The sequence below is a fragment of the Aquarana catesbeiana genome, linkage group LG08 (genome assembly GCF_042186555.1).
Source record: "Aquarana catesbeiana isolate 2022-GZ linkage group LG08, ASM4218655v1, whole genome shotgun sequence".
NCBI classification, from domain to species: Eukaryota; Metazoa; Chordata; class Amphibia; order Anura; family Ranidae; genus Aquarana; species Aquarana catesbeiana.
In genome coordinates, this window is record NC_133331.1 from 47,120,089 (window position 1) to 47,264,267 (window position 144,179).

At 44.3% G+C, this 144,179-nt stretch overlaps 2 protein-coding genes across 2 annotated transcripts; both read right to left on the reverse strand.

Annotated features, from left to right (window-relative positions):
* Window positions 1-14,066: 14,066 nt before the first annotated feature.
* On the reverse strand, window positions 14,067-72,664 carry SLC18A2 (solute carrier family 18 member A2). The gene is made up of 16 exons (XM_073595792.1): window positions 72,481-72,664; window positions 63,994-64,134; window positions 43,192-43,531; window positions 42,082-42,140; window positions 41,372-41,455; window positions 37,417-37,509; window positions 33,077-33,166; window positions 32,425-32,468; window positions 32,285-32,345; window positions 30,581-30,676; window positions 28,787-28,865; window positions 20,239-20,290; window positions 18,640-18,703; window positions 15,777-15,896; window positions 15,429-15,562; window positions 14,067-14,919 (listed from the first exon to the last, which is right to left on the reverse strand). The coding sequence occupies exons 2-16, from the start codon at window positions 64,112-64,114 to the stop codon at window positions 14,815-14,817; spliced, it is 1,542 nt and encodes a 513-aa protein (XP_073451893.1). The 5' UTR covers window positions 64,115-64,134; window positions 72,481-72,664; the 3' UTR covers window positions 14,067-14,814.
* A 57,606-nt stretch (window positions 72,665-130,270) lies between these two features.
* On the reverse strand, window positions 130,271-142,538 carry KCNK18 (potassium two pore domain channel subfamily K member 18). Its single transcript, XM_073597602.1, has 3 exons — window positions 142,523-142,538; window positions 138,702-138,818; window positions 130,271-131,704 (listed from the first exon to the last, which is right to left on the reverse strand). Exons 1-3 carry the CDS (start codon window positions 142,536-142,538, stop codon window positions 130,860-130,862), a joined length of 978 nt encoding a protein of 325 aa, XP_073453703.1. The 3' UTR covers window positions 130,271-130,859.
* Window positions 142,539-144,179: the final 1,641 nt, after the last annotated feature.

The window sequence follows — 144,179 nt, forward strand, 5'->3', positions numbered from 1 at the left end:
TCTATCAGAAGAATGTATAAATTATTTTTAATGTATTATATGACCCACTTTTGCTCTCTATATAGGTAGCCCTTATGTGCTGGTCATCTTCTTACAGAATCTTCATAATATGGAGGAAGATTCGATGGGTAAAGTCATATGTCTTAGATAATTCATGCTGAGAGGCCTTCATAATACTCTGGTTTTGCCGAGTCAACTTATATAACACCCTTTGTTAAAGCAAACATGACCAATCTAGTTGCAATGGTGTTTGTCGGAAGGATTGCATGAGTGGACACTTGTGTATTTGTGGCTTTTGTCTTCCATTTTCCCGTGTCTGGTGTGAAGTTTCTTTCTACATGCTGTTCTGCCATCACGGTCCGGCACTGTGGAACGAACCTGTCACTTTGTGTCCTCTTGTAGATGTTTCTGTGTTATCAGGACAGGCTAGGTAAAAGTAATCTGCGGTTGATTTAATGCTGCTAATTCCATTAATATTTTGTACAGTGCAGAATAAATGTAGTGCAATATTTTTTATAAACATGCAGTGAGGAATAGAAGTTTTAAGGGAATGTCCACAAATGGCGCAGTTTCTGCGGTTCTAACCCCTTGGTTGTACTGGAAGAAAAATGTATAATGTAACCTTTGCAACAATGCTGTATTGTACATAGCTTCAATAATAAAGGCATTGCGGGATGTTTTGTGTCTGTCGTTATTGTTGCCGTATCCTCGCTGTCACACTGCCAGGAAATGAACACAACGTAATCTAGATGACTCCTTATCTTTGTTATTACAGAAGGGTTTGGCGTTAACCTATATTCTTTTTGATTATAAAATGAATGCAGAGAATTGAGTTTTGCAGGAGCTTTTATTGAAAATGTCCCCCGGAGAACGAGGAGCGATTTCCACAGAAAATTATCTTTGCTTCTTCTTAAAGGTATACTCCATCTGAATTATACATCAAAGAAATTCTGGACAGCCGCACTCCAAAGATATTTGCCTTTATTCAATAAGGTGTCATCCAAAATACAGGTCACAGCAAAGTGGAACAAAACTTATGCGTTTCGCATTACAAGGAGTGCTTAGTCATAGCTATGACTAAGCACTCCTTGTAGTGCAAAACGCGTAAGCTTTGTTGCCTTATTGAATAAAGGCAAATATCTTTGGAGTGCGGCAGTCCAGAATTTCTTTGATGTCTAACTGCCATAGCATTGCCAGCACCTGGACTTCTAGACTGAAGGAGATGACTTTTACCTTGATCTGACCCACCTGGAGCGGTGATACTCTCTCTCCATCTGAATTATGTTTGCTTCTTTTTAAGGGCGAATTTACTTTTGAACTTTCTCAGTGCACACCTCAACTGCTGAGTAGCAGTGATTCTCATTCTAGTGTCTGTTTTCTTCTAAGCTGTTAGGCTGCATTCACACCCGAGCGTAGCGTTTTCAGGCAGAAAGTCGTGCGATTTTACCACTTTTTTTACAGGTCAAAAGGTCACCAATCTAAAAAGAAGAAAAACGCCCAAATCTGCCTGAATTGAGCTACAAAAAAAGCTCCAGAACTTTTTTGAGCTTCAGGCGTTTGGCTTCTGGCATTTTTGGAGTGGAGATGTGAACCATCTCCATAGAGAATAATAGATTTTTTCCCCTCCAGCGTCTTGTAGCTTCAGGCTTCAAGCTACAAAATGCTCAGGTGTGAATGTGACCTTAAGGATGTTGAACAGCTCAGAATCCTTAAAAAATGTACGTGGGGATTCCAGCACATACAGTTGTGCTCATACGTTTACATACCCTGGCAGAATTTTATGATTTCTTGGCCATTTTTTAGAGAATATGAATGATAACACAAAAACTTTTCTTTTGCTCATGGTTAGTGTTTGGCTGAAGCCATTTATTATCAATTAACTGTTTACTCTTTTTAAATCATGATGGCATCAGAAACCACCCAAATTACCCTGATCAAAAGTTTACATACCCCAGTTCTTAATACCGTGTATTGCCCCCCTTTAACATCAATGACAACCTGAAGTCTTGTGGTATTTGTGGATGAGGCTCTTTATCTTCTCAGATGGTAAAGCTGTCCATTCCTCTTGGCAAAAAGCTTCCAGTTCCTGTAAATTCTTGGACTGTCTTGCATGAACTGCACAATTGAGATCTCCTCAGAGTGGCTCAATGATATTGAGGCCAGGAGACTGAGATGGCCAACTCAAGAACTTTCATTTTATTCTGCTGTAGCCAATGACAGGTCGACTTGGCCTTGTGTTTTGGATCATTATTATATTAGAATGTCCAAGTACGTCCCATGCGCAGCTTCCTGGCTGATGAATGCAAATGTGCCTCCAGTATTTTTTGATAACATACTGCATTCATCTTGCCATGAATTTTGACCAAATTTCCTGTGCCTTTGTAGCTCACACATTCCCAAAACATCAGCGATCCACCTCAGTGTTTCACAGTAGGAATGGTGTACATAGGCCTTGTTGACTCCTCTCCAAATGTAGCGTTTATGGTTGTGGCCAAAAAGCTAAATTTTGGTCTCATCACTCCAAATGACTGTCCCAGAAGGTTTGAGGCTTGTCTCTGTGCTGTTTGGCGTATTGTAAGCAGGATACTTTGTGGCATTTGCATAGTAATGACTTTCTTCTGGTGACTCGACCATGCAGCCCATCTTTCTTCAAGTGCCTCCTTATTGTGCATCTTGAAACAGCCACACCACATGTTTTCAGGGAGTCCTGTATTTCACCTGAAGTTATTTGTGGGTTTTTCTTTGCATTCCAATTTTCCTGGCAGTTATGGCTGAAACCTTAGTTGGTCTACCTGACCGTGGTTTGATTTCAACAGAACCCCTCGTTTTCCATTTCTTGATTAGAGTTTGAACACTGCTGATTGGCATTCTCAATTCCTTAGATATCTTTTTATATTCCTTTCCTGTTTTATACAGTTCGACTACCTTTTCCCGCAGATCCTTTGACAATTCTTTTGCTTTCCCCATGACTCAGAATCCAGAAATGTCCGTTCAGAACTGGATGAAAGATGCAAGGGTCTGTCAGGAGTCCAGAAACTCATTGACCTTTTATACACACACACTAATTACAAGCAAACAGATCACAGGTGAGCATGGTTACCTTTAATAGCCATTCAAACCCCTTTGTGTCAACTTGTGTGCATGTTATCAGGCCAAAATCACCAGGGTATATAAACTTTTGTTCAGGGTCATTTGGGTAGTTTCTGTTGTGATTATGATTTAAAAAGAGTAAACACCGTTGATTGATAATAAATGGCCTCAGCCAAACACTAACCATGAGTGAAAGAAATGGTTTTGTGTTATCATTCATATTCTTTGAAAAATGGCCAAGAAATCATAAATTCTGCCAGGGTATGTAAACTTATGAGCACAACTGTATATTCGTAGTATTATAATTGTAACTAAAGGGATTCCCTTAAAGTGATTGTAAAGTCTTCATTTTGTTTTCATTATAATAATAAACACGTTATACTTACCTTCTCTATGCAGTGGTTTTGCACAGAGTGGCCCAGATCCTCCTCTTTTCAGGTCCCGTGCCAGTGCTTTTGGCTCCTCCCTCCTGTCAGGTTCCCCCACAGCATGCTGCTTTCTATGGGGCACCCATGCCGCTGCTCTGTGTATCTGTTCACGCACGGAGCTGTGACTTGGCCCTGCCCCCTTAGTTTTCTGATTGGCTCACTGGCTGTGATCGACGGCATAAAATGCATGAGGGTACAAAACCTTGTGCCTTTACAAACCACTTTAATTTGTAGGATTTTCCTCTCGCTTTCTGTTTTGGCTATGGGACAGGAAGTGAAGGGAATCTCCTTAATGGGACACTGATGGCAGAAAAACTGACAGGGGTTATAACCTACACTCTAAAAAAATGTTTTTAAAGTTTAGCATATAGTTCTGCTTTACCACCCGCTGCAGTTTCTTCTGGCAAGCAACATTCGATTTACTATAGCTAATAATATTGTCACATTCAACTTAGAGGAGCATCTTGGTTTTATATCCTTGGGAGGCAATCTAGGCATGGTGAAGCTTTCTCAGGACAGATGTGGTGGTACAAGATCCAATTAGTTGAATGTCTACAGCATCTTTTCCAGGTGTTGTAGACCGTTTCCCATCTTCATTAATAGCTATTGTAAGGTCCCTCTTTAGAGACTCATAACTGTTGCCATGTCTGACCCGTATTTATTACCACAGTGCATCTCCCCTTGCCTACTGGCAGGAGGAATTTATTTGGTTCCCTATTCAGAGATTTAAGGGACCTCCTTTCTAGTAAAGTCAAGATGGAAAAAGATGTTGTGGCACTGGATAGGACGGAAGAGACTCCCAGGCAGAGTTGTTAAGCCTCATCTTCAGCTATGTGATTGTTATGGTTGGAAGCTCCGATAGTGGGGATGAAACCCTCCAGAGGAATATGTTTGGGAGCCACACTGAAATTTCAGTCCCTTGGCAAAGACTTCACCAGCTGGGTAAGCTCCGTCTGAAATGTTTTTTGCCCACTTGTCTTTCTTGGCTTGGTAGTGTTCCGCCATCTGGGATGTTCCTGTTCTGTTGGTATTTCTGGTCCATAGTAGCAAAATAGCGAACTAAGAATGACGCTTGGATGAGTAGATAGACATCTTCAACATTGCAGTACAAGTCCAATTGAATGTGACTTAATTACTGCTTAGCTATGCCATGTCTTAAGTAAATAATAACCTTCACAGACATTTAGGGCTGAAACAACTAATCGATTATTCGATTATGAAAATAGTTGTCAACTATTTTCATAATCGATTAATCGGCCAGCCGATTAGTTGGCCTGCATACAGAATGTATTATTTGTTTACATATCCGGAAATACAGTGCAGCACACCTACAGCTTAGTACACCGTCCATACATGTCAATAAGTGCCTGAGAACTTGTAAATGTATGCGGAGCAATGCCTCATGGGACATGTAGTCCTGGGCAGGAAGTGAGTGATTCTAAAGGCAGAAGTTTTTTTACCTTGCTATGGGGCTCTCTATACTATACTTTGCAGCTTGCTATTGGGGCACCCTGGAGGCAGGAGGAGCAAGAAGCATCAGTGGGGGACCCCAGAAGAGGAGGATCAGGGCTGCTCTGTGCAAAACCATTACACAGAGAAGGTTAGTATAATGTGTTTGTTGTTTAAAAAAAAATCACTTTAAAGATGCTGTGCAGGGAAGATCAGCATCTGAACCCAGAGAAGGTGGAGGCTGATAGACTGGAGGTAATATAAGGCATTACAATTACATTTAGGCTGGGTTCACACTATTGCGAATAGGATGTGGGTTCCCCCCCGCATCCAACTCACAATAGCAGGAGATTTTGACCGGCTCTCTATGGAGCCGGTTCACATATCTCCGCTGTGGTTCCGGTGTAAATTTGCACCTTTTAGTCTGTTTCAGGTCCGAATGCAGCCAAAAATTCAGGACCTGAAATGGTGAACGGGGACGCACCGGACTCCTGCTGTGAGCCGCATGCGAAGATAGTCTGAACCCAGCCTGAAAGTAAACTTTTACCAGTATTGTGCATTATACTTAACATGATTCTATCCATGAACAAAAACAAAGAAGTCTCAGTTTTTAGTACTACTTTAATATAAAAGATTTCGATCTCCCACCCTTCATATAGCTTCATGTCTGACTCCTAGTTAAAATGCCCATATATCCTACTTCTGGGTGTATGTATTGTTATATTATAATACATATATATATATATATATAATCTATATTATTACTTTCACTGTTTCACAGTATAAATGAACCTCTTTATAGTAGCGATTATCTGCTCTTTTTGTACTATAAAGGGCTAATTTTTTTTAACCCCATGATGACAGGTGATACAAAAAAAAAAAGCATGCTGCTGCTACTAAACGTCTTAGGCCTGGTTCACACCTATGCGGTTTTGGTGCTTTTTGCAGAAACACACCAAAGTTCATTTAACAGCCTATGGGACAGGTTCACATCTATGCTTTTTTCAGCCACTGCAAAGGGTCAAGGACTTTATTCAACGCAAAACGGTGCTTTTTTTGCTTTTTTGGTTCAATAGACTTCAATGGAGAAGCTGCAGGTAAACCAGTAGTGTTTTTGTAGCGATTTGCATTTTTTTATCTGCCCAACAACAAATTGGCCAAAACAAAGCATTAAAAATGCAAAATCGGCAAAACAGTCTTTCATTTTTTTTTTTTTCTTTAAATAAAAAATGTGATCTCTGAGTTGGATGATATTTTCCAGATGAAACCTCTAATAGTATATACAGTATATCTCTTCTGTCTGTTATTCTTAGAGTGGATTAGAGATTTTGCTCCCTAACCATATAGTTGGTTATTTATATTTACCACTGCATATAGATATTTACGAATAAATTGCCCTTTTTTTTTTTTTAACTTAACATGTTAACTAAATTATACACCACTCCAATGAGACGACCTCCAAAACAGGAATGGTTTTACAGGTGGGTGACACTGACATTTTATTTCCCCTACTCTTTTCTGATTGTTTTTGCATTTCGCTAGGGTCAGTGTCACTACTGGTAGCATGAGGTGATACCTGGACCCTATAGGCCAGTGATGGCGAACCTTGGCACCCCAGATGTTTTGGAACTACAATTCCCATGATGCTCATCTACACTGCAGAGTGCATGAGCATCATAGGAAATGTAGTTCCAAAACATCTGGGGTGCCAAGGTTCGCCATCACTGCTATAGAGGTTGCACAGGCAGTCCAATTCCTCCAGGATGGCACATCAATATGTGCCATTGCCAAAAGGTTTGCTGTGTCCCCCAGCACAGTCTCAAGAGCATGGAGGAGATTCCAGGAGACAGGCAGTTACTCTAGGAGAGCTGGAAAGGGCTGTAGAAGGTCCTTAACCCATCAGCAGGACTGGTATCACCTAAAAATTAAAGCATATAACATAGATTGATGCGCTCTGATACAAAGTTCAATCAATGTGAGAAAATAATTTTTTGTGCTAAAAAACCAATGTGAAAAAAATTGCTACCAAATCACTAAAAAATCGCATATATATATATAAAATCGCAAATATATGAAAAAATCGCAAATATTTAAAAACTGTGTTCCTCCAGTTATACAAATCCACTGGAAGTGGTGTGATATCTCCAAAGTAAACTAAGCAACAATTGTGTATAAATATACTAAAAATGTGTTTGCAAATAGTAATCAATCCAAATTAGTGCCAATAAGTAAATAAATTAGATATATTCCCTGTGATAAGTGTTGAATCCTCGTAATAAAAAATAAATAAATGATAAACTTATAAAGGTGCAATATATATATACAATTGATGAGTATAAATAGTGCCAATAGAATCTGATTAAATATAGATGATTAAATTCAAGAGATAGGATAAGTAGCAGGCGACAGTTCAATCCTCAGTAATCAGGGATATCTGGATTTCTGCAGTACTTATTTGTTCACCCTCTGAGCTATTTCTTCCACAGCCACAATGAATGGTAATTTTCTCAGTAGTGGTTTTATGTAAAATAAACAAAGAGAGAAAACATTGCGCAATATTGTTACAATAAAAGTTCACAGGCGAAACAGCACAGGGATACACTCACGTGTGCCTGACTTGTTTTAGGCATGCAGATAAGCAGATCTCAGCTGGCTTGTAAGGACAAAGCAGACTGTGTCTGCTGAATACATTGTATCAAGCAGCAGCAGCTTGCGTAGCAAGCCTTGTCCTTACAAGCCAGCTGAGATCTGCCTATCTGCTTATCTGCATGCCTAAAACAAGTCAGGCACACGTGAGTGTATCCCTGTGCTGTTTTGCCTGTGAACTTTTATTTAGGATTGAACTGTCGCCTGCTACTTATCCTATCTCTTGAATTTAACCATCTATATTTAATCAGATTCTATTGGCACTATTTATCTATTTATACTCATCAATTGTATATATATTGCACCTTTATAAGTTTATCATTTATTTATTTTTTATTACGGAGGATTCAACACATATCACAGGGAATATATCTAATTTATTTATTTATTGGCACTAATTTGGATTGATTACTATTTGCAAACGCATTTTTAGTATATTTATACTCAATTGTTGCTTAGTTTACTTTGGAGATATCGCACCACTTCCAGTGGATTTGTATAACTGGAGGAACACAGTTTTTAAATATTTGCGATTTTTTTCATATATTTGCGATTTTATATATATGCGATTTTTTTAGCGATTTGGTAGCAATTTTTTTCACATTGTTTTTTTAGCACAAAAAAATCTTTTCTCACATTGATTGAACTTTGTATTAGAGCGCATCAATCTATGTTATATGCTTTAATTTTTAGGGGATTCTGACCACTATATAATTGATAGCAGCTTGATATCATTGTCAATCCAACAATTTTTTTATTTTTTATTTAATTAATTGCACGTGCATTCACATACATTTGATTTACACTTATTTGATTGTATATGTCTGCTCCTTTGTGCAAAGAGATACAGGATGAGCACTGCCAGAGCCCTACAAAATTACCTCCAGCAGGCCACTGGTGTGAATGTCTCTGACTAAACAATCAAACAGTCTTCATGAGGGTAGCCTGAGGGCCTGACGACCTGTAGTGGGCCCTGTGCTCACTGCCTGGCGACGTGGAGCTTGATTGGCATTTGCCATTGAACACCAGAATTGGTAGCTCTGCCATTGTCGCCCTGTGCTCTGCACAGATGAGAGCAGGTTCACCCTGAGCATGTGACCGACATGAAAGGGTCTAGAGAAGCCATGGAGAATGTTATGCTGCCTGTAACATCGTTCAGCAGGACCAGTTTGGTGCGTCAGTGATCGTCTGGGGAGGCATATCCATGGAGGGACACACAGACCTCTACAGGATAGACAATGGCGCCCTGACCGCCATTAGGTATCTGGATTAAATCCTTGGACCCATTGTCCGACCCTATGCTGGTGCAGTGGGTCCTGGGTTCCTCCTGGTGAACGAGAATGCCCAGCCTCATGTGGCGAGAGTATGCAGCCAGTTCCTGGAGGATGAAGGAATTGATACCATTGAATAGCCCCCACGCTCACCTGACCTAAATCCAGTAGAACAGCTCTGGGACATTATGTTTTGGTCCATCCGACGCCGCCAGGTTCCACCTCAGTCTGTTAAGGAACTCAGGGATGCCCAGGACTCATTAGGAGCATGCCCCGACGTTGTCAGGCATGCATTCAAGCATGTGGAGGCCAAACAAACTACCGAGTACCATTTTGAGTTGCTGCAGCTAAATTTCAGAAAAATAGACCAGCCTGCTGCATCATTTTTTTCACTGATTTTCGTGGTGTCTTTGATTTCAGCTCTCTGTAGGTTAATAATTTTCATTTCCATCAAACAATGTGGCATCCTTTCGTTCCTAACACATTACCCAGTCCATATCAGTATGTATATCCAGCATGATATTTTTCTCCATTGAGATTTGATGTGTTTTCAAAGTGTTCCTTTAATTTGTCTGGAGCAGTGTACTTTGTGCGTTTTCAGCATTAAAGAGGAACTTCAGTCTGCTCACATAATTTGTAATAAAAACATCTTTGCCTTTCTGAAGCTTCCCTCCAATCACTTGGCATATTATTTTATATATACTGTGATTCTGTACTTGCCAAATATGCTGCAGAAATCTCCCTCCACTGAGTCTGCAATCATTTTAACTGTGGGCAGCTGGAGCGACTAAACTACTCCACATTTAATGCTATTTCTGTCATTTTTTAGTGGTTTTTAACATTCTATATGAAGATCAATAAAGCTTGTTGGATATTTCCAATGATATATCGTGGTGGATTCTCCTTATTGCTTTCTTGTGATATCTCTTTATCCCAACCCCCTTTCCTATATTCCAGTGATTTTTTTTTTTTTTTTTTTGCTTTGGAGGTATCCCGTACTAACAGACGAATCGGTAACACCCTACTACTGGTTGAGCCCTCTCACCATTTAATTAAATTGGATTCAGATTAATTGTATCCGTATATTCAGCTGAAGTGGCTGCGTGTTCACTTTCTGGATTTAGACAGAGGCAGCTCTGCAGCTCTCATTGGCCATCTTATGACTCACCCCCCCACCCTTCCTGGCAAACAATCACGAGAGAGAGAGAGAGCTGTGCACGATTTCATAAGCCTAGGCTTTTTTCCAGACAAGAAATAGGAAGTGGGCTGTATAAGGTATTTATCGTCAGAGAAAAATGTTTTACTATCCAAAGTTAAAACAACAAGGGCAGAAGATTTAATAGATGGAAAGTTGAAAAAATGACTCAAGTTCCACTTTAAGGAAGTAGGTGCTTTATGATCTTATCATGTAAGAAGCGTTTGATCTGCATTTTCAAAGAGGTAGCCTCTTGTTTTTGTTTTTTTATTTTTTTTAAATGTGCACTAAATTTGATTCCGAAAAGTTTGTTTGTGCAGCCATTTCTCCTCTACAAGATAATTGAGCTGCAGGAAAGAAAACATCCTCTTGATTTAGTTATAAGTGGACACATGGCTGGACAGATATTGATTGGTCAATCATGGCTAACAGTAGACGACTGATGGCTGAAGACCATTGCAACTTGCACAAGAAGCCCCGGGCCTCAGGAAGGACTGTACTGCTGTATTATTTCCACTTTAGTCTCCACTAAGCAGGCTGAGGAATTTTGCCTCTACCATTGCCTGCCCTTCACTGATTAAGTACACTATTCTATTCTTTCCCCAACAAATGACGCAGTTGAGTTTCTCAGAATGGTGTTACCTGCAAATAGGATGAATTGACTGAACTTAGGAGTGCCTATAACCATCCTTCTCCTCAAATCCCTTGATCAGAATTCCTTGATGCAGGTTACTATTTGAAGTATGGGTGCAATTTTAGTTCAAAACAAATACATAGACCAAAGTTCAAGTTCCATCTATTTTAACTCTATTGATCCAGAAGAAGGTAAAGAAAAGACCGGCAGCGACGGTTACAACTTATCTTGACAGTGAGGCAACAGTAGTCCTTCCTGACCCCCAAGAATGGCAGATTTAGGGCTAGTATCTCCAAGCTTTTGTTCGTGTCAGAACAGTTCCTCTCCCCCATACAAGTCAAAATAATGAACAAGCTGCTTGAAGCAGGTCAGAAGCAAGTCAACTGCACCTACAATAAATTCCTAATGATCTCAGAAACGCACTACATTTGTCAATCAACACAAACCCAACGCCCATTGATGCAGGCCCCTAAGGTGGCCAAGAGTGTGAAATGAACATTCCTAGATAACCAAAATTAAACTTGATAGTTCACACTTTGACATATTGGGGTTTATTTACTAAAGGCAAATCCACTTTGCACTACAAGTGCACTTGGAAGTGCAGTCGCTGTAGATCTGAGGGTGACATGCAAGGAAAATAAAAAAGAGCATTTTTACTTGCACATGATTGGATGATAAAATCAGCAGAGCTTCCCCTCATTTCAGATCTTCCCCTCAGATCTAAAGCGACTGCACTTCCAAGTGCACTTGCCGTGCAAAGTGGATTTGCCTTTAGTAAATTAACCCCATTGTGATATGCAAATGACCATAATAGACGTGTTTACCCAACAAAAGTATTGAAAAATGACTTGATCATTCTGTACGCTTGTGGCCTTTGTAGAGGAGACACCAGAATTGTACTGTGGCCATTGACATGAAGACTTTTTCAGAATTATTACTGTCATATTTTTTTCTAATTTCGTTTTTAAGCAGTGCTTTATTGGCTTCTCGGGACACCTAATGATTTTCATGATGGTGTTTTGGGAGCCCTCTCAGTCTCCCTGTGTGACGACCATTGAAACTATTTTTCAAAACAGTTGCATGTCTATGGCCACAGGCTTGTTCCTCAACTGTTCTCCCATCCAGCTAGTCTTGCCAATTATTTGCATCTGGGTCCTGTGGTTGGCTGAGGACACGTTTTTAACAATATATCCCACACATTTTTTGTCAGTTAAAGGCTACGTTCACCTTTGTTTTAAAAAAAAATAAATACACATGATTTTACAAGTAATTAAGAAATGTGCATTTATTATGTTTTTTTTTTCTCAGGAGTCTGCAGAGTATTGCAACCACAATCAGTGGATCACAGGTGCAATGTCAGGATTTTGCAGACACTTCCTACAGCTCTCTGCCCGTACCTCTGTATGGGCTATCAGTTTCAAACCTGCAGGAAGTGTCAATGGACTACAAGAGTGCTGATCAATGCTCTCCTAGCTTATTGAGAACTAAAAGTCTGTCTTCCACTATGGCAGATGGGACTTGTAGCCCATTCATTCACAGATCTCGCTGATGTGATTATGTGGGCAATAATTTTAAATGTGAGGGTGGCTGCGGGGGAGAGGAACCCCTACTTGCTGTCATGGGCAGGAGAACTCAGGATGATGGGGAGGTGTTGTAGTAACATGTTACACCCTGAATACGTATCCTTTAATATCAGTTCAGACTTTTGCATGGCTTACACAAGGGTGCTGTAGATGTACTCATATTGCATTGATTTTTGGTTAGCTCCTAGTTACAAATCTGTCTGGGTCACTTTTCTGGTACATATGGGAATGCTTCAGAAAAGGTGGAAGGAACTGTGGCCATTGACATGAAGATATTGGGTGGAAGGAATTGAAACACACTTGTTTGAAATATCCTGTTGTAAATAAAGCAGGAAGGGTTTTACCATCCCCCCCCCCCCCCTTAACTTCCTGTTCTGGGCGAATCTGAAATGTTATAGTTGTCATTGAAACAGTAGGCAAATCTTTCTTTTGAAGAGTTCACAATATCCCTAAAAAGTCCATGCTAAATGATTGCAATTCATGTTCAACTGCTTTAGGTGGTTGGTAAAAATTCATTCATAACAGCTTTTGTCTCTCCATGAAAACATAATAAATAGCAACAGAGATGAATTAAGGCAAAATTGAACCCCCCCCCCCCCCCCCCCCAATCCCTACTACTGACAGGGAGAAGAATTGCAATAAGTACAGAGAAGCCACCCCCTTCATATTGTCTGTACTGGCCTCTTCAGACACCAGCTGCCTACAAGTTCATCCTCCCTTGTGAATGATGGGCAGGTCAGGGGCCTACTTACAGGGGTTGCAATTATTACCCGGCCCCCTGTACACCTGGATAGGAGGGGTTTGGTGGAGGAACCAATCCCCTCCTTACTACATCCGCTGAATGCCCGCTTCTCCTCCTCTCCCTCCCGCAGGCATTCAGCAGATGCAGGAGGGAGGGGATCAGTTCATCCATATGCTGCCGCCCCTCCAATCCAACTCCCCAATGCACCCCCAGGCCCCTGACCTCTCTCCTGCCCACCCTGTGCTGTCACCCCCCCCTCGCCCCCCACAGCTCTGCTGGGTTCCCCCCTCTCCCACAGGTTGCTGCGGGGGATGCTGTTAGGCTGGAGAGCGGTGAAGGAAGCAGGTAAATGTCATTTACCGGCCACTTCCTTGTCTGGATGGACAGTGTCAGTGATCCATACCAATCACTGCCTCTCCATTCATAACTGGAACAGTTTGTGGATGAACGGGAAGCTCTGTACAGAGCTATTCCTGTCTATTCATTCTGTTCAGCTGAGGCTGCAGAGATGGAGATTGAGGGTTGTGTCCTCAATCTCTTTTCTCTGTCTCAAAAGGTAAAAACATCAGAGGTCTGTTTATACTCCTTATTTATCAGCAAAGCTCCCCAAAGGGGCTCCTAAAATATTGTAAAAAATAAAATAGAATTGTAAAAAAATACAGTATAAAAGTAAAAAAAACTACTGACACCAGTGGTGGAACTACCAGGGTCACAAAGGTCGCACTAGGGACCGGGCCCTGGCATTCCACCTCTGGGCTTGGAGGGAAGGGTCTAGTTACGCCTCTGGGGCAGGTGCACAGCTTTCACCAAATGCAGTATCTGCCGTCTTTACTGCGGGAGCATGAAGGATGTAGCTGGGCTCCATGGACTTCCATCGGGTTCTAGGTTACCTTGCAGATAACCCGGATCTGCACAATGCAGTGATCCTAAAACTACACATCAGCCAACCAGCAGCTTATCTCCCATCACCCCTTGGAAAACTTTACCTCTCTCATACATCACATTCAGACTGAAAAATAAAAATGATCAAGTGTTTAGCATTTTATACACATTTACATTACAATTACAGTAGTTAAAAATATATTGCATAATATGTAATAAAATTAAATACATAAAATAACATCTTTCAACAATATTTATAGCAATGAGTCTATAAAAGTCTGTTTCTCTTTAAACTTGGTAAGGCGGTTGGTAATGTGTAGTTCTTATGTGTCACATTGGGGAGCGTAGATGAGAAGTGGTTGTATTCGTGGATGGAGCGGAGCGCACGTGGAGAGCGAGTGTGGTGGGTTTTTTATTGAACGTTAAGGGGAGGTTCCGGTGTTTCACAGAGGCCATTGGTCACCAGTGACCTCCCTAGGGGTACCTGTATACACTATCCAGCCTAACGTGGCCACACCTGAGGACCAAACGATGGATCATTTCAGAAGGGACTTACAAACTCTGGCCATGTATACAGTATAGGAATTTTAGACATAACACAGAATTAAATTTGTATATCCCCCTTCCCGCAGTAAATCTAAAATTGTAGTCAGATCTATTCACTTTCACAGGCCGCGGTGGATTGCGGCACAATATTTGTCCCTATACAGTTCTACATGCTGTGTAATGACTCCTCAGTCTTACCCCAGGTGTGTGTGCAGCTCTCCGTTCAATATAGACGCTGCTCCGCCGGGATAGAACACGGGACCTTTGGCTTGTTACTAAGTCACTGATAGACCAATGATACGACAATGAAATGTAGAAACAACTAGCTGCGTAATGTGGAGTTGGCACTCATTCGTCACTCTCGGACTCCTCAGCAGCGGCGTAATAGGACTGCGTGCTGTTCTGGGTGTACATCCGCTTCTTCACCGGACAATTCTGCTCCATGAGGATTGCCTACACAGATAAAAGTATTTCATTAACCTACAATGATATGGGTAATGCATCTGGACTGCATTTCTATGATGTAAATTGGCCTTTAATTCAAGCAATTGAACCTGTAGACCCGGGAGGAGGTTCACCTTGATGTTTTACAAGTGAAGTTGAGATTTGGATTAGCTTTCACTACCTGTAGATCTGCTGATTGTGTTGGCATGCAGTTCTCAGATTACCGTGGCTCATGTATGTTTACATCATATGCTCTGTTAAGTTTCCATGTTTGTGACAGGTCCACTTTCCCTCCTATAAGGCCTAGCTCTAAGTGGTTCTTAAAATTGTCTCGCTGATTATATTTACAGGACAGGGTATGGCCACCTGGGGCTGAATCCACGCTATGGTGCTACTAAAGTGTTTGGTATCTTTAATAGGCAACAGTGAGAAATAATAACGAAATAATGATTTGTTGTCTGTCTGAGAAGGAACCATAAAACAACATATAATCAAAGAAAGGATGGCTCGTCACTCACCATCTTCTCTTCCCTGGCGGGAGGACTTCTGAGGAACAGGCACAGAGGAGCGAATACTATGTCCACGATTCCGATGATTGTCATCAGCCAAGGAAATCCGATAGATTTAGCTATAGCGCCCCCAGCAGATGGCCCTGTAAGGTCAGATAAAGGAAGATCGGTATATGGGACAATGGTGGCTGAGTATCTCCAACTGTGGGAACATGAACATGTGTGTACCATGATGCTCCAGCCTTCAGCTCGCAGCCTGTTTGCTGTGCAAATATCTATCATCGATTAAGAAGCGTTTGATGGGTTTTTGTCACCTGTACCGTGTGCTAGAGACGTCTCTGATGATACAAGGCTTACCTAATGCAAACCCCATACAAAAGGCTACATCTGCGATGGCGTAGACACTGCCATAGACAGAGACGTGGCGTAGATCCACCAGATAACCCATAATTGGCATCATCGATGAGTCCACCATGCCTGCGGGACAGAAAAACAAACACAGCTGTTGGAGCTGATGGTTTCTTCCATGTACAGCGAACATACACATGTGACATCATACAACATGCTGGGAAATTACTTTCAGCATTAACCATTTCATGGCCTAAAGATCACAATTGCTTTTTGCATTATGAAAAAACATTTCTGGATAAAGACATTTTGCTTTTGTAGGCTATTATGACTTTTTTGTAGGTTTGGATGAGCCTATTGTTTATTTTAAATTCTGCCAAATCTATATTTATTTTTTTCATTTTTCATTTTGGATGGAATGGGGATTCTGTCATGTTTTTTATTTCTGTCTGTGTCCCTGTTTTATTTTATGTTACTTCCCGCCTGGTGAAACAGTTGTTACAAGGACAGGGAGTGAGTAGAAAGCTCTCTAACAAAGCTATGCATAATAGTAACGCTAGAAATAATGTGTTTGGCTTGACATACACTTGTTACTTTCACCTTTTCGTAAATGAAAAGGTGGAATAACTCACAATACCCCCCCCCCCCCAGTATCATGCTGCATTTAGCAGCTGTAAATTCCATCCCCCCCCCCCCCCCCCCCGTTGCTCATGCCAACCTTTTTAATGGGCCAGACACTTGAAGGCTTTACTACATAGCCCTGAAGGATGTGTAGCATCATAATGTTTGCAACAGCTCGCAGTCAATGAGAACCTCTTAGAAGAAATAAGGCTCAGAAGAGATTCTCATTGGTGAGCTTGGTCACGTGACCATGCTGACTATTAATCACTGTTTTTTGTGTGACTATCATTTACCCATGTGTGCCCAGCCTAAAATGTGTCTGAGTAATGTTGTACAGGTGAGTATGCAGCTTTGTCACATAACAAAGTCAAAGGTTCCCATTTCCCCCCTCTGTCATGGCAAAGCATCTATAGACTAACTATGACAGGAAGGTATAATCATCATTAGTGATTTGTATGGAGAGAAATGAGGGAGTGCATCATTTTCTTGGGTCAGTAAACAGAAAAGGGGGTATCAATCTTCATGGCAGAGGGGGGGTCAGGTCAGTGGGAATCAGATCCAAACTGGCCTTTTGCTTGCCTTTATCCGGCCCTTGGGCACTATTCCTTCCCTTGATACGAGGCACCTTCCTTCCACTGACAAAAAAGACTGGGCACTATTCCTCCCACTGATGCCAATGATGGGGCACTGTTCCTCCAACTGATGCCAATGATGGGGCACTATTCCTCCCACTGTTACCAATGATGGGGCACTATTCCTCCCACTGATGCCAATGATGGGGTACTAATCCTTACACTGACAAGGCACTATTCCTTCCACTGATGCCAATGATGGGGTACGATTCCTTCCACTGATACCAATGACGGGGTACTATTCCCCCTATTGATACCAATGATGGTGCACTATTCCTCCTACTAATACCGATGATGGTGCACTATTCCTCCTACTGATACCGATGATGGTGCCCTATTCCTCCTACTGATACCGATGATGGTGCACTATTCCTCCTACTGATACCAATGATGGCGCTCTATTCCTCCTACTGATACCAATGATGGTACACTATTCCTCCCACTGATGCCAATTCCTTCCACTGACACTTTTTAATATAGGGTCTGGGATTAAAAATACCATTTCAGTGTTTGCAGATGACACCAAGCTATGGGGTGGAATAACGTCCTTACAGGATGTCTCCAACTTACAAGCCAACCTCAGTGCACTGGCTAATTGGGCAACTGTGTGGCAAATGAGGTTTAATGTTGATAAATGTAGTTATGCACTTGGGGGCTAAAAATATGCATGCATCATACATATTTGGGGAATCCATAGTGGAGAAGGATCTGGGGGTTTTGGTAGATCATAAGCTTAATAGCATGCAATGCCAAGCTGCGGTTTCCAAAGCGCGCAAAGTCATTTCTTGTATTAAGACAGGTATGGACTCCTCAGAGAGAGATATAATTTTGCCCCTGTACAAATCATTAGTAGGACCTCATCTGGAATATGCAGTTCAGTTTTGGGCACCAGTTCTCAAAAAGGATATCGGGGAACTGGAGAAAGTGCAGAGAAGGGCAACCAAACTGATAAGAGGCATGGAGAAGCTCAGCTATAAGGAAAGATTAGAGGAACTGAATTTATTCTCTTGAGAAGAGAAGATTAAGGGGGGATATGATCACCATGTATAAATAGATAAGTGGTCCATATTGTGAACTTGGTGTTGAGTTATTCACTTTAAAGTCATCACAGAGGACAAGGGGGCACTCTTTACATCTAGAGGAAAAAAGATTTCATCTCCAAATACAGAAAGGTTTCTTCATAGTAAGAGCTGTGAAAATGTGGAATATACTCCCTCCAGAGGTGGTTCTGGCCAACTCAGTAGATTGCTTTAACCACTTCAACCCTGGAAGAATTTACCCCCTTCCTGACCAGGCCATTTTTTGCGATACGCTGTACCCAAACAAAATTTACTACCTTTTTTACTAGAGCATTTTCTACTCCCATTGGTCACAGTCTGGCCCCCCTAATATTTGAAGGGCAGTAAACTGGGCCTTTGTTTTGAAAGTTTGGAGACCCCTGCTTTAGACACTTTGCCTAAAAAGGGGGAAATTATACTGAATTCATTTTTGTACAGTTCGATTATGTATATGGTAGGACATTTATTAATAACTTTAAGGTGCTTATATAGTAAATAACATCTGAGATGCCCTAATTAAAGTTACATATCCCAATGGCCCCTTGTGTTTTCGGGTCTTACCAATAGCGAATCCAACTCCAAAAGTTGGTGCTATTAATCCGTAGATGTTCTTGGCAAATGGCACCTAAATGTGAACATACAATTCAGAGTTAGTAGTTGAGCCAGGCTGTGGATCAATTTGCTTGGCATGTATACCAGACATCACCCTGGAGTTGGGCTGTGGTCCAATCTGGCAGACCTGTATACTAGACCTTACCCTGGATTTGGCTGGTGATTGATCTGCCAGACCTGTATACAACACATCACCCTGGAGCTAGGCTGTGGATTGGTATGGTTCTCATGTAAACCTAACATTACCTTGGAGTAAGGCTGTGGTGTGGTTCAGCAGACGTGTACCAGATATCGCCCTGGAGCTGGCTGGTGGATTGGTCTGGTAGGCCTGGAGCTTGGCTGGGGTCAGTCTGGAGGTCATGTATATCAGACATCACTCTGATGTGGGGCTGTGGATTGGTCCAGCAAATGTATTCCAGACATGACCCTACAGTTGGACTGTGGCCTGTTCTGGGGGGCATGTATACCAGAAATCACCCTTGGAGCTGGTCTGTAGGTTGGTATGGTGCCCATGCATACCAAACATCAACCTTGGAGCAGGTCTGTAGGTTGGTATGGTGCCCATGCATACCAAACATCACCCTTGGAGTTGGGCTGTAGGTTGGTATGGTTCCTATGTATACCAAAGATCACCCTTGGAGTTGGGTTGTATATCTATGATGCTCTTGTATACCCGGCATCGCCCTGGAACTGGGCTGTGGATAGTTATGGTGCTCATGTATACCAGACATCACTCTTGGAACTGGGCTGTGGATCACTATGGTTCTCATGTATACCAGACATCACCTGTTATTGGACTGTGGATTGCTATGGTGTGCATGTATACCAGACATTACCCTGGAACTGGCCTGTGCATCAGTATGGTGCTTATGTATACCAGACATCGCCTGGTATTGGGCTGTGGATTGGTCCCACAAATGTATTGCTGACATCACCCTAGTATCATCCTGGAGTTGGGCTGTGGACCAGTCAATGTCTATTGATCTGTGTCCAGCTGGTAATCGATACAGCACCCACTGGTACATACCATCACACAGGCTGGGAGCCTTTACTCCCTAAACAAGAGGCACTCACATGATATTGGGGGGGGCGCAGGATGGGGCATTAGAGCTTAGAGGGGTGATGGTATGCTCCTTAAATGCTGGAGTTCCACTTTTTCACCTTTCCCTTCGGCTCCAATGCATTTTTCCAAACCAGTAAAATTTCAGTGAAATAGAGAAAGATCTCAGTTTTGGTCATCCACATTTATAGTTGACACTAGGCTAGTGTGGAGGGGCATTTTGAATCTATAACCAGCTCTATAACTACAACTATTAAACACTAATGACTTGTGCACCTCTCTGTAATGTGTTGCAATGCAGCTTCACTTATGTTTAAAATTTGAGCACCAGAAAATCTCTGATTCTAGTCTTAATGCTAGAAGAGGTTTAATGGGGTTTCCTGACAATCTGGAAGGAGTTCATTGTTCGATCGTACAATGGAGAGTGCAGGGCAGTGAGGGTCCTGGACTGGGAAATTGTGAATAGAAATATTGAGAATTTTGCTTACACAGAGGATGCTTACTCCCACCAGTATCATCCCGATAAAGGCGCACAGCCACCTGCAGAGAGACAAGACGGACAGGCACAGTTTAGTTTAAAATAGAAATGAAAGGCAAAACTTTATTGTATAGATATAAAAAAACAGCACACTGAGCTTGCCAGTGAATGGCTGTGCAATGGGGGCGTGTCAGGACAAGTCTGATAATTGGAGGAGAGCACACTGAGTTCCCAGCATAGCTAGAGAACTGACCACGGTGTGCTCTCCTGCTTGGTGTGGTCAGTTTTTAATAAGAAAGCAAGGGGACTAGCAGGAACACCAGTGATTCCACAAAAAGGAAGCAATGCAAAGAGAACAGGATACTTTCTCATATAAGTACATGGTACAGCAGGCACATATCAGGACAATGAAGTGTTGGGGTAACAAACACTTTAAATAACATCACTGCATCTTTGAGACTTCATTTAAACCAGATGCACTGGTATGCACTGTTCAACACATGCCAGCGCGGATACATTGTTAAAGCAATGCATTTAACCCTTTTGCAGCCAGAGCTGTTCTTGCATTTTTTGCACACATGCTTAAAAAAAATATTTTAGGCCTTAAGATTACATAACCCCCCCCCCCCCAAAAAAACATAAAGTTTCTGAAAGAAGACACCCTTGAAAATAAAATGGTGGTAGTATCAATTTTTTATGTCACACAATATTACCGCAAAAGTCTAAGAAAAACGCAAAATTTCTTGTTCACATTTTTTATTAAAGGTAAAGACAAGAAGTCTCAACAGGATGCATCAGAAAGAAATCTTCCCTCTGGATAAGGGAAGGCAATAGTGGTAAAGTAGCTTGATGCCGAGAAAGGGATACAGCCCTTTGCATCACAACGTACAAAAAATAACAGCAAAGCACTAAAAACATCATAGGGATACACGGTGTGGGTTAGTTTGAGGGTGCTTAGGGGATTAATGAGAAGTGAAAGCCAGGAACAGATTTGTTTCCTGTGAAAAAAGGTCGGTTACAGAGGACTCCAGACGGAGTTTTCCCGAGCCTCGCCAGTGGCGGCCCGTCCATAGGGGGCGCCTGGGCGCCGTCCCCCCCCCCCCCCCCCTCCAGGCAGCAAAAAAAAAACACAAAAAAAAATAAAATAAAAAGTCAAAAAAAGTCAAAAAAAAAAATTTTTAATACCGGTCCTTTAAAAAAAAAAAAAAAAAGGTCCTTAAGTGCACTGTGTTCGGACGCCGGATACAGTGCGACGCCGGACACAGTGCACTTATAGGAAGCGCCACGTCTATGCAATCACGAGATTGCAGATGTGGCGCTGCATTTGCGGGCGTTTAGCCCGCCTTGGGGCGTTTCCTGAAGCGCCAAGTAGCTTCCGCCCGGCCATAGTAATACATACTACAGGCACCGGGCGGAAGCTACTTGGCACTTCAGATTTGATTGACATCTGCCCTGAGTCAGATGTCACTTCCTGGTTCTCTCTCTCATTGCGCCCGAGAGAGGAAGCAGGAAGAATGCTGGTGCCAGTGTGAGGAGGAGGACACCGCTGGAGACCCAAGGTAAGTACCTCTGTGTGGAGAATGGGGGGGACACCTGCTGTTGGGGGGCTCTGATGGGGACAACTGCTGTGGGGGGCTCTGATGGGGACAACTGCTGTGGGGGGCTCTGATGGGGGACACCTGCTGTGGGGGGCTTTGATGGGGGACACCTGCTGTGGGGGGCTCTGATGGGGGACACCTGCTGTGGGGAGCTCTGATGGGGACACCTGCTGTGGGGGGGCTCTGATGGGGGACACCTGCTGTGGGGGGCTCTGATGGGGGACACCTGCTGTGGGGGGCTTTAATAGGGGACACCTGCTATGGGGGGCTCTGATGGAGGACTCTGATGGGGGACACCTGCTGTGGGGGGCTCTGATGGGGGACACCTGCTGTGGGGGGGCTCTGATGGGGGACACCTGCTGTGGGGGGCTCTGATGGGGGACACCTGCTGTGGGGGGGGCTCTGATGGGGGACACCTGCTGTGGGGGGGCTCTGATGGGGGACACCTGCTGTGGGGGGCTTTGATGGGGACACCTGCTGTGGGGGGCTCTGATGGGGGACACCTGCTGTGGGGGGCTTTAATAGGGGACACCTGCTGTGGGGGGCTCTGATGGGGGACTCTGATGGGGGACACCTGCTGTGGGGGGACTTTGATGGGGACACCTGCTGTGGGGGGACTCTGATGGGGACACCTGCTGTGGGGGGACTCTGATGGAGACACCCTCCTGTGGGGGACACCTGCGGGGCTCTAAAGGGGACACCTGCTGTGGGGGGCTCTAAAGGGGACACCTGCTGTTGGGGGCTCTGGTGGGGACACCTGCTGTGGGGAGACTCTGATGGGGACACCTGCTGTTGGGGGGCTCTGATGGGGACACCTGCTGTGGGGGGCTCTGATGGGGACACCTGCTGTGGGGGGCTCTGATGGGGGACACCTGCTGTGGGGGGGCTCTGATGGGGGACACCTGCTGTGGGGGGACTCTGATGGGGGACACCTGCTGTGGGGGGACTCTGATGGGGGACACCTGCTGTGGGGGGCTTTGATGGGGGACACCTGCTGTGGGGGGCTCTGATGGGGGACTCTGATGGGGGACACCTGCTGTGGGGGGCTCTGATGGGGACACCTGCTGTGGGGGGACTCTGATGGGGGACACCTGCTGTGGGGGGCTTTGATAGGGGACACCTGCTGTGGGGGGCTCTGGTGGGGGGCTCTGATGGGGGACTCTGATGGGGGACACCTGCTGTTAGGGGGCTCTGATGGGGGACACCTGCTGTTGGGGGGCTCTGATGGGGGACACCTGCTGTGGGGGGACCCTGATGGGGACACCTGCTGTTGGGGGGCTCTGATGGGGGACACCTGCTGTGGGGGGCTCTGATGGGCGACTCCTGTTTTGAGGGGACTCTGATGGGGACACCTGCTGTGGGGGGCTCTGATGGGGGACACCTGCTGTGGGGGGACTCTAATGGGGGACACCTGCTGTGGGGGGACTCTGATGGGGGACACCTGCTGTGGGGGACTCTGATGGGGGACACCTGCTGTGGGGGGCTCTGATGGGGGACACCTGCTGTGGGGGGCTTTGATAGGGGACACCTGCTGTGGGGGGGGCTTTGATAGGGGACACCTGCTGTGGGGGGGACTTTGATAGGGGACACCTGCTGTGGGGGGCTCTGGTGGGGGGCTCTGATGGGGACTCTGATGGGGACACCTGCTGTGGGGGGACTCTGATGGGGACACCTGCTGTGGGGGGACTCTGATGGAGACACCTGCTGTGGGGGGACTCTGATGGGGACACCTGCTGTGGGGGGACTCTGATGGAGACACCTGCTGTGGGGGGGGGGGCTCTGATGGAGACACCCTGCTGTGGGGGACACCTGCTGTGGGGGGCTCTGATGGGGACACATGCTGTGGGGGGGCTCTGACGGAGACACCCTGCTGTGGGGGGCTCTGATGGGGACACATGCTGTGGGGGGGCTCTGATGGAGACACCCTGCTGTGGGGGACACCTGCTGTGGGGGGCTCTGATGGGGACACATGCTGTGGGGGGACTCTGATGGAGACACCCTGCTGTGGGGGACACCTGCTGTGGGGGCTCTGATGGGGACACATGCTGTGGGGGGACACTGATGGCAACTCTGATGTAAGGGGACAGAGGCTGTATTTGGAGGGGGGGGCAGAGGCTGCATTTTGGGGGGGGGGGGCAGAGGCTGCATTTGGATTTGGGGGGGAGACAGAGGCTGCATTTTATGTGACAGAGGCTGCATGTAAGAAGGGACTGCTGGGGACACCTGATGGCATCTGGTTGTAGGCGACGTGGCTAGTGACACACTCGGGGCTCTCACTGATTCTGCATTATGGTGAGTTGAACGATTTCATTTTATATTACAATGTAATAATAGTAATGCTGAGCTTCAATCATCCTGACACCATAACAACCATGGTGCTGGGATAATTGAAGCGCTAACACCAGGTGTTTGGAGTATCTTTATCTGCTGATTGTTAAACTTTGTAGAATACACATTTCTTTTGTTGTGTAGGATCTAGGCCTGCTGTCCCTCTCTCCCTCTCCCTCTCCCTCCATCCCTCGTTCATCTCAGACGCTAACCACACCACCTTAGAGCCACGCCCACTATTTCGCTGAAACCACGCCCATTTTCACCAAGTGGGAGGGGTCAAAAAGGAAGGGCGGGGTCTGGCGCCCCCCCATCCTAAAACTTCACCAGCCGCCACTGAGCCTCGCAAATAGACGGTTGTCTAAGAGTCCTCGTAACGGATAAAGATTAAATTGTGTGATAGACATTGAAAGCGTTTGTAGATCCTAACTTAGGGGGGTTGCAGTTAGTGGGGAATATCCAGTCTCAGCATGATGGGTAGTTAAGTTGGTTGGAGCTGGGAGGTTTACATCCAGAGGAGAAGAAATAAAGGTGGAGGGCAGAGAGAGGAGGAGAAGAGAAGGGGGGAGTTGAGAAAGAGGGTAGCTCAGGAGGAGGTGAAGGTCAAGGAGGGAGCTAACCAAGAGGAGATAGAGGTCTGGTCTCTATGGGTAAACAAAGTGATAAATAGGGTTATGCAAGGTAGCAGTAAAGCGTTATCGAAGTCAGAGGGTAGGTAATGGTCAACCCAGGGTTTCCAAAGGCGTTCAAACTTTTTGACCCTGTCTAAGAGAACTGCTTCTTTTTTTGAATGAATCATGGCTCTGGTAACTCTATTCTTTGTTTCCAAGACAGTGAGGTGGGGGGTTTCCAGGCTTTCACAATGGTTTGCTTCGCAGCAGTCTTAACCTGCAGAAGTAGCTTGAATTGGAGATGGGTTACATCGGGAGGTTTCTTATTGAGTAGGGCTATGGCTTGGTCGGGGGCTATGGTATTACCAATAAGGGTGGAGAGGAGGTGGAAAATGTCAGCCCAAAATGATTGAGCTAGCATGCAATGCCACCAGGTATGGAGGTGGGTACCTTTGTCCGGTCAACCCTGGAAACAAGCAGGAGAGTAGGACAGAAGATATTTGGCAATCCTTGAAGGGACCAAGTACCAGCGCATCAATACTTTGCAATTAGTTTCAGAGGCTACAACATTCTGTGAGCCCAATTTTGTAGCGGCCCCAAAAGTTGGACCAGTCAGTAGCATTCAATTGAAGGCCCTGATCAGATTCCCACTTGTTTACGTAGTGTAGAGATGTGTGAGGTGGTGGATCTAACAACTGTAAGTAGAAAGAGGAGATTAGGCCCTTGCATATATGTTCAAAGTAAAGAGGGGTCTGTGTGTAAGCATGAAGAAAACATTTTTTTTAAGTTTGAGGAAGCGGAAAATTTCGGAATCGGGGATTCTGTATGTTTCACAAATGTCTTAAAGGTGTCGGGTTGTGAATTTATGTGCCCGGATTAGGTTGGCTGTAGACCATCGGCTAAAGGAGGAGGGGGATGTCCGTGCCGGATAAAAAGCGGGGTTTTGTAGATAGGATAGAAGAGGGTTATGGGGTGATTGGAAAGAAACGCAAAATTTCTGTAAAAAAATACACTAAAGTTAATTTTAGGGCACACAAACTCATCAAATTACCCAATTTTTTGGTAAAATATAAAAGATGAGGTTGCACCGACTAAATAGATACCCAACATGTCAAACCTTAAATTTTCGTGTGCCCGTGCAATGGCGACAAACTTAGTACCCTATATTTTCCATAGGCGACGCATTAAAAGCCCGCTATAGGTCATCAGTTTAGTGTTACGGAGGAGGTCTGGTGCCAGAAATATTTCTTTCATTTAGGTGTGCGTGGCAATATGTAATGTGTATCGCAATCAGCAAAATGTGCGTTTACATTCGTATGTGCCTATATATGTGGGCCTCAAAAAAAAATTGGGGGGGATTATATGTGCTTAGGTGTAACTTTCTTTTTTTTTTAATTAATTTTTTTTTTTTTTTTTTTTTTATCACATAGGAGACAAAAAGTCCTATGTGCTGATTTTTTTGGTGAAAAGAAAACAAATGCAGCCACCACATCTAATGATTGGTAAGCTGCAATAGATTACATTTTGGGGTTTGAGTTTAATACTGCTTTAAATAGGAGCTTTAAAGCAGTCCATGCTAGTGTACTGTGTGATGTGCGTCGCCCTGCACTGAAAGAAAAAAAAGTAGAACAACCCTTACTTTTTTCAGTGACCCACTATGTGTGTAAACGCCTGTAAGCCAACAGCAACATGCATAAACGCAAGAGTCAAAACAGTCTGTTGAAGTTCCCTTTTAGGGCTCATGCACACACAGGGCCATGGATAAGGGGGTACCACTGGTCTTCCTGTACAGGGCCCCCAGGCAACAGGGGGGGGCCCAGGCAGCAGGGTGATCAACGCAGCAGGGGGCAATTACTGGAACCAATCCCTTGTATGGCTCTCTGCAGCAGCTGAAAGCTGGCTTCTTCTCCTCTCCCTCCCATTGGCTTTCAGCTGCTTTAGAGAGAGCCATACAGGGGATTGGTTCCAGCAATTGCCCCCCCCCCCATCACTATGCCTGTGCACCATACATTTCCCCTTGCTGCCCAGACCTCCCTGTGTAACTCCCTATCCCTGTAGTGCTGTCGGCTTCCCTCCTCTCCTTCCCGCTGGCAGCTGCAAGCACACAAAAGGATTCTTCAAGATGGAGAGTGGGGGAAGGGTCTGGTTAATATGTCATATTTACCAGCCCCCTTCTTTCCTGAATGAACACAATGAGTGATTAATACCAATCCAGCATAGAAGAGTGATGTGGGGACTTATAGACCCCAGATCTCTCCATAAAGAGGACCTGCTGTGCTCTATTCCTATTACAAGGGATGTTTACATTCCTTGTATTAGGAATAAAAGTGTTAAAAAAATTAAGGGAAAGTATAAAAATAAACAATAAAAAATTGTTTGTAAAGTGCCCCATCCCCTCGCGCTCACATGCAGAAGCAAACGCAAACATAGGTTGCGCCCGAATATGTAAACAGCGGTCAAATCACACATGTGAGTTATCGTTGAGAACGTTGGAGCGAGAGCATAATTCTAATAATATAAGTAATTATAATCTACTAGTTTAAAGGAGTTGTAGAGGCAGAAGGTTTGTTATCTAAATGTATTAAGATAAAAAACTTTCTGTGTGTATCAGCCGCCCCAGCGCCCCCCTAATTCTTACCTGAGCCCCATCTCTCTCCAGCGATGTCCACGAGTGTCTTAGCCATCTGGGACTCTCCTCCTGATTGGCTGAGACACAGCAGCGACGCCATTGGCCCTGCGGCTGTCAATCAAAGTCAGTTGGCTAATCAGGAAAGAGAGGGGGTGGGGCCGGGTCGGGGGGTTGTGTCTGAATGGACACACGGAGCTGGGACTCGGCTCGGGTGTCCCCATAGCAAGCTGCTTGCTTTGGGGGCACTAGCCAGAAGGGAGGGGCCAGGAGAGCCTCAGAGGGACCCGAGAAGAGGAGGATCCGGACTGCTCTTTGCAAAACCAACTGCACAGAGGAGGTAAGTATAACATGTTTGTTATTTTTATTTAATTTTTTTAAAACGAGACTTTACAATCACTTTGTACCATAGTTTGGCGCCATCCCACAAGTGTGTGCTATTTTAAAGTGTGACATGTTTGGTATCTTTTTACTTGGTGTAACATCATCTTTTATATTTTACCAAAAAATTGGATTATTGGTTGTGTTTTGTTGTATTCAAATTTATTAAATTGTATTTTTTACAAAAAATTGTGTTTGGAAAATTGCTGCGTAAATACCGTGTGACATAAAAAATTGCAACAGCTGCCATTTTATTCCCTAGGGTCTCTGCTAAAAAAAAAAACATATATATTTTGGGGGGTTCTGAGTAATTTTCTAGAAAAAGATGATGGTTTTTACATGTAGGAGAGAATTTTTAGAGTTGGCCTGGGCTGGAAGTGGTTAAATAACAACAAAGGAATGTGTAATGTGCTAAAACCATCCCCAATGTCGCTCACAACAGCTCAGAACAGAACGGAGCATTTAGTGTGCAGCCACTGTGAAGGGGACCTTACAAATAAAGCTTACTACAGTTAGAAAAAAACAAAAAACATAAAGTGAATGGTAAAAAGCAACGCCGTCTACCAATGCATGTGCATTTACATGCACTCAGTGCCCTGCCATACAATCTTGCCTGTTTGCAGCGCATAGTAAACATGTTCCCACAGACAGCGCCCATTACGGGTGTCATTTGTGATTTATCGATTGCCTCCGGCTGTGAAACGTTCCGAATTACAAGCACTTTACACGTCAAACGTCCAATTTGTTTATTTTGTGTCTCCAATCAATAAAACTGTGATTGTACGAGTGGCCTCGCGCTGAGCGGACATCGACCGCAGCTTCCGTCTCCGCATTAACCCTTCCTGCCCCAGAGTGTGCCATGCAGCATTCCCCTACTGCTTCAATAAAGAGAAAGAAGTGACGGGACTGACGGCCGAACAGAAATCGCTCTCCCACTACACCATGAATGTTCCCCGTCCTTCTGCTGATTAGATCTGCAGCAGACAGCAATATGCAGCTAATGAAAAGACTCACCTGCCCATCTTATGAGCCAGAGGCCCGAAGATATTGGTTCCGATTAGATAAGACACGCTGGCCGGGAGGAAGGCCACACCTGAAGGGGGAGAAAATTCCTCTTATCAGCATTGATGAAACATTCATGAAAAGGTTTCATATCCGCCGTGTCTTATCGGCAGCACCATCACCCTGCAGCAGCAGAGCCTGAGCTTTATTACGGCACACCGACCATCCATCTCACTGATGTTTATTGAGTGACTGGCGGAGTCGGCGCAGTACATAACCACCAACCCCGGGACAGTCTTGTCTGCACCAATTACAGCTCAGGATGTGGAACCTTGCATGGTGCTGATACTTAGATTTCACTACAGAGGGGGGAAGAGGTCAGGAGATCTACACTATATTGTCAAAGGTATTGGGACGCCTGCCTTTACACGCACATGAACTTTAATGGCGTCTTAGTCCGTAGGGTTCAATATTGAGTTGGCCCTCTCTTTGCAGCTATAACAGCTTCAACTCTTCTGGGAAGGCCGTCCACAAGGTTTAGGAGTGTGTCTGTGGGAATCTTTGACCATTCTTCCAGAAGCGCATTTGTGAGGTCAGGCACTGATTTTGGATGAGAAGGCCTGGCAGTCTCGGCTCTAATTCATCCCAAAGGTGTTCTATCGGGTTGAGGTTAGGACTCTGTGCAGGCCAGTCAAGTTTCTCCACCCCAAACTCGCTCATCCATGTCTTTATAGACCTTAATTTGTGCAGTGGTGCTCAGTCATGTTGGAATGGGAAGGGGCCATCTCTAAACTGTTCCCACAAAGTTGAGAGTATGAAATTGTCCAAAATGTCTTGGTATGCTGACGTCTTAAGAGTTCCCTTTACTGGAACTAAGGGGCCAAGCCCAACCCCTGAAAAACAACCCCGCACCATAAGGGAGGGAGGTTGAAGGTTCTGCTATCACGGAGGGTGTAGATGGAGGTTGGAGACCCCGCTCTCTCAACTAGGGATAGAGGGAGGTCAAAGGCCCTGGACCTGTGAATGGTGAGTTAGGTGGAGATTGGAGACCATGTTCTTTCAATTGGGGATAGAGGGAGGTCAAAGGCCCTGGGCATTAGGGGTAGATGGAGGATGGAGGCCCTGTTCTCACTGATTGGGGATACAGGAAGGTTGGAGGCACTTCGGTTGATTTCTTTCACGTATTTTCTCCATCTCGCATCCTCCTCGGAACAGCAAGCGGTGTGTGCGCTCAGCTCTGACAATATTCCTCTGTCAGCTTCCATCTGCACAATGTACTCTCCATGCGTGATCTAACAAACTCTGTATGTGTGATATATATGGAGCTGTCAGTATGCTCTGTTCATCTGTATGTCATATAGAATTTCTAGGAAATGTTTTTCTGAAAGGCCTTAAATGCTGCAAGAAACCTTTACATAAAATATATTTGAATAATGAACGCTATCCCTATAGCTGGAGCAAAACCGTGGCCTCTGCCTGCATCTTGTGGCCAATCGTGATTTAGCGTGACAGTGGTTAATTTGACTAGAAATTTAGCCACACCATGAAGAGCTCTCTTCAAAGCACATAATTGGATGCTGACAATATATGTGGGCACATGAAATCTGACTGGGCCCAGTGCCCACCCAATCTGCCAATCACCATCAGACCAAGAAGTTGATGATAGATTGCCCATTATGTAAGAGGGTTTTTAATTAGGAGAACTTTTAATCACCGTCAGAATAGGAGGACCTCTAGAGGAATCCTCGCCAATTACTGATGGATCTTATTATTAGGAGATGTAACAGGACAGGGAAAAGATCTCACCTAACTGCCATTTCCGGGAGCACATTGTCTCCATCATCCAGATGGGCAGTGCTGGTTCCAGCATAGCGATTGCCATATTAGCAAAACAGATGGAGCCTGAAAAATAAATGAATGGAAATTAGAAATCACCCCAAAAATTGCCCAATTCCATCTGTTGTGCCAGAACTGTCTTTGAGTCCTCTGTGAGCCTTGTGTACTTTCCGGAGCCCTGATCTAGCTTTTGTCACCTATGACCACCATCCGTTGCCCTCTCAGTACCAAATCTGACCCCAATCAGTCCAGCCAATTAGGTGACAGTCACTATGGATACTGTTCAAATCGCAGCGACTCAAAAAGTTTCCTGCACTATTGCTGTGCGATTTCATGTGCAACTTGCATTGACATCCGTAAATGAAGTCGCACAGATGTCAGCAAGCTCATGAAGTTGCACTGAAGTAGTGCAATTTCAAAACCGCACTGGTGTGAACAAGAGCTTAAGGGGGGTATTTACTAAAACTGGAGCACACAGAATCTTGGTCAGCTGTGCATAATAACCAATCAAGAACTAACCAAGAACTAATCAGCTTCTAACTTCAGCTTGTTCAATTAAGCTTTGCCAATAAAACCTAGAAGCTGATTGGTTACTATGCAGAGCTGCCCCAGTTTTAGTAAATCTCCCCCTTAGCCTTGTGCAATATGAGTGTGACTATCTGTGTTCTCATCTGCTACAGATGATTTGTTGGAGCCTTTTCTAAGTACTTCTCAGTGACCCTGTTCCCATGAGTACCACCAATGTGGTAAAGAGTTTAAAGAACATTCGCTGTAAATTCTCCAGTATTTGGCCTCCTTGATTGACTGCGCTCCCTATTGACCGACCCTGTAATGACATAGTTTTGTGTTCTAATCTTAATGAAAAATGTCTTCACAATTTCCTTCATGTCATATCTAAGCAATCTCTTCCATAACGTTGTCATGCCAACGCAGAAACATAAAGCATTTCTTATTAAAATATCACGGATATTAAAAGTCACCTCCACACCTTTTGTCCCATGGCCTTATCTGATATTATTATACCCCATAATTGACTGTAGCCACCACAAAGTCTTAAGCAAATACAGAGGAAAATTGTCAATATCTCAGATAATACTTAAAGAGTTAGCCCACCAAAACTTTTTAGTTAGGGCTGGTTGGTGGCTTTTTCTATCTCTCCACCTTCCAGGTACATTACTAGAGAACCCACAGTGCCTGATGTTTATTTCATTAATAAAACATAATTGAGATTGTAGAATGACAATGACTTTCCCGCCATTAGAAGTAAGAATCCTTGACTGGGTGGGTGAAGCAAGGTTACTAATAAAGAGACCAGACATCATCTGTCTCTAACTGGAGTGTCTATATTAGAAGAGTGTCACAGAAGGTCTAGGAGTCACTGTAAATGGAGGTGAGGGAGGTGCCAGTCATTACATAAAACGTTCTTCTATATGGAACACCAAAGACTGCTATTGAGAAAAAGAAAAGTGACACTGTGGGAATCTCCCAAAATCCCCCCTCCACCTCCTACTGCTAGGATTTTCAACTGAAATCGTTTAGCATAGATCTGAAAGCTACACAGACTGACGTGGGGGAAAAAGTTGTCTACACCTGATCTGGGAGGGGTGGAAGTGATGCCATCTACAGTTCACAAACATGACATCCGGTGTGACCCCCACCACAACAAAGGCCTACCTGCTGCAATCAGGATGTAGGGGTCCCTTAGGAGCTCGAACAGCGAGGTCCCAGTCTGGCTCTGAAGGAAGACCAAAATCAAAAATGAATTCTTATGTTTACATATGGCCCCACTGTGGTGATTACGTTGGCAAACTCACCTCTGGCTGAGCTCTGGAGGGTTGCAGGATGAAGAGCTGGAGGGCTGCAGGGAGGAATATTTGGCTCATTACATAGAATATGTATTACCTTCTAAAACAGCTTTTCTCAACCAGTGTACAGTGGAAACCTAGGGTTCCTTCAGAGGCTGCTTGTGGTTCCTTGAGCTGTGGCTAATTGACCTCTCTTCTAAAGGTGCCTGCATAGTTCTGGGTCCAATGCCACTTGGCAGAGCCAATGGCATGACACCTATGATCTTCTGAGCTTTAAGGATGGCATGCTGATGACCACTGCGGGGGGGGGGGGAGATTGTTGCCACTAACCAACAAAATAAGGGCGCATTCTTCCCACTGACCACCACTGTAAGGAGTATTCTTCCCAATGACCACCACTTTAAGGGGGGGCATTCTTACTATTGACCATCAATGTAAGAGGCATTCTTCCCACTGATCACCAATTAAGGGGGGCATTCTTCCCACTGACCATCAATATAAGGGGGGCATTCTTCCCACTGACCATCAATGTAAGGAACATTATTCCCGCTGATCTTCGGTGATTTTATTTTAACAGTGACCTGAGAATGATTTCAATGGTTCCTTCAGGGTAAAAAGGTTAAGAACATTTGTTCTATCATACAACTAGAATTTGACTTACCACCATCAAAGAGAACAAGAACTGCCAGCACCAGGAACGGAGCCGTCTTCCCCACAAACTCGTACAAGATGCTTCCAAATGGCGGTCCCACTGCCGAGTAAAACTGTCATCAGTGCAGAGTAGGAGGACAGAATCTACCTACATCATTAAATGACGAGTCCCTTACAAGGTTGGTTCTAAAGCTGGACTTACAGGCCACAAAGATCCTATGCCTATCAAAGGTGACTGGGTCTGCTAGCCTCTAGGCATGGTAGTTTGGCTGAGATCACAGGAGATGTTACACCACCCACCAACCGCAGATGCTGGTTGGACATTAACAAAACAATCTGACCAATGATGTATCTTTAACTTGCAGAAGGGGCATCTAGACATGGATACTGTAATCTTAGAATGTATGTCTGTGGGCCAAAAGACTGCTCAACTGCTGCTTTTAACCCTGGAGCATAATAGGCTACCAGATGAAAAATCCCAAATTGTCCTCTTACACTCATATAGGTATTGTATGCTGCTATGGCAACAGTTTTATTGACAGCTGAATTCTGTTGGATTTGTGGATATTGTCCTTTGAATGTGATGACTCCTACCTGTGTTATTTCACCCATAATGGAAGTAACCCTTCCCCAGTGTCCATTTTTTGTGGGATTACCATCTGGCATCTCTATTTATGTTCTGCAATAATTGGCCGAATGTTCAATTTCTCCTGCAATCTAGTCATCTGTAACAATCCCATGTACATTCTCCAATTCTTGATTTATGAAGAGTTCCCGCAGACAATGCAACCTCTCATCTGGAAATATGTATTTATTATATAACCTCTCTGCTACCATTTCAGCTCCTCAACACTCCACGCTAGTCCCAATATATAGAAATTAAAACAAGAATCTGAGCCCTATATGACAGAAGGGTTTGTATTAAAGAAAACACCCTATTTAAAGTGCACTCCTCCCTTTTTTCCAGTTTTAGAGAAGACAATATCTGTTTACTTTTGCCATTGAGTAATTCCATGTTATCATTCAACATATAGTTTAACAAGAGCTTTTTTAGTTTCCCTAGATATTGCAGCTCACCCTATACTTCCACCCACTGCTGACATCAGCTCTTCAGGTGTGATAGACACCAGAGTTGGTTGCTATAGTATACCACCCCAATGCCTTATATCCATGATTTGGGGACCCCAGCTTGTGAGAACTCCCAGACATTCTCCCCTTTATGCTCCGTGCCATCTTATATATGAATAGGCAGGTGCAGTCTGCTTTCCCCACTGCAGGTGGAGCTCAAATGCAGCGGCTTTGCAAAGGGAGAGGAAGTCAAGAGGAACTTAGTTCCTCTATGGTTCCCTGGTCACAAGGGGCAGCTATCCAATTGGATCCTGGCTCCCCATGTGACTCTGGCGGCCATCTTGGGTCACTCGGAGTCTATTTAAGACCCTGGCTCCCGGGCTTGGTGCTCATTTTGCGTGTGGCTAGAGTAGAACAGGTTACCGGTCTGGCAGGGAAAAATAATAACTTCAGGAAGAGGTGCAGGAGGAGTAGGAAAAGTGCAGGGACACACCATCCTATCTGGAAGCCTCCCCACTTGGGTACAGACCAGCTCCTCAAGACAGACGGTGTCGGCACACCTGAGGCCTACTTCTACTGAATCATCCATGTGAGTGCTCCCAGTTGGGTTGCCTTCCAGCCGGGCCTGTTCTGTATTGCCGAACTTAAGTTACAATATATTTCTGTATCTCTGCACTGGGATCCTGAGTGTTTTCTGCCACCGCACCATGGTGCAGTTACCGACACATGAAAGGTTTTATGTATCAAAGTATACAGATATGTTTTTCACAGCCATCAATCACATTTCTGCTTTAGAAGTTTGAATCTCGTCGACAAATGGAGCAGAAAGAGAGAGGAAGTCAGAGGACAGATACAGAAAGCTAACTCCCCCCTTAGAACACCGGTGAGGGGATCTCTGGCTACAGTGAATTTCATGGAGGTTTAATTAAGGAACTCATCGACTTTAGCACAACCGCATTGTTTGCCTGAAGGAATAAACTGTTCACTGATTGGACTCAATGATTACCTGGAAATGCTCTTTAATTAGACTGAAAGGGTGCACCACCATATAGAGGTGTCAGATCCAACATAAACCTCCGATATGCTATTGGTTCTTCCTCTGTGTTAAGCAACACTATAAGCCTAAAAGCATTTGGACCCCCCCCCCATCTACATGACTGAGTTCAGGTGTTTCCAGTGAAGGGAACTGTTACTACTACAACATACAGACATTTTAGACAGGTGTGGGCATTCAACCTCATGGCGCAGTTTGGGAAGTCCCTTTTCTGTTCCACCATGACTGTGCCTCTGTACACAAAGAGGGCTCCATAAAGACAGGGTTTGACCAGTTTGGTGTAGAGGAATTTGAGTATCCTGCACAAAGACCTTCTCACCCAACACCAGTACCTGACCTCAAAAATGGGCACAAATTCCCCAAGACACACTCCAAAACTTTGTAGAAAACCTTCTCAGAAGAGTTGGGGCTGTTATAGCCACAAAGAGGGACCAACCCCATATTGATGGTATGTCCAACAACCTTGTCTAAGTGTGATGGTCAGGGGTTCATAGACCTTATTTACCTAATGTAGATGCAGACATTCATAATTTGGTCACTAAAAATCATTTTACCAATAGATCAGGATTGGATGAACATATGTGCCTATGAGGAAGGGAAGTGGAGCGCTTAGCGGATAATGTATTCATCAGTGATGGCCTCCTAAAGGGGAAAATACCCATCAATCAAAAACATTCCAATCTAATTGGTTGCCCCCTTGGAGTCTCAATCCTGACCACAGTTGGGTAGGGCCTGCCGACAAATGAATAATCCCTGATCTGACTATAAATGGCTGGATTGGGTGAAAACTCCCTGGAGACGCCTTTAGTAAATCTGTCGTTAGTCAGGAGAATAAACATCCAGGAAGAACCTCTTTGGAAGGATTCGTCTTCTCAGCTAAATAAACTCTGATATTGGAGCCAATACAGTAACAGACAACATGCCCAGATCTGATCTAAATTCCATCTTCATGCTGCAATACGTTACCAATAATGAAATTGAGTCTCAGGTGCTGAGAGGAAATCACAAGAGTCCTAGACAGACATAAGAATTCATATCCAATCTGCAGCAAGTGGGAATAAGGAGAATCAGCTATGTGAGAGTCACAAATTCGACTATAGCCTCATTCACACATGTGGTGGTTCCTAACACCTCTGAAAAGTGATCCATGGTAGATTACTTTTCAGAGGGGCTTTAGAGCTACTTTACAGGTGTTCAGGAGGCAATACTTTTTTGTTTTGTATCACAAGGGGGATTTTACATTGAAATACTATGCTGCATGCCAAACATTTGGCATACAGTTGCGGGTTGGACCCATTTGCCTTTAATGGGAGTGCTTCGCAAGGGTTAAACAGAAAACAAATGCAGCCACCACATCTAATGACTGGAAAGCTGCAATATATGACATTTTTGTTTTTGGGGTTTAGATATGCTTAACTTCTTGCCACCCACGTAACACATACACTTTATTGTCAAAAGTATTGGGACGCCAGCCTTTACACACACATGAACTTTAATGGCATCCCAGTCTTAGTCTGAAGGGTTTAACATTTCGTTGGCCCATCCTTTGCAGCTATAACATCTTAAACTCTTCTGAGAAGGCTGTCCACAAGGTTTGGGAGTGTGTCTATGGGAATGTTTGACCATTCAGATAACCCCCTACGAATGCCGGACCCGGCCCTGCCTCCGACACCCGCGTCATTGGATTTGATTGACAGCAGCGGGAGCCAATGGCTGCGCTGTTATCAATCTATCCAATCAAGAGCCGGGATCAGGGCACTGATCATCAGTGTCACCAATCAGTGCCCACCATTGCCCACCAACGCCAGCTATTAGTGCCCACAAGTGCCACCAATCAGTGCCCATTAGCAATGCCAGTCAGTGCTGGCAATCAGTGCCACCTATCAGTGCTGCCCATCAATGCCCATCACTGCTGTCGATCAATGCCCATCAGTGTCACCCATCAGTGCCACCCATCAGTGCCCATCTGTACCGCCTATCCGTGCTGCCTATCAGTGCCCACCAGTGCCGCCTATTAGTGCCCATAAGTGCGGCATATTAGTGCCTCCTCATCAGTGTCCATAAGTGCCACCTCATCAGTGCCCACCAGTTCAGCCTATTAGTGCTGCCTCATCAGCGCACATCCGTGAAGGCTAAAAATTACTTAGTTACAAAATTTACTGACAGAAAAAAAGTAAAAAACATTTTATGTCTGGAGAGGACTGATACATTGATTTAATTAGACTCACATAATACGCCCATCGCTAGTCCTCCCAACGCGATGCCCATGGCGTTCCCTCTTTCCTCGTCATCAGTGTAGATGCTGGCCAGCATACCCATCCCTAGAAAGAGAATGGAAGTCCTGGGTGCACAGTAGGATCCTGCTACTGATGATTTTCTTGTTCTGCATAATCAGATCTGGATATAAAGCTGGCTATAGATGAGTGTTTTTCTCCATTCACACAAAATCCCCCCTACCGGGATATTATATTCTGACAGCGGGACCCAGTGCCGGGACAGGGTCATCCAGCGCTCAGGGCAAAGATGGCAAATTTGCCCCCCCCCCCCAAGTCCCCTTAGCGCTAGGGTCAGGGCATCCCCATCCTTGCAATAACTGCGCCCAGGGCAGCCCCCCCTCCTGCCCACTCCTTGTCCCGGCCCTGGCGGGACCCTGCGCTGTAAGAAAACACTAATCAACGGCTGCAGCTGATTGACTGCAGCCGCTGATTGACAAAAGTTTTGCAGAGTGTCCATTTGACAGAAGTCGACTTCTGTCTAATAGGGAGGGCCACATGTAGGTTCAAATCCAGCTGGTCCCTGTTGTCCTGGATACAATTCAATTCGTCTATACCCAGCTTTAAAGTGTGCAAAATCAAGAAATATACATATATAACTAGCACCGCACACCCTCCCCACCCCCACCGGTCCGCGCTGTACTTACCTCCGTTAGTGATAAGCTGGCAGTGCCCATGCAGCCAGTGCAGTGGTCCAGGGAATTGAAATCCCTGCTCTTTTCCCCTTTATTTTTGCTGGGCTTCTGAGAAGGATCAGAGCAATGATCAATGTCAGCGTTGATCAATCAGAATCGCTCTGATCCATCTCAGAAGTGCTGCAGAAAGGAGGAGCAGACCTAAAATTATCAAGGAAACAAAAAAGGGGGGAGGGTACTACTAGGGTAATACTTTTAATTTTAATAATTAAGGGTAATCATTTTCTTTCAGCAGAAATATCAAATCTCCAGACTGCTGCAGCGGCTGTGTGGGCACTGACAGCCCACTTTAAAGGCTCAATTACATTTGTGCGGTGCACATATGCCGACCATACTTATTTTTTTCAGCGCAGTGCATGGCAATCCACTGCCACGTGGTGGCCACCAGAACTCCATAAAATGTCACGGTAACATTTTAATAAAGGTCATGCAAAACAAAAAAAAAAACTGAACAGCACTGCAGTTTTTCAATCAGATCACACTGCCCACCAGCCGCTGTATTGGAATACTACAGCGGCTGTGAATGGACCCTTACAGGGGTTTGAGAGAAACTACTACAACACTTCATTCATTGGATGTAAACCTTTTTTGGAAAAAAAAAAACTTTTAACTTCCTAAAAAGTATTGGCTGTTGTATATTCATTTGTTACTTACGTAAAGTCATTTCAAAATGTCATGTCTATCTATGGCTCCTCTGCTTACAGGGTGACAACACAGCCATGTGATTCCATTACAAAAAATAACAGCGTTGACACCCTATTACAGGAAGTGGATAACGGATCTCTTGGCAGAATCAACAGGTAATAAAAAACAATGTTACAGGAGGACTCAAGAAAAACAAAAACTTACTGGTAATGCTACTCACAGACTATACAGTATCTCACAAAAGTGAGTACACCCCTCACATTTTTGTAAATATTTTATTATATCTTTTCATGTGACAACACTGAAGAAATGACACTTTGCTACAATGTAAAGTAGTGAGTGTACAGCTTGTATAACAGTGTAAATTTGCTGTCCCCTCAAAATAACTCAACACACAGCCATCAATGTCTAATCCGCTGGCAACAAAAGTGAGTACAACCCTAAGTGAAAATGTCCAAATTGGGCCCAATTAGCCATGTTCCCTCTCCGGTGTCATGTGTCAGGTGTGAATGGGGAGCAGGTGTGTTAAATTTGGTGTTATCGCTCTCACTCTCTCATACTGGTTACTGGAAGTTCAACATGGCACCTCATGGCAAAGAACTCTCTGAGGATCTGAAAAAAAATAATTGTTGCTCTACATAAAGATGGCCTAGGCTATAAGAAGATTGCAAAGACCCTGAAACACTCCTCACATTTTTGTAAATATTTTATTATATCTTTTCATGTGACACAACACTGAAGAAATGACACTTTGCTACAATGTAAAGTAGTGAGTGTACAGCTTGTTTAACAGTGTAAATTTGCTGTCCCCTGAAAATAACTCAACACACAGCCATTAATGTCTAAATCGCTGGCAACAAAAGTGAGTACACCCCTAAGTGAAAATACCCAAATTGGACCCAAAGTGTCAATATTTTGTGTGGCCACCATTATTTTCCAGCACTTCCTTAACCCTCTTGGGCATGGAGTTCACCAGAGCTTCACAGGTTGCCACTGGAGTCCTCTTCCACTCCTCCATGACGACATCACGGAGCTGAAGGATGTTAGAGACTTTGCGCTCCTCCACCTTCCATTTGAGGATGCCCCACAGATGCTCAATAGGGTTTAGGTCTGGAGACATGCTTGGCCAGTCCACCACCTTTACCCTCAGCTTCTTTAGCAAGGCAGTGGTTGTCTTGGAAGTGTGTTTGGGGTTGTTATCATGTTGGAATACTGCCCTCCAGCCCAGTCTCCGAAGGGAGGGGATCATGCTCTGCTTCAGTAAGTCACAGTACATGTTGGCATTCATGGTTCCCTCAATGAACTGTAGATCCCCAGTGCCGGCATCACTCATGCAGTCCCAGACCATGACACTCCCACCACCATGGTTGACTGTAGACAAGACACACTTGTCTTTGTACTCCTCACCTGGTTGCCACCACATGCGCTTGACACCACCTGAACACCACCTGAACCAAATACAGTAAGTTTATCTTGGTCTCATCAGACCACAGGACATGTTCCAGTAATCCATGTCCTTAGTCTGCTTGTCTTCAGCAAACTGTTTGTGGGCTTTTTTGTGCATCATCTTCAGAAGAGGCTTTCTTCTGGTATGACAGCCACGCAGACCAATGCTGGCAGCATGCATACGTCTATTTCCCAAAGACAACCTCTGGATAGGACGCTGAGCATGTGCACTCAACTTCTTTGGTCAACCATGGCAAGGCCTGTTCTGAGTGGAACCTGTCCTGTTAAACCACTGCATGGTCTTGGCCACCATGCTGCAGCTCAGTTTCAGGGTCTTTGCAATCTTCTTATAGCCTAAACCATCAGCAACAATTCTTTTTTTCAGATCCTCAGAGAGTTCTTTGCCATGAGGTGTCATGTTGAACTTTCAGTGACCAGTATGAGAGAGTGAGAGCGATAACACCAAATTTAACACACCTGCTCCCCATTCACACCTGAGACCTTGTAACCCTAATGAGTCATATGACACTGGGGATAGAAAACGGGGAGGAAAAATGGCTAGTTGGGCCCAATTTGGACATTTTCACTCACTTTTGTTGCCAGCGGTTTAGACATTAATGGCTGTGTTGAGTTATTTTGAGGGGACAGCAAATTTACACTGTTATACAAGCTGTACACTTTAGATTGTACCAAAGTGTCATTTTTTCAGTGATGTCACTTGAAAAGATATAATAAATTTTTTAGAAAAATGTGAGGGGTGTACTCCCTTTTGTGATATATATATATATATATATATATATATATATATCTCACTCTTAAGCCATATAGTAGTACACAATGCATCTGATTCATGAAAACTGGGTGATAGCCATTAAGCATACAATTGGAGATATAATGATTAGTCACGATTCATGCATAATTTTTGAGTAACCAAAAGCAAAAACTGACACTAGTCATGATTTTGAACCGGCTTTTCTGAATTTGCAGCAGTGAGCACTATCCTGTGGCAGAAGAAGGTCTGTTTTCTGTGGGGGCAGTGAACATTCTTCATGAACAGGAGGCATAGAATTGTGTGTCTCTAATAATGGATATTTTACATTAGCATTACAGGACTGACAGCCAACCTGCGACAGAGGAGCACGATGACCCGATTCCTTGCAGGGATCTTGCTATGAAAAGTAAAACGTAACTCCCGGAAAATGCGAACACTGTAGAAAGAGAAATTATTTGTATAAATAATAATGTAATGTAAAAAACTGCTCAGTGTTTAGGTTGTATCTTTAAAGCAGTGACTCCAGTTGTACTACTGGATAAATGTTTAGGTATTTGGGCTGTATCTGGGCTCTAAACCAGTGGCTCTGGATGGACAGTTGGAGAAATGGCTGTATATTTGGGATGTATCTGGTTTATAAACAAGAGGCTTTAGAGTCTAGATGGACAGTTGGATAAATGGCTGTATATTTAGGTGGTATCTGGGATATAAACCAGTGGCTCTAGGTGTACAGTTGGATAAATGGGTCTATATATTCAGGTTGTATCTGGGCTATATACAAGTGGTTCTAGGTGTATGGTGTGATAAGTTGATCTCTGTTTAGACCTTTTCTGGGCAATAAACCAGAGCTGGAGTGCATGGCCTGTTAGCATCAGAATGGATCTATTTAATTCCATTTGGGAGTCATACAGAAGGTACAATAGATGTTGCAATGTATCTGCTGCTGATATCCAGTAACAATGTGATATGACCTAGCTGAAGGCAATATGCCTGCAGCATTGCCCTGTTAGGGGTATCAGATTTGATGTCCTGGGAGGAGATAGCAAGCAGAGCAATACTTACTGATTGTTGAGAGGAACATGATGCAGAAACCGGCAAACATGGGTATCTGGTAACCAATCCTGCCAATACAACACACAGTATGGTGAGTGCAATTTCCTGCCCTAACTTGATAAAGGTGCAAGCTCTGGAGCTGTCAGCCCAATCCTTCACTAAGTGAAGGATGGGGATTACCATGTGATGTTGAGTTTATCTCTATATTTTTATTCCAACCTATTAATATAGAAGTAGAGAAGTCAGGGATTAGGCCCAAGAGCCTGCCTTATGCATGGCCATTCCTTATCTCCATCCTGACAGCAGCTTTCCCTTTTAATGTTCTTACAAAGAAAACACATTTTGCTATATATAGATAAATGCACATCTTCCTGTATTTCTTATGATCAGTTTTCTGCTCTGTATGGCCCCTTGACATGCAGAACAGAAAACTGATGGGCTCAGAACAGTTTAATCCTTCCATGTCTGTAAACTACAGTTGACCACACTCTGGCAGATACACTATATGGCCAAATATTTGTGTACCCCTGACCATCACGCCAAGTCCATTAATATGGAATTGCCCCCACCTTTGTGGCTAAAACAGCCTCCAATTTTCTAGGGAGGCTTTCCACAAAATTTTGGAGGATGTCTATGGAAACTTGTGCCCATTTGTGAGGTCAAATACTAATGTTGGACGAGAATACGTGGCTCACGATCAGCATTCCGGTTTACCCCAAACCTATCAATAAGGCTGATGTTTGGGCTCCAAACATCAAACTGGTCACACCATGTCTTTATGAATCTGGCTTTGTGCACAGGGACACAGTCATGCTGCAACAGAAAAGGACCTTTCCCAATACTTTGGCCATATAGTGTATTCCATATAGTATTTCTCCCAGGATTTCTGTGCTTAGAGATGTTTATCTACAGAACTCAAACTCTGTACTTGGCCCAATGTAATCCTCATTGGACTCCAAGGGTGGTGAACAACAGAGCCACCAATCAAAATGAAGACTGTGATAGTTGGAGCTTGAGAGGTAGATTGGTAAAAGGCATTACAGCCGTTTTTTCCATTAGGCACATTGATAAATGAGGGCCTCTCAGTCCTGTTTGTTGAACGTGAGGCTCCTGTCATACCTGTTGGTCAGAGGCCCGATGAAGGGATTGGTCAGCAGCTGGACGGTGGCTTTCGATGCAAACAATAAACCCACTTTGACATTTTCATTGAGTAAGCTTGAGTCAGCCTTGGGGCAGTCAGATGTTGGCACAGCACTGGGGAGTGCAGGTGGTTGAGTCGCTTCCTTGACTTGGAGCAGTGACTCAGTCGTGGCATTTGTGATGAACAGGGTGCTGTTGTCGTAGTAGGAGAAGATGGTCTGGAAGCTGCTGGGTACGGAGAGTCTACTTGGCCCCTCATTGTGGACACTGCTGTTAGATTCATGCGTCATGGTGTACAAGTAGCTGGGAATGATGGGAACTGTAAACAGAAATATCAGAGAGGCATTAATTAGAGATACATACCTACTAAACAATTTCACTGAGGCGTGTATGAGCGTTCAGAGCCTGCAGAGTTTAACCAGGCGACATGATAATGTCATGTGACCATCCCAGAGCCAATGTAGACAGAGCTGTCAGTGTCATGTGACCTTTCAGAGTCTATAGTGTGTACTGGCAGCATGATGCTTCCATGTGTTCTCGGAGCCAATGTGGAAAAAGCTGGCAGTGTTGTGTGACTTATTGTTCCTAATGCCTAGTTCACACGATGGGAAAATTGGACACAAAATACCGCTTTCGGAGCAATCCTCCAATAATCTATTAGTACACAGCTTTCGAGAGCTAATCATGACCGTTCATGTGAAAATATCCGAAGGGACACAGTCATGCTGTGGAACAAGCATGAAAATTTTTCTTGTATGATCGATTTGCACGTAATTAGTATGGTATTTATATATAAAAAAAAATTGTGTGACCAAGTCCACGCAAGCGCGGAAATAAATGAATACATTACAATACGATACATTACTTCACTTCAGTGGCGGCCCGTCCATAGGGGGCGCCTGGGCGCCGCCCCCCCCCCCCCCCCCCTCCAGGCAGCAAAAAAAAAACACAAAAAAAAAAAATAAAAAGTCAAAAAAAAAAAATGTTTAATACCGGTCCTTTAAAAAAAAAAAAAAAAGGTCCTTAAGTGCACTGTGTTCGGACGCCGGATACAGTGCGACGCCGGACACAGTGCACTTATAGGAAGCGCCACGTCTATGCAATCACGAGATTGCAGACGTGGCGCTGCATTTGCGGGCGTTTAGCCCGCCTTGGGGCGTTTCCTGAAGCGCCAAGTAGCTTCCGCCCGGCCATAGTAATACATACTACAGGCACCGGGCGGAAGCTACTTGGCACTTCAGATTTGATTGACATCTGCCCTGAGTCAGATGTCACTTCCTGGTTCTCTCTCTCATTGCGCCCGAGAGAGGAAGCAGGAAGAATGCTGGTGCCAGTGTGAGGAGGAGGACACCGCAGGAGACCCAAGGTAAGTACCTCTGTGTGGAGAATGGGGGGGACACCTGCTGTTGGGGGGCTCTGATGGGGACAACTGCTGTGGGGGGCTCTGATGGGGATAACTGCTGTGAGGGGCTCTGATGGGGGACACCTGCTGTGGGGGGCTCTGATGGGGGACACCTGCTGTGGGGAGCTCTGATGGGGACACCTGCTGTGGGGGGGGCTCTGATGGGGGACACCTGCTGTGGGGGGCTCTGATGGGGGACACCTGCTGTGGGGGGCTTTAATAGGGGACACCTGCTGTGGGGGGCTCTGATGGAGGACTCTGATGGGGGACACCTGCTGTGGGGGGCTCTGATGGGGGACACCTGCTGTGGGGGGGCTCTGATGGGGGACACCTGCTGTGGGGGGCTCTGATGGGGGACACCTGCTGTGGGGGGGCTCTGATGGGGGACACCTGCTGTGGGGGGGCTCTGATGGGGGACACCTGCTGTGGGGGGCTCTGATGGGGACACCTGCTGTGGGGGGCTCTGATGGGGGACACCTGCTGTGGGGGGCTTTAATAGGGGACACCTGCTGTGGGGGGCTCTGATGGGGGACTCTGATGGGGGACACCTGCTGTGGGGGGACTTTGATGGGGACACCTGCTGTGGGGGGACTCTGATGGGGACACCTGCTGTGGGGGGACTCTGATGGAGACACCCTGCTGTGGGGGACACCTGCTGTGGGGGGCTCTAAAGGGGACACCTGCTGTGGGGGGCTCTAAAGGGGACACCTGCTGTTGGGGGCTCTGGTGGGGACACCTGCTGTGGGGGGACTCTGATGGGGACACCTGCTGTTGGGGGGCTCTGATGGGGACACCTGCTGTGGGGGGCTCTGATGGAGACACCTGCTGTGGGGGGCTCTGATGGGGGACACCTGCTGTGGGGGGGCTCTGATGGGGGACACCTGCTGTGGGGGGACTCTGATGGGGGACACCTGCTGTGGGGGGACTCTGATGGGGGACACCTGCTGTGGGGGGCTTTGATGGGGGACACCTGCTGTGGGGGGCTCTGGTGGGGGGCTCTGATGGGGGACTCTGATGGGGGACACCTGCTGTGGGGGGCTCTGATGGGGACACCTGCTGTGGGGGGACTCTGATGGGGGACACCTGCTGTGGGGGGCTTTGATAGGGGACACCTGCTGTGGGGGGCTCTGGTGGGGGGCTCTGATGGGGGACTCTGATGGGGGACACCTGCTGTTGGGGGGCTCTGATGGGGGACACCTGCTGTTGGGGGGCTCTGATGGGGGACACCTGCTGTGGGGTGACCCTGATGGGGACACCTGCTGTTGGGGGGCTCTGATGGGGGACACCTGCTGTGGGGGGCTCTGATGGGCGACTCCTGTTTTGGGGGGACTCTGATGGGGACACCTGCTGTAGGGGGCTCTGATGGGGGACACCTGCTGTGGGGGGACTCTAATGGGGGACACCTGCTGTGGGGGGACTCTGATGGGGACACCTGCTGTGGGGGACTCTGATGGGGGACACCTGCTGTGGGGGACTCTGATGGGGGACACCTGCTGTGGGGGGCTCTGATGGGGGACACCTGCTGTGGGGGGGGCTTTGATAGGGGACACCTGCTGCGGGGGGGCTTTGATAGGGGACACCTGCTGTGGGGGGCTCTGATGGGGACTCTGATGGGGACACCTGCTGTGGGGGGACTCTGATGGGGACACCTGCTGTGGGGGGACTCTGATGGAGACACCTGCTGTGGGGGGACTCTGATGGGGACACCTGCTGTGGGGGGACTCTGATGGAGACACCTGCTGTGGGGGGGCTCTGATGGAGACACCCTGCTGTGGGGGACACCTGCTGTGGGGGGCTCTGATGGGGACACATGCTGTGGGGGGCTCTGATGGAGACACCCTGCTGTGGGGGGCTCTGATGGGGACACATGCTGTGGGGGGGGCTCTGATGGAGACACCCTGCTGTGGGGGACACCTGCTGTGGGGGGCTCTGATGGGGACACATGCTGTGGGGGGACTCTGATGGAGACACCCTGCTGTGGGGGACACCTGCTGTGGGGGGCTCTGATGGGGACACATGCTGTGGGGGGACACTGATGGCAACTCTAATGTAAGGGGACAGAGGCTGTATTTGGAGGGGGGGGGGGCAGAGGCTGCATTTGGATTTGGGGGGGAGACAGAGGCTGCATTTTATGTGACAGAGGCTGCATGTAAGAAGGGACTGCTGGGGACACCTGATGGCATCTGGTTGTAGGCGACGTGGCTAGTGACACACTCGGGGCTCCCACTGATTCTGCATTATGGTGAGTTGAACGATTTCATTTTATATTACAATGTAATAATAGTAATGCTTAGCTTCAATCATCCTGACACCATAACAACCATGGTGCTGGGATGATTGAAGCGCTAACACCAGGTGTTTGGAGTATCTTTATCTGCTGATTGTTAAACTTTGTAGAATACACATTTCTTTTGTTGTGTAGGATCTAGGCCTGCTGTCCCTCTCTCCCTCTCCCTCTCCCTCCATCCCTCGTTCATCTCAGACGCTAACCACACCACCTTAGAGCCACGCCCACTATTTTGCTGAAACCACGCCCATTTTCACCAAGTGGGAGGGGTCAAAAAGGAAGGGCGGGGTCTGGCCCCCCCCATCCTAAAACTTCACCAGCCGCCACTGCTTCACTTCCGAAGTTGTATTCTGTCGTACGAGAATTTTCGTAAGTTTAGTAACCTATTGGTTTTCAATATGAGACTAGCATGCAAAAAAAAAAAAAAACGGACGATCATTTGTCCGATATTCTGGACTGGCAGTATGATGGTGATTGTGACCTCTCAAACCCTATTGTGGGGGAAAACTGGCAGTGTCATGTGATGGCTCACAGCCAATGTAGTGAAATTTGGTTTTAAATATATATATATATCTTTTTTACATAACTTTTATTATATTCTGGATAATTTGTACAAGCAAAAAGTTATCATACAGAATGTTTTAGAATACAGAATGTGTCAAACAACATTTATAATGGATAAATGGTAAATACAAAATGTGCGGTTCATCTGATAATAATAATTTGAACTCTTAACGTAATGGTTATTGTTAAGCATGGATGAACAGTTGAACCATTTTACAGTTTAACATTTTAACAATTCTAGATTTCTTGCCCATTCTAACGGAGTAATTTAGAATATAATAAAATAGGATAAAAATAAAAGAAAAATATAAAAATAAAGAAAATATATAAATAAAGAAGGAAGGAAAAGTAATAACTGAAACTGTTGTACATATGTGTAAGAAAAAAATCTTTTCAGTCCAGAAGCTATGTGGAGCGATGGAATGTGTTCCAAAGAGATTTGCAGAGGGTTAAGGACATTTATCTCATCTCCAAACTGCCCAGTGAATTAGAAAGAAATGCTTTATTATATTTGGTTTTAGCTATTTTTTTTTTTTTTTACAGAAGATGGTATTAACAATATAACCCCAACTCCCCTTCTAAATTTGTTTTTTCTGCCACTTTCACAAAAATGGCTTTACCTTTCCTTCTATTCACTTTTTTCTTTTTTAATATTAAAAAAAACACTTTTTTAATTTGTTAATGAAACAATAGACCAGCGTAAGGTTATTGATGTGGGTTATTGAGGTGGAGCTCTGCTTATGCACATCTATCCATCCCAAGGTTTGAACCAGTATTAGGTTGAAGTTGCTTTGAGTTGGGGGAATCAATAACGTAAAAGTAATCCATAACGAAATCAGAAAAAATATGATGCACGATGTGTACGGGCCTTAAAGTGGAGTTCCAGGCAAAGATACAACTAGGTCTTGAACAATAGACCACCCCCCTCCTTTTTGGATATAGTTTTTTTTTTCTATTTGTTTTGTAGCTTTTCTAGTGTTTTGAAGGTGTACTTCTATCCTAACTTCGTGAAGTACGTCATTTCCGCTAGCATTTCGTTATTTTGTAACTGTAAATGGCATGATGCTAGGTGGAGATTGGCGCCATTTTTAAATAGGGAATGTAGTATTGCACGTACGTAGTAATGTACATGCAGTGGGGCATGCTTCCGTCACACCGCACATGCATGAGATCAGGAGGTGCATGCTGGGTAGACCCAGCGGGCTTCACATGCCCACAGTCAGGATGGCCACGCTGTGCAGAAGAACAACAAAGTAAGTAATCAGTGCTGCACAACTTCTGAAAAGGGGACAGTTTTGAAGATGGCTAATTGTGAAAAAACGAGCAGTGACTATAACCGGAGGCTGGAACTCTGCTTTAAATGACTTTTAGTTTGCTCTGTGTATTATAAACATGAAAAGTTATGGTTTTCCCCTTGATTTCCTCTTGGGTTTCCTGATGGTATATGGTGGTGTTCTGCGCTTAGGACGGGCTTGTGACTGAACTGCAGCCCCCCAGATAAAGAAAGCCCCAAAGGTGCGATCCAGTAGTTATAAAATCTGAATTAGGGGATTGGCGCTGTTCACTAGTATGAGATAAAGAGATCCACTATAAACAAACTGCTACTCCAAGGAAAACATTTTACCCCAATTATAAATAAATGAAAAATGTAGCACAGTGTAAATGCTGTTAGAAAAATAAAAATAAGTGCTAGGAATGGTCACCAAAATGTGCAGACTACCCAAAGTAAAAAAGAATATAATACATAAAAAAATGGAACTCCAAACAATGAGTGATCGGTCAAGTGTGTGTAGAAAGTGGTTGTCAAAGTCCACTGAGAATGAATGATGTTTATGCAATAAAAAGTGCGATAAAAAATATAAGTGAGTTATACCTAAAAGTGGGGAAACACACTGTTGCCCACTATAAATAAGTGTGTATACTAGTGTAGCCAAATATTAAAAAATTATATTGTTTGAAAAAAATGTGTTGAAAAAAATGAAAAAACACAAAACAAAAATAAAGAACAAAATAAACATGGGAAAAAAACAAAGTCCAGGTACCACAAAATTGTAATCAAAAAGCAACACAAAAACAACAGGTGCCGTGAATATTAGTTCTGTCGTTCAGTAAAACAGTTCTAGTGCAACAGGCTAGTGCATCTTCAGAGGTTACAGGTAAGTCCGTCCCAATAGTTGTATACTGTCCAGGGTGGAGTCCCCTCTAGTGCCCCCACTCACCAGAGTGCCCAACCCCTGCAGGGGTAATGAGCATGTAGATCCAAATCTGATGATCCAATCGGTCGGTGTCCCCCTCACCACCTTTTATCACTTGTGTCACCAGATCGTTCTCAGAGGACATCCATCCGGAACAGTTATCATGTGCAGGGAAAAGAGAAGAGCCTCATAGTGTAATTCCGAAAGTAAATTTATTAAACTTAAGCTCACAACAGGAATAGATAAATAAAATCCGAAGATTAAAACAAATGGCACTCTGCCGGCTGACTCCACGTGAGAAGCCGCAGACAGAGCAGTGTAAGCGGCGTGCGTTCCACAGCCGTCTGCCGATGCCGGAAGTGCGCCTCAGATGACGTCTTGATGACGAAACGCGTAAGGCGTGGTCTCTTGGTACGCATACGTCTTTTTATCCTTTCGTTGTTGTCCTGCACTTCCGGCATCGGCAGACGGCTGTGGAACGCACGCCGCTTACACTGCTCTGTCTGCGGCTTCTCACGTGGAGTCAGCCGGCAGAGTGCCATTTGTTTTAATCTTCGGATTTTATTTATCTATTCCTGTTGTGAGCTTAAGTTTAATAAATTTACTTTCGGAATTACACTATGAGGCTCTTCTCTTTTCCCTGCACATGATAACTGTTCCGGATGGATGTCCTCTGAGAACGATCTGGTGACACAAGTGATAAAAGGTGGTGAGGGGGACACCGACCGATTGGATCATCAGATTTGGATCTACATGCTCATTACCCCTGCAGGGGTTGGGCACTCTGGTGAGTGGGGGCACTAGAGGGGACTCCACCCTGGACAGTATACAACTATTGGGACGGACTTACCTGTAACCTCTGAAGATGCACTAGCCTGTTGCACTAGAACTGTTTTACTGAACGACAGAACTAATATTCACGGCACCTGTTGTTTTTGTGTTGCTTTTTGATTACAATTTTGTGGTACCTGGACTTTGTTTTTTTCCCATGTTTATTTTGTTCTTTATTTTTGTTTTGTGTTTTTTCATTTTTTTCAACACATTTTTTTCAAACAATATAATTTTTTAATATTTGGCTACACTAGTATACACACTTATTTATAGTGGGCAACAGTGTGTTTCCCCACTTTTAGGTATAACTCACTTATATTTTTTATCGCACTTTTTATTGCATAAACATCATTCATTCTCAGTGGACTTTGACAACCACTTTCTACACACACTTGACCGATCACTCATTGTTTGGAGTTCCATTTTTTTATGTATTATATTCTTTTTTACTTTGGGTAGTCTGCACATTTTGGTGACCATTCCTAGCACTTATTTTTATTTTTCTAACAGCATTTACACTGTGCTACATTTTTCATTTATTTATAATTGGGGTAAAATGTTTTCCTTGGAGTAGCAGTTTGTTTATAGTGGATCTCTTTATCTCATACTAGTGAACAGCGCCAATCCCCTAATTCAGATTTTATATGTTTCCTGATGGTGACAGCAATGGTCCATGCCTGTGTAATGGGTGCTGAAACAGCCACTTGTAGTCTCCATCAGAAGCCTGTGGGACAAACCAAGAGCACAACTGGTTGACAGGGACAGAAGCTGAACAGGCAGGATCACCAGAATTACATGAATGAAACCTAAACATTAAACATTTTGAAAATTACCTTTTAATATAACATTAACATGTTGAAGATTATATGAGATTTTAGTGAGGGGTTTATATATACTTTAAATGCATTTCTGCTCGTTAATATTAATAATAGTAATACTAAATAGTAATAGTAAATACTTGTGCCATCTGTATGATACACAGGGATTTAAATCCTTCCAACAGATGCGGGCTGATTTTGACCTGCCACGCTCATATATGTTCTTCTACTACCAACTCTGACATGCCATTCATACCCAGTTTGGCTCTTTAGAAAATCCCATCGTTATACCTCAGTTAGAGAAAATACTGCGACACCCTGACCCCACTAAACTTATCTCCACAAACTATGCTGCCCTTATGACTGACTGCAACCCTAGATTTTGAGTGGCCCAGAAAAAATGGGCCACTATGCACTCTACACCTACAGAGGATGACTGGTCAGAATTCAGTGATACATACAAGACCTCAGTAATATCATCCAAAGACCGTATCATTAAGATTAAAATTTTTCATCTATCCCACCTAACCCCTGCTAGGTAACATAAAATGGGTTTGGCTCTCACAACGGACTGTTTTAGAGGATGTGGCCAAGCGGCAGACTTTCTACATTGTTTCTGGACCTGTCCAATAGTTCAGAACTTTTAGATAGAGATAGGGTCTTTCATTTCATCGGCAATAGGCCCCCCAAACTTTCTCCACCCCAGAAACTGCCTCCTAGGCATTTTTGGGGATCTCCACATTTCAACTCATGCAAAGAGACTTCTTCGTATCCTCCATTTCTATGCAAAGAAAGCCATACTACTGTCCTGGAAAGGATCGCAGGTGCCTCTAAAATCCCTTTGGTTAAAACTGATTAATGACTCGATACCTCTATATAAACTCACATTTGAGGTTAGGAAAAGAACCAAAACCTTTCATGAAATATGGGGTAGATGGCTGGCCAGCCCTTTAACCCTTTCACCAGATAAATAACCTGCTGTATAATGTTCCTAAAGATGCAGTGCACCTAAACCATGCACACCCTCTTGGTGACTCCGTAGCTAGAGCAGTGCATATTGATCGTTCTTTGTATCTTTACACTTAATAACCACAAGAATCATGTACATGAAAACTGTTTATTGACCACTCAAGTGTATTTCTGCAATATTACAATGCTATGAATAACCAAAGTTTTTCTTTTGTATGTTGATACAAAATTCAATAAAAATATCTTTAAAAAAAAAAAAAAAGTAATAATAATAATACAAGCTGAGCCGAGCTCAGCAGTTGCAGATAAAGACAGAGAGAGAGCACACTGTGCATGCACATAGTTTAAGAAGCCTGGAGCAGCACTAGGGGGCACACATTTGTAGTGTCCTGCAAAAGGCAGACGAAGGGGGATGGAAGAGCCAGCATTTTTGGCGGAGAGGCCTCCTTGGAACTACATGCGTAATGGGAGGAAGTGTAGAATTTTAAAAAGGAGGAGCGCTGGTACGCACTCGTCAGGGGATATGAAATGTGCTGGTAACAGGTACTCTTTAAAGTGGTTGTAAAGCCTAAACATTTATTACCTTAAAATAGAACTATGGGCAAAACTTTTTTTTTTCATTTTGGATAGAGCAAGGGAGGATTATAACCCCTGTCAATTTTTTTTGTTGTTGCCATCTGTGTCCTATTGTGGAGATTTCCCTTCACTTCCTGTCCCATAACCAAACAGGTCCCTGCAAATTAAGGGAATCACTTGGGTCCCCCCCAGGTCACCAGAATTACTGTCCCTATTGGAAGATTTACACTGTTTTAGTTTTCTGGGAACAACCCAAAATGTAAATATGCATTTTCTTTTACTTTCACAAATAGAGAGGGGGAATCCCCCTAATGGAGACACAGACAGCAATAAAAACTGAAAAGCCTTCTAATCCCTTCTAATTTCTGTTTAAAAGTAACAAACAAGTTATACTTACCTGCTCTGTACAGAGCAGCCCAGATCCTCCTCTTCTTGGGTCCCTCCTCTGTGCTCCTGGCCCCTCTCTCCTGCTGAGTGCCCCCACAGTAAGCAGCTTACCGTGGGGGCACCTGAGCTGAGCCGCTGCTCCATGTGTCCATTCAACCACGGAGCTGTGGCTCGGCTCCGCCAATTTTCTCTCCTCATTGGCTCACTGACTTTGATTGACAGCACTGACTTTTGATTGACAGCAGCGGGAGCCCATGGCTCCCGCTGCTGTCTCAGTCAATCAGAAGGTAGTGTCCCGGACAGCCGAGGCTCTCATGGATTGAGATGGGGCTGAAGAGGGCTGCTGCACACTATAGATTTTTTATCTTCATGCATAGAATGCATGAAGATAAAAAAAACCTTCTGCCTTTAGAACCACTTAAAGGTAAACAATGTTTCAGTATGTGTATCGCCCCCTCACCCCCAGTATACTTACTTGAGTCCAATCTCGATCCAGTGCTGTGGCCATCTGCAGTGACTCTCTCCTCTTCTCCTGGCTCTCATAGGCTTTGCTAGGAGTAGCGGGAGCTATTGGCTCCCGCTGCTGTCAGTCAAATCCTGTTATGAGGGAGCAGAGGGCGGGACTGAGCCTCACTGTCTATTTGTATAGACACAGATAGAGCAGCTCGGGATCGTGCCACAATAGGAAGCAGTTTCTTATGGTGTCACAGCAAGAAGAGGAGAAGCCAGGAGCGCAGACGGGGAACTTAAGAGGATCGGGGCTGCTCTGTGCAATACCATTGCACTGAGCAATAATTTTTACCATTGCACTGAGCAGGTAAGTACAACATGTTTGTAAAGTCAATTTTTTTTTCTTTCAAAATAACAAACACTTTAAAGCTGTAGTAAACACAGCTGGAACACCTGGTAAACTTCTAATAAAACTTACCTGTAGGTACAAGGAATTGCGCTCTGAAGGGACAGCATACTCATGCTTACCCTTTATATAAATATATATATATATATATATATATATATATATATATATATATATATATATATATATATATATATATATATATATATATATATATATATATATATATATATATATATTAGGGTTGCACCGATATCACTTTTTTAAGACCTAGAACAAGTACCGATATTCTTTTTTCATGTACTCGCCGATACCGATTACCGATACTTTTTTTTAATGTCATGTGACAGTGGCACTAATATGCAGCACCAATGAGGCGTGGACTGTGTCAGTAATCTTTTTATTTTATTTTTTACAATTTCTTTTTTTTTATTATTCTTTACAATTATATCTCTATCTGTCATTTTTGTTTTTTTTTTTTTGTTTTTTTTACAATGCTTTCTTTCTTTGGGTGGACATTTAGTGTTTGTTTTTTCTTTATATAATTTTTACAATTTAAATATTTATTCATTTATTACAACATTTCCTTTTTTTTTTTTTTATTCAACCCTGTTGGGGGGTAGGGGGGCTTTGGTGAGATGTCAGGGGTCTAAACAAACCCCTGACATCTCCCTTTTGAGACATGGAAAGGGACTGAGGATAGAGATTCCCTAGTCCCTTTTTCAGCAGCCTCAGCTGCACTGAACATGAATGGACAGGAGATAGCGACTCCTCTCCATTCATAAACTGAAGCATCGTAATCACAGTTTACGATGCTCAGTTATGAATGGACACAGTCAATGATCACTGACTGTGCATTCAGAAAAGGAAGGAGCTGGTAAATTACATATTTACTGGCTTCTTCCTCCGCTCTCCATCCTGAAAGATCTGGCACAAGGGGGGCAGAGGAGAACGGGGCGGGGGGCAGAGGAGCACACAGAGGAGCACAAAGGAGGACACAGAGGGGAGCCAGAGGAGGAGGAGAAGCGGCTGTCAACTGCTTTATTGAAGCCACACAGGGAGATCGGTGATTATAACTTCCCCCACCGCTGCACCGATCATCCCTGAGTGTCTAGGTATCGGACTAGGCATCGGGAGCATTTGCACGAGCACAAGTACCCCTGCAAATGCTCGGTACCGGTGCAACCCTAATATATATATATATATATATATAGTGTATGTGTATATATACAGTATCTCACAGAAGTGAGTAAATATTTTATTATATCTTTTCATGTGACAACACTAAAGAAATGACACTTTGTTACAATGTAAAGTAGTGAGTGTACAGCTTGTATAACAGTGTAAATCTGCTGTCCCCTCAAAATAACTCAACACACAGCCATTGATGTCTAAACCGTTGGCAACGAAAGTGAGTACACCCCTAAGTGAAAATGTCCAAATTGGGCCCAAAGTGTCAATATTTTGTGTGACCACCATTATTTTCAAGCACTGCCTTAAGCGTCTTAGGCATGGAGTTCACCAGAGCTTCACAGGTTGCCACTGGAGTCCTCTTCCACTCCTCCATGACGACATCACAAAGCTGGTAGATGTTAGAGACCTTGCACTCCTCCACCTTCTGTTTGAGGATGCCCCACAGATGCTCAATAGGGTTTAGGTCTGGAGACATGCTCCATGGCCAGTCCATCACCTTTAGCCTCAGCTTCTTTAGTAAGGCAGTGGTCATCTTGGAGGTGTGTTTGCGGTCGTCATCATGTTGGAATACTGCCCTGCGGCCCAGTCTCCGAAGGGAGGGGATCATGCTCTGCTTCAGTATGTCACAGTACATGTTGGCATTCATGGGTCCCTCAATGAACTGTAGCTCCCCAGTGCCGGCAGCACTCATGCAGCCCCAGACCATGACACTCCCACCACAATGCTTGACTGTAGGCAAGACGCACTTGTCTTTGTACTCCTCACCTGGTTGCCACCACACACACTTGACACCAAATGAACTAAATAAGTTTATCTTCATCTCATCAGACCACAGGACATGGTTCCAGTAATCCATGTCCTTAGTCTGCTTGTCTTCAGAAAACTGTTTGCGGGGTTTCTTGTGCATCATCTTTAAAAGAGGCTTCCTTCTGGGATGACAGCCACCCAGACCAATTTGATGCAGTGTGTGGCGTATGGTCTGAGCACTGACAGGCTGACCCCCCACCCCTTCAACCTCTGCAGCAATGCTTGCAGCACTCATATGTCTATTTCCCAAAGACAACCGCTGGATATGACACTGAGCACGTGCACTCAACTTCATTGGTCGACCATGGTGAGGCCTGTTCTGAGTGGAACCTGTCCTGTTAAACCGCTGTATGGTCTTGACCACCATGCTGCAGCTCAATTTCAGGGTCTTGGCAATCTTCCTATAGCCTAGGCCATCTTTATGTAGAGCAACACTTTTTTTCAGATCCTCAAAGAGTTCTTTGCCGTGTAGTGCCATGTTTGCCATGTTGAACTTCCAGTGACCAGTATGAGAGAATGAGAGCGATAACCCCAAATTTAACACACCTGCTCCCCATTCACACCTAAGACCTTGTAACACTAATGAGTCACATGACCCCGGTCAGGGAAAATGGCTAATTGGGCCCAATTTGGACATTTTCACTTAGGGGTTTACTCACTTTTGTTGCCAGCGGTTTAGACATTAATGGCTGTGTGTTGAGTTATTTTGAGGGGACACTGTGATACAAGCTGTACACTCACTACTTTACATTGTAGCAAAGTAGCAACATTTCTTCAGTGTTGTCACATGAAAAGATAATAAAATATTTACAAAAACATGAGGGGTGTACTAACTTTTGTGAGATACTGTGTATGTATATATATATATATATATATATATATATATATATATATATATATATATATTCATTTATTTCCTCATCAATGTACACACAGCACCCCATATTGACAGAAAAACACAGAATTGTTGACATTTTTGCAGATTTATTAAAAAAAGAAAAACTGAAATATCACATGGTCCTAAGTATTCAGACCCTTTGCTCAGTATTTAGTAGAAGCACCCTTTTGATCTAATACAGCCATGAGTCTTTTTGGGAAAGATGCAACAAGTTTTTCACACCTGGATTTGGGGATCCTCTGCCATTACTCCTTGCAGATCCTCTCCAGTTCTGTCAGGTTGGATGGTAAACATTGGTGGACAGCCAATTTTAGGTCTCTCCAGAGATGCTCAATTGGGTTTAAGTCAGGGCTCTGGCTGGGCAGTCACTGAGAACAGTCACTGAGTTGTTGTGAAGCCACTCCTTCCTTTTTAGCTGTGTGCTTAGGGTCATTGTCTTGTTAGAAGGTAAACCTTCGGCCCAGTCTGAGGTCCTGAGCACTCTGGAGAAGGTTTTCATCCAGGATATCCCTTTACTTGGCCGCATTCATCTTTCCCTCGATTACAACCAGTCATCCTGTCCCTGCAGCTGAAAAACAGAGAGGCTTCCGTCAGGCCACTCTGCCATAAAGCCCCGACTGGTGGAGGGCTACAGTGATGGTTGACTTTCTACAACTTTCTACCATCTCCCGACTGCATCTCTGGAGCTCAGCCACAGTGATCTTTGGGTTCTTCTTTACCTCTCTCACCAAGGCTCTTCTCCCCCGATAGCTCAGTTTGGCCGGATGGCCAGCTCTAGGAAGGGTTCTGGTCGTCCTAAACGTCTTACATTTAAGGATTATGGAGGCCACTGTGCTCTTAGGAACCTTAAGTGCAGCAGAAATTTTTTTGTAACCTTGGCCAGATCTGTGCATTGCCACAATTCTGTCTCTGAGATCTTCAGGCAGTTCCTTTGACCTCATGATTCTCATTTGCTCTGACATGCACTGTGAGCTGTAAGGTCTTATATAGACAGGTGTGTGGCTTTCCTAATCAAGTCCAATCAGCATAATCAAACACAGCTGGACTCAAATGAAGGTGTAGAACCATCTCAAGGACGATCAGAAGAAATGGACTGCACCTGAGTTAAATATATGAGTGTCACAGCAAAGGGTCTGAATACTTAGGACCATGTGATATTTCTTTTTTAATAAATCTGCAAAAATGTCAACAATTCTGTGTTTTTCTGTCAATATGGGGTGCTGTGTGTACATTAATGAGGAAAAAAAATTAACTCAAATGATTTTAGCAAATGGCTGCAATATAACAAAGAGTGAAAAATTTAAGGAGGTCTGAATACTTTCTCCACTGTATAGATAGATAGATTCGTCATTGTCTGACATGGCGGCGGCGATGTAAGGCGGCCAGTAACCACCATACTCAGATCTCCCCAGATGAGGTCTTTACTCACCATTGCAACTGTAGCTGAGTTAGCGCTTTTAGTACACTGACTTCTCTTACTTGCTACTGGATATATTTTCTACATACCAATATTGGGATAATCTCCTCTTCTCCCTCCTCTCTTTTCCTGATCCCCTGGTCGCTGGGACCTTTGAGGTAGCGTTGTCCCCCTTTTGTGGTGATACATTGGGACCAGTGTGGAGAAGGTGGGGCCAGAGACACGCCTGTTTCCTCATTTGGTTTTCTGGCGTCTGATGCGTAGCTGCCCCTGAGAGTGTCTCCGACGGTTGGTCTCCTCTCCTGTTCATGCTTGGTGTAAAGTCTGCTTACCATTTTGCCCCTGATGAAGGGACCTCAAGAGTCCCGAAACGCGTAGGCCCAGGTAGAAGACTATATGAATACACTGTTTGTTCATTCACCAGCAGAACATTGTTTTTACTGTCAAATTGATTTACATGTCTGTATTTGGATTAATTCTTGTCAATATGTATATTTTTTATATAATTGTAATAATAAAACCCGCTTTTTTATTTATATTCTGAATTCCGCTGCCTTCAAAGTCCCACCACTCTTTGAGGGGTCTCTTTCTTTTCTCAAATGAAGGTGTAGAACCATCTCAAGGACGATCAGAAGAAATGGACTGCACCTGAGTTAAATATATGAGTGTCACAGCAAAGGGTCTGAATACTTAGGACCATGTGATATTTCTTTTTTAATAAATCTGCAAAAATGTCAACAATTCTGTGTTTTTCTGTCAATATGGGGTGCTGTGTGTACATTAATGAGGAAAAAAAATTAACTCAAATGATTTTAGCAAATGGCTGCAATATAACAAAGAGTGAAAAATTTAAGGAGGTCTGAATACTTTCTCCACTGTATAGATAGATAGATAGATAGATAGATAGATAGATAGATAGATAGATAGATAGATAGATAGATAGATAGATAGATAGTATAACTACCGTATTTATCGGCATATAAGACGCATCTTCATTTTAGGAGGGAAGTTTCAGGAAAAAAAACGTAATTTTAAATAAAGAACTTTGAAGCAAATTAAGGGTCAGTGCCCATCAATGCAGCCTCACCATTGCCATGAATGCAGCCTGATCAATGCCCATCTGCAGCCTCACCTCAAATTACTGCTGCCTCAGAGGGGACAGGGAGGGGGGCGGGACGAGCACCGTCAGATTACATACAGCGGGAATCTCCTGTTTACTCAGTGGCCTCTTTAATACAAAGTCCCGCCTCCTGGACCAGCTTCATGATAGACAGAACAGTGGTCCAATGCCGACCCAGGAGACGGGACTTCCTATTACAGAGGCCGCTGAGTAAACAGGAGATTTTCACTGTATGTAATCTGACGGCGCTCGTCCCGCCCCTCTCCCCATTTCCTCCTAGACAACCCAAATTGCAGTATTGGCGTTTAACACGCACACACTATTTGCACCCGATTTTCAGTGTGAAAAAGTGTGTGTTATACGCCAATAAATACAGTATATACTTGCAGGTACCCGGGAGTGGGGTTCCCGTCCCTATTTCTTTCCTACAGCATTTAATTCAAGCTTTATAACTCTATATTTGCGCAATTACTGACTACTTTATTATTCATTATACTATAATAAATGCTTCAATTTACCAAGCCTGCGGAAATGTTTTCAAACATTATTTTAAAATGCAATAAAAAAAAAAACATACAACAGAAAAAAATATTCTGCAAGCTGTACTTGATGAAATCTTCTATATGGTGGTCATAAGCATTTTGATAAATAACCAATTTAATTTATAATTGATCTCTTCCGATAGGAATAATTGATCCATAGCTGACAACCCATTCGATCAACATGCCACACACAGGGAAGGGGATTTTGATCAATAGTTATTATATATGTTACAATTGTAATTTAGTTATAAATCGCATTTCTGTTTCAACCAAATAATCTCATAATACAATCTCTGCGGATTGAGCAATAATTTTCCACCTTGGCCAATCAACTCAGTTTGACCGAACCAAGTCTAAAGCAATCGGAAGGGAATTTATGGCTGTTCGGTTGTTTGCAGATTCGATCGATTGTTGGCAAAATCAAAAGTGGTCATTTGTCTCTAGAAATGCAGAAAATTTGGATGTTGTATGCGTTACCCAGAGAAAGCAGCAAGAAAGTTCTAATGTAACTACAATCAAACATATCAGCTTCATTTTTTTTTCTTCTGATAATTGGGGAATAAATAAAAATCCTGGCCTGGAATTGTTGGTTGGGGACGCGATGTCTGTAGCGGTTTATGTGTTATTGAATTAGGATTAGGTCTGGGGGGGTCGAGCCGCTCGTGCTCTATGTACACAGTGGACACACAATAGCGCTGACTGAGGCTTGTTGGCACAGCCAGGAAATTGTGACGAATTTAATATGAAGATGATGAGAGAAGCTCAGATAAAAGGGAGACATCCAAGGTGCCGCCGGGAAGCGAATGCCGAGCCGGGGGGAGGAAGGGGGGCAGAATTAACGCACTCACTGCTGAAAGCTTGGGTTTTTAAGGGTAAAGTCAATATACTGTGTAAAATATATTCTAAATATATATACTCGTGCTGATGGTGTACAAAATATCATGAAGTGAAAAAACTTATGATAACAAATGCAGCTGCTGTACACAAGGTGCTAATCACTTGAACAAATGCAAATATATACACTACAGCGCTAGCAAACACCATATAACGCCGCGTACACATGATCGGAAATTTGGCCAGCAAAAGACTGATGAGAGCTTTTCGTCGGAAAATGCGACTGTGTGTATGCTCCATCGGACTTTTGCTGGCCGAATTCCAGCCAGCAAAAGATTGAGAACATGTTCTTAATTTTTCGGTCGGAAAAAGTTCCTATCCGAAAAAGCAATTGTCTGTAGCAATTCCGACGCACAAATATTTGTATGTATGCTCAGAAACAATTCGACGCATGCTCGGAAGCATTGAACTTCATTTTCTCGGCTCGTTGTAGTGTTGTATGTCACCGCGTTCTTGACGGTCGGAAGTTCAGCAAACTTTTGTGTGAATGCAAGGCAAGATTGAGCGGAATCCCGTCGGAAAAGCCATCATATCTTTTTCCGATGAGAATTCAAATCGTGTGTACGCGGCATAAGTGAAAATAAAACGATTGATAATAACCATAAAAGTCCATATAAAGTGACTGAAGTGCTCCAATCCAAAAAGTGCAAAGTGCTCCAGAATTTTCAAGGTGTACCACAACACCCCCTACTGTGTCCCCACTCACCGGATCAAATGGACCCCCAGCTTTTCAGTCTAGAGGTCACTTCAGGCTTAATAGTGATGGCCAGGAATGGCAGGTTTGGCATCAGATTATCAGACAAAACTTCCTTGTAAATATACTCAGCCAGAAAAAACAGGTACCCAGAATGAAAAGGAATGGACTAATAGTGAAATACCACTAAAAAAAAAAGGATTTATTGCGCATGGAAAAGGATACTTACAAGAAGCAAGATAAAATCAGGCATAAACATGGTGCTGTGAATACAAAAACGCCATTCATGGCGTGCGTTCTACGATACCGGAAGTAGTGACGTCAATAGGAACCGGAAATTACGTCTATGCATTTCACCCTCCCACAGGGCGTCATCAAGGACCTCCATCAAGGAGGTCCTCTTGGTTGAGGGTTGTGTGTGCCCCTAATGGCACTGTTGTTCCTTCTGTTTGATGATGGGAAGGTAATATAAAGATTTCAGGTAGTTGTAGTTGTAGGTAGTTGTAGATTGCATGGTATTGATTAAGGCTGGGTTCACACTATTGGTGCAAATTACACAGGAGTCCTGTGCGTCTTTTGGTCCGTTTCAGGTCCGAATTCAGCCAAAAATTCAGACTGAAATCGGACCTCAAATGGTGAAAACTTCCTCATAATAGTATTTCCTAATGATGACATTTCCTAAGGGCGACATTTCCTGGAAGAGGCATTGCTAGAGAGTGACATTTCCTGATGGCGTAATTTGCTGATGAAGACCTTTCCTGCTGATGACATTTTATCATGAGGGCATTTCCTGATGATGATATTTTCTAATGATGATATTTATTTCTGGTGGCATTTCCTGCTGGAGGCATTTCCTGAGGGTGACATTTCCTGATGGTGGCATTTGCTGATGGAGGCATTTCTAGAGAGTGACATTTCCTGATGGTGTCATTTGCTGATGAAGGCCTTTCCTGCTGATGACATTTTATCATGATGGCATTTCCTGATGATGACATTTCCTGATGATGATATTTATTGCTGGTGTCATTTCCTGAGGGTGGCACTGGCATTTCTTGCTGGTTGCATTTCCTGATGGAGGCATTTCCTGATGATGACATTTCTTTCTGGTTGCATTTCCTATAGGAGGCATTTCCTGGTGGTGACATTTCCTCAAGATGGCTTCTCCTGATGGTGACATTTCCTTATGATAGCATTTCCTGGTGGTGACATTTCCTCAAGATGGCATCTCCTGATCATGACATTTCCTTATGATAGCATTTCCTGATGACGAAATTTCCTGATGAAGACAATTTATGATGATGACATTTCCTGATAATGGCATTTCCTAATAATGAAATTTCCTGATAAAGGCATTTCCTGATGATGATTTTTCCCAATGATGGCTTTTCCCGATGATGACTTTTCCCTATGAGGGCATTTTCTGATGATGACATATTCTGATGTTGGCATTTCCCGATGATGCCATCTTCTGAATGTAGTATCTATTGATGGTGGCATTTTCTAAAGCTGGCATTTTGTGATGGTGACATTTATTGCTTGAAGTATGTTTGGATATATTTATGGCAAGTTTTGATGAAATATACATTCCTTGTGGCAGCTTCTTTTGGAGTTTGGCATAGTATCGACATTGGTTACTGATTCAGTGATTGATCTGGCTATGGGTAACTACAGGGCCTGAATAATGGAAGTCTTCAGTATTCTCCAATGGGGTGAGAGGAAAGGATGACATTCTGTTCTGGAAATGCCCTTTCTCTTTTCAGGATGAAGTTGGTTTGGTTACTTAATCCCCATTGTTCCTCTCCACGCTGAACAACACTGTCAGTGTCTTACCTCTCTGTAGCATTAAATATGAGGCTCAGCTGACTGCGATGCCTGTGGGTGGTCGGATTGCAGATCAGATGTCTATGGGGGCTCCTTATGTGACTTTCACAACTTGTAACAGATTTGAATTAGGATGAGCTTTATGAAAAGCAGCAAATGACAGTAACAAGCATCTTCATCGCGATGGGAAATGACTGTAGATTTATTCTGAAATATAGTGTATAAAGGGCGGACTATGTGAGCTGGAAGTTTAGCCTGTGTATATTGCAGGACATGAACAGATCAGACGTCAGGGTGACAAGATTCAATCTGTCTGTATGGTTATAAACGCATTTCAGGTGGTTATTTAATTTTTTATGCTGTGCGTTCTATAAATGGCATGGTCTGGAGTTTGTGGAGCTAGCACAGGCATGCGCATGTACAAACACACATCTGCACCAAGTGCAGAAACCTACACACAAGCAAACGCACACACCCACACAAGCACACACAAAGCGAGTAGTGCCTACCGACTACAGTGAGCAGCATGTTATCCAGCAGCAGGGCGATGAACACGATCAAGAGGATTAATTTCCGTGACTGTCTCCGTTCCCGCAGCCATCTCAAGAGGCTGAACTCCGTGGCCGACATGGCGAAGAACCGGACCACACCTATAATTGGAGAGAGAGATTAGAGAGTCGCCAATGACAGGTGGTCCCAAAATGGTCTGGGATTTCCATTACCCTCATTATATTCAAATAAGTCGTCCAATCCTTTCCACCCAGAACCCCTCTAATACCACAGACCACACAGAAAATACACGATTGACTCTGTTACGCAGAATGCTTCATGGATAGAGCATCAATCTGCCATACTGACAGGGCAGGCAGGGCTGGTTGTATAAAAATATGGGATACTGAAGGGTGAGAGCCTGTCAGGTTTTTATTGCTGTGTTCTGCTGGAAAAATGTCCAGTGTCCTGGTAACACTTTGGGGTTGATTTACTAAAGGCAAATAGACTGTACACTCTGCAAGTGCAGTTGCTCCAGAGCTTAGTAAATGAGGTAAACCTTCACTTTGCAAAGAAAACCCAATCACGTGCAAGGAAATAAGAAAAAAAATAAAAAAGAATTTTGCTTGCACCTGATTGGATGATGGAAGTCAGCAGAGCTTCCCCTCATTTACTAAGCTATAGCGCAACTGCACTTGCAGAATGCACAGTCTATTTGCCTTTAGTAAATCCACCCCTAGATGTCTAACTGGGACTAAAATCAGAAGAAATCTCATCAATGAGGACAAAGCTCTAACAAGCTAACAAAGCTGGCCTGTCCCACTCCCTCCCCAAGAAAATGTATATATATTGGCATGAGTTTGGCCGTAAATTAAAAAACTGACCTCCAGAAGATGCAGCAATGGAATATAAACTGCCTGGCAATTCCAGAACTCTGGTGTAGGTGAAAATAGACAGGTAGCCTGTATTAAAGGTATCCCAGGATGTTTATTGAAACGTGAAGAGTTCTAACCCATATCAACCCAGCATCAGTCATAACCCAAACCAACCCATCATCCATAGCAAACCATCATCAGCATCAATCATAACCCAAACCTACCTAACATCCATAGCAAATCAGCATTTGCTATGCTACCTACCGGTCATAATTTCTAATGGCAACCCATAATCCATAGCCAACCATCATCAGCATTATGCCTTATCAATATTACCCCATCATTAGCATTGTTCATAACTCATAAGAGCTCATTATCAGCAACATTCTCACCAATAGCAATCCATCATCATCAGTTGTAACCCATCATCAGCATTGGTCATAACTCATAGCAACCCACCATCAACCTCAATTGTAATTTATAGCAACCCATCATCAGCATGATTCTTAAGAAATAGCAATCCTTAACCTGCATCAATTATAACCCATAGCAACCCATCATTAGCATCAATTGTGTAACCCATAGTAACCCATCAACAGCATTAATCTTAACCCATAGCAATCCACCACCAGCATCAGTCATAACCCATAGCAACCCACTATCAACATCCAATTGTAAGCCATAGCAAGCTATCATCAGCTTCAATATTAACCAATAGCAATACATCATTAGCATCAATCATAACCCATAGCAACCCACCAACAGCATCATTCTCAACCAATAGCAATCTTTAATCTGCAACAATTGTAACTCATAGCAGCCCATCATCAGGCTCAATTGTAACCCCTGGAGACCTTTCATAAGCATAAATTGTGACCAATACCTACCCATCATCATCAATCATAACTCATAGCAACCCATTATCAGCATCATTCTCACCATTAGCAATCCATCATCAGCATCAATTCATCATCAATCATAACTCATAGCAAGCTATTATCTGCATCATTCTCACCATTAGCAATCCACCCTCGTTATCAATTGTTACCCATAGCAATTCATCCCCAGCATAAATCACAACCTATAGCAATTCATCACCAGCATCAATCATAACCCATAGCAACCCATAATTACCATCAATCGTAACCAATAGCAACCTATCATCAGCATCATTCTTAACCAACAGCAACCCATGATTAGCATCAATCCAAACTCAGAGCAACCTTCCATTATCGTAGCAACCCATATCATCATTCTCAACCAATAGCAATCTTTAATCTGCATCGATTGTAACTCATAGCAACCCATCATTCGCATAAATTGTAAACCCTGGAAAACTTTCATAAGCATAAATTGAGATCAATACCTACCCATTGTCATCATCATCATGAATCATAACTCATAGCCTCCCATTATCAGCATCGTTCTCATCATTAGCAATCCATCGTTAGCATCAATGGTAACCCATCACCAGCATAAATCATCACCTATAGCAATCTATCACCAGCAGCAGTCATAACCTATCACAACTCATCATCAACCTCAATTGTAACCGATAGCAACCCATCATCAGTATCATCCCTAACCAATAGCAACCCATCATAAGCATCAAACAAATCCCAAAGCAACCCACCATCAGCATCATTCCCAACCAATAGCAATCCCTTATCTGCATCAATTGTAAACCACAGCAACCCCTCATCAGCATCAATTGTAACCTTTTCTAAGCATACATTGTGACCAATATGTACACATCATCAGCATCAATCATATCCCACTGTAATTCATCATCAGCATCAACTGTAACCCATAGCAACCCATCACCACTGCCATTTCTAACCCATAGCAACCTACCATCAATATCATTCAAAACCCATAGCAACCATAGTCAACATTAGCAAGGCTGATCCATTGTCTGCCTATTGGTAGTAAGTGTGATGATATATAAACAGAATGATCTGTGAAATCTAACACACACACACTCTTTGTATAAATCTAGTCTTGTGAATCCCTGGAGGGCACTGATCCCCATCAGAGGTGTGCCCATTCTTCCAGTGACCCCAGGCTCAGTGCTACACATGTGGGTGAAAGGTCATTTATCATTATTGCAGAAATGGGGCACCGTATTGTACTTTGTGTCACCCTGCAATCTCTGGCAGGGATAGAAGAGTTCACTGATTAGAAGTTAGTGGATAAAAGTTTTCCAGAAAGAATATTGATGAGATTTGGGACTCCGCAAGGTGCGGGCAATCTGTATATCAGTCAACATTGGGATCTATTACGGGGGGGGGGGGGGGGATAAGCAAATCAGACAATTCAATTAGAAAGCCTTCAGCAGCCCAGATTCATTCCTTTCTCCAGACGAGAGAGCGGAGGGAAGATGTCTGCAGAATATGATCAGTTGAATCAAGAGCCATGAAATGAGGTTAGCTGGAATATAGGGCAATGCAGGTTGGAGATTTCCTGAGGATGCTGCAGGCTCTATTCAGAGATTTCCACATCAAACTCTGAAGGAGGCTGGAGCAGCTGGGACAGAGGGACCAGGAATTCGGGAGGACTGTCAAGGGATCAGGATATAGAGCAGAAGGCTTAGGGTCTGGAGGGATCTCTGCTTCTCTGCTGAAGTTTTGAGATAGGACAGAAGGATAAGGGTCTGGGGAGGTCTGTGCTGTGGGTCAGGATATGGAGTAGAGGGATAAGGGTCTGGGGCAGAGCCATCTTTAATATTGATTGGACCCTGGGCAAACATCCCCCCCCCCCCCCACATGCAATTTGGCCACCTGCTCTGAGTCTACAATAAATTGCAGCTAGACTCAAAATCAGTTTACAGAATCAGATCAGGGAGTGATTGTGATTGGTTGCCAGAGGTTACAGTGTATTATTACCGCTCACTGACTGGCTGCTAGAGGTTACAGCGCACATTATGGCTCACTGATTATTTGCTAGAGGTTACAGCACATGACTTCTGCTTGTTGATTGGTTACTAGAGATTACTGCACAACATTACTGCTTACTAATTGGTTGCTAGAGGTTACTGCATATCCTTACCACTCAATGATTGGTTGCAAGAGGTTAGTGCACATCATTACTGCTCACTGATTGGTTGCTAAAGGTTACAGCACATTATCTCCTCACTGCCTGCATACCATCGACTGGGGAGGAGAGGGGACCCAACAATAGACAGAAAACTCCATGTAATAGGGATTCACATTCACCACTAATGTAATGGGGATTTACACTGACCACTAATGTAATGGGGATTTACACTGACCACTAATGTAGTAGGAGCATTCACAGGAACTACTAATGTAATGGGGATTTACACTGACCACCAATGTAAGGGGGACATTCGCACTGGCCACTAGTGTGAATGAAAAGATTGTACGCCAGCCCCAATGTAATGAGAAGATTTACACTGACCACTAATGTAACTGAGACATTTAGCCTGCGTTCACATTTGTGTGTGTCAGGAATGCATGCAAAAATCGCTTTCCTGACACCACAGAAATGTGCTGCCCTTTAGCAGATACATAGCAGTTCCATTAATTGTTAATGACACCCTCATGCATCTGCTGAGATGTGCGTATTCACTAAAATTCAGGGTGCAGTGGCACCATGGCACCATGTTATTTTAAAAAAGGGTTCCACTTCCAATTTGCTTATCTTTGCAGAACAGGCTGATGTTAGGCTTAATGACCACAGTTGTAGGCAGGACTTTCAAGCATGCCCCTTTACCTCCCTGAGCAGCATTCAGCAGAAGTGATTGTAGATATGACCTCAGGGGGGCATGATATATATATGAATGCTGCCCCTATTTACATATCAATGCAGCCGGTCTGCGGCTATTTACATATTAATGCCACCACTATTTACATATCAATGCAGGTTATTTACATGTAAACACAGGGTCTGCAGGTGAGTCATCTGTGCACAGCAATAGGCAGAGCTGAGCAGCATTAGTAACAACTTCACACTGAGATATCAGGACACAACACGGGACTAAAACCTCAAGGGACAAGGGAATTTGACCTGGGATAGTTGGCAAGTGTGAGGCAGCTGCTGTGGGCCCCACAACAATAATGGGGCCCAGGGAAAATGCCCCTTTTGCCCTGCCTTAAAGACGGCCCTGGTCTGGGGGATCTGTACTGTGGGTTAGGATATGGAGCAAAGGGATAAGGGTCTGGGGGATCTGTGCTGTGGGTCAGGATATGGAGCAGAGGGATAAGGGTCTAGGAAGATCTGTGCTGTGGGTCAGGATATGTAGCAGAGGGATAAGGGTCTGAGGAGATCTGTGCTGTGGATCAGGATATGGAGTAGAGGGATAAGGGTCTAAGGAGATCTGTGCTGTGGGTCATGATATGGAGCAGAGGGATAAGGGTCTAAGGAGATCTGTGCTGTGGGTCAGGATATGGAGCAGAGGAATAAGGGTCTGAGGAGATCTGTGCTGTGGGTCAGGATATGGAGCAGATGAATAAGGGTCTAAGGAGATCTGTGCTGTGGGTCATGATATGGAGCAGAGGAATAAGGGTCTAAGGAGATCTGTGCTGTGGGTCATGATATGGAGCAGAGGGATAAGGGTCTAAGGAGATCTGTGCTGTGGGTCAGGATATGGAGCAGAGGAATAAGGGTCTAAGGAGATCTGTGCTGTGGGTCATGATATGGAGCAGAGGGATAAGGGTCTAAGGAGATCTGTGCTGTGGGTCAGGATATGGAGCAGAGGAATAAGGGTCTAAGGAGATCTGTGCTGTGGGTCATGATATGGAGCAGAGGGATAAGGGTCTAAGGAGATCTGTGCTGTGGGTCAGGATATGGAGCAGAGGAATAAGGGTCTGAGGAGATCTGTGCTGTGGGTCAGGATATGGAGCAGAGGGATAAGGGTCTGGGGGATCTGTGGTGTGGGTCAGAATATGGAGCAGAGGGATAAGGGTCTAAGGAGATCTGTGCTGTGGGTCATGATATGGAGCAGAGGAATAAGGGTCTGAGGAGATCTGTGCTGTGGGTCAGGATATGGAGCAGATGAATAAGGGTCTGAGGAGATCTGTGCTGTGGGTCAGGATATGGAGTAGAGGGATAAGGGTTTAAGGAGATCTGTGCTGTGGGTCAGAATACAGAGCAGACGGATAAGGGTCCGAGATCTGTGCTGTGGGTCAGGATACAGAGCAGAGGAATAAGGGTCTGGGGAGATCTGTGCTGTGGGTTAAGCATCTGGTGAGATCTCTGCTGTGGGTCAGAATATGGAGTAGAGGGATAAGGGTCTGGGAAGATCTCTGCTGTGGGTCACGATATGGAGCAGAGGGAGAAGGGTCTAGGGGATCTATGCTATGGGTGAGGATATGGAGCAGAGGGATAAGGGTCTGGGAGATCTCTGCTGTGGGTCAGGATATGGAACAGAGGGATAAGTGCCTGGGGATGTGTGCTGTGAGTCAGGATATGGAACAGAGGGATAAGGGTCTGGGGGATCTGGGCTGTGGGTCGGGATATGGAGCAGAGGGATAAGGGTCCGGAGATATGTGCTGTGGGTCAGGATATGGAGTAGAGGGATAAGGGTCTGGGGGATCTGTGACTATTGGACAGAGGTTTAGGGGTTGGATGCGATCTCTGCTGGTCAGGAGATGGAGCAGAGGAGTAAGTAAGGATCAGGGGATCTCTTCTGATGTCAACAGATAAAGCAGAGGGATAGGGGTCTGGGGGTCAGGTGATTATCTCTGGTAACGCACTAGGTGTGCGCGCCTTCCATTTCTGTTTTTTTTTTTTGAAGTAGAGGGGTAAGCATTTGAGGCATCCCTTCTGGGGATCAGAGCATGGAGCGGAGGGTTAAGGGTCAGGGGACCTCTACTGGTGTCAAGGGACCAAGCAGAGGGATAGGGGTCTGGGGGACCCGTACTGGGGGTCAGGTGATGAATTAGAGGGGTAAGCATTGGAGGCATCCATTCTGGGGATCAGAGAATGGAACAGATGAGTAAAGGAGTGGGGAGATCTGTGCTGTCTTTCACCTGTTAGCTAGGGGGTAAGGAGTTGGTGATCTCTGCTGTGGGTTTGGAAGTAGAGCAGGAGTATGAAAGTCTGGATCTCCGCTGCGAGTCAGGAGAAGGTACAGAAGGTTTAGGTCTGGACTATGGGTTTGAAGGGTTCTCTGATGAAGGACCAGGAGATGAGAAAGAGGGGTACGGGGTTGAGGAATTTCTAATGGGGTATTGGAAGGGGATGTAAAAGCAATGCAGCCAGAGAAGAATAGATGATTGGGAATTGGAAAAGAGGGATAAGGGTGGGTAGGGGGGGTGGTGTTTCTTGGCTAAAGATGAGGAGGTGAGGCATTGGGGTAGGAGTCTGGGGGGCACCTCTGCTGAAACATCTGGTGGGAATTAAGGGGGACTGGACCAGAAGTAGGGTGGATGGTGTGGGATCAGCAGGTGGTGTAAAGAGGTTAGGGTGTGAATCTTTTTTGGGGGATCAGGAAAACAAGATTGGGAGGACTTAAGCTAGAGTAGAGTTGTTGGTGGAGAATAAGGAGATGGAGCAGAGGGGGTAAATGTTTTTAGTGCTACAGGAGAAGATTTCTAAAAGAACTCTGCTGGGAAATCAGAAATGAATGTGAAAGGACTGAAACAGGTGGATAATAGATGGTGGAGTAAAAGAGGATTCGGCAGAGGTAAAGATTTGGTCCTACAAAAGAAGGCGTCTAGAGGGACTCTGTTGGGGAGCCAGAAAAAGAACGGGGGGGCCGGGAACAGGAGTAAGGCAGATAGTGGGGGATCAGGGGTTGTGGCAGAGCAGTAAGGAAATGATCTGATAGTGTTAGGGAACTTTTCCCAGGGGATTCTCTGCTTAGGAACCGCAGGATCAGGGTGAGGCAGGGTTGCATATATAGCAAAGAGTGAGGAGTCCACTAAGGAAAGATATCGGGGAGTTTTCCTTGAAGGGAGAAAGAAAGACAGGTTTTGGGGGATCTGAGGACAGAATCCTGTCCAGGATAGGAAGCCCTACATGGTGGTCTTTCCCAGGGGAAAGAATTTAAATAATCAATAGCAGAGGCAAAAAAATAATGGAAGAATTTGGGAGGTCAGAGTTTGCACAGACACTAAGTTGCCCAGTAACAGAGGAAGTTGGGAAGAGTCTTTGCTGGTGTATCTGGAGTAAGGCAGAAGGATCAGGTTGGAGGGATGTGGGGCATGTGAATAGGGGTCTATGTTCAACGAGTACAATGTGGTCCAGATATGGAAGTAGTCACGGTGATCCTGCAATGGGAAAAGGGACTGGTTGGGGAGATCTGTATCTGGGATAGACGGATAGGAGAGGTAGAAAGATTTGGAACAGATGGATAAGAATGAAGTAAAGTAGGATGATCTGGGACAGAAGGATAAGGATAGGTAGGATGATCTGGGGCAGAGGGTTAAGGATAGGTAGGATGATCTGGGACAGAAGGTTAAGGATAGGTAGGATGATCTGGGACAGAAGGATAAGGATAGGTAGGATGATCTGGGACAGAAGGTTAAGGATAAGTAGGATGATCTGGGACAAATGGATAAGGGTTTGGAGCAGACGGATGATGTGGGATAGACAGATAAGAATAGGTAAGATGATCTGGGACCATGGAAGGCGCAGTCGGGGGGTCTGCGCAGGAAGGACTCTTACCTGAGCTTGTTGGAAGTTGCTCTCCAGCTGTTGGCTGCAGATGGGAGGTGAGTGTAGCAGAGTGGGATCGGAGAGAGACTGGAGAGGGAGGGAGGGCAGCACTTGGAGCCCCCCCACCCAGCTCCTTCCTGACGTCACTCTGCACTTCAGTCACTTAACCCCTCAGAGACTGGCACAGCACATACTGTGTGTTCACTGCCAGCAGCCACATGGAGCACCTGGCAGACTCTCATCATTTACACTGCACTGTGTCAGTTATTAGTAATGGTCACAGGATGACTCTAGATATAGAAACTGTCAGTCAGCTGCATAGGAAATTTTCAGCCATTTCCTGCAGTCAGAGGCTGCTTTCTGGATACATCCATCATATTCTGTGACAGAAAAAAACTGGCATACAAATACATCCATACTTAGAAAATGGAGTCACATCATTAGCATTACTAAGATTATAAAAGACCTGGGGCACTCTGAGCCCACTGCTGTATACACTGACATTGCACACATATGGCAAAATCTTTGCATGTGCAAAAATATGCCTTATTACTGTGCCGCAAGTGAAAGTCTACAAGACGCACATGAAGCTCAGAATCATTTATAAAAAAAAAAAAAAACTCTTCCATTACATGTGCTTTTCTGCACACATAATATACACAGAGAGCTTACACTTCCGATCTTCATTAAAATAACTAGGAGCTACTATGCAACCAGCGAATGTTGAGACAAGAAAACACCTATGTAAGGAGCAAGTAGTATCTATGGTAGAGCAGTTAGGACTACAGTATATGTTGCAAAATGTAGTATTTTGAGTGCAGCAGTCTGGACAGCGTATAGAACTTAAAGTGCAATGTTCAAGACTAAGACCCCTTTCACACTGGGGCGGTTTGCAGGCGGTATTGCGCTAAAAATACCGCCTGCAAACCGCCCCTAAACAGCCTCCGCTGTTTGTTCAGTGTGAAAGCCCGAGGGCTTTCACACTGAAGCGGTGCGCTGGCAAAAAAAAAAAAAAAAAAGTCCTGCAAACCGCTTCTTTGGAGCGGTGAAGGAGCGGTGTATTCACCGCTCCTTCACCGCTCCTGCCCATTGAAATCAATGGGACAGCGCGGCTATACCGCGGCAATACCGCGGCTATAGCCGCGCTGTACGAGGGATTTTAACCCTTTTTCGGCCGCCAGCGGGGGTTAGAAACCGCACCGCTAGCGGCCGAATACAGCTGCAAGAACGACGGTACAGCAGCGCTAAAAATAGCGCTGTTGTACCGCCGACGCCCCCACCGCCCCAGTGTGAAAGGAGCCTAAGTAATGTACAACACGGCATATAAAGTGCAACGGTCAGGTCTTTATAATGTGCAACATAGTGTATAGAGTATAGCTGTCAGGACTATATAACATACAATATAACATATGCAGTGAATGATCACAACAATGTAATGTACAATATAGTGTATAAAGTACAAGAGTCGTGCCTTAAAGTGATTGTAAAGGATCCTTTATTTATTTTTTTTTAAATAACAGACATGTCATACCTCCACTGTGCAGCTCGTTTTTGCACAGAGTGGCCCTGAGCATCCTCTTCTGGGGTCCCCCCGGCGGCTCTCGTGGCTCCCCCCTAGGAGAAGCGCTCTCCTGAGGGGGTTATCTTGCGGGCGCGCTCCCGAGTACAGCATTTGCGTCCACAGACACGAATGCCGGACTCGGCCCCGCCCCCCCGGGCACCTGCGTCATTGGATTTGATTGACAGCAGCGGGTGTCAATGGCTGCGCTGCTATCAATCTATCCAATCAAGAGCCGGGACCCTGTGGAGAGAGGGACACTGCGTCCCCGTCGAATACATAAAGGGGCTCAGGTAAGTACGGGGGGGGGGGGGGGGCTGGGGTCCGGTGACTGCCAGATGTTTTTTCACCTTAATGCATAGGATGCATTAAGGTGAAAAAACATGTACCTTTACAACCCCTTTAATAGTAAGAAAAGTGCAGTGCCCAGGACTATGGTATATAACACAACATGCAGAGTGCAGCAGTCAGCACTATGTAGAGCGGGGGTAGGTAACCTGGGGCCCTTCAGCTGTTGTGGAACTACATTTCCCATTAGGCATTGCAAGGCTGGCAGTTACAATTACTCCCAGAAGCATGATGGGACTTGTAGTTCTGCAACAGCTGGAGGGCCCCAAGTTGCCTACCCCTGATGTAGAGCATACCCTGCAGCAGTCAGAATTATACAACATAGCACATATAGTGCAGCAGACAGAGGGGAAGCATCAAAACTATGTCATTGCACTGCACAGTTTGTGCAGTGTAGTAGTCAGGAGTAAGTGTCCCTGTTGTGTTGGTGGTCAGTGTTCTCCTTTACGCGACGCGGAAAAATAGGAATACCTATGGGAAGTGGGATGCCTGTGTCTCCATGTATCGAGCAAGGCAAATTCCACCAACAACCTACCAAATCTTGTTAAAGTTGACGGGCAAGGGGCAGGATCATCAGGGCCAGATTTGTCAAGGAAAGGGTCTATAACCATGTTGAAGTCCCCCAATAAAATAGCTGGAGTTGTCGGATGCTGGGCCATTAAAGTCAAGCCATCAGGCAGGACAGAAAATTGGAATGGGGGTGGGGGTGGGGGGATAATATGGCAGTAATAGCAATTAAATCCCACCCCATCATAACATGCAAAAAAATAAACCTGCCCTAGGAGTCCAATCGTATTGTCAGGGGCTGGAATTATATGTTTTTGGCAACAAGAACCGCTATTCCTCGGGAACTAGAGAGGTAAAGGGGGCCTGGTACACCCAGCCAGTAATATGAGTTTCCACTAAGACTGTCACATCAGCCTGCATTGATTTAAGATGGGATAAGATTGCAGTGCGTTTAGGCTTAGCTCGCATCCCTCTTCAACATGTCCCTTTACACTGGTTCCTAGCATGTCCACTTAAGATATTGGTTAGCGTGCCCCCTTACATACTTGGTTAGCACTCAGCCTGTCCCCTTACATTGGTGGTCAGTGCTCAATGTGTTCTCCTACATTAGTGGTGTTCAGTGGTTCCCCTAAATTGGTGGTCAGTGCTAAGTGTTTCTCTTACATTGGTGATCAGTGCTCAGCATTCCCCTTTACATTGGTGGTCAGTGAACAGTGTGCCCCTTACATTGTTGGTCAGTGTGTCTTCTTATATTGATGATCAGGTGTGCCCTTTACATTGGCAGTCATTGCTCAGTGATCCTCCTTATGCCCAGTATACACGATCGCACATTCCGACAACAAAATCCATGTTTTTTTTCCGACGGATGTTGGCTCAAACTTGTCTTGCATACACACGGTCACACAAATCTTGTCGGAAATTCCGATCGCCAAGAACGTACAACACGTACGATGAGCTGAGAAAAAATAAGTCCAATAGCCAGCGCGGCTCTTTTGCATTCCGAGCATGCATGGAACTTTGTGTGTCGGAATTATGTACACACGATCGGAATTTACGACAACGAATTTTGCTGTCGGAAAATTTGAGATCCAGATCTCAAATGTTGTTTGTTGGAAATTCCGACGAAAAATGTCCGATGGAGCCTACACACGGTCGGAATTTCCGTCAACGAGCTCCCATCGAACATTTCCCGACGGAAAATCCGACCGCGTGTACGTGTCATTACAGTGGTAGTCATTGCTCAGCATTCCCACTTAAATTGATGATCGGTGTGTTCCCTTAGATTGGTGGTCAGTAATTAGTGTGTCCCCTTACATTGGTGGTCAGTGTGTCACCTTACGTAGGTCGCTATTATGTCTTCTTATGCTGGTAATCAACGTGTCCCCTTATGTAAGTGGTCAGTATGCTTCCTTACATTAGTGGTCAATGTGTCCCGTTACACTGGTAGTCATTATGTACCCTTACATTGGTGGTCAGTGTTTCCTCTTAAACTAGTGGTCAACATGTCCTCTTGATCATTTTGTCCCCTAACATTGATGGGGTGGTCAATTCTCAGGATCTCACCCTGGCTGCCTCCTCATCATAAACGATCAATTTAGAAATACATATGAACAAGCTTGGAGATGGGTAGCACTGGACTCCCCAAGAACCCAGGGGAAAGTATCTGCAACTAATTAATAAGTATTTAAATTAGACGGTGGGAAGTTTGCAGCCTTAGGACCCAGTGCACCCAACACCACTGAATCACATCAACTATTTGGAAATATGAGAGAAAGTGAAGAGTTCAGGCATATAACACTGATTGAAAGGGTGACAGTCATAGAAGGGGTAGAGTGGGGATGAGTGACGGTCATAGAAAGGGTAGAGTGGGGATGAGTGACACTCATAGAAAGGGTAGAGTGGGGGTGAGTGATACAGATAAAAAGGGTAAGGTGGGAGCAAATGACATTGATAGAAAGTCCTTTGAGAAGTTCTTCTGCCTGCTATCGTTGGGGCCCTGTATAAGCATATTTGCACTTAACAACAGTCCCAGTTAACCTGCATACAATATAAGTACAGTATAGATACTATATAGTCTTGGTACAGGTGAAGGTTAGATGTGGTTCAGATGCAATAAAGGTCTGGTATAATGGGGTATAGATGCAGTCTGGGTTCGGAATAATTGTGGTATAGAGTGCAGTATGAGTGTGGTATGGATTGGGTACATTTGTGTCTTACTCATGGTGTCCCTGCTAGCACTCTCAAAAATGGGCAGATAGCCCTTTCACCAGTTCCCAGGATGCTGCTGTGGACACTCGCTGTAGAAGGGGGCTCCCTCAGTCTCTCCCTCCAGTGATTAGCAGTGGGAAGCAAAGGATGAGTGAATGCTCCAGCCTGCAGCGGTGCAGGATCTGGTGTTGCTCTCTCCGCAGGGGGGTCCTCGCTCTCACTCTCAGGCTAGGATCTCCGCATGTAGGTGAATACTCAGATAAAGTGCTCTGTTCTCCCTCTCTTCTTGGTACAAAGGGGAAGAGCTTTCTCCGGGCAGGTAACAAAAAATCTTCTTGCCACTCCTCCTGAACAGTGTCCATTAGGATCTGTAGTCCAAAGAGTCTATGGGTCCTATTATATGGCTACAGTCTCAAACTACAACTCCCAGGATTCTCAGTGCTCTGCATAGATGTCTATGGGCCTGATTGGCTTTAGGTCTCCCCCTGCAGACCAGAGTAGAATGTTGCAGGATAACATCAGTATCTCAGAAGAGGGAGAGAAAAATAAAAGGCAATGTCTCCTTTTGCATATTGCAGTAGCCCAGCACCTGGTTACACTGAGAAGGAAATTGAAGCATAGATGTGAGTGACTGATAGAACAAGGATCAGTAGAAAGATTGAGAGAGAAGGAAGATAGAAGGGGTGAGTGACACTGATAGAACACAAATCTGCTGTGGAAATGAGAGAGAAAGGGAAGAGCGATGGGCAAAAGACACTGACAGAACAAGGACTGACCGTAGGGATGAGGGAGAGAAGGGGAAGAGCAGTGGTGAGTAACACTGATAGAACAAGGATCTTCTGCAGATTGGGAGAGAAGAGGAAGAGTGGGTGTAAGTGACACTGATAGAACAAGGACTGGCTGTAGGAATGGAAGTGAAGGGGAAGAGCTTGGGTGAGTTACATTGAGACAAGGAGTAGCAGTGCTTTTATTCATTAATTGACGCCGCTGTGATTCTAGAATGGAACATTATTGGTCTTGTGCAATTTGCCACCGAGCGGAGTAACTTATTTAGAGGTTTCCGGTGGCTGTATTTCCCTTTTGTGGTAATTTCAATATTTGGTGACTTTTCTTTTCGAATTGGACTCATTAGCCAGGATGTGAGGGGTGTGTGTGCGGCACTGATCCCCCACCCCGTGCGCCCCGCGCTGCCTTCTATGTAAATTGAACCTAGCAGAGCCGGTGCGGGAATAGTACAGAATATTATTAGCTGCTCTATGAATAATCAGCCTTAATGAGATGATTTAATAATGTATGGCGTTCCCCTCCGTCTAATCTTAGCACTTTTGCTCCTTCGGTGAGAAACATTCATCGTATTTGTGTTGGAAATGTCCAAAGTGCGGGTCACTGAGAGATGAGGATGGAGCCACGGGAATCATCGGAGTCAGGAAACGCCTCTCCATTGGGTCAGCCAATCAGAATGGACAGTGAACAACATGGCTAAACCTATATGGGCTGGGGCCCTACAAAAAAAGCCACTCTGGGGCCCCCCAGCCTGTCTAATCTCCATCTCAAGGTTAATATCTCCAATAATATGAACTGTTTTTATAGATTTCTGAAGTTTATATATAAATATTTAATCTGTGTCTACTTTTTCGAAGTTAGTGTTGATCCAGACAGCACCGGGCCCAAAAGCAATTGCATGGTGTGGTATGGCTTTATTTCATATAATGGGCTTGCAGCAGTTTCTAACCTTTTATTTTAACTGGACAAATACTCAATTGAAGTCAGTCTTTCCTTTGTGTACTTTATGCAGCAGCCAGACAAATTAGTGAAGATGGAATCGCCCCCTGACATACCCACATTTCCATACAGGTTATCACTGCTGTGAAGATATGGGGGACGGTGCCCATCCATTGCAGATACTCCAGTGGCTATTTTATTGGGTCTCAGGCTGTTTGTAAAAATAAGACTGACCTCTCGGAATCTGATGACAAGGTTGGATGCTCACAACTCTGACATACGCTATATTACTAAAAGTATTGGGACGCCTGCCTTTACACGCACATAAACTTTAATGACATCCCAGTCTTAGTCCGTAGGGTTCAATATTGAGTTGGCCCACCCTTTGCAGCTATAACAACTTTAACTTATTTGAGAAGGCTGTCCACAAGGTTTAGGAGTGTGTCGATGGGAATGTTTGACCATTCTTTCAGAAGCGCATTTGTGAGGTCAGGCACTGATGTTGGACAAGAAGGCCTGGCTCGCAGTCTGCGCTTAAATTCATCCCAAAGGTGTTCTATCGGGCTGAGGTCAGGGCTCTGTGCAGGCCAGTCAATTTCCTCCACCCTAACCTCACTCATTCATGTCTTTATAGACCTTGCTTTGTGCACTGGTGCACAGTCATGTTAGAACAGGAAGGGGCCATCCCCAAACTGTTCCCACAAAGTTGGGAGCATGAAATAGTCCAAAATGTCTTGGTATGCTGACGCCTTAAGAGTTCCCTTCACTGGAACTAAGGGGCCAAGCCCAACCCCTGAAAAACAATCCCACACCATAATCCCCCCTCCACCAAATGAGTTGGACCAGTGCACAAAGCAATGTCCATAAAGACATGGATGAGCAAGTTTGGGGTGGAGGAACTTGACTGGCCTAACCTTAACCCAAAAGAACACCTTTGGGATGAATTAGAGTGGAGACTGAGAGCCAGGCCTTCTCATCCACATCAGTGCCTGACCTCACAAATTTTGTTTCTGGAAGAATGGTCAAATATTCCCATAGACACACTCCTAAACCTTGTGGAAAGCCTTCCCAGCTGAAGCTGTTATAGCTGCAAAGGGTGGGCCAACTCAATATTAAACCCTACGGACTAAGACTGGGATGCCATTAAAGTTCATGTGCGTGTAAAGGCAGGGGTCCCAATACTTTTTCTAATATTATGTTTTTCGCAGCACTGTTCAGAGAACACTGAGCCAGTCACATCAGTCTCTGCAGCAGAGCAGCTTAGCCTCTAATATTTCCACCAAAGCCACACACTGTTATTATTAATATTATACATTTAATGTATATATCTCTGACATAATCTGTGGTGTTGAGCAGAAAACAGTAAGCAAGTCACATCAGTCTCTGTACCAAAGGAGCTTACACCAGTGTTAAACACTCCTAGTAATATTATATATTTATATAGTTCTCACGTACAGTGGAACCTCGGATTAGGAGCATAATCCGTTCCAGGAGTATGCTCGTAATCCAATGTACTCGCATATCAAAAGGAAAAGAATTAGTTCTGCATTGACTTCAATGCGATGCAATACCGCATGTGGCCAGAGGCGGGGGGTGCCGGAGAGCCTCGGAAACGGCCGAAAAGGCCAGAGGGATACTTCGGATGACCTCGGCAAACCTTAGAAACCGTTCATGAGCCTTTCTGAGGTTTTCCGAGGTCCTCGGGCCTTTCCATGCATTTCCGAACGGCGCCGATAGGCGACTTTCGGCTCTGTTTGGCTCCGGTGCCCTCCACCTCAGGCCAAAAGCGGTGTGCAGACAACGCTCGCAAACCGAGTTAGGATTTTTAGAAATACAGTGCTCGGTTTGCGAAATGCTTGTTAACCGTGTTACTCGCAAACCAAGGTTCCACTGTATTCTGCAGTGCTGTACATAGAGCACTGAGCCAGTCACATCAGTCTCTGCACCAGAGGAGCTTCTCCACCAGGTGGTGCTGTTTTGCAAGGTGCTGTTGGCTCACTTTACTGGGATCTCAGCTAGAGGAAACATCAAGCCTGGGACTGTCCTGCAGGCTTTTCCCCCTAGCCCCCATGCAGTGGGTGGGGGGAGATGAAGGTGGAGGCTCTCCAGAGGCACTGAGGCCTACTCCATGTGCTCAAGCTGCAATGGATCCTGGGCCTGTCCCTATGCAAGAGGAATCCTTACCAGTCTTCCAGGATAAAATGGTGAACAGACTTCGCCGCAGTGCTAAGGAGGAACAGAACTTTCTAGCATGAAAGAAGATCTCAGGAAAAAGAAATCCCTGTATAGTAAGTCTGGAAACAGTAAGAGGGAAGTATCCAAGCTGAAGTCTCTGGAGGAGGCATTGAAAAAGCAGGAGAAGTTGGTAGCTCCTCTGAAGGAAAGCAGCGGTGTGTTCAGAGAAAGTGGGAGAATGAGGAGAGATTCCAACAGATGGAGAATGCCTGTGCCAGTACTAGCCAGAGGGTGGATGCCACAGTAATGGCGACAGTATGGATGGAGGGTAAGGAAGTGGCTTCACATGGTGGCCCCAGTACTACCCCTGTCTCAGGATCTGTTGCACCTGAGCCAGTATCTGCCCCCCTCCCCAGCGGCCTGGGTCATCTCAGGAGGAGGTTGAGGAAAATGGTGAATTGGTGCAGACCATTACAGAAATGGAATCTCCCTTGAGTGGCACCAACCCATCAGATGAAGATCATGGAAATGCAGGAAAAGATGGTATGTATCCAGACAGACAAGTTTCTGCTGGCTGTGAGGAGTCCCACATGGACATTAACAGTGCAGAGCAGGAATGTTGCATTAACATTGAAATTGCAGAGCAGGAATGTCACATGAACATTGCAACTGCAGAACAGGAGGGCTGTATGAATGCTGAAAAAGCTGGTGTTTTTTCTAAACAGAAGACTTTACTTGATGACAGGATGTCTGGTATCTGTGGTACTTCTGGGACTATGGTGAACAGGACTGTTGTGCTGGAGGGGAGGAGGGAGGATCCAGTGGTGGGTAGTTTACCAAACCAGATTTCAGAGGTTCCTATGCAGCCAGTTAATGTGTCATCTGTCCCAGTTATGAACTATGCTAAAGCTGTGTTGGGACAAAGTCATACTGCTGCTGGTGGAAGATAGCCAGTTGTGCGACTTTCACCTTCCATTAAACGCAGGAATGTGGTACAGCTCAGGTGGGAGAGAGAAGATATTCCACCTATAAGGAGGGTGGTTGTGGATAAGATCCTAGCCATGGGATTTAAGGCGGAGGATATTTATGCTCTTATCAGTCCGGCTGGTTCCTATGAGTATGATTTATCATTTGTGCGTCCAGAGTCGCTGAATCTGTTTTGGGAGCGATTTGAGCATATATATATAGGGGCCAGTCAGACTGGAAGGGCCTTGTCCCCAAAGTTGTCTCACGTCAGCGCTTGATTAAGGATGTGACTATCCTGACTAGGAATGAGTCTATACCCCCTGAGGATTTATGGGTCTGGTTGAGGTTTGGTGAAATGTTGTGTCCCCTAAAAAAGATTGTGGATAATAGAGGAATCTGAACGGGTGGGTGGTCGGTGTCAATGAGGTTGAGTGTGTGTGGGAATGTGGTCCAGCATTTGCTCTCCTCTGCCTTTATTGGTAGAGATAGGATTACTGTCTTCTACCCTGGTCAACCTAAGCTGTACCATAAATGTGAAGTCAAGGGACATTTCTCCTCTAAATGTCCAGAAGTGCTCTTTGTGTCAGGAACTGGGGCATCTGGCAAGGGACTGTAACATCATTAAATGTAACCTATGTGATAAGGATAGTCTCCCTTATAGCCAGTGCCCTGAGGCTTTGCACAATAAGCCAGAGTTAGTGGAGGAATTCTTTCGTCTGGATAGAGAAGAGTCTGGGTTGGCGGAGGTTGTACCAGGGGATCCTAGTGTCTTTGTCCATCAGAATCTGTGTCTGCGAGGCCCTCTGTGGCATCAGTGTCCCCCCAGTCTGTGGTTCCCCAGTCAGTGTCAGAAAGTGTGGTTGTCAAGTCTGTGTCTGCACCTATTGTTTCACCTAGTGTAGTGAAGGCAGCAGAGGGTGCTGGACCAGCGTGTATGGTGGTGCCAACCCCTCCTCCTCGGAGTGGCAGAAGTGCAGCTGGAGGTCGGCAGACACAGAGGGGTGGAGTGAGGGATGGATTGGATGGGGGAGGTGGGAAGGTAATGAGGGTGGCTGGTGCAGAATGCAAGGTGAATGATGTGGAAGGAGGGGTGAATGATGTGGGGGGAGGGGTTAATGGGGGGGTTTTGGAATCGCATCCTGATGGCGATTAAGTCTCGAAATGTTTCTTAGCCTGGACTGTGTTTAAAGCAGAGTTCCACACAAAAATGGAACTTCTGCTTTTCGGAACCCTCCCCCCCTCCGGTGTCACATTTGGCACCTTTCAGGGGGGAGGGGGGTGCAGATACCTGTCTAAGACAGGTATTTGCACCCACTTCCGGCATAGACTCCCATGGGAGTCTATGCCTCTTCCTGTCCCTCCGCGCTGTCTCCTGGGAAACACACAGCTCCCAGGAGATAGCGGGGACCAGTTACGATGCGCAGCGCGACTCGCGCATGCGCAGTAGGGAACCGGGAAGTGAAGCCGCAATGCTTCACTTCCTGATTCCCTCACCTAGGATGGCGGCGGCAGCTGCCGAGAACCGAGCGTGTTCTCGCCGTCGCCTGCCGACATCGCTGGACCCTGGGACAGGTAAGTGGCCATTTATTAAAAGTCAGCAGCTGCAGTATTTGTAGCTGCTGGCTTTTAATATTTTTTTTTTTGGCGGTTTAGGTGGACCCCCGCTTTAAGTTGAGGTTCTGGGTTTGTAGTCTCTTTTTTGTTGTCAATAAAATATGTTTCTTTGTATGTTATGTTGTCAGGAAACGGTTTTCTTTGCTTGTTTTTGTTTAGTTGTTTATTTTTGTGTAAATATGTTTTTATTAATGAACTGTATGTTTGTATGATTTTTTAATTTAAAAAAATGTACGCCTTAATGTCCCACCATAGTCACACACTATAATTATTATACATGTATATGGCTCTGACATTATCTATAGTAGTGTATAAAGAACACTGAGTCTGTCCCACAGTCTCTGCACCAATGGAGCTTACATTCTATGATTATACAGTGCTCAGCATCAATGAGTACACCCCTTTAGAAAAGAAAGATTTTAAACAATATCTCAATGAACAATTTTCAAATCTTTGATAAAACTGAGTTTTGTTGAACATTTGCTTAGCTCATTACATGAAAGAAAGGTTAATAATAGAACTTTGATTACAAAATCTTCTGTTTATTCTAATTAGATGATGTAAAAATTAATACACCCCACAACAGAAAAGACTACATCTAGTATTTTCTAACAAAGTCTGGGGAATGCCCAGGAAAAAGCCAAGGTCTACTTACCACCAGCTTGCAGACAACCAAATTGACAGTAAGCATTAAAAAAGGGGTTTAGTCCGCACGCATTTGCAAACGCATGCGTGAGCCACAGAGCCACGTCATGGCACCCTGTAATCTGTGGTCCTAACACTAAACTATGAGTGTCCCCACAGTGGAGGCACATGCATTTTAATGGATAAATGAGAGCAGGTGGAGTGGAGGGGAGCCCACCCCTCCTTAAAGGTACAGGAGCACACCAAACACCCAGCAATAGCACAATGGCTGCAAAGGTGTTGGTGCGCTGCTGGACCAATACAAACACTCATCTAGTATTTTGTATGACTTCCATGATTTGTAAGGACAGCACCAAGTCTTCTAGGCATGGAATGAACAAGTTGGCGACATATTGCCACATCTATATTTTTTCCATTCTTCAATAACTACCTCTTTTAGAGCCTGGATGCTGGATGGAGAGTGATGCTCAACTTGTCTCTTGAGAATTCTCCATAGGTGTTCCTCAATTCAGATCAGGAGACATACTTGGTCACTGAATTACTTTCACCCTGTTCTTCTTAGGGAATTCTTCAGAAATGCAACAGTGGCCTTAGATGTGTGTTTTGGATCATTGTCATGTTGGAAAAGTGCATGACAGCCAAGGGCACGGAGTGATGGTAACATCTTCTTTTTCAATATAGAGCAGTACATCTGTGAATTCATGATACCATCAATGAAATGCAGCTCCCCGACACCAGTAGCACTCATGTGCTCCACAGAAGGACACTGCCACCACCATGTTTCACTGTAGGCACCATGCATTTCTCTTTGTACTCCTCACCTTTGAGTTCCAAAAACATTTATCTTGGTCTCATCAGTCCAGAGTACAGAGTCCCATAGTCTTCTTCTTTATCAGCATGAGCCCTGGCAAATTCTAGGTGGGATTTTTTGTGCATGCGCTTTAGGATAGGCTTTCTTCATGGACGACACCCATGCATTCCATTCCTCTGCAGTGTACGCCATATTGTGTCATGGGAAACAATCATCCCAGTTTGGCTTTCTACTCCTTTAGCTAACTGCAGTGAACTTGCATGGCGATTTTCTTCAACCCTTCTCATGAGAAGACGCTCCTGTCGAGGTGTTAACTTCCGTGGACAGCCTGTGAGATGGTTGCAGTTCCATCTTCGTTAAATTTTAGTATCACTTTTGCTCCAGTATTCTGACTGATAGGTAAAGCTTTGCTGACCTTTTTGTAGCCTTCACCTTTCTTGCGTAAAGAAATGATTTTCTTTCTCAGGCCTTGTGACATTTCTCTTCCATGAGGTGCCATTGCTGACAGCATGAAATGGGAAGGGGGTTTCTTTGTTAACTATTTCAGCTCCGGAAGGATTTACCCCCTTAATGACCAGGCCATTTTTTGCGATACGGCACTGCGCCGCTTTAACTGACAATTGCGCATTCGTGGGACGTTTTACCCAAAACAAAATTTATGTCCTTTTTTTCCCCATAAATAGAGCTTTCTTTTGGTGGTATTTGATCACTTCTGTGGTTTTTATTTTTTGCGCTATAAACAAAAGACAATTTTGAAAAAAAAAATATTTTTTACTTTCTGCTATAATACATATTCAAAAAAATATATAAAAAAAACAAATTTATTCATCAGTTTAGACCCATATGTATTGTTCTACATATTTTTGGTAAAAAAAAAAACGCAATAAGCGTATATTGATCGGTTTGCGCAAAAGTTATAGTGTCTACAAAATAGGGGATAGATTTTTGGACTTTTTTTATTATGTTTATGTTTTTACTGGTAATGGCGGTGATTTGCGATTTTTTTTTTTTAGCAGGACTGCGACATTGCGGCGGACAAATCTGACCCCAAGTGACACTTTTTGGGGACCAGTGACATTATTACAGTGATCAGTGCTATGAAAATGCACTGAACAATGTATAAATGACACTGGCAGGGAAGGGGTTAACACTAGGGGGTGATCAAAGGGTTAAAGGATATGTAAAGCTTTGGGTTTTTTTTAGTTTTTTTTTTAATAACAAATATGTTATACTTACCTCCTCTGTGCAGTTGGTTTTGCACAGCGTGGCCCCGATCCTCCTCTTCTGGGGTCCCTCAGCAGCGTTCCTGGCTCCTCCTCTTCTTGAGTGCCCCATCGGAGAAGTGCTCTCCCTCGAGGCACTCATGCGGGCGCACTCCCGTGTCCTGCTGCTGCATCTATTGACACAGACAGCAGGACTTGGCCCTGACCCCCGACTCCTGCGTCATTGGGTTTGATTGACAGCAGTGGCTGCGCTGCTATCAATCTATCCAATCAGGACCCGAGACACCGGCTGGAGCTGGTGTGCCCGCCCCCCCCCCCCCCCCCCCCTCCGTGGGTTCAGGTAAGTAAAAGGGAGGCTGCTGCATCACAGGAAGTTTTTCACCTTAATGCATAGAATGCATTAGGGTGAAAAACATTGAGGGTTTACAACCCCTTTAACTGTGTTCCCTGGGTGTGTTCTAACTGTGTGGGGGATAGGCTCACTGGGACAACACAGAGATCGCTGGTCCTGATTACTAGGAACAGAAGATCTCCATGTTGTCCCTTGTCAGAACAGGGATCCGCCTTGTTTACCGTTCTGCCTCTCTGTGGAGCAATCATGTCCACTGGACCTGCGCGTGCGCTCCCGTGGCGCTCCCACAGTATCTATTGCATAAAATGACGTACAGGTGCATCATTTTGAACAATGGAGCCGAGCTGCCACAGTATATGTCTGCTGAACACCTGTTTAATGAATAATTAGACTCACCTGTAGTTGAATTCTTGTTAATTTTATTTTTTTTACTTATTTCAGGTACTTGTATACATACATACTTACACATAGATTGTATATTCACATCAGTCCCTACCCTCAAGGAGCTTACAATCTAAGGTCCCTTACTCACATTAATACCTATACTAGGGACAATTTAGACAGGATCCAATTAACCTACCAGCATGTCTTTGGAGTGTGGGAGGAAACCGGAGTACCCGGAGGAACAGGGAGAACATGCAAACTCCAGGCAGGTAGTGTCGTGGTTGGGATTCAAACCAGCTACCCTTCTTACTGCTAGGCGAGAGTGCTACCCACTACACCACTGTGCTGCCCAATTAGGATTTTATTGTCTAAGCCCTGGTTCACATTGATGCGATTTGGCATGTCAAATCGCATGCCAAATCGGCAGCTATTGCCCACGGTTGTATCCATTTTTGCAACATGGCCTTATATGAATTTGTTTGGGAAAATATTTTTTTTTTGTGTGTGCAAATTAACACATCTTGGTTGCAATCAATGGCCCTCATTTGTGGGAGTAATTAGTAGTATAGTGTCTCATAGAAAACGTTGATTCTGATAGAAAAATAAAGGTTTTCTCACAAATCTGATGGGGTGTACTCATTTATGCTGTGCACTGTACATTTCTATAGCTCTGATATATTCTGCTGTACAGAGAACACTTATGCCGTGTACACACGACTGGACTTTTGGTCGGACGGAACTCCAAAGGACTTTTTTCGACGGAGTTCCAACTAATCGGACTTGCCTACACACGATCACACCAAAGTCCAATCGTTTCGGACGTGATGACGTACGACCAGACTAAAATAAGGAAGTTCTTAGCCAGTAGCCAATAGCTGCCCTAGCGTGGGCTTTCATCCGTCGGACTAGCATACAGACGAACGGATTTTTCAACCGGACTCGAATCCGTCGGAAAGATTTGAAACATGTACCAAATCTAAAGTCCGTCTGATTTTTGACAGAAAAGGTCTGCTGAAGGTCCGATGAAGCCCACACACGGTCGGATTGTCCAACGGATTCGCTCCGTTGGACCAGGCCGGTCGAAAAGTCCGGTCGTGTGTACACGGCATTAGCCAATCATATTAGTCACTGGAACAGGGGAGCTTACATTCTAATGTCTCACCACAGCCAAAAGCTATTATTATTAATTTTGATTTAAATAGCTCTGACAAATTTCGCAGTGCTGTACAGAAAACACTAAGCCAGTCACATCAGTCTTTGCACCAAAGGAGCTTACACTCTAGAACACCAGTTTACTGAGATGCCATTGGTTCCATCCCTACATTGCAGAGTGCTGGCTGCATTATGTGATTCCTGTGTTAGCGGACTGTAATAAAATGTCTTTATAATTTGCATTGTGTATTATCCGGGGACTCGCTCTGCTCTGATCTTCTCATTGTCTTCCTAATCAGATTACCCGGGCTGGAGAACACAGTATATTTAACACTTTCTTTAAGCACTGGTCTATTCAGCTGCCACAGAGTGATAGAAAGCATTCAGTGCAGGGACGGAGCACATATCCTGCAGGAAATAATGATTTGTCATAATTTAATGAGGTGTTATGAATAGCGAGGTGTGAGCTGGAATTTGATTGGCTGTTCTGAGCAGCCCGGGCAGTCTCCTCTCGTCTGCTGGTTTTAGTGGGATATTTTGAGGTGGCGGTTAGCAGGTTCAGTCCAGCGGTAATCTGGTTACAGCAGACCAATTATCACTGCTGACTGCGCCAATCTCCTCCATCTTCACAAATCATTAACTTTTGCAGAGGATCATCAGATGCAGCTGCTGCAATTAACCCCACTAATAGATGTCTGCGACACACACTCAGCGTGGTCGCCTGACCCACCAGAGCCAGGAACATGGCCAAGTGTGCATAATACTACTTAAAAACTGAGGATGGAGAGATGACAGAGCAGTGCGTGCAAAACCAGTACGCTAAACACAATTGTCCTCAATAGGACTTTTATTGTGTATTTTGCACCTTTTTGGCAAATAACAGGCTACCCTGTCTACGTGTGTTAATGTGCAATCAAATATTTTGGTATGATGGGAGCCTTACAAGATGTAAGAATAGCAATACTGGCAATACATGGGCAACAGCTGGATACTCAGAGGACCAGCACATGGAAAGCTACTACATATACCCATCAGCCATAACATTTTTGGGTGGATTTACTTAAGGCAAAAAGACTGTGCACTTTGTAAGTGCAGTTACACCTCTGCAAGTACAGTTGCTCCAGTGCTTAGTAAATGAGGTAAAGATTCACTTTGACAAGAATACCCAATCACATGCAAGAAAAATAAAAAAACAGCATATTTGCTTGCACGTGATTGGATGATGAAAATCGGCACAGCTTCCGCTCATTTACAAAGCTCTGGCGCAACTGCACTTTCAAAGTGCACAGCCTGTTTGCCTTTAGTAAATCAACCCCTATGACCACTGAAAGGTAAAGTGAATAACATTGATTATCTCATTATAATGGCACCTTAAAGTGGGTGGGATATGTTTGGCAGCAAGTGAACATGTTGTTTCTGAAGTTGATGTGTTGAAAGCACAAAAAATGGGCAAGCGTAAGGATTTGAGTGACTTTGACAAGGGACAAATTGTATTGCCTGGATGACTGAGTCAACATATGTCCAAAACTACAGCTCTTGTGGGATGTTCCCAGTCTGCAGTGGTCAGGAGCAACCAAAGGTGATCCAAGGAAGGAAAACTGGCAAACCTGCGACAAGGTCATGGGAAGCAGGGGTGGATCCAGAGTCTAGTCTCGGGAGGGACACTGCCAGAAAAAAAAGGTGTCTCTTACAGAACTGTATTTACCCATCATACAGTCCTAACCTATTTACTGCACCCCCATCCTGAAACAACCCCCCTGTGTGCCTGCAGCAGCTGCTGGCAGGAGAGGAGGGAAGCTGGCAGCACTGTTGGGCAGCAGGCGATAGCAACCAGTGCCAGGACAGGCCAGCAGCGACGCGGCACTGCGACAACAAGAGGGTCTCTCTTGGCCTGCTGCTGATAATATTTTCTTGGGGGGAGCAATTGCCCTGTTGCCCCCCCCTGGATCCACCCCTGATGGGAAGCCAAGGTTTACTGATGCACATGGGAGCGAAGGCTGGTCCATGTAGTCTGATCCAGTAGAAGAGCTACTGTAACTCAAATTGCTGAAAAAGTTCATGCTGGTTCTGATAGGAAGGTGTCAGAACACACAATGCATTGTAGTTTGTTATGTATGGGGCTGTATAGCTATAGAGCGGTCAGGGTGTCCAGGTTGACCCGTGTCCACAGCCAAAAGCGCTTATAATGGGCACATGAGCAATGAAACGGGACAACATGAATTCAAGAATGGTTTGAGGAACACAACAGTGAGCTTGATGTTGACTTGACCTCCAAATTCTCCAGATTTCAGTCCAGTCGAGCATCCATCTGTGGGGTGTGCTGGAAAAACAGTTTCAATCCATGAAGAATCGGACTGGATGGCTAGGTGCCAGATACCACAAGCATACCTTCAGAGGTCTATCAGAGTCCATGCCTCCACGGGTCAGGTCTGCTTTGGCAGGCGAAAGGTGGACCTACTCCATATTAGGTGTGTGGTCATGATTTGGCTGATCAGTGTATACAGTGTATACTGTCAGCAATAAGTCATGTTAACTGCTCTGTGTGGCCTGGGAGCCCTCAATACACAGTAAAGTGAAGTATCCAACCTCTATGTAACTTTACTTTGCTGAGATGTGCTGCATGAGTTTTCTTATTGTGGAATGATATACACTTTAATGAAACCTTCCCATGTTGCTTCATAATAAATAGAAACAAAAGAGCAATCTTGACAGTATGAGGGCAGCAAATGGTCAATGTTAATGATTGCTGTCGTAAAAACCTCCTAGGTAGGTGCTAGGATAGATAGATAAACGTTAGTGTGTGTTTTAATAGGTAAATTTAGTTGCCACACTGTAGTCAGTGTTGCTGTAATGTTGGTTTAGGTAAAAGTATAGTTTGGCTCACTGTACTCAGTGAGATGCAATTGTTTACAGTAGTTAGGCCTGATCTGTATGCACTGCTGCTGCTAGCTTGCTGGATAGCTCCTTCTGTATCCAGGCAACTTGAGAAGTTTCTGGATGATAGGTGTGAAGCTATGCAGATGGCAGCATGAATATTGATACAGCCCTGGACTATCCCAGCGAGGCAGGCTCTGAGGGCGGGCTGGGTGACTGTATATATTCTTAGAGCACACAGAGATCTGGGTCCTGTCCCACTTAGGCTCAGGCTGCTATATGGAAGCCTCAGGTGGGCAACCTGATGAAGGAATGTAGAGAACCGGGTGCTTAGAAGAAGCTGACTGAGGGGAGCTGTCTGCCACAGATCTGTCTGGTATCACTGTAGGGCATCACTTGGAAGATTGAAAGATTGGAAGGAAGCATCCATTTGGCCTTGTGAGTACAGACATTGCTGGATCGTGGGGACCTTGTGCTTTCTGGTGCCTATTTATAGTCAGCTCTGGGTCTATTAAAGGGGGCACTGGATGGTGTGCTGAAGAGCTCTGCCTAGATACTTTGCTAAGGGGACTTATTGGCTCTACTACAAGTACTACTTAAGCAGAAAGGAAGATCAAGTCCTCAGTTGTACATAGTTCTTCTCTTGGAGTATCCCAACACTCCCCTTCCTATCAAAGTTCTCCAAAAATAAAAACGACAAAAACAACACCCCTAGCCTGTTTTTATTGGAGAAAGAGTGATTTGAGCATATTATGTGCCTGACTGCGGGTTGAAGTTCAAGTAATTCCTGTGGCTCCTATGGGAGTAGCGCTACACCAGCACAAGATTATCCAGTACCCAGGATTGACTGCCCCCCTCTAGTTCATTACTGTCAGTATCATTTCAAGATTTCAGAAAATGAAAACATTTTTAAATTAATATAGGTTGAATTAAGTCAAGCGGAACACACTTATGCCGCGTATACACGATCGGTTTTCTCGTCGGAAAAAGATATAATGGCTTTTCCAACAGGATTCCGCTCAAGTTTGCCTTGCATACACACGGTCACGCAAAATTTCGCTGAAATTACGACCGTCAAGAACGCTGTGATGTACAACACTACGACAAGCCGAGAAAATGAAGTTCAATGCTTCTGAGCATGCGTCGAATTGTTTCCGAGCATGCGTAGGGATTTTGCGCGTCGGAATTGCCACAGACGAACGCATTTTCAGAAAGGAACTTTTCCTGACCGAAAAATTAAGAGCATGCTCTCAATCTTTTGCTGGCTGGAATTCGGGCAGCAAAAGACCGATCATACCGAGCATACACATGGTTGCATTTTCCGACGAGAAACTCTCATCGGTCTTTTGCGGGCCGAAATTCTGATCGCGTGTACGCGGCATTAGGCTAAGTTCACACTAGCCAAAGCTCTGAAAAGCGATCCACAGTGGATTTTCAGAGTGAGATTAAGCAGCCCCCATCATGCACTTGGTAAGTGATCCTGCTGCCTCTCGAATGCCTTTTTTTCTCTGCTTAGACATGGTCTTTGGAGGCACCGGACTCATATGCAGCCACAGATAGGTAAGTTATAGGTGGTGAGGTCTCAGGATGTGTCTATAAGGATGTTAGTTCGGCGGAGCTCTGCTCACCACCGTCCTACTTCATGCCGCTCCAGGCCACGCCCCTGAATGCCTTTTTTTTCTGCAGTTTATAATGGGGCTAATGTGCCACAACCGCGCACAGGCCCATTGACTTTAATGGTTGAGTCTGACAGGTGGTGCTGCATGTCAGCTCAGCATGTTGCATTGAATTTGCTGCAGCTGCAATATGTGAACAGCCTCCTCCGGCTGTTGTTTAGCCTTTAGGTGAGCAGTTGGGCTGCGGTAAAAACTGTTTTTATGTGTGTTATGATTGTTTAGTCTGATGGGCCCCAAACTGTTCGGGGAGAATGAAGCAGTTGTACTGAACACTATGCCACCCTCATTTTCCCCAAAACTTGCAAGACAGTAATAAAAATAATCAGATTTAAAACTTCAGCTTAAGACATATTTAACAGAAAGCAGAGAAGTTAAATGGAATGCAGAGCTGCTATTAACTTTCACTAGCAGGGTCAACAACATACTCTTAAAGTGGCCTACTGTAAATGGCCCTGTCATAAAAAGACTGAACCAGAGTTACTCCAGAGGTTGCTTGGAGTTCCGTGACCTCTCATATAATGGTGCAATACATAGTTCCAGGGCCAACACCACTTGGCAGATCTTTTTAGGTTTCTCTAAAGGGTGACATTCTGACCACCACTTTAAGGGGGCAATCTTCCCACTTACCCCCAATTGGTTTTAGCAGGGGTTCCCCAAGACCTGAAAATTATTTCAAGGGTTCCAATAAGGTAAAAAGGTTGAGAAAAGCTGGCCTGGGGAATAGTTTGAGTGATACACATCCATGAGTATGTTTCTTTGAACTACTCTTTATATATAATCCATAATTCCTGCTATGATGGGGTTACTTTTATAAAAAAAGAAGGTACATAGTTACGTAGTTACAGTTAGTCTGGTAGAAAAAAAGACACAAGTCCATCTAGTTCAACCAATAAAAGGGGGGGATATACAATGCTATATACACAATCCTACACCCACAGTTGATCCAGAGGGAGGCAAATAAACCCAATAAAGCATGATCTAATTTGCTCCAACAGGGGGGAAAAAATCCAACCTGATTCCCCATGAGGCAATTGGATATTCCCTGGAATAGTTGTACCTATAAATATTACTATTCAGTTTTATTATATAAATCTAGGAAAGAATACAGGCCTTTTTTTAAAACATCTACTAAGCTAGCCAGAACCAGCTCTTGAGGGAGTTTATTCTACATTTTCACAGCTCTTACTATGAATAAGCCTTTCTTTAGTTACATAAATGTATGAGAAGATACAGAAGGCTATTAAGAAACATTGGACTTTCTAGAAAAAAAGTTGCATCTGATCTATATCATATTTGGTATCGAATACTGTGTATAGAGAAATAAAAGTCCTGTTATTGCATTAAGCAGACTTTATGGTCGTTGCAGGGCTATAATGCTATCATCCTCTGTGGGCACAGATGGCTGGGAAATTACGGCTTTCGGAAAGGGTGGGTTTTAGAAAGTAGCAGAGTATATGGCTTATTGGGTGCCCCAATCTCATTGTAGTCTGTATTTTGCGAGTTTTCTTCTCATCTCAAATATGTAGAAACTTAGTAAAATTATTAAATAGAAATTTTCAGTCTTTTTAATAAGTAGAGGTAGAGACGTGGGATCTCCATATCTGCAATGTGGTGTCACTGTCACACCGAATACTTTATTTTTTACAAGTTTATGTAGACGGGAATTTCTTGTTGAATATAGGTTATGTAATTGGAACGCAACACTGCTCAAACTCATATTTCCTTAAGCAATTGACCTGCTCTGTCTGCTTTCCAAACACACATCAATAGGACATTCTAATATGTAACACATAACATATGAAATGCAGCCTCTGACCTGTCATCTACCCTATCCAATGGTGGTCAATGGGAATTGTCTGGGTTGCGTTTGATGTGTGTTTCAGATGCAGGAAAACATCGCCTGCTGACACGAGCCCGAAATCTTCTCATATTGGTTATGTCACATATGGTCAGCAGCAGATTTTGAGTTGCAGGATCTCTACTGTGCATGCTGGGATTTATAGTCCCACCACAGATGGCCATCTTTTCCCTGGTCCAGATGCGTCATGCGGTCTTAGTTCAACCCATGGGGTGTATTTTTAGCTTCTTGTTGTTGCTGTGCTTTGAACGCACCTCCTGGACAGTGGCGGAGACAATGAGCTCTATTCAGCTGCTGGAACATCTCTGCGTTTTGTTATGGTAATAATTGGAGCGTCTACTTGCAAAGAGCTGAAATTATCTATAATAAAGCACGTAGGCTGACACATATGGAGCGACTGTCGCCAGTACAGAAGTTGGGGTATGGTGCAAAAATAGAACCAAAAAGTATTGATGAATTGAATGGTGGAAGTAATGTGTCTGGAAAATATATATGATTAATACCATCACCCCTAAAGCTTGTACTTTTATTATCATCACCCCTAAAGCTTGTACTTTTATTATCATCACCCCTAAAGCTTGTACTTTTATTATCATCAGCACATTTATTACCTTCATCCCAAAAGTGTATTCTTAATACTATCACCCCTAAAGTGTGTACATTTATTTGTGTCACTCCTAAACTGTGCACATTTATTATTATCACCCCCTAAAGTCTATACATTTACTATCACCACCTGACGTGTGTACATCTACTACTATCACCCCTAAAGTGTGTACATTTATTACCATCAACCTTAAAGTGCATACCTGTATATTTACTATCATCACCCCTAAAGTGTGTACATTTATTACCATCAACCCCTTAAGTGTGTACATTCATTACCACCAACCTTAAAGTGCATATATTTACTATCGTCACCCCTAAAGTGTGTACATTCTTTACCATCAACCTTAAAGTGCATTTGTTTTTCTATCGTCACCCCTAAAGTGTGTACATTTATTACCATCAACTCCTAAAGTTTGTACATTCATTACCACCAACCTTAAAGTGCATATATTTACTATCGTCACCCTTAAAGTGTGTACAATTATTACCTGTCCCCCCAAATGTGTGTATTTTTATTACTATAACCTCTAAAATGTATACATTTACTTACATTAGGGTGATAAGTGTCCTTCGCGCTATCAGTAATGTGTGACAAAATGTAGGATATTTGCAGCAAAATCTAAAGTGTTCACAGCAACACAAATTAAGTAAAATCTAAAAGAAAAGATGATTTCTCACAATAGCCTATTACCTGACGAATACACCTCTAGGTATCGTGCTGTCTAAACAATAATGACAGGAATACTAAGGTGCAATAGTTGCATGCAAATAATATATCATTGTGAAAAAGATGTTAATATCTCATAGAAATAGTTACTGGTGAAGCTGGACATAACAAATAATCACATAATTGCATGAAATACCTGCTGTAAAATACCAAAGTCCTAATAGTATAGGTAGTATAACAATAATAATGAAACAGTGCAAATCAAGTGTTAATAGTCCAAATAAAAAAATATATAAAAATAGAAAAATAAAAGCTATGTCCGTATGGTAAGATGGACTGTACTAAAGAGTCACAGATGTATAGGTAAAAAGAGGATCCAATAGGTGGCTTATTAATGATATAATTCAGTGCTGTTGCCCATATGAAACTCCATACAATTTTCCCTGGATGTGGTCTCCCAGAACTCTCACCTTAAAGCTGATGAATAATTGCATCTGTGAGATCAGGTTTCTAGGTGTTATCACTGTTGAATGCTGTCAGTGGGGCTTGTTGTGGATTTCTCCTTTAAAATCCTCTGCCAGAGTTCCTAGAGGGCTCCGGTATTGCCACCGCAGTGGCAGGGGGAAAAAAGAGAAAGAAGACAAACCTCCAGTAGTGTAGTAAGTTAAAACAGTAAGGGGATATTTATTAAGTGTCTACAATGGACTCTTACATTGTAACAAACGTTTAAAAGCAATTGGAAAAAGATAGTGACAGTTTGGCGTTCTCAGCGCCCTCTCACTTTTCCTCCTGGTGTACGTCTCGCTCCGGCCACTCCCTACGCGTTACGACATGGTCACGTGTCTTCATCTGGGGAACCGGATTGGTTGTACTATTCTGTTTTAAATAGCGAGAAACCGGAAGTATTGAAACGGCCATCTTAACTATAGTCAATGTTATGTTTACATGGCGGCCATTTTGCCATAGGCCAATAGGTTAAGTATATTGTCCATTTTGTTGTAGGTAAACCTAATTCATCTTGTGTGTGTATATTAATGGATGCGGCCATCTTTTTGGTGGGGAACGTCTAAATACACATAGACGTATTTCGCATATGCCACATAAAAAACAATAATAAAATGCAGGTAGAAATAAAAACTAAATATAACGGTAGTCTAACGGATTCATACATAGAATAAGTAGTGTGAAATAGAGATAAATCCAAATACATATTGAAGGTATTTAGATATGCAAAAAAACCGCCGCAGTATATTGTCATAATGGGAATGTATTCTTAGTAAAAAGCAGTAGGTCTTACATATATTCTGAATCGGGCTAGCTCAGTCAAACAGGTAGAGAAAATGAGAGTGCCCTAAAGATATACCGATATAACAGATGTTAAAAAATATTTCAAATATTTCGAATAATTAATAAAATATTAAAATAAAAATTGACAACAAGGAATATTCTTATCGGAATAATTAATAGATACACACTGAATAAAGATAAAAACATCTAAAATTCTCACTAGTACGAAAAATTTATAAGTGTAAAAGCTAAATAATATGTCCTTAAAATAAAGTAGGGGTAAACATGAGAGATTATTCTCATACATAGTAATACGTTGAGAGGAGGCATAAAGAATATGGGTATATTGAACCTAAAAAGGCTATATACTAAGCTAGTGGTTAAAAATTACTCAAGAAACAATTCAGGTCGAACTCCACGTTCAAGCCTCCAGGTACAAGGGTCCGCATGGTATGAATCCATTTGGATTCTTTCTGGCTGATGGTTCTAACCATATGGCTTCCTCTCCATGCCTTCTTATATTTTTCTATGCCCCAAAATTGCACATGTGTGGGGTCTTTATTGTGTACCTGGGCGAAGTGTCTCGAAACATTGTGTTTGGGAAAGCCTGATTTAATATTTTGGACATGTTCCTGTAGTCTTATTTTGAGTGCCCTTTTAGTTTGGCCTACATATTGAAGGTTACAGCTACACTGTAAGACATAGACTACTCCCTCTGTGTGGCATCCTATAAAATCTTTAATGCTGAAAGTTTGTCCTGTGTTAGTAGCTGTAAATTCTTTGCGTTTTCCTTGGAATTTCTGTGAATTTCGACACGCATAACAATTTCGACAAGGATAAAATCCTTTGCCAGAGAAAAATGTGTACGCTGGTGTCAGGGGAGGTTCAACTACAGATTTCACAATGAGGTCTCCATTAGTTGGTGATCTTTTATAGACTATATTAGGTCTTTCTGGCAGGATCTTCTTGAGGTCTCTGTCATTCTTGAGGATGTGCCAATGTTTCTGTATAAGTTTAGCTACATCCTTATGTTGTATGTTGTAATCCAGTAGAAGGGAAGGTGCTTCATGTTGAAATGTCTTTTTAGGAAGATTAGAGAGCATGGTTGTCCTATCCATTTCATTAACATGTTGGATCTGTTTGTCTATCCATAGGTCATCATATCCCTTCATCTTGAACCTTTCTCTGGTTTGTTTAGCCTGGGTTTTGTAATCATCTTCTTTAGTACAGTTTCTTTTTATTCTTATGAGTTCTCCCTTTGGAATATTAAATAACCATGGTTTGTGGTGACAGCTGTCCATTGACAGATAGTTATTGGCATCCACATTTTTAAAAAAGGTTTTAGTGACTATTTTTTGTCCTTCCAGGCTAATATTCAAATCTAAGAAGTCAACTGTCTTTTAGTCTATTTTCCATACCAGATTTATGTTTTTGTTATTCTCATTCAGTTTGTTTAGGAATGTTTCAAGTGAATATCTCCATTCCAAACTAAACTAAACTATACAGATACCCCTGCCGAACTTTCCCTATACTAAAGGTATATAGATGACCTGGTTATAGTTTGGAATGGAGATTCACTTGAAACATTCCTAAACAAACTGAATACAGAAACATTGGCACATCCTCAAGAATGGCAGAGACCTCAAGAAGATCCTGCCAGAAAGACCTAATACAGTCTATAAAAGAGCACCAACTATTAGACACCTCATTGTGAAATCTGTAGTTGAACCTCCCCTGACACCAGCGTACACATTTTTCTCTGGCAAAGGATTTTATCCTTGTCGAAATTGTTATGCGTGTCGACATTCACAGAAATTCCAAGGAAAACGCAAAGAATTTACAGCTACTAACACAGGACAAACTTTCAGCATTAAAGATTTTATAGGATGCCACACTGAGGGAGTAGTCTATGTCTTACAGTGTAGCTGTAACCTTCAATATGGAGGCCGAACTAAAAGGGAACTCAAAATAAGACTACAGGAGCATGTCCAAAATATTAAATCAGGCTTTCCCAAACACAATGTTTCGAGATACTTCGCCCAGGTACACAATAAAGACCCCACACATCTGCAATTTTGGGGCATAGAAAAATATAAGAAGGCATGGAGAGGAAGCCATATGGTTAGAACCATCAGCCAGAAAGAATCCAAATGGATTCATACCATGCGGACCCTTGTACCTGGAGGCTTGAACGTGGAGTTCGACCTGAATTGTTTCTTGAGTAATTTTTAACCACTAGCTTAGTATATTGCCTTTCTAGGTTCAATATACCCATATTCTTTATGCTTCCTCTCAAAGTATTACTATGTATGAGAATAATCTCTCATGTTTACCCCTACTTTATTTTAAGGACATATTATTTAGGTTTTACAGTTATAAATCTTTTCGTACTAGTAAGAATTTTAGATGTTTTTATCTTTATTCGGTGTGTATTTATTAATTATTCCGATAAGAATATTCCTTGTTGTCAATTTTTATTTTAATATTTTATTAATTATTCGAAATATTTGAAATATTTTTTAACATCTGTTATATCGGTATATCTTTAGGGCACTCTCACATTTTCTCTACCTGTATGACTGAGCTAGCCTGATTCAGAATATATGTAAGACCTATTGCTTTTTACTAAGAATACATTCCCATTATGACAATATACTGCGGCGGGTTTTTTCCATATATATCTAAATACCTTCAATATGTTGTAGGATTTATCTCTATTTCACACTACTTATTCTATGTATGAATCCGTAAGACTACCGTTATATTTCATTTTTATTTCTACCTGCATTTTATTATTGTTTTTTATGTGGCATATGCGAAATAAGTCTATGTGTATTTAGACGTTCCCCACCAAAAAGATGGCCGCATCCATTAATATACACACACAAGATGAATTAGGTTTACCTACAACAAAATGGACAATATACTTAACCTATTGGCCTATGGCAAAATGGCCACCATGTAAACATAACATTGACTATAGTTAAGATGGCCGTTTCAATACTTCCGGTTTCTCGCTATTTAAAACAGAATAATACAACCAATCCGGTTCCCCAGATGAAGACACGTGACCATGTCGTAACGCGTAGGGAGTGGCCGGAGCGAGACGTACACCAGGAGGAAAAGTGAGAGGGCGCTGAGAACGCCACACTGTCACTATCTTTTTCCAATTGCTTTTAAACGTTTGTTACAATGTAAGAGTCCATTGTAGACACTTAATAAATATCCCCTTACTGTTTTAACTTACTACACTACTGGAGGCTTGTCTTCTTTCTCTTTTTTCCCCCTGCCACTGCGGTGGCAATACCGGAGCCCTCTAGGAACTCTGGCAGAGGATTTTAAAGGAGAAATCCACAACAAGCCCCACTGACAGCATTCAACAGTGATAACACCTAGAAACCTGATCTCACAGATGCAATTATTCATCAGCTTTAAGGTGAGAGTTCTGGGAGACCATATCCAGGGAAAATTGTATGGAGTTTCATATGCGCAACATCACTGAATTATATCATTAATAAGCCACCTATTGGATCCTCTTTTTACCTATACATCTGTGACTCTTTAGTACAGTCCACCTTACCATACGGACATAGCTTTTATTTTTCTATTTTTATATATTTTTTTATTTGGACTGTTTCGTTATTATTGTTACACTACCTACTATTAGGACTTTGGTATTTTACAGCAGGTATTGTATGCAATTATATGATTATTTGTTATGTCCAGCTTCACCAGTCACTATTTCTATGAGATATTAATATCTTTTTCACAACGATATATTATTTGCATGCAACTATTGCACCTTAGTATTCCTGTCATTATTGTTTAGACAGCACGATACCTAGAGGAGTATTACAACAGAAAAAGGGGACACTCAAAAGAGCACAGACACAGGAGGCTGCACACCCCAAAATATATATATGGAAAACGGGAAACCCCCTAACGGGGCTTTACTGCAGCCAATAATGTGGTGTAATCCAATTCCAAATTCAGTAGATAGACAAGAGATTTTTTTTTTTTTCTCTCCCTCTTTCCTGTTTCTCATTCCACTCCCTACCCCCCCCCCCCCCTCCCGGCCGGCGGGCCGGGCCTTCCCTACACCTCATGATCCCCTGGCTTCTCACCATTCACGCACACATCACGATCCTCACGATTCCTCAGGTCTCTATATTTGTGTTTGTTGGGCACTGGCCCATACATACATGCATGCAATTCTGCCACTTTTCATGTCTTCGCTTTCCATCACCCTTGTTGCACCCTCTGGGCTTCTCTTTCTTTCTTTTTCTCTTCTATTCACACTTCATACCTCACGGTCTTTCCTCCTTTCCCCCCCCCCTCTCTTTTCCCTGTTTTCCCTCCCCCCCCACCTTTTCCTCATATCACTTTGTTTTCCTGTTCTTTGCATGCTGTATCCATGGACCCACTCCCAACCTGCACCTGTCAATATCTTTAAAAATTATGGCATAAAATTATGGTAATACGATATTTCCCCTCATTGTCCGAGGGGTGAAAACCTCTTGACCTAAAAGTCTTATTTATATTTAGTACTTTATTACCCCCTGCAGGTGCAGCGCATGCCCCTCCTCCCCTCCACGATTTGGGGGTTGTTCATTGTGTGATCCCTCGTAAGGTATGTGTGCGCGATTTCCGCTCTCTTGGGGGACCGACCCATCGCCTGGGAAATTGGAGACACATGAGAGGGCAACTCCCTCACACTCTGGCCGTCTACAACCATTCAAGAGCAATTCTGACTGGTAACGTTATAACATATGGACTTGCTCATGCAGATATAGATATATTGTTTGGTTCTGTTTTGTTTTTGAAAGATTTTTTGATGTATGTTTACATCCCTACAGTTGTCAAACCACCTATCCTCTGAAGATGACCCATTGGGGTCGAAACGCGTCAGAATCTCATGACTTAACAATTTATGCTGTTCTACTTTTTGTTGCCCATGGTTGACTGTACTGTACATTGCTTCCTGACTTATGTTACATTCTAGTTCATGTCCTGACTTGTATATGTCAGAATGCACTAAGTAAAATTCGTTTTTTATATCAACAAAATCTCTTGTCTATCTACTGCATTTGGAATTGGATTACACCACATTATTGGCTGCAGTAAAGCCCCGTTAGGGGGTTTCCCGTTTTCCACCTAGAGGAGTATTCTTCAGGTAATAGGCTATCTTTTCTTTTACATTTACTTACATTGCCCATAAAATTTGTACATTTATTACTATCATCCCCAAGTTGTGTACATTTATTTCCATCAACCATAATGTGTGCATTTTTTACTGTCACCCCCAAAAATGTTATATTTATTATCATACCCCCTAAAATGTGTACGTTTGTTACTGTCACCCATGAAAGTGTATGCATGTATTATCACAACCCATAAAGTGTATACATTTATACCTATCACCCCTAAAGTGTGTATATTTATTACTATTTCCTCTAACTTACGTACATTTATTACTATCACCCCTAAAGTGTGCATATTTATTACCATCACCCCTAAATTGTGTACATTTACTACCACAACCCCTAAAGTGTGTGTATTTATAATCATTACCCCTTAAAGTGTGTACATTTATTACCATCGCCCCTAACATGTGGCCAGATATAAAGAATAATTTATGAGCAATAAACATGTGGAATATTGAAGAGGTAAGTTACATACTGTACATTTTACTCCTTTCATTACAATGGGGGACCAGTTACTCTGCTAATCCTGTACCGGTCACCCTCACATAGGTTGTGTCTGTGCCCACCAACTCCGTTACTTCATACTGATTGGCAGCAGAATTGCTTGCTCCAGATTCAGGCCAGGTACTAAGCTTCATAATTCTGAACATGTAGCTGCCAGTTAGAAGAGAACTGGCTGACTGTACAGGTGGGTTTGCACCGTCGCATAGAAGGATTGTTTGTTTTGGGACATTCTACATACAAATCACACTTAGCGGAGTGCGTCTTTAGGATAATGATCCCTATGAGGGTAAATTGCAGTGTTTCTCTGGACTCACAGGGTACTTTGATGTCAGGATTGGAGGTTGAATCTTTCATCTTCAGAATGATTGTTGGGTTATTGGAGATCATGAAAGGAGACATTGTGAGATGCGAGGGATGGAAATGACATGAGATACACAGGATGATGACAAGGGAGCAATTCACATCACACGAAAATGTTCCAGAATGTTCTCAACGTCCATATAATTGTATCCCATAGTGGACAGATTTATGGAAGAATTCGGCTAATTCAAAAATGACAATAACACTTGTGGGGCTCCTGGTGGCTGGTGACCATAAAGCCAGCCATACATGTGCCAATTTTTCGGTCAAGTTCAATTCCTTTCAACCCACTGGAAACCACACAATTGATTGAAAGGTATTGGCAAAAAAAAAAAAAAAAACAATTGTGCAGTCATGACCTATATAGGGAAGGAAAATGGTGATGCAATTAATATAGAATCAAAAAAGGAAAGACTCTATAGAAATTTTGGAGAAATGTATGTGATTTCTTTTTTTATTTCACTGTCTCTGATCAGAATGTTTTCCATCCTTGTAGTTGATGGAAATCACTGACTTATGTAACATTACATTCTAAAGCAAGTCAGACTACAACAGGATGTTAGAGAACTTGCGCTCCTCCACCTTCCATTTGAGGATGCCCCACAGATGCTCAATAGGGTTTAGGTCTGAAGACATGCTTGGCCAGTCCATCACCTTTACCCTCAGCAAGGCAGTGGTCGTCTCGGAGGTGTGTTTGGGGTCGTTATCATGTTGGAATACTGCCCTGCATCCTAGTCCACGAAGTTAGGGGATCATGCTCTGCTTCAGTATGTCACAGTACATGTTGGCATTCATGGTTCCCTCAATGAACTGTAGATCCCCAGTGCTGGCAGCACTCATGCAGCCCCAGACCATGACACTCCCATCACCATGCTTGACTGTAGGCAAGACACACTTGTCTTTGTACTCCTCACCTGGTGGCCATTGCTGACTTAAAAGTAGTGGCTCTGGAGTGGTCATCCTGATCTCTTGCTTAATTCATGCTGATCTCCTCTAAACCACCAACAGGTGGGGGGACTAATATGGGCTACCTAGAAGTAGAATCATTGCAATAATATTAAAAAATTTTAAATTTCATTTTGTACAAAGAGATAAAAACAACATGAACGTTATAAGATAACGTGGCTTCTCTGGAACATGTTCATATATTCGGATGAGGGCAGATCTCTACTGGAGAGCCCCATACAGCCACCTTAAATTTACCAATTTACCACCTTGGCCAGTGCATGCGTTTGTTCTTTATCCAACCAACCCCCCCCCCCTTTTTTTTTCTCTCCCCTTCCCTCCCCCCTACACCCATCTGTTCTACCCATCTCCTCTCTGCTATTCTCTATTTCTACCTGTTTTACTATAAATCTGGGTAGCCAACCTTGTGTTTATTTCATAATCCCATTTTAGCCCAAATAGTAGTGTTTTTTGCCACTGTCTATTCTGTGACTTGATATTTTGTGTCCTCGAGATGCTTATTTTATCGGACTACAATTATGCTGTTCAGATTTTGAAGCGATTTGTTGGCTGCCTGCTATATCCTTTACTAAATAGAGGATTTAAAAAAGAATTAGGGCGGCGACTGCGAGCCAGGCCTTCTCGTCCAACATCAGTGCCTGACCTCACAAATACGCTTCTGGAAGAATGGTCAAACATTCCCATATAAACACTCCTAAACCTTGTGGACAGCCTTCCCAGAAGAGGTGATGCTGTTATAGCTGCAAAGGGTGGGCCAACTCAATATTGATCCCTATGGACTTTCTCGCCTTTCTATGAAATTATGTGTGATCTCTTTACATTGCATTTATTTATGATACATTGAGATTAATATGTTGTATTTCTTAATTATAGTTTATTACATATATCTTCATTCGGCACCCCTGAGTAAGAAGGGGAATTCGAAACACGTAGGGTACTACTTTCTCCTGATCCAAGTGCTGTTATAAGCCTTTGTGTACAACCAATATATCCAAGCTGTATCTGTTTTTATCTCTTTGTACAAAATAAAATGTACACTTTTTATTTTTATTGTAATAATTATACTTCTAGGTAGTCCATAATAGTCCCCCTGCCTGTTGGTTGTTTGGAGTGGAGAAGGATTAGAAGGATTAGAACACCTGTCAGGTTTTTATTGCTCTCTGTGCCCATTAGGGGCAGTAATTTTTTTCAATTTGTAAAGAAAAAAGTTTTGCCTATAGTTCTACTTTAATCAGTTCCTGCCTGGCCTATAGTCAAATGACAGCCAGACGGGAGTCCTCTTGTTCTAGGCGGACGCCATATGACGTCCTCCTCAGAACGAACCTCCTGCGTGCCCCATGGCCCGTATTATGGTACGGTCTGTCCACCAGACACAGCAGATGACAGATCAGTGTACCAGCCCATTGCCCTGTGCCCTTGCAGACATGATCGCTGTGATCATGTCTGCTGCAATCACAGCAGATCACATGACAACTGTACACAATGGATGGTTTCCATTCATGCCATTCATTGTGTACTATTGTGTTGATCTCTGTGATTTGTCACAGTGATCACATGGTTCAGACAGGGCCAATCACAACCTATCTGTACCATGTGATTAGCTGTGGCCAATCACAGTTGATCACAATAGCAAACACTGATTTAATTCAGCAGTACGGTGTTACTATGGTAACATTATATTGCTTTGGTCATAGTATGCAAAAAAAAAAAATGTATAGAGTGTGATTAAAAGAGAAAAATAATATTTAAAAATTGAAATTGAAAATTTTTTTTTTTATTACATACTGTCACCAGTCAGTGTCCCTGATAACCATAAATGAGAAAAAAGAAAGAAAGGGCGCACCAGCCTAGTGCATTATCCTTTGGATAGATTTTATTAGAAATAAATATAAAAGAAAACTACTCACAACAAACGTAGTTGAATGGCTCACAATGTAAATAGTTTCCACTAGTAGCAGCAATAAGTCAGAACCAGATACACTCCAAATGGTCACAGAGGAAATGACGAAGGCCACTGCCGGCTGACGCGTTTCCTAGCAACCAATCCACAGCACAGCAGCCAATCAGGAGGGTGTGGGGGGAGCGGCTTTGTATTCAGGACCTGCCACACTGCTGATAACAGCAGCTGCTTTTAAAAGCCAGCAAATCGGCAGTGATGTGTTGGCAGAGCCTGGGTAAGGTGCGGGCCGGACAAATCACAAGTGATCCTAAAATTAATGAAGATAAAAGTTTTTTTGAGGAAATACATAGTCCTGGAGAATCTCAAGCACATGATTGCAAGTTGTAGCATATAGCGGCTCTACGCGTTTCGTGGAGCGGTGGCATATACATAGCAATAACCTTATGTTTTAGTGATTGTATTGGGATCTAGTCGGCACTCTAGGCACTTTAATCATCAACCAATTTTGATTGCTTTGGCCGCCCATGACTGTCCCTAATCCCGGGAGCTGCAATGCTCGCTGGGACCCTCCATCCCCCCCTTCATTCTCCTTTGACGCGGGACAGTGGGCGGGAGCTCAACGCACATCGACATCACGCCCCATGCGTCATACGAATTACGTCATTATTGGCGCTTGTGTGTTGACTTGCTGGTTTTCCACCCGCGATCACTACGAGGGAGGTTTGAGCGCCAATTGCTATCAGCTGTTTGGACGTTGGCGCCGCCTCCCCCTGATTATGTAGCATGACGCTGGCGGTACACAGCGGCTGTATGCTGCCACAGTTGGCACACGCTGGTGGAGCACTCGTCTTCTTCACTTCGAGGCCACACGTACTTTAGCTGACATGCACCCCCTTTTTAAGTTTAAGGTACATATTCATTGTTTGGTTGCTTTTCTATCCTTTTCACTGGGCTTTTTTGGGTAATTCCTTTGTCATATTAGCCTTGGTTAGCTATGTGGCTTCCTTCACATAGTGGTTCTATTCTCCATCCAGCCTTCCACACTATCACATGCCCTTATTGGCTGTAATCCTACCATCTGCCCTTGTGCAGGTTCACATACATAATTACACATTTTTATCTTTCCACAGAAGTCTTCTGGAATCATCACTAAGTATATACTACACAATTGCTTTTGGGGATTACAGTCCCATAGATGTTTCACTCCCTGCTGACAGTGCCACCGTGTGGCCATGGAGAATATTGCCTCAGCTCCCGGGGTGGGTTGTTCCCATGGTGCCCTCAGCTGTCAATATTACTTTTTGAAGATTCAGTCTACCTGTAGGTAAGAGTGATTGGGGAATTTATGTCCCCCCTCTTCCTTCTGCCCCCTCGTGCCAGCTATTTGATCCTTTTGCATTCATTTATCTTTTATAGATATTTTTAACGTCTAATTGCTCCTGATGGGTGGATGAACTCCACGAAACGCGTAGAGCCGCTATATGCTACACCTTGCAATCATGTGCTTGAGATTCTCCAGGACTTTGTATTTCATTGAAAAAAACTTTTTTCTTCATTCATTTTAAGATCATTTATGTCTACCTCTAAACAATGTACTTTATATCAATATGTTTATCACTATAATAGTGGGTCATGTTGAGATATGTGTATATTTATATATATATGAAATACAAAATATTAAGTTGATATTTATTGTTACCAATGTTACATTATTTACTATGAATCTCTGTATATAGACGAGGAATCATCAAACATGTCTTTGCATACTTACCTTGCAGTTATACTTCATATAAAGTCCCACAACCTTTTCTCCTTTTAATACATTACCATTACTGGAGGCAGATGAACCTACCCACTCATTGCCTCATATAAAGTCCCAACTCCCTTCTCCCCCCCTTCTCTCGGGTTTTCTTCTAAGATTGCCCTGTATTTGGCTCCATCCATCTTCCCATCAACTCTGACCAGCTTCCCTGTCTCTGCTGAAGAAAAGCATCCCCACAACATGATGCTGCCACCACCATGTTTCACGGTGGGGATGGTGTGTTCAGAGTGATGTGCAGTGTTAGTTTTCCACCACACATAGCGTTTTGCTTTTAGGCCAAAAGTTTAATTTGGTCTCATCTGACCAGAGCACCTTCTTCCAAATGTTTTCTGTGTTCCCCACATGGCTTCTCGTAAACTAAAAACTGAACTTCTTATGTCTTTTTTTTCCAGCAATGTCTTTCTTCTTGCCACTCTTCTATAAAGGCCAGAGAGTGCAGGACTAATAGTTGTCCTGTGGACAGACTCTCCCACCTGAGCTGTAGATCTCTGCAGCTCCTCCAGAGTTACCATGGACCTCTTGGCTGCTTCTCTGATTAATGCTCTCCTTGCCAGGCCTGTCAGTTTAGGTGGACGGCCATGTCTTGGTAGGTTTGCAGTTGTAAAATGGTGTGTGATACTGCACCACGGAATATGTAAGACAGGAGACAAGGTATAATAATAATCAGAAGAAGAAGAAAAAGGGAATTGCTGCCTCTACTTAATACTTCCACCTAGATGGAGTATAGGAATGAAAAATGGAGGTGGCGCTATTCCCTTATTATATAATGTTTGATGATATTAGGAAGAAAAAATAGAAAAGATGAATTCAAGTATTAATCACAGCTCCAGAGAATATAATCATGCTAGAAACTATGGAATTCCGTTGGTAATTAACTCTGATGGGTAAAGGGGCCTTTTAAGTAAGGTAATAGGTGCCTTTGTGCTACACCCTCTGCCCTGTGCAGGGTAATAATAGAAAAAGTAAAAAAAACTAAAAAACTTTTGTTGTGTATTATACCCTCTGCAACAGTGCTAGGAGCTTGTAGTTGCTGCTGTTGGAAATAGCCTTTGACAGTGAGTAAAAAGACCTCTTTGGTAAAGTGATAAGTGTTGCACCCTCTGCCCTGTGCAAGGTGATAGTAAAAGAAAATATAGAAAAAATATAGAAAAAAAAAGGGGTGTGTGTTACACCCTCTGCCCTGTGCAGAGTAATGTTGAAGAGAATGTGCTCAAAAATATTACATATACTGCTAATCGCAGTTAGCCCCTAAACATAAAGGGCATTTAAAGTGGTACGTGCTTCTTGTGTTACACCCTCAGCAATGTGCTGGGTATCAAAAAGGTGAACGAATTAATTCTAGGTATAGTATTGGGTGTGGATCATCAGGTCCCATACACTACTTGATACTGCTCATGTATACGAGTAGCATATGTGTTTGACCCTCTGTTACTGTGTTTTGTTAAATAAACAAACAATTTTGAAAGTAAACAAACACAAACAGTAAATGTCAGTCCATTTTGTCCAACGATGAATCAATAAAGTGACTTTGTGCTCACAAACAGTGTCCAGTGCTTTATGAAAATGATACTCTTTATATCTTTTTAAGTGACAGTGGTGGCGGTGCTCTTATCCGTGCTGGTAATATAGTTGCACTCCCCAGAATGCCTCACCCCCCAGGAGTACTGTGCGATCGCAGTATACGCCACTGTGTAGCTCTCTGGTGCCGACTGGTCAAACTGTGGATAGCAAATGACGTTCCACCGGGTGATCACCTATAAGAGAAAGGAGTGCCCATAGCATAATACCGCTTTTAAAATATTTATTGGGGATAAAGGTATAAAAATATACTCACAGTAGCGTTTAAAATCAAATGCAATAGTTTAAAACGAAGCAGGCACCGGATAAAGTTTGCAGTGGTGCCATACTCTTTCCATTTTCAGATGATGGATTGAACAGTGCTCCGTGAGATGTTCAAAGCTTGGGATATTTTTTTTATAACGTAACCCTGCTTTAAACTTCTCCATAACTTTATCCCTGACCTGTCTGGTGTGTTCCTTGGCCTTCATGATGCTGTTTGTTCACCAAGGTTCTCTAACAAACCTCTGAGGGCTTCACAGAACAGCTGTATTTATACTGAGATTATATTACACACAGGTGGACTCTATCTACTAATTAGGTGACTTCTGAAGGCAATTGGTTCCACTAGATTTTAGTTAGGGGGTATCAGAGTAAAGGGGGCTGAATACAAATGCACTCCACACTTTTCACATATTAATTTGTAAAAAAAAATTTAAAAAAACATTTATTATTTTCCTTCCACTTCACAATTATGTGCCACTTTGTGTTAGGCTATCACATAAAATCCCAATAACATGATAAAATATGGATAATTTCAATGGGTATGAATACTTTTTCCAGGCACTGTATCTATCTATGGTGACACAGATACAAATGTCTGTGAGTCAGCAGCTGGATTATTGTAGTCTGCTGTTGCCACCTAGTGGATATGGGTTGGTATTGCTGTTAGAAGAGAGTCTCCCAGCACTCGCTACCTCCTGACAATGCTAGTTCTCAGGCTGTGTCTGCCATTGGTCCTCTGAGTCCCTGACCTGGAGGAAGCATGCAGATTAGAAGTTCTGCCTTCACTGGTTTCATGCTGGAACGCTGTTATATGTAATCATTAGTAGCAAAGCTGCACATTTCTATTTTGTTTTTTTTTAAAATAACAATCATGTTATACTTACCTCCTCTGTGCAAGACTTTTGCACAGAGCAGCCCCGATCATCCTCTTCTAGGGTCCCCCAGCTGCGCTCCTGGTCCCTCCTCTTCTCGAGTGTCCTCACGGAGAGCTGTATTCCATGCGGGCACTCGTGTTGGCACGCTCCCGCGTCCTGCTGCTGCGTCCATTGACACAGACAGCAGGAGCCAATGGTCAATGGCCATCTATCCAATGAAGACAGAGACAGCGGCTGAAGCTGCTGTGCTGGTCCTTGTCACTGGAACGATCGGGTTCAGGTAAGTAAAAGGGGGGCTCTGGGGGGGCTGCTGCACTACCGAAGGTTTTTTTACCTTAATGCATAGAATGAATTAAGGTGAAAAATTGTGAGGGTTTACAACCCCTTTAACCACTTCAGCCTTGGAAGGTTTTACCCACTTCCTGGCCAGGCCATTTTTTGCGATACGGCACTGCGTTTGCTTTAACTGACAATTGCGCGGTCGCGCGACGCTGTACCTAAATAAAATTGACGTTCTTTTTTTCCCACAGATAGAACTTTCTTTTGGTGGTATTTGATCGCCTCTGCTGTTTTTATTTTTAGCGTTATAAAAAAAAAAAAAGACCGACAGTTTTGAAAAAAAAAACAATATTTTTTACTTTCTGCTATAATACATATCCCCAAAAAAAATTGAAAAAAATGAATTTCTTCACCAATTTAGGCCAATATGTATTCTGCTACATATTTTTGGTAAAAAAAATCCAAATAAGCGTATATTGATTGGTTTGCTCAAAAGTTATAACGTCTACGAACTACGGGATAGATTTAGGGACTTTTATGTATTTATTTATTTTTTTTACTAGTTTTTAGCGCGACTTTTTGAATTTTATTAGATTATATGGTTTACTACTTTTTAGTCGCAGCTCATGTAAGTTTAATTAGTGTTAGCGCAGTATTTATTTTATACCTTTTACTAGTAATGGTGGCGATTTTTAGCGGGACTGCGACAATGCGGCACACAAATCTGACCCTAAGTGACACTTTTTGTGACCAGCAACACCAATACAGTGATCAGTGCTAAGAAAATACACTGATCACTGTATAAATGGCACTGGCAGGGAAAGAGTTAACACTAGGGGGCGATCAAGGGGTTAAATATGGTCCCTGGGAGGTGTTTCTAACTGTAGGGGGGGAGTTACACTGGAGGAAAAGAGAGATCCTGATTCAGCTTAGCTGAATGAGGACCTCTCACTTTTCTTCCCTGACAGATCAGCAGTGTGCTTTGTTTACATCAGCACGCCGCTGATCCGTCGCTCCACAGAATGATAGACGGATCGTGGCGGCTGCTGATTGGCTCCCGCTGTATCCAATCACAGCAGGAGCGGTGCGCCCCCTAAACCGTGTGCACAAAATCACGTACAGGTACCACAGAGGTGATCAACTACCACCAAAAGAAATATTATTATTATTATTATAATTATAATAATATTATCTATTTATGGGAAAAAAAAGGACAAAAATTTTGTGTGCAGTGCCATATCACAAAAAAATGGCCTGGTCAGGAAGGGGGTAAAGTGGTAGTAAACTCTGTTCTACCACTTGTACCTTTAGGCATGCCTATAGTAAGGCTTACCTGTAGGTACTGTGAATATCTGCTAAACTTGCACAGTTTAGAAGATATTCAGAGTGGATGCAGCTGTTGACGTCACAGGCACATGCGCTCTGAAGGTCCGGCATACAGTGTCTGTGCCATAAACGGTGGCTCCTGCTGTGTGCGGGAGTGACACCATCACACCCCCGGCCACTCATGTAGCCAGAGGATGCCAACCCGGAAGGAAGACCAGGAGATGTCAGCCCGCTCAAAGGTGACAGCGTGGTGCTGGAAGGCTTCGTTCTAAGGTAAGTCTTGCATAATGTGCTAGTATGCAAGGCATACTAGCACATTATGACATTGCCTTGCAGGGGTATTCGTTTTTTTTCCCCATCAACTGTGGTTTACTACCACTTTAAATAAATGATGATTTTTAGATGCATGTTGTGCCTCAAAAGTCCCATTTAGTGTTTTTTCCTCCCTTTTTTTCCCCTTTCCCTGTTTTCTTTATAAGTGTCTCTTATTATATAGTTACAAAGTTAGGTTGAAAAAATATAATGGTTTATGTGTTATTATGAAAAAATATATACTGTATATAGATCCATAGATTTCTGAAATAGCTCAATGAGAAAATATACAGAATTTTGGCCACTAGATGGAGCTGACAATCATAGAAAATAACCTATTATAGGAAATATGGGGAAAACTCGTCCACCTTGAACGAATGGTGTGACGTTCATCATACTAACGTTTTATAAAAAGACCCCATAGTGCCTCCTGATCTTTACGGGGCTGATACAAAGTGCCAAGCAAGATGATCCCCCTTCTACTATTAGTTTATATAAAAACATCATAAAGTTTGCCATCTAATAACTTTTCTATACAAAAGCTCTGAATGATTCATGAAGGAAAGTCCATTACACACTGGTTCAGGCCATGTGGTTTTTATCTTCTTCTCCATCAGAGGACAGTCTGTTTCTTTCCATCTTCTTCAGAATTACCTTGAGGGGAAAGTTTTTTTTAACAAACATGGACAACAATATTATCTAAAGTGGTACTAAACTCCCTCGATCAATAAGCACTTCTTCACCCGAGAAACAAAAAAAATTCAAAGTCGGAAGCTACAAATACTGTAGCTGCTGACTCCAAAGATTATGATAATATATACATAGCATAGCATGCTATGAGGAAGGCTTTTACCTGAAACGCGTTAGCATCTGTCATGTTGCAACCGCTGTAAAAGCTGGAATAAAACTTTTAGCAAAGAAGAAGCTTCCTCTGCCGGCTTTTTTTCAAATACCTCAATTGACTTTTAACCGCTTCCTGACCGCCTCACGTAGAAGGGCACATACAGGCAGATTAACATACCTGTACGTTGCCCTTTAAGCGGAGGCTTGTGGGCGCACGCGCCCGCCGGGAGCTCCGTGACCGTGATCGCGGGTACCGTGGACCCAATGTCCACGGGGTTACCCGCGATCGTCTCACGGTGAGGAAGAACGGGGAGGGGAGATGCTAATGTAAACAAGCATCTCCCCGTTCTGCCTAGTGACACTGTCACTGATCTCTGCTCCCTGTGATCGGGAGCGGTGATCAGTGTTGTGTCACACACAGCCCCTCCCCCCCACAGTTAGAATCGCTCCCTAGGACACACTTAACCCCTACAGCACCACCTAGTGGTTAACCCCTTCACTGCCAGTGACATTTTTACACTAATCAATGCAATTTTTTAGCACTGATCGCTGTATTAATGCCAAAGGTCCCAAAAATGTGTCAAAATTTTCCGATGTGTCCACCATAATGTCGCACTCACGATAAAAAATGCTGATTGCCGCCATTACTAGTAAAAAAAAAAAACTATTAACAAAAATGCCATAAAACTATCCCCTATTATGCAGACGCTATAACTTTTGCGCAAACCAATCAATAAACGCTTATTGCGATTTTTTTTTACCAAAAATATGTAGAAGAATATGTATCAGCCTAAACTGAGGAAAAAAAATGTTTTTTTATATATTTTTTGGGGATATTTATTATAGCAAAAAGTCAAAAATAATGCGTTTTTTTCAAAATTAACGCTATTATTTTGTTTATAGCGCAAAAAATAAAAACAGCAGAGGTGATCAAATACCACCAAAAGAAAGCTCTATTTGTGGGAAAAAAAAGGACGTCAATTTTGTTTGGGAGCCACGTCGCACGACCGTGCAATTGTCAGTTAAAGCGACGCAGTGCCGAATCGCAAAAAGTGCTCTGCTCTTTGGCCAGAAAAATGGTCCGGGGCTTAAGTGGTTAAAGAAGGACACTTTCCCCTCCAAGGATCCAGCGCCATCCTATCCCGGGTCAGTTCTTCACTTCTTCGCTGGTCTTTGGTCCCTGGCACTGGCCAGAGACTCCTTGCTGCCCGCTGTGCATGGGTTTGTGGGTAGCTGGCTGTGACTCCTTGCCGCTTCCCTGCCAGCTGCCCACTGTGCATGTACGAGCCGCACTTTCTGAACGGCCCCAAAGCCCTCTGGGACCTGTGACGCTGTGAGCAGGGAGGGGGTGGGGGGGGGGGAATACTTCCAGTGGATCCGCCACGATGATCCGACCTGAAGTGGGAGCGGGTACCTGTCAAAACCAGGTACCCGATCCCACCCCCCCCCCCCCACCCCCCCCCCAAAAAATTTCCAAAGGATGGACTCCGGTAAAGTCCATTCATTCCAAAATCCAATGCTAAAAGCAAATAAAATCTTTGAAGTGGCAAGCAATTGTTTTCATTATTTGCATATGAATTTTACTAACACTTTTCCTAAGAATTTTTGTGTAAAATACTATCCATCAATGTCCAGATAGGAAAGTATATTATATTTACTTGTTTAAAAAAAAAATGTACATTTCTTCAGATGCTATCTGGTTGCTGGCCTAGGCCAACATTATGTCATACATCCCAAGGGTCGTTGTGGACTTGAGACACTCCCCATTTATACCACGTGGAAAACTCCGTGCCCTTCATCCAGTCACCATGGTGTCATGGAAAATGTCAGTGCTGATGATCCAAGAACATGATAGAAGATTTAAAAGTCTATAAAACCACCCTGTTCTAACTACATAATCTCGTTCTATGGTTTGTTCTCACATGCGGCAGACCTTTGCTGCCTCTCTAAAATGTGAGCCCTGGTAGATCGCTTTTTAGAGGGTGTTTTGACTGGAAGTGATTTAACCCTGAAAATGCCAAACCATTGTGCTGCAACCGCGTGCATTGCATGCAATTGCAGCACGGCCCCGTCCACTTCAGTAGGTTGTGCAGCTGCCAAAACGCATCAGGAGGTTTATTTTTTGGTGTGGCCACAAAGCACCACAGCCATGGAATGTGTACAGCCCTTGGTGGCTTCATACTCCTAGTTAGGTAAGTGGTCAGGGGCAGTAACAATGCAGCTCAATCTGCTTTTACAGCGACCTGGATACACATCTGAATGAGCCCTTATGGGGATGTGAAAATGTCAGTGTATGTTGGTGGCAAATGGTGTCAAAGGCCCCGACCCCTGGATTAGTTTGCCAATTGCACAGCTAAAGGTCTAAAAAGCAATGTTGGACTTCTGCAGGCAGACCACTGATTCCACATAGAAAGCACAAGTCCTTCCCTGCTGTCTGCTGGCAGGGGACAGGCCTGTATACTCTATATCAGCTTTAGAAATAAAGCAAACCATAAAATACTGAACACCTTTTTGTTTTGATGCACCAGGAATGTATTTAGCTGATTTATATTGAAAGTTCAACTTGGCTTTAAACAGGGGTGTTGCTGGGTCTACAAAAGATCTGGGGCTAGAGCCCATAGCAGCATATTAAAGAAAGTCATACGCTTGGGCGGGCATACACATGTATATAATATACATGTGTGTGTGTGTGTATATATCCCCATAGAGCCCCCCCCTTACATCAGGGTCCCCAGAGAGCCTCCCCCTTGCATCAAGGTCCCCAGAGAGCCCCCCCCTTACATTAGGGTCCCCAGGGAGCCCCCCCTTAAATCAGGATCCCCAGAGAGCCCCCCCCCTTAAATCAGGATCCCCAGAGAGCCCCCCCCCTTAAATCAGGATCCCCAGAGAGCCTCCCCCTTAAATCAGGGTCCCCAGAGAGCCCCCCCTTAAATCAGGGTCCCCAGAGAGCCTCCCCCTTAAATCAGGATCCCTAGAGAGCCTCCCCCTTAAATCAGGGTCCCCAGAGAGCCCCCCCTTAAATCAGGATCCCCAGAGAGCCTCCCCCTTAAATCAGGGTCCCCAGAGAGCCTCCCCTCCCCTTGGGGACCCCTGCAAAGACTCGGGGCTATGGGCCCCTGATTCCGGGCTACAGCCCCAAAAGCCGCCCCCTAGCGACGCCACTGGCTTTAAATTAAACACTTGCTGCCCGCCCACCATCAAATGACAGAGAAGCGGTGCGGCTCTTGTTCTGGGACACCGTCATATGATGGCGTCCCAGAACGGCTGCTCTTGCGCGCCCACGGGGACGTGCAGTGCGGCAATCGCTCTGTGTTCTGAGGACAAGGTGCAACCCAAATTTTGGTATAGAGCCGATAATGCAGCTCTTTAACCATGTGATCGGCTGTGTCCAATCACAGCTGGTCACATGTAAATGCGGCTCTCCTCGCCTCACACTGACAGAGTATGTGGCGAGGAGAGCCGATCAGCGCCATCTCCTCGCAGGGGATACCAGGACAGGTAATCAGGGCACTGATCATCATTGCCCTTATTACAGTAAAGCCCCAGCAGTGCCTATCAGTGACAACAATCAGTGCCCATTAGTGATGCCAGTCAGTGCTGCATTTCAGTGCCCATAAGTGCCTGCTCATCAGTGCCCATCAGTGCCTGCTCATCAGTGCCCATCAGTGCCTGCTCATCAGTGCCACATATTAGTGCCACCTCATCAGTGCAGCCTATCAATGCCCATCCCATCAGTGCCCCCTCATCAGCACACATCAGTGAAGTAGAAAAATGACGTTATTTACAAAATTTACTGACAGAAACAAAGGAAAAAAAAATTTTTTTTTTAAATTTTCTGTCTTTTTCTTCATTTTTAGTAAAGTATATAAAACCCAGCAGTGATTAAATACCACCAAAAGAAAGCTCTATTTGTGTGAAAAAAAATGATTTTGGGTACATGATGCCCTTTGTACCCAAAGGGCATCATGCGGTTTTATATGTTGCATTTCCAAATTGAAGGTTTAATAAAATTTTTTAAAAGGGAATTTTAACAAACTTTTAAACCTTCCATGGTATTCTTCGATGATCAGCCTCTGCCTTCACGTCTGACAACACGGTGATCTGATTAGGTTTTCAGGTTGCTGAATTCAGTAGAATATGTTCAGCACCCCATAAACTGTACATCTGGATCCATACATAGACCCCCCCCCCCCCCGCCACACACAAACTAACCTAATTGATGTGTCTCCAAGTTTGATGGCAGATTGCAGGATGAAAAAAGTGAACAGTAATTTCTGACAACAAAATCCTAGGATTTTTTCTGACGGATGTTGGCTCAAACTTGTCTTGCATACACACGGTCACACAAATCTTGTCGGAAATTCTGATCGCCAAGAACGCGGTGACGTACAAGACGTACAATGAGCCGAGAAAAATGAAGTTCAATAGCCAGTGCGGCTCTTCTGCTTGATTCTGAGCATGCATGGAACTTTGTGCGTTGGAATTGTGTACACACGATCAGAATTTACGACAACGGATTTTGTTGTCGGAAAACTTGAGATCCAGATGTCAAACTTTGTGTGATGGAAATTCCGATGGAAAATGTCCGATGGAGCCTACACACGGTTGGAATTTCCGACAACAAGCTCCCATAGAATATTTTCCATTGGAAAATCCGATGGAAAATACGTTTTACGTTTTACGTTCAGTAAAAGCTGACAACCTCAGTTGCCTACATTCAGCTACTTTTTGGGAAGTGGTCCCACAGCTCTAATGTGCTGAGTATAGGAAAATATTACCAGTGGTCTATGTTTGCCTTTATCTGGCCCTTGGGACACGACTCCTCCCACTGACACCAACAATAGGACAATAATTCCTGCACTGATATCAACAATAGGGCACTATTCTTTCCACTGACACCAATGATGGAGTACTATTCCTCCCACTGACACCAATGATGGGAACTAATCGTCCTACTGACACCAATGATGGGAATGAATCCTCCTACTGACACCAACGATGGGGCACTAATTTCTCCCAGTGACACCAATGATGGGAACTAATCCTTCTACCGACACCAACGATGGGGCACTAATTTCTCCCAGTGACACCAGTGATGGAACTATTGCACTGTGGCACTATTCCTCCCACTGACATCAACGATAGGGGAATTTTCCTCCCACTGACACCAATGATGGGGCACTATTCTTCCCACTGACACCAATGATGGGGCACTATTCCTCCCACTGACATCAATGATAGGGCACTATTCCTCCCACTGACACCAATGATGGGGCACTATTCCTCCTACTCACAATATTCCCTACGGACATGTTCATGGAAATAGCTGTAATAATGCTGGGTGCTATAATGATGACAGGCTGGAAACCACCGACAATCTGAATGGAGAAATGTCATCAGCACACCAAGGATTCCTTTAGAAGGGTCCAAAGCTTTATTTACATAGTCACACTCACAAGATACACATACGGCAATGTTTCGGAGCCACGTAGGGTGTCACTTGCCTGACGAAGGGGCCCTGCGTGGCTCCGAAAGGTTGCCGTAGGTGTACCTTGTGACCATGTAAATAAAGTTTTGGACCCTTCTGAGGAATCCTTTGTGTGCTGAGGACATTTCTCTATTCCTCCTACTGACACTAACAATGGGGCTTTATTCCTCCCACAGACACCAATGATGGGGCACTATTCTTCCCACTGACACCATTGATGGGGCACTATTTCTCCCACAGAAACCAATGATGGGACACTATTGCTCCAACTGACACCAATGGTGGGACACTATTCCTCCAACTGACACCAATGATGGGGCACTATTCCTCTAACTGACAATAATGATGCGGCACTAATAATTCCCCAAATACCTCAGATGGGGTGTTTTCTACTAAACTGCCCATGGTCCAACCCCCCTGCAATCTGAAGCACAGTAAACTAGCCCTTTATTTAATAAGTTTGGAGACCCCAACTTAGACAAAGCCTAATAAGGGCGCATGGGGGGCCAAGGGCAGCAACCAGTGAAGATTACAAGATTCTTGCTATGGTACCTAATGCTGCCTGCACACTCTATGGCTACTCTGTACAAATCAATGCCCAGCACAGCTGCTGTGCACGGGTAACTGCTCATCTGAGCAGTTACAGGGAAATAGAGACTCCAGCCAACCCTGGATGCAGCCGGTATGTGTCTTGGGTTGGCTTTTCTGCAGTTTTTGGCCACAGTTAATCATCCAGTTTTATTGAGGACATAGCACAGATTGTTCCTGCGTCTAGAGTCAGCGTTTAGCCACCTCTGAACACAACAAACAATCCGCCTCTGGCCGCCTCTGTGAATGTAGCCTTATGCCGTGTACACACGGGCGGACTTTTCGGCATCAAAGGTCCGACGGTCTTTGCGACAGACTTTTGATGGACTTCCGACAGACTTTCGAACAAACAGACTTGCCTACACACAATCACACCAAAGTCCGACCAATTCGTACGTGATGATGACGTACGACCGGGCTAAAAATAAGGAAGTTGATAGCCAGTAGCCAATAGCTGCCCTAGCATCAGTTTTCGTTCGTCGGACTAGCATACAGACGAGCGGATTTTTTGACAGGACTCGAGTCCGTCGGAAAGATTTGAAACATGTTCCAAATCTAAAGTCCTTCTGACTTTCAACTGAAAAAGTCTGCTGCAGGTCCGATGAAGCCCACACACGGTCGGATTGTCCAACGGATTCGTCCCGTCGGACCAGTCCAGTCGAAAAGTCCGCCCATGTGTACACGGCATAAGACATTTCACTATGTTACAGACTCACTAGCTATTTTTTGGACAAACGGAGTGGAAAGCGCTATCCAGGATTGGCACCAATGGATGAAAATATGCTCTCCTGGCAGATCCCAATGATAAAAGTAATACTGATTCTGTCAGTTTTGTGGGTGGAGCTTAAAGCTGACCTCCAGGTATAATCTCTATTGCATACATAGGTACAATGGTCCAGCTTGGCCCCATGTAAATGTATATCTCATTCTTGAGGGGCTGTTGGGGAAGCTGACAATCACTCTAGTAGTCGGCACTCACTCAGCATTGCCACCATTCACCAAAAATCTTTTTTTTTTTTTTTTTTTTAGTGAATACAAGGCATTCTTTGGGCAAGTTAAAGAGGAGGAACAGTAACGTCATGATGACCACTTCATCCAATGAGAAGACACCTTATATTCATTGACAAAAATCCAAGGCTGTCAGGGTCCTTACCTCGGCAGGCGGGGCGCTCGCGGTGGTGTGCGTCAGGGTGCGTCGGCGCGCGTTGGCGCGCGCATTCCTGCGGACCTCGCTGTGCGGGCTCCTTGCGGCGCCGGTGTGCGTGTCCAGGATCGTTCCACTGTGCACGCCGGTGTGCGGGGGCGCGCGCGCGGGCGTTGGCGGGCGAGCATGCCTGTGTGTGCCGGGGCGCGCGCGTGCACGTCGTTTGGCGCCAAAAGCCCCATTTAAGCCAGTGAGTTCTGGTGACCAGTGCTGCCTAATCAACAGCTAGTCGTTCCAGAACCTGACCGTGTACCTTGTCTGTTCCTGCTATACCTGTTGACCCGGCCTTGTCCCCCGACCTCTCTCTGAACTCTGCCTGCACCGACCTCTGCTTGTCTGACCTTCCGCTTGCCTGTTCCACTGTACCTCTGCCGTCTGCTTGTTGCCAAACCCGGCCTGCCTCCTGACCATCCATCTGCCTGCTCCCTGGGATCCTATCAGCCTGTCTGCAGACTTCCTGCCTGTTGTCCACACCAGCCTGCTCAGCTCAGTGAAGGTGCTCTAGCCTACTCCAGTCTTTCCAGCTGTTAACCCTGTGACACCCGGACTGCTATACCAGGACAGCCATACAGGCCTTCATACCACTCCGTACTGTCGCACCCCCTGTTTACTCTACCAGGGGGCCGATAGTCGGAGGGTAAGGGAGCCTACCCTCTGCCCGACAGGACTCGCCGGTCTGGTAAGTAGGAGCCTGATAGTATTAGGCAGCCATGACCGAGTCCGGGCAGGGGGCCTCCCCCATGGATGAACTTTGCCGACATCTGGCGGGTCTAACCCAGGCTGTGAAAAGCCTACAAGAGGGATATTCCAGCCTGGAAGAACGTGTACAGGCCTTGTCCGCACCTTCTGGTCCACCAGGGTCCACAGCAGCCACCTCAACACCTTCTGTGGTCATGTTACCTCCTGAGCCAAAAGTACCAGTACCCGAAAGATTTCTCGGAGACCGAAGTAGGTATCGTGCCTTCCGGAATGCTTGCAACCTTTACTTCGCCCTACTGCCACGCACGTTCTCCCTGGAAGCCACTAAGGTGGGCTTTGTTATTTCTTTACTTTCTGGTGAACCACAAACATGGGCCCACCGACTCTTGGAGCAAAAATCAGTCGCCTTGGATAGTCTGGAGGCCTTCTTTGGAGCCATGTCCCAGCTATACGAAGACCCCCAGCTCACTGCCACCGCGGAAGCCACCTTACAGGCCCTTCGTCAAGGCCGTCGAGCAGCTGAAGACTATGCCGTCGAGTTCAGACGCTGGAGTTCTGACACGGCATGGAATGACGCTGCGTTGCGCCATCAGTTCAGGATGGGGTTGTCAGAACCCCTCAAAGATGAGTTGGCACGAGTAGGGGTACCACAGACCCTGGAAGAGCTTATCAATCTGTCCATCCAAATAGACCGTAGACTGCGAGAACGACGTACTGAAAGAACCACCAGTACCTTTCGTCCCACCTGGATGATTCCACAAGTACCCTGTCCTCCCAGCAGATCTCCCGCTCCACCACCTGCCTCGACCTATGATGCACCTGAACCAATGCAGCTTGGTCTATTCCGTCCTTCTTTGACCCCAGAGGAGAAGACACGTAGGCGGGCACACAACCTCTGCCTCTACTGCGGGGAATCGGGGCACTACGCCAGCGGTTGCCCCAACAAGATGCGTAAGTGTCGTTCTGATGTTCGTACCTGTGCTACTATTGTACCCACTATGGGCACGCACCTAACCATTTCTGTCACTTTACAGCTTCCCGGAAAGGCCATCCAAGTCCCAGCTATCATTGATTCTGGAGCCTGCAGCTGTTTTATCGACCAGACCTTTGCCTCTCAACATGCCATTCCTCTCCAAACCAAAACTCAAAGCCTTGCTGTCCATCTTGCTGACGGTTCTGCTCTCCGCTCCGGCCCGGTCACTCAGGAGACCGTCCCCTTAGAAGCCATCATGGGCCAGCAACACCATGAATATCTCTGTCTGGACGCCATCTCGTCCCCCCTCTTTCCAGTCATTCTTGGAATACCTTGGCTACAGGTGCACAACCCCCAAATCAACTGGGCTTCAGGTAATGTCGAGTTCCTCTCTGGATATTGTCTTCAACACTGCATGCAAGGGACAGGCCGTGAGGTTACCCAACTCCTCTGTCTACATCCAGATGTTGATCTGCTTCAAGCTATCCCTGAGCCTTACCGAGACTTTGCGGATGTGTTTAGCAAAAAGAGGGCAGAATTGCTACCTCCACACAGGCCCTACGACTGCCCAATTGAATTGCTTCCTGGAACCGAGGTACCTTTTGGCCGGATCTTCCCCCTGACTGAGCAGGAGCTGGGCACCCTGAAGCAGTACTTAGATGAAAATCTGAAAAAGAAATTTATCCGCCCGTCCACCTCCCCGGCCGGTGCGGGCTTATTTTTTGTGGAAAAGAAGGATCATTCCCTGCGGCCATGTATCGATTACCACGAATTAAATAAGATAACGATTAAAAATCGCTACCCGCTCCCTCTGGTACCTGAGTTATTCCAAAGGCTGGGCACTGCCAGAATCTTTACTAAATTGGATCTCCGGGGTGCTTATAACTTAATCCGCATCCGAGAGGGTGACGAGTGGAAAACTGCGTTTCGCACTCGTTTCGGGCATTTCGAGTACCAGGTCATGCCCTTCGGTCTTTGTAATGCCCCAGCTACGTTCCAGCACTTTGTGAATGACATCTTTAGAGATATCCTGGACCTCTACGTCATCGTTTATCTGGACGACATGCTCATCTTCTCCTCTTCTTTGGCGGATCATCGCAGGCACGTCAGGAATGTTCTCGTCCGGCTCAGGCAACATGGCTTATACGCTAAACTGGATAAATGTGAGTTCGAACGCCAGAGTATCCAGTTCTTGGGACTCATTATTTCTGTTGAAGGAATCAAGATGGACCCACAAAAAGTATCGGCCATCCTGGACTGGCCTGCTCCTACAGACAAGAAAGGGGTCCAACGTTTCGTAGGATTTTCCAACTTCTACAGGAAATTTATTAAAGACTTCTCTAAGATCATTGCACCAATAACGGAACTTACTAGACAGGGGGCACGATTCTGTTGGTCGTCCCGAGCACAGGCAGCGTTCGAGAAATTAAAGGGACTGTTTACTTCTGCTTCTATTCTCAAGCACCCGGACCCTGCGTTACCGTTTGTGCTGGAAGTGGACGCTTCTGAGATCGCAGTGGGGGCAGTACTTTCTCAACGTCAGGGCCCCAAGGCCCTCTTGTTTCCTGTAGCATTCTTTTCCCGTAAACTCTCGTCATCTGAGAAAAATTATGATGTCGGAGACCGGGAACTGTTGGCCATCAAAGCGGCTTTGGAAGAATGGCGCTATCTACTAGAGGGTGCGGTACATCCGGTTCTCATCTTTACCGACCACAAGAACTTGGAATACCTAAGAGCAGCCAAGCGACTCAGACCACGACAGGCTAGATGGGCACTTTTTTTTTCCCGCTTCTTCTTTCATATCACGTACAGGCCCGGATCCAAGAATGGAAAACCTGATGCCCTATCACGAATGTTTCACGACTCCAAGGAAAGTACTCCTCCTGATACTATTTTGCCTGCAGGTAGTTTCTTACTTCTCCAGGGAGATTTAATTTCCAGGATTAAACAGGCCTCCTCTGAAATTCCTCTACCTACTGGAACCAGTTTAAGCGATGGGTTGCTCTGGCATGAAGGCAAGATTTTTGTACCTGAAAGATGTAGGGTACTGGTACTGGAACTATGTCATGACCACAAGCTGGCGGGTCACTTCGGAGCCCGGAAAACCTCAGAATTGGTGCTACGCACCTTTTGGTGGCCATGTCTCCTGGAGGACTGTAAGAGGTATGTGGGTTCTTGCCACACTTGTGCCCGGAATAAATGCAACCGCTCAAAGGCCTGGGGTTTATTGAGACCCTTACCGATTCCTGACAGACCTTGGAGAATGCTATCAATGGACTTCATTGTGGAGTTACCCCCCTCTGAAGGTTTCTCAACCATCTTTGTGGTGATCGATAGGCTATCCAAGATGGCACACTTCATCCCTATGAAGGGTACTCCCACAGCCGTAGAAACGGCGAAGATATTCGTCAAGGAAATAGTAAGGTTACATGGGGTGCCGCGAATATTGTATCCGACCGGGGTGTTCAATTTACCTCCCGGTTTTGGAGAGCACTGTGTGCCGCTTTGGAAATTGAATTGGCGTTCTCCTCGGCCTACCACCCTCAGACGAACGGCCAGACAGAAAGAACTAACCAGACGCTGGAGCAATACCTCCGTTGTTTTTCTGTATTTACGCAAGACGACTGGGTGTCCTTGTTACCAGTCGCTGAATTCTCGTATAACAACTCCCTACACTCTGCCATCAACCAGACTCCTTTCTTCGCGAATTATGGATTCAACCCTTCTTTCCTTCCCAGTTCTATCCCGGAATGTTCTCTACCCGCAGTAACGGAAACAATGGAGTTCTTTTCTAGTAACTGTAAGATCTTGCAGGAAACCATGGCCCAATCCCAGGCTTCCTTCAAGAGGATGTTCGACAAGAAGAGGCGAGGAGAACTCGTCCTTGAGCCTGGCAACCAAGTGTGGCTCTCTACAACTAACCTAAAGTTGGCTTGTCCCTCCAGGAAGTTGGGACCTAAGTTCCTGGGCCCGTTTCGGGTGAAAAGAAAGGTGAATGATGTTGCCTTTGAACTTAGTCTGCCAGAGTCCCTTAGAATCCACCCGGTCTTCCATGTTTCGTTACTGAAACCAGTTATCCACGATCCTTTTCCTGACCGTAAGGCCAAGCCACTGGAGGCTGTTTTGGTCAACAATGAGGAGGAGTTCGAAGTCGAGGCAATCTTGGATTGTAGGAAGAGGCAGAATCAGCTCCAGTACCTCATTAAGTGGAAGGGGTATGGACCCGAGGATAATTCTTGGGAACCCGAAGGTAACCTACATGCCAACGAATTGCTACGAGCCTTCAAGAACTCCCATGCACCCAGGCTGGCCCAGCTGGGCATCCGGAGGCTGCCCTTGAGGGGGGGGCACTGTCAGGGTCCTTACCTCGGCAGGCGGGGCGCCCGCGGTGGTGTGCGTCAGGGTGCGTCGGCGCGCGTTGGCGCGCGCGTTCCTGCGGACCTCGCTGTGCGGGCTCCTTGCGGTGCCGGTGTGCGTGTCCAGGATCGTTCCATTGTGCACGCCGGTGTGCGGGGGCGCGCGCGCGGGCGTTGGCGGGCGCGCATGCCTGTGTGTGCCGGGGCGCGCGCGTGCACGTCGTTTGGCGCCAAAAGCCCCATTTAAGCCAGTGAGTTCTGGTGACCAGTGCTGCCTAATCAACAGCTAGTCGTTCCAGAACCTGACCGTGTACCTTGTCTGTTCCTGCTATACCTGTTGACCCGGCCTTGTCCCCCGACCTCTCTCTGAACTCTGCCTGCACCGACCTCTGCTTGTCTGACCTTCCGCTTGCCTGTTCCACTGTACCTCTGCCGTCTGCTTGTTGCCAAACCCGGCCTGCCTCCTGACCATCCATCTGCCTGCTCCCTGGGATCCTATCAGCCTGTCTGCAGACTTCCTGCCTGTTGTCCACACCAGCCTGCTCAGCTCAGTGAAGGTGCTCCAGCCTACTCCAGTCTTTCCAGCTGTTAACCCTGTGACACCCGGACTGCTATACCAGGACAGCCATACAGGCCTTCATACCACTCCGTACTGTCGCACCCCCTGTTTACTCTACCAGGGGGCCGATAGTCGGAGGGTAAGGGAGCCTACCCTCTGCCCGACAGGACTCGCCGGTCTGGTAAGTAGGAGCCTGATAAAGGCATTCTTTGAATAGCGACAGTGCTGAGCAAGTGACCCCCTGTGGCCAGTTAGCAGAGGGGGAGCCACTCACACAGAACTCAATCAGGACCAGGAACATTGTGACTCCCACAGTTGTAGTGCCAACTACTGCAGTGATTTGCAACTTCTCCAGTTGCCCATCAGGTATGGGATATGCATACAACTGTAGAAAGAACAAACAGGAGGGTGCAAACGCCTTGTGCATAACTGAAAGCTTTTATCAAAAACACAAACATCAAATTCATACTCACAAACATGATAAAGTGCAAGCAGTATATCACAGCAAGCTCAGATCCAGTGGTAGGATAGTGTCACCTGGTCCCATACGTCACACAGTTGGCAAGCTTACACGTTTCGGGGGACACACTCCTTTCCTCAGAGCTATCTATGGGGAGACCCATACCCTATATGTAGTTGGGACTATGTAGATGTATATATCTGCTGAGTACTGGGGTGTTTTGTCTCTATTGGTCATGCATACTTACATAGTGCCAATCTGTATATACTGTATGTAATACAGATCATATCTGAAGTACAGCTTTAATCGTCAGGTAGGAAGATTGTTGTGGGTTAAAGGGGAACTGCAGGCAAATCGCGAAGGTCAGTGATAAATAAGAAGAAAAGGGGCCGTTGGGGAATAGTGGATACATAGGGGTTGATTTACTAAAACTGGAGAGTGCAAAATTTGGTGCAGCTCTGCACAGGAACCAATCAGCTTCTAGGTTTTATTGGCAAAGCTTAATTGAACAAGCTGAAGTTAGAAGCTGATTGGCTACCATGCACAGCTGCACCAGATTTAGCACTCTCCAGATTTAGTAAATCAACCCCACAGTGTTCAGTTTTAAAATTGTAGACTAGATACTGCATAGGTAAATGTAGTCCCAGTTACTGACTCTAATGCCCCGTACACACGGTCGGATTTTCCGATGGAAAATGTCCGATCGGAGCGTGTTGTCGGAAATTCCGACCGTGTGTGGGCTCCATCGGACATTTTCCATCGGATTTTCCGACACACAAAGTTGGAGAGCAGGAGATAAAATTTTCCGACAACAAAATCCGTTGTCGGAAATTCCGATCGTGTGTACACAAATCCGATGGACAAAGTGCCACGCATGCTCAGAATAAATAAAGAGATGAAAGCTATTGGCCACTGCCCCGTTTATAGTCCCGACGTACGTGTTTTACGTCACCGCGTTCAGAACGATCGGATTTTCCGACAACTTTGTGTGACCGTGTGTATGCAAGACAAGTTTGAGCCAACATCCATCGGAAAAAATCCATGGATTTTGTTGTCGGAATGTCCGATCAGTGTCCGACCGTGTGTACAGGGCATTCCTCTTACCCTCTAGTCCAGGGTTCCTCCAGAGGTTGCTAGGGGCTCCTTGAGCAATGAGCAATTTCAGCCTCTCAGATAAGTTCCCCATTGATCATTTTAGCTTTCTGTAAGATGATAATTCTTCCCAATGACCACAAGTGTAAGGAGCATTCTTCCCATTGACCATCACACCAATGTATCATCGGTTGTAAGCTCCTTGAGGGTAGGGACTGATGTGAATGTACAATGTATATGTAAAGCGCTGCGTAAATTGACAGCGCTATATAAGTACCTGAAATAAATAAAATAAAATAAATAAAAATGTATCATGAGTTATATGATATAATAATTTTTACTAGGGGTTCCCTGAGACCGGAAGTCATTTCAAAGATTCTTCTGTGTTGAAAAGGTTGAGAAGGGCTGCTCTAGTCCTTTCTAGACTGACCATACACATACCAAAGGAAACTTGGTTGAATTATATAATGTTATTGTGGCAGAAGAGTGGAAGAAGGGTTAGATCTTTGTCAAGTTTTTATTTCTTTGACTGGGACATTAGCATGTAAAGCTTCGGGTGTCCTCCAAAATTAAACTAAAAAAAAAAAAAAAAGGAAAGTTAAAGGAAAACTAAAATTATGAACAAAGTAAATATATACCTACTTGAAAAATAGCAAAATTACCTTTATTAAATGTATCATATTAAATATAAGCTTAAAAAAAAAAGTTTAAAATTAATTCCCAACACATCTTTCAAAAGGCCCGATATGCATTGTATGATGAAGGGCGCCCCTCAAAAGCTGCCTTCTGATCTGTGTGTGGTGTCTCTGGTGCTGATGATACATTTCTGATATCATATGTTTCTCCTCCTTCCTTAAAAACAGAATGGCTGCATGTTGGCCTATGGATAGGGAACCTAGGGAACCTGTTACAAAGAAAAGAGTAGGTAGCGGCTGATCCATGTCTGACATTGTGTGGAGTGTTACATTGTAATGCTAATTCCATGCTGGGAGTTGCAATTATTAACTATTATGCCCTGTACACACGGTCGAACATTCCGACAACAAAATCCATGGATTTTTTCCAACGGATGTTGGCTCAAACTTGTCTTGCATACACACGGTCACACAAAGTTGTCAGAAAATCCGATCGTTCTGAACGCGGTGACGTAAAACACGTACATCGGGACTATAAACGGGGCAGTAGCCAATAGCTTTCATCTCTTTATTTATTCTGAGCATGCGTGGCACTTTGTGCGTCGGATTTGTGTACACACGATCGGAATTTCCGACAACGGATTTTGTTGTCGGAAAATTTTATAGCCTGCTCTCAAACTTTGTGTGTCGGAAATTCCGATGGAAAATGTGTGATGGAGCCTACACACGGTCAGAATTTCCGACAACAAGGTCCTATCACACATTTTCCGTCAGAAAATCCAACCGTGTGTACAGGGCATTAGAGATTACTTGTGATTATTTTTTAAGAGATAAAACATGATATCTGCCCTCTTCAGCTATCACGTACTTCCTCTGCTCACTGGGACACACCCCCGAGGAATCCCTTTCTGGGCTGCAGCTCAATTCATTCTATTCACCAGCAGGTGAAGCTGAAACTCAGTACATTATTGCACAACCTACTACATTAACACTAAAAAGTTGAAGAACAATTAAGCAGGACATAACACATCTGCTTTATTCAGTCCAAGATTTCACATATCTGAAGAAATGGCACTTTGGGTTGCAAATTGTTTAATTCATAAAGGTTGTGTATACAAATGTCCCATGCAAATGCAGGTCTCTTGTGTCTTAAAAAAACACTGTGCAAAACTTGGCAAAAATTCAGTTTCGGATGGAGTAATGAGCGGTTAGAACCTCTGCCAGGTATTTATTGATGTATGTGTCCCTGTGGGGAAAATTTTTGCTTTTCCTGGAGAATATTGTTATCTGAATAGGAAGTGACGGGAAAGCAAAAAATGTTGGTTGTCACCAAAGCTGAAAGTGAGGGTAAAGCTTCCACTGGGGACACCTCTTTTAATGACAAAGCTGGCCATAGACGGATCGAAGTTCGACCAGTTCAGCAGGGACTGGCCGAATTTTGATCAGCGTGTGGCCCTACCTGTTTGACAGAATTTGATCATTTGGTCAACTTCTGTTGAAGGAAAATGTTTCTTGTTCTTGCAGGCACTGATCAGTGTATTCTGAGAGTACCGAGTCCTGCTGTCAGAATACAATGTTCGGGTACAACCCCGGGTTACAGGAAAGAAAATCGCTAGATTCCCCCATCAACACAGTCAGTGTTAATGGGGGAATCACTCCTGTGGAGCCATTGTGTTCTCCCTAGTAAGCGAGGCGGGGCGAACCATCCCCACCAGGAGAACACAGTGATTGCTAGTGGCTATAATAGCTGCTAGCAATAACTGCATGTAAAATCTGACAGGCTGGTTGTACCCAGGTTGATCGAATGATCGACTTGGGTACATTCAGCTGGCCCATACATGGTTTGAATCTTGGCTGAAACAGTCGAGATTTGAACCGCCTATGGGCGTGGTAACTGTCTCTTGCCAGCTTTGAATTGGAATTTTGTAGAGATTTCTGAAGGACTGGAAGCCAGGGAATATCTCCCAATGGAATACAGACAGCAAAAAAAGAAAAAAAATTCAAACCTGCCATGGTCTTTTACCAGTCCCTAATCCATCCGGAATTAAAAAAAAAAAAACCTTTTGGCTTCAGATGCACTTTAAATGTGAGCTACTGAAGATCCCCTTTACAACTATGCATGCTGGGTAATCTTCCTGTAAACTGTAAAATGTAAAACCCGTTTTGAAGACGACAACAATGGAAAACTATCAGAAAATTCCAAATTTCCAGTTTGATGATTTTTGTCATGTTTATAACGTGACAACAAAGAGGAGCTTTGACAGCTGCCGGTGTTCTCAGACAATTATGGAATCAGAGAGAATTCATTGACTTTTTCTTGGCAGTTATATTGAAAGAAAGATTTTTAATAATTTATTTTAATTGGTTGGGCATGTTTGATATTCACATATGTTTAGTCTCTGTCTCTATTAAACATGGCCACCTGCGTTGTCTGACTTTCTTCTGTTATGTTCATACTCTGCAGATCACGGCTCCACTTCTGTTTTAAGATTGGTCTTTTTTGAGCTCATCTGAACGTTTCCTCCACTGACGCAGATAATGCACTGCTTATACAGGTAGACCATGCGGTTCTGCATCAGTTTAAATGCCATACAAATAATGGCCATGCCAACCACCGTGTACACAGAGAGCAACAGGAAATAATTTGGGTGAGCGGGAAAGACGTCACCGAAACCGATTGTGGTTAGCGTGACGAAGCAGAAATAAAAGGCTTCTAGTCTGCCCCATTCCTCCCATAGCGGGAGGATGAATGCGCCAAGCATGATGTAAGCGACCACAATGAAGATAATGAGCAGAACTGGAACGTCCAGCTGGTCAACCTCCTCGCCTAGATTGTCGAAGTTAAAGAAGACAGAGTCAGACATCTGCTTACTGTCCAGGTCGGGGCAAGAGTGACATCTCTTCAATCGGTTTTTCAAAGGCAGCTCGCTGCGATTCTCCTTGATGATGATCAATTCAAAGATGTCGATATTGCTCATTTGCATGTAACGCCTTTTCACACTGGCCTGGCTCTTCAGCACGTCCGTCAGGTTTAGGGGCTCCTTGATGGACAGACGACTGTCCAGGGTGGACTCTGTGCTGGATTTATTAGAATGGCTCGAGAAGGTAGGGAAGGTGTTGGGCACTTTGGATTGGCGCTGAGAATGTCTGTGGCAGACATCCAGAAAATATTTATAAGTCTTCGACAGAAAGCCGGCCATAATGCCTCCTAAGTCAGCCAGCACCATTAACATGAGCGGTATGCCGATTGCAGCGTATAACATACACACGATCCTTCCAGGTACGGTGATGGGAGTCAGATTCCCATAACCTAGACAAGAGAGAGAAAATCGAACATTAACAGGAGAAAAATGATGGACACCAAGAACCAAGACAGACCGATGTAAAACTAGAGACACAGGAACGCCATGTTCCCAAATAAAGCAGTCTTTTTTTTTTTGTACATTTTTGGCACATTTTTGTAAATATTTTATTATATCTTTTCATGTGACAACACTGAAGAAATGACACTTTGTTACAATGTAAAGTAGTGAGTGTACAACTTGTATAACAGTGTAAATTTGCTGTCCCCTCAAAATAACTCAACACACAGCCATTAATGTCTAATCCGCTGGCAACAAAAGTGAGTACACCCCTAAGTGAAAATGTCCAAATTGGGCCCAATTAGCCATGTTCCCTCCCCGGTGTCATGTGACTCGTTGGTGTTAAAAGGTCTCAGGTGTAAATGGGGAGCAGGTGTGTTATGCCCCGTACACACGGTCGGACTTTGTTCGGACATTCCGACAACAAAATCCTAGGATTTTTTCCGACGGATGTTGGCTCAAACTTGTCTTGCATACACACGGTCACACAAAGTTGTCGGAAAATCCGATCGTTCTGAACGCGGTGACGTAAAACACGTACGTCGGGACTATAAACGGGGCAGTGGCCAATAGCTTTCATCTCTTTATTTATTCTGAGCATGCGTGGCACTTTGTCCGTCGGATTTGTGTACACACGATCGGAATTTCCGACAACCGATTTTGTTGTCGGAAAATTTTATCTCCTGCTCTCCAACTTTGTGTGTCGGAAAATCCGATGGAAAATGTCCGATGGAGCCCACACACAGTCGGAATTTCCAACAACATGCTCCGATCGGACATTTTCCATCGGAAAATCCGACCGTGTGTACGGGGCATTAGTGTTATCGCTCTCACTCTCTCATGCTGGTCACTGGAAGTTCAACATGGCACCTCATGGCACAGAACTCTCTGAGGTTCTGAAATGACTTGACTGTTGCCAGCATTGCTGCAGAGGTTGAAGGGGTGGGGGGTCAGCCTGTCAGTGCTCAGACCAGAAATTGGTCTGCATGGCTGTCATCCCAGAAGGAAGCCTCTTCTAAAGATGATGCACAAAAAAGCCCGCAAACAGTTTGCTGAAGACAAACAAACTAAGGACATGGATTACTGGAACCATGTCCTGTGGTCTGATGAGACCAAGATAAACTTATTTGGTTCAGATGGTGTCAAGCGTGTGTGGCAGCAACCAGGTGAGGAGTACAAAGACAAGTGTGTCTTGCCTACAGTCAAGCATGGTGGTGGGAGTGTCATGGTCGGGGGCTGCATGAGTGCTGCCAGCACTGGGGAGCTACAGTTCATTGAGGGAACCATGAATGCCAACATGTACTGTGACATACTGAAGCAGAGCATGATCCCCTCCCTTCGGAGACTGGGCCGCAGGGCAGTATTCAAACATGATAATGACCCCAAACACACCTCAAAGACGACCACTGCCTTGCTAAAGAAGCTGAGGGTAAAGGTGATGTACTGGCCAAGCATTTCCCAAGACCTAAAACCTATTGAGCATCTGTGGGGTATCCTCAAAGAGAAGGTGGAGGAGCGAAGGTCTCTAACATCCTCTAGCTCCTCAGAGAGAAGCGGAAGAGGACTCCAGTGGCAACCTGTAAAGCTCTGGTGACCTCCATGCCCAAGAGGATTAAGGCAGTGTGGAAAAATAATGTTGGCCACACAAAATATTGACACTTTGGGCCCAATTCGGACATTTTCACTTAGGGGTGTACTCACTTTTGTTGCCAGCAGTTCAGACATTAATGGCTGTGTTGAGTTATTTTGAGGGGACAAAAATGTGAGGGGTGTACTCACTTTTGTGAGATACTGTATAAGAGAAGGGCACAGGTGCAAGGATTAACAAATAATAAAACCAACACTATTGTGCAGACTCACACCTAAAGAGACCGTGCTCCAGTTCCAGTGGCACCAAGTAAAAGCGTATGTATACAACAGTGCTGGACCTATTTGGATTCTGGAGGTGATCCATAATATGGTGCTCTTCAAAAGGATCCTATGGGTAGAAGAAGGTGAAGGGAAAAGTAGTCCTGAAGGGGTCTCGGCTGCTGCCTTGCTGGTAGCGACATGAAATCGCTTGGCAGGATAAGTGTAAATGAGATATAAGGCACGCTCGATCTGCAAGGATGTCACATGTCAGGCTTTTATACATGTTTATTGAAGTTCACAGGGTACACAAGGAGCCAGTGTGTTTTGGAGGAAAGGCCTCCCCCTTCATCATATTCAAATTCTCCCGCCAACAGTTTCCCTCACTTTGGCCGGATCCTTTTCATTGCCCACAGCCTCACAAGAGCTCCGGCAACAACTCATCTCCAGTTCCAGACCAGTTGTCAATTCATCCACCACCTCAGCATTGGTGAAGAGAGAGGCTTTTCTCCTGAAATGCGCTGGCTCCTTGTGTACCCTGCAAACTTCAATAAACCCATTGTATAAAAGCCTGAAGTGTGACACCCCTGTATATCGAGCGCTCCTCATATCTCGTTTACAATTATCCTGTCGGCAATTTTCCAGCAAGGCAGCAGCCGAGTTCCCATTAGGACTACCTTTCCCTTCACCTTCATCTACCCACAGGATCCCTTTGGAGAACACCATATCACGGATCACCTCCAGGGATACCAGACTCCAAATAAGTCCAGCGTTGTCTTATACTTACGTTTTTACTCGGTGCCACTGGAAGTGGAGCACAGTCTCTTTAGATGTAAGTGAGTCTGCACAATGAAGTGTTGCTTTCATTACTTGTGAATCCTTGCACCCTGAGCTGTTCTCTTTTATATTACAGAGAGGGATCTATCCTAGGTCTCTGTCCTAGGTTCCTTAGAAGCTGTAGGATTCTCTTCCTTTGCCCTTCTTCTATCACCCATGGACTTTCATCTACCATTGAAATTGTGAGCACTGGGTGGCTTGTACTTGCTAATTATGTGTTTTCTCTTTATTATAACAGATTATCTAGATTCCAAACTTTTTGAATGGATTTGGGGATGACGAGAACCACTCTCCTTTTTTTTTTTGTTTCCCATGAAGGAGATTTCCCTTTACTTCCTGTCCCTGAGGCACAACAGGAAGTGAAAATAAATCTTTCCAAAGTAAAGGTAGGTCCTCATTCACATGGACATATTTAAAGTGATTGTAAAGGCTCCCACAGCCCCCTGTAATATTTACTTGAGCCCCCTCATGAGCGCCTCGGCTGTCCCAGGACTCCCTCTCATCATTGGCTAAGACTGAGTCATTGGCTCCCACTGCTGTCAATCACAGCCAGTGAGCCAATGAGTTGAGAGCAGGGGCAGGACTGAGCTGCAGTTCTATGTGTCTTATGGAATCATAGAGCAGGGCTCCAGAGTGAGCACGCACTTAGGCCCCCACGCGGCTTGCTGTTGGGGGCACTGGTCAAGGGGGAAGAGCCAGGAACACAGAAGAGGGACCCGAGAAGAGGAGGATTGGGGCTGCTCTGTGTAAAACCATTACGCACAGCAGATACGTTTTTTTTTTTTTTTTTAAAGCTGAAGTTTTAATACCTCTTTAAGTGTACATCTGTGCAAAGGGCCTGCATGTGATGCATAGATGTTGCATGAATCCATTTGCAGGCCGTCCCATTCAAGTAAATTGGGCTGCGCTGCAAACGCGAGTCAAGCGCATGAGTCCAATTGCAGGTCCTTATTCTCATGATAAGTGTACATCTGTGTGAAGGGCCGTCTTTGCCCACTTGGACTCACGTCTTTGCCCATCTGCGTCCAGGCCGTCCCATTCGTATCTATTGGGATGCAGCAGCTGCACAAGCACAGCCACTAGTCCCATTTTGACAGCTGTACATTTCCTATGATTTGAGCCCAGTCTTGCCACAAAGAGTTAATCCAGCTTTGAGCAATCCTCTTTTATTGTTCAGTGAGATAAAACTTGACAAACAGAGAAAAACTTTGTCAAATCCTCCCCCTTGCTGTGAGTGACAGGTGATTTACATATCTTGTGCACTAGCCTAAGACATGCATTATTTTTTAATTCCCTCCCCCACTCCTTTCTTCTGCAGCTCTGCAAGGATTGGATGTTCCACACCTCACCATGATTTGGCATGCCGAAGTCATGTGGTTACTTTCCTGTCTTTTCACTGGATGTTAGAGATCATAGCAGAAGTTCAGTGTAAGAAATACACAGGAGAAAATGCATATTGACAAGGGGAGTGTAGAGGTGGGCGGGGAGTCTACTGACATCACGACTCCACCCACCGAGCTCCAGACAACAGACCCACCCACAGAATCTGCAGTTTTTCGGGTCTCATAACAGACAGAGGGGAGACATTTGACAGGTAAAGATACATGCAGGAGAAAGGATGACATTGGGTTTACATCCACTTTAATGCTGCTTAGCCGCACTCTGATATGTGATACACTGTGGATTGCTTTTCAGAGAATTTCACAGTTTATACATGGCACAGCCAGGTTGGTGACCAGACTTCTCCCTGCCATAGTTAAGATAAGCCCCGGATCAGAAAGAGCTGTAGTGTAGGGGCCGCATGACTGGGGGGGACGCTGTAAAAAGATGCACCAGGAAGTAGTGGGCAGGAAGGGGGAGGCAGTGCTGTGGGTCCCGGGGGCGGTCCTGCAGTCTTTTATCAGCACAAGGGAGGGGCGGGGCTTATTATTCAGGCACAGTGGAGGAGGTATCACATGAGCTTACAGATTTTCCCTCCCTCCCTCCCTCCCTCTAGGCAGCTGTATGGATGTTTGTTGTGTTTTCTCTATGTGTTCTCCTGTTGTTTCAGGTACTGGTGGCAGGGGTCTCTGGTTCCTGAAGGTCGGAATGGTGATGGTATATATATATATATATATATATAATTTTTTTTATTATGTGTTTATATATATATATATCCTGTATTTATTGGCGTATAACACGCACCCCAAGTTTAGGAGGGAATTTTAAGGTAAAAAACTTTTAGGAGTAAAGTTTAAGGAAGAAAAACTTACATTAAAATGCCCATCAATGCAGCATTATCGGTGTCCATTGCAGCCTTGTCAGTGTCAGTGCAGCCTTTTCAGTGCAGCTTTGCCCCAGTGCAGCCTTGTCAGTGCAGCCATGTCAGTGCAGCATTGCCCCAGTGCTCGATCCCTGCCGACATACACAGCCGTGTGTAAATTCAAATATGGCACCGAGACTGCAGGGACTCGGCGGAGCGGAGATACACATAACCGAGAGTCCTCGGCTTTTTTCGGCGCCGCTCACAGTCACGCCCAGTCCCGCCCTATGATGGACATAACACAGGTCCAATGGCGGGACTGGGCGGGACTGTGAGCGGCGCCGAGAAAAGCCGAGGACTCTCGGGTATGTGTATCTCCGCTCCGCCGAGTCCCTGCAGTCTCGGCGCCATATTTGAATTTACACACGGCTGTGTATATCGGCGGCGATCGCGGCAAAAGCTGCGATCACTCCGATCCGAACAAAAAGTGACGGGGATCGGCCTATAACACACACCTACGATTTTCCCCTGATTTTGAGGGGAAAAAAGTGCGTGTTATTTGCCGATAAATACGATATATATATATATATATATATATATATATATATATATATATATATATAGGTATTTTTATACAATTTTGTTTGGAATTAATAAAGAGGCCATTGTTGGACATTTAATCCAGACAGTGTTACGTGTTTCATTGGTACATTAACTAAGGGGGGGGGGGTTGTAAATGGGATTATGGGTCAGGGCAGCTAACATATCAGCCTTACACCAGGCAAGCATTACAGCCTGGTCACTTCCCTAACTTTATTGGTTAAAGGAGCTGCACCACACTAAAAGGTCACCCTTTGCTCACTCTGATCTCTCCTCCTGACAGTGTGTTTGTTGTCAGCATGTTGCACATCTTGTTGGCTGCTGGTACTGTCTGTCTCCCAGTCTGATGCTACTGTACAGTGAATTATAGATGAATTTAATTATAGGCTCATACCAAGATGAATTTAGTGACTTAGGCCTCTTTCTCACGGGGCGGATCAGTGATGATCCGCCCCGTGAACATCCGCTGGCTCAGCGGGGATCGCTCCGCCGATCCCTGCTGAGCAGGAAGATGACAGGTGCATCGCTGCACACTGTGCAGCGATGGACCTGTCAGAGCGCCGCTCTCCCCTATGGGGGATCGGATGATGACGGACCGTAGTGTCCGTTGTCACCCGATCCGATCCGAAAACGGATGGAAAAGTAGGTTTTTCCTCCGTTACACTTTTCGGATCGGAGCAAGGTCGGATGTCAGCGGACATGTCACCGCTGACATCCGACGCTCCATAGGGATGAATGTATGTCCGTTTTTCATTCGAAAACGGAAGGATGAAAAACGGACATACGGATCGTCCATGTGAAAGAGGCCTTACACTAGCTGCATTTAATATTTTAATAATATATAAAACTGCAATAAAGAGACCCTGTTGCTATACAGCAGTTTTCTGAAGCTCGAGGGAAACCATCTCTTCCCGAAAATATCTTCTGGGCCCCCAAAGCTCCCACTGATCCCATCTGCTGACCCCCGCTCATTACAGGACACAGCAGTGACATGGCGTCCAGTAGGAGGAACTAGGGGGTGTTCAGATTATCGATCGTCCCTGGGTCTTCAGGAGACCATTTTTCAGGAACGGAGAGGAGTTTGGTGGCATTGGCGGCAGCAGAGGTTATTATTTGCACTCTTCTTTTACAGGGAGAGCTCGCCCAGGGAACATACAGTAAGTGAAGCTACATGGTCATTTTAGTTGATGTTTTTTAATAACGGAGTTCAGCTTTAATTTCCTCAAGTTGCTTTCAGCAGGTCATTTGTCAACTGCTTCTTTGAGCCAATCTGTGTAATCTGATCTCTCTACCCCTCCCCATGAACAAACCCTAAGAGAGGTGATTGGACTATCACTACAGCTTCTCTTCCAATTTCATATATTTACTTGCCGTTGACATAACGATGATTGGAGCGCAGTGTGTGATGTGACACTTACCGACGGTGGTGATGACGGTGCAGCAGAAGAACAGGGAGCTCAGGAATGTCCAGTTGCCTTTATTCCTCACATATGGAGCAATGAGAGTTCTGGAAAGGTTCTTAAAACTTTCTTCATCTGGAGAGAGAACAGAAGAGAGGAACTGTGATAATACTGGACAATAAGGGGACACTGCTGGGGGCGAGAGACAAAACGGACATCAGTGCTCCAGTTTTAGTAAATCTCCCCCCAATATTTTTGCTTTAGGTACATTTTAAAGAACATTAACACCTATGTGATATCATGTATTCATTACACTGAACAGGAACAAAACCACTTTTTTTAGGAGGGGCAGAGACACAAACTACTGCAGGGAAATCTCACCTTCGTGGGAGGGGCAGAGACACAAACTACTGCAGGAAATCTCACCATTGTGGGAGGGGCAGAGACACAAACTACTGCAGGAAATCTCACCCTTGTGGGAGGGGCAGAGACACAAACTACTGCAGGAAATCTCACATTGTGGGAGGGGCAGAGACACAAACTACTGCAGGAAATCTCACATTGTGGGAGAGGCAGAGACACAAAGTACTGCAGGAAATCTCACCATTGTGGGAGGGGCAGAGACACAAACTAGTAACTAAATGCACTTGAGTGATTGCTGCATGGGATTTCTCGGGATGGCTGTCCTGGTGGTGAAAACAGTGGACCATGCCAGTGTAATATGTGTTGAAATGGCCACTTGCACTCTCCATCAAAAGCCTAAGTGACAGGTTGATAACTGAGAAACACAAATGGGAGACAGGGACAGAATGTTGTTACCTTATAACAGGAAATGCATGAACAAGGAGCTACATGACAGAATCACCAGGGATTATTATTATTATTATTATTATTATTATTATAAGCTGCAAGTTTTTTTTTTTTTTTAACAACAAGGGTGGTCTTTATTGAAGAAAAGTCAGTACATAAGATACAGTTACGAAGAAAAATATGGTAGGTATACAAGCATCTCATAATCTATACAAATAGGGAGCAGTAAACAGCACGGGAATAGTAAACCGGATCTATGAAGGCAGTAAGAGGGAGCAGGGGGGGGATAGGACGGGGGGGGGGGGGGTAAGGGGGGGGGGGGGGGGGGGGAGACAGCTCGCACAGTACCACAAAGCTGCAAGTTTAAAGCGATTGAAAATACGTTTTTGAAATGACAATGAGTTGTGGCGGTGACCCCCAGAGACAGAGAGGGCTGACATTTTTTCTCAGGGTGCAGGTTACTAGGCATGGTTGGTTGGTTGGTGGTGTACAACGTAGACAGTTAAAGAAAAGATGGGTGCCAGTCACTTTTATGCTGAACAAAGGTGAGTTTATTGCTCACGATAACACACAATTCAGGGAGAGAGGGGTAGGGCACAGGACACCCTTGGTCAAATAAAGCAGCAGACTCCTTAGACACTAAGTAGGAAAGGCAGACAGCAGTACAGAAAAAGAGCCTTTAGGCTGTGACCAGCAATCTGTACTTTTGTAGCAACAGCTGTCTCCTATAGCAACTGATAAAGAACCCAAAAAGGAAGGCAGGAATTCTCTGGATGATTCCATCTTGATGCTTTCCCAGGCTCTCCATGGTTCCCTGGTCCATAGCAGCGTAACCTCTGGTACTTCATCTCAGGTCTCCATCCTTTCTTTCATGCCTCCAGTCCATAAGCAGGCTCCTCCTTGCAGAGCCTCGTGCACATGGCTAGGCCTTAGGCTTTAGGCCTACCCAGAACAGCAGCTGTTCCTCCTCACACATCCAAACCAGACCAAGGTCTGGGTGGGAGGACCCTGATCACCTGACTTCCTTTAACTCCTTCCCGACCGCCGCATGCCGATATACGTCGGCAGTGATCGCTGTCATGTGAGTAGTAGCCCATCCCCCACACAGTTAGAATCACTCCCTAGGACACACTTAACCTCTTGATCGCCCCCTAGTGTTTAACCCCTTCACTGCCAGTGTCATTTACACAGTAATCAGTGCATTTTTATAGCACTGATCGCTGTATAAATGACAATGGTCCCAAAATAGTGTCAAAAGTGTCCGATGTGTCCGTCATAATGTCGCAGTCACGATAAAAATTGCAGATCGCCGCCATTACTAATAAAAAAAAAATAATAATAATAAAAATGCCATAAATCTATCCCTTATTTTGTAGGCACCATAACTTTTGCACAAACCAATCAATATACGCTTATTGCGTTTTTTTTTTTAACCAAAAATATGTAGAAGAATACATATCGGCCTAAACTGAGGAAAACATCTTTTTTTTGTATATATTTTTGGGGATATTTATTATAGCAAAAAGTAAAAAATATTGCTTTTTTTTTTTCAAAATCATCGCTCATTTTTTTGGTTATAGCGCAAAAAATAAAAACTGCAGAGGTGATCAAATACCACCAAAAGAAAGCTCTATTTGTGGGGAAAAAAAGGATATAAATTTTGTTTGGTTGCAACGTTGCATAACCGCGCAGTTGTCAGTTAAAACAACGCAGTGCCAAATCGCAAAAAGCGCTCCGGTCAGGAAGGGGGTAAATCCTTCCGGGGCTGAATTGGTTAAATATGTGCCATGAAACTCCTGATTGGCTGAGAAAAGTATGCATAGTCATAACCTAGCTTCACTGTAGCTCATCATACTAATGCCAAAGGTAACAGTGCCACCTATTGACAGAAGGGAGGTACCACAGCTAAACCAGGCTTAGGATAAAAACCCAAATGATCATAAAGGCTACAAATCAGCCAGGCTAATTACCACCTAGCACAGGTAAATTTACTGATATCCCTGTTTAAAACAAGGGTGCTACAACAATAACATATTAATGCTTCTATGAGATTTTAGTGATTGAGTGTACAACCAAATGTGTCCCTTTTAGGGACACACCCATTTTCTGCATCAAGAGCCCATGCTCCGACTCCTATCCAATCAGCAGCCAGGAACCAGGGGTCCCATGTGTCTGAAAAATACTCCACAAATGCAAAAAACATCCTAAGGTAAACTTGTCACCCTTTGTGAATATAAGAACTTCAATAGCAGGGGTTGCCCCCCAGATGCCATTTGGGAAGGAAATGTAAGACAGTCTGTATCACCCTTAACAACCAATGAGATTCCAGATGTGATTTTTCCATTACAGATGAAAGAATGAAAACTAAAATTGGTTGCTGTGAACATCCTCGAATTCCCTTTCCTGTGTACCAGAGCAGGCTTTGTACAGTGTGGTAACCAATGAGTGATTGGAGGCAGTGTCAGTAGATTGTAAGCTCTTTGTTTTTCTTTTTTTATCAGTTTTATCACATTGATCCTTTCACATTTATTTGGTGGTTTCTGTGAAGGGATGCAGATTGCAGAGTTTGCTGTATGTCTATAGATTATATTATTAATGTAACTGTGGGCAATCCAAAAACTACATGATAAAGTGAACCTGTCACAGAGCAAATATCTGTGCGATTAGCCACTTCAGCTCCAGGATTTTATTTGATAATGATGTCCTTTTTTCCCCACAAATAGAGCTTTCTTTTATTGGTATTTGATAAACTCTGTGATTTTTATTTTTTTGCGCTGTAAACAAAATATTTTTTACTTTCTGCTCTTAAACATATCCAATTAAAAATTAAAAAAATCTAATTTCTTCATCAATTTAGGCCACTATGTATTCTGCTACATATTTTTGGTAAAAAAAAAAATACCAATAAGAGTGTATTGATTGGTTTGCGCAAAAAGCTATAGAAACTACGTCTACAAACTATGGGATGTTTTTATGAATTTTTTTTTTTTACATACTAGTATTAGTAATGGTGGCGATCAGCGACTTACAGCAGGACTGAGACATTACGGCAGACAAATCAGACACTGATATTTTTGACACTTTTTTGGGGACCAGTGACACTAATATAGCAATCAGTGCTAAAAATATACACTGTTACTGTACTAATGACACTGGCAGGGAAGGGGTTAACACCAGGGGCGATCAAAGGGTTAAATGTGCTCCTAGGGAGTGCTTGCTGGATACACACTGTACAATTTTCTGTAGATTTTTTCCTTCAGATTTACCAAAACCATATAATATGAGGTCAAACCTTAAGAGTTTCAATTTGTATGCAGTCAGGCAGGCCCTTGCACTACATGGTTTTGGTAAATCTAAAGGAAATCATACAACAAAAGTTGTATAGTGTGTATGGGGTCTGACTGTGTGTGGGGGGTGCTTTGACTGGGGGAAGACAAAGATCTGTGTTCCTGCTCAGCAGGAACACAGGATCTCCATCTTCCCCTCTCACAGAACGGCAATCTGCCTTGTTTACCTAGGCAGACCGCCGTTCTACCTCTTTGGGGAACGATCGCTGGGTGCCGTTTGAAACATTGGGTCCACCTGGAGTGGGTCGCCGGCGGTGCGCATGCGCGCCCCAGACCCAGAAATTTAGCACAGCAGGTACGACCCATCGACTGTTGTAGCAGACTGTGCAGTTGATTTACTAAAGGCAAATAGACTGTGCACTTTGCAAAGAGCAATTGCTCCAGAGCTTAGTAAATGAGCAGAAGCTCTGCTGACTTCCATCATCCAATCATGTGCAAGCAAAAATGCTATTTTTTTTTTTATCTTCCTTGCATGTGATTGGGTATTCTTTGCAAAGTGAAGCTTTACCTCATTTACTAAGCTCTGGAGCAACTGCAATTGCAAAGTGCACCGTCTATTTTATGTCTTTAGTAAATCAACCCCATTACATAGCTCCTAACTGTCCCTGATTTCGAGGGACTGTCCCTGATTTGGAGCAATGTCCCTCTGTCCCTCTTTCCTCCTCATTTGTCCCTCATTTTAGTCTGATCTATATAGTTGTATATAAAATGCACTTTTTATCTTTCAAAAAGTGTTTCCCATTGCTAAACCTTTCATCCAAATTCTAAATGGCTGCATTTGTACATTTTAAAAGCCAATATAAAGGAAAATTGGTGATAAAAAAAAGCACTTGTAGATTTAATTAACCCTTTTTTTTTAATATGTCCCCTCTAAGGGGCAAGACGGGGGGGGGGGTGTCCTATGCCTACATACGTTTGCTAATAGGTGTCCCTCATTCCCATCTCTAAATGTTGGGAGGTATGCCCATTGTGAATGTTGTCACTAGCACTTATTGTGATACTGAGGGACCCCTCCCTGTGCAGAGGGGTGGAATACTGGTGAGAAAGGTGCAGAGAGCGGGAAGGGATATTTCCTGGTGGTCTTTACAATACTGTGACCGTAGGCACTGCTGGGGGACTACAAATCCCAGTATGCAGTGCAGGCTGATCCTGTAAGGACAGAATGATACCCAAGTGACAATCAGCTGCGATTACAAGCAATTGGGACGTCCAAGACCGCAGATCAGTGTGTAATCCCTATACAATGGGGCAAGTTTGGGGTTTGTAAACACATGTAAAGGTGAGTGAAACACAATGGGGGGGGGGGGGGTTTACTTAAACTGGAGCACTCAGAATCTGG

Coding starts and splice junctions, on each gene's coding strand:
- SLC18A2 (XM_073595792.1), bottom strand. CDS start 64,114: ATGTCGGCCACGGAGTTCAGCCTCTTGAGATGGCTGCGGGAACGGAGA. Junction 32,469..33,076: donor TCTTGTTCTCTTTGATGGTG/GTAAGTCAAATT, acceptor TCCTCCCTGCAG/CCCTCCAGCTCTTCATCCTG. Junction 32,346..32,424: donor CCTCCAGAGCTCAGCCAGAG/GTGAGTTTGCCA, acceptor GTCTTCCTTCAG/AGCCAGACTGGGACCTCGCT.
- KCNK18 (XM_073597602.1), bottom strand. Junction 131,705..138,701: donor CACCGTCATCACCACCGTCG/GTAAGTGTCACA, acceptor TCTCTTGTCTAG/GTTATGGGAATCTGACTCCC.